At 42.9% G+C, this 144,179-nt stretch overlaps 1 protein-coding gene and 1 long non-coding RNA gene across 5 annotated transcripts; one reads left to right on the forward strand and one right to left on the reverse strand.

Annotated features, from left to right (window-relative positions):
• Positions 1-209: 209 nt before the first annotated feature.
• SYT8 (synaptotagmin 8) lies at positions 210-92,075 on the reverse strand. 4 transcript variants are annotated; one of them, XM_073604721.1, is made up of 9 exons: positions 91,954-92,075; positions 21,667-21,818; positions 20,080-20,243; positions 14,082-14,177; positions 13,787-13,954; positions 7,201-7,368; positions 6,994-7,111; positions 3,133-3,266; positions 210-2,927 (listed from the first exon to the last, which is right to left on the reverse strand). In XM_073604721.1, the coding sequence occupies exons 2-9, from the start codon at positions 21,770-21,772 to the stop codon at positions 2,694-2,696; spliced, it is 1,188 nt and encodes a 395-aa protein (XP_073460822.1). In that variant the 5' UTR covers positions 21,773-21,818; positions 91,954-92,075; the 3' UTR covers positions 210-2,693. The 4 variants fall into 4 exon arrangements, with proteins under 4 accessions (XP_073460822.1, XP_073460820.1, XP_073460819.1 ...); XM_073604719.1 differs by having other exon boundaries at positions 91,874-92,007; XM_073604718.1 differs by having other exon boundaries at positions 91,833-91,959.
• On the forward strand, positions 23,250-71,727 carry LOC141112979 (uncharacterized). The gene is made up of 4 exons (XR_012236680.1): positions 23,250-23,474; positions 36,426-36,483; positions 64,492-64,544; positions 71,641-71,727. It is a non-coding gene; the product is annotated as an uncharacterized lncRNA (long non-coding RNA).
• Positions 92,076-144,179: the final 52,104 nt, after the last annotated feature.

Consider the following 144,179-nt stretch of genomic DNA (forward strand, 5'->3'; position numbering starts at 1 on the left):
GAAATGTGTCCATTATACCATGGAACTATTCATCCAGGGGTGACCTACTGAAAAAGCCTGGAGCAGGAAATATTTGCAGCTCTGTGGAGAACAAGTTATGGGTTTGTATGAGATTATACAATAAAAACTAGGTAGAGCAGTTGATCAGAGCAGAAAATCCTAATTTTTGTTTAGTTTTCCATGGAATGAAAGATAATACAATCGGGTGCTGCTGGCAACAAATACATCTTTATTTCCATTTTCTTTTCTGAAGGTTTTAGATTTCAACCACCATCATTAAATTATATGGACCATATCACAGACTACATATTTGGCATCTATTGGTCTTGATTTTAAAATATTCTTACAGATTCTTCATTATTTTAGAGTTATACATACAAATAAACATTAACACTAAACAATCAGAAAACTTTCTCGATATAGATATTTTTGTTTTATTTAGATAAAAGGCAAAAAGGATAAAAGGCTAAAATAAAATAAAAAGGATAAAATATAATATATTTTATATTGTTCTTGTAATGCCTACAGAACATATTTTACTTCATTCTGGTTTCCCAAGTTGTAAACATTTGTCCACATGGCATCGCTTGCATTTCTTTTCTCAAGTTTATTATAATCCAACTGCCATCATTAAAATTATATGGAATATATTCACAGACTACATATTTGGCATCTATTGGTCTTGATTGTAAAATATCCCATCATTTTAAAGAAACTTTTTTCTAACAAATTCTTTATTAGCTCAGCAATGGCATGCAATGCCAAGCTGCTGCTAACAAAACAAACAGAATATTGGCATGCATTAAAAAGGGGATCAACTCCAGAGATAAAACGATAATTCTCCCGCTCTACAAGACTCTGGTCCGGCTGCACCTGGCGTATGCTGTCCAGTTCTGGGCACCAGTCCTCAGGAAGGATGTACTGGAAATGGAGCGAGTACAAAGAAGGGCAACTAAGCTAATAAAGGGTCTGGAGGATATTAGTTATGAGGAAAGGTTGCGAGCGCTGAACTTATTCTCTCTGGAGAAGAGACGCATGAGAGGGGATATGATTTCAAATTATAAATACCGTACTGGTGACCCCACAATAGGGATAAATATTTTTGGCTGAAGGGAGTTTAACTAGACACGTGGCCACCGAATAAAATTAGAAGAAAAGAGGTTTAACCTTAAACTACGTAAAGGGTTCTTTACTGTAAGAGCGGCAAGGATGTGGAATTCCCTTCCACAGGCGGTGGTCTCAGCGGGGGGCATCAATAGTTTCAAAAAACAATTAGATAAGCACCTGAACGACTGCAACATACAGGGTTATACAATGTAATCCTGACATATAATCACACACATAGGTTGGACTTTTTTCAACCTCACCTACTATGTAACTATGTAATTATGTAAGGTTTGTTCCATTATTTTAGAGTTACACATACAAATAAACATTAACACTAAATAATTAGGAAACTTTTTTGATATAGATATTTTTGGTTTATTCAGACAAAAGGCTAGAAATATATTTTATATTGTTCTTGTAAGGCCCACAGAACATATTTTACTTCATTCTCTTTCTCGGGTTGTAAACATTTGTCCATATAGCATGACTTGAAATTTGCAAGGATATCATTTATGAATGTACAGGAAATGTATATATCAGACAGACTGTGCACAAGTTAAGACATATAAAGAAACAGCTCATTTGTTTTGATATGATAACTGGTTCATGATAGGGCCGCCATTTATTCTAGCTTGATGGGATAAATGTGCAATTTCTGAAAGAGGAGGATCGTATACCAGGTTTATCCCAGCTAATGACTGCATAACTATCAGCTTATACTGCCAAAATACCAGGGAGCCACCACTTTGGATAAATTATTAAGAATATGTGAATATATGTGGGAATGATAGAATGTTGTTGCTGAAACCTTTTGGTATGGGTAAGGAGTGTCTGGTGTATCCCTACCAAAGGCTCTTTGTGTTAATTGGCCAAAAGGACTAAGGTATGTCCTGCTGTAAAATACAAAAGGAAATACTATATCCCTGCCACAAGAGGTAGGTGAATTCACTGTAGCAAGGCAGGGGAAAGTGCATACACAAACCAGCCATGAGATTAAGGTCAAGGAACCTGCTGGTACTATGACCAGAAAAAAAGCAACCATTTGCAGAAACACTCAAAGGAAAGAACAATGGGGAATGAGAAATGACTGGAAAGGAGTTGGAACTAGTGGGAATTGAAGTGGTTTCTGCTACACAGTGTCTACCACAGAATTAAAGAAATGGTCCTGCTGAACAATGGAGGAGTAGTCGAGAAATGGTTCTACTAGTCACGGGAATGGCCTGTCTTGCTGTGGCCAATGGAAGTTTGAGATGGGGACTGCAATGTCCACCAATCTGTGGTAAGGAAATTCATTTTCCTTCTCTTTTAGGAGGGTGGGAAAAAAAGAACCCTTGTGCAAAACTATTGCCGCTAAAAAAAAGGGGCATCATACTGCAAACTGGCCAATATCAGATCAAGAGTGTACTAAGCCACATCATCCAGTGAGGTCTGCTGTATTTTGTAAGATTGATGAGTGTAGATGTAATCTTGCCGCACACATACAACAGGAGAAGCTAAAAATGGTGACAAAAAAAAGGCACCAGATTCTAGGTTGCAGGTAACCCCTGATAATTTTATGGCGGCCCTGACTCAAGATACAAGGTTTGCTATCTCCCTGGAATAGGAAGTTTTATATGAGATTTTAGTCCCAGAGTTTTGTCAACTTCTTCTGCTGCCTGAAGAGTGTGCCACTGCGCTATGGGTCTTCGAGGATGTGCAAGCATGTCTGACCAGTGTCGCAAAGCATTTCCTGATGCTCGGCAGCCTAAAAATATCTTTCCAATCTGCTCATTTTTATTGACTTTATCATGGTCCCACACGGAGATGATCAGATCCACATTCTAAAGGGAGAAAGGAAAATCGTTAAACATACAAAGGATTTGTCATCCATGTGGATTTGCAGTATAGATAGATATATATAGATATATATATATATAAATATGTAATATATATTATTAAAGTTATTATATAAAGTTAATAAAGATATTGCTAGCAGTAGGTGAAATATGTATGCAACTTCTTGTAATATGAGTATGCCATTCAGACCTGAATTTGCTCCAATGTCACATCAAAAGTAAATTCCTCGTTGAAGTATGGATTTAGTGTATTCTTCTTTATCCCCGTCTTTTTTCTCTTCCATTTCTTCTTATTCAGAGCCAGCTGCACCTTCACGTATGGGTCTTTCGGGGCAAAAATGTTCAGTTTGTGAATATCATCAATATATTACAACAACGTGGTCTTATCTCAAAGCGCACACTTGTTATTCATTAATAGCAACAGTCAAAAAACTAGCTGGTCAAATTGCATAGCCAATGCTAAAGGAACAGCAAATCAAGAACTGTGCAGGCAAATCAGGTTACGGCAGTAAATCTAATTAAGTGCACGACTACTTATCTGATGCAGAGAAATTCAGGACTGCAAATTTGTTAGATCCACTGAGGTTGATTTTTTTAAAGAAAACTAAGAAAAAGGAGATATCCGTGCTAATGGTAAATAAAACAAACTGCTGCTGAACACCATACCTCTAATACCAGGCATATATAGAAACCATCAAAAAGTGCATCACACAGAAAAATGATAATGACGATGTCATCGAGTGATGGGGGACCTAATGATATCATATCTGATGAAACACGTAAGGCTGAGCCACGCACACACACTACAACGCATGCACGGCCAGGTATCGACCATCTTGGTTTTTGGAGCAAGACCTTTTTTGACTCTGGCATTTTTGTACATGCCGTTTTCAATCTACGTGGATGCAAGTGCAATACTTTTTACTAAACCCCTGTGTTTTTACAATACCACACTATGTTGAGCCCATATTTTTCATGAGTGGCCCAGGATGTTTTGATTGCTTGCTAAAATTGACATCCTTGCTCTGGTTACGGGAACATCTTCACTGCGTACAGGAGCGTTTGCTGACTGTTCTGAATAAGGGGGTCGCTGGCATTCTGGTAGGCCTCTGGGGTGAATATTCTTCTGGGTTTCACATTGGCTATCCCTGGATTTCTTTCCAACTCAGCACAGAGTTAAATGGGACTTTCTATTCACATTTTTTTATATCTACAGCGTTTTCACCAGTACATTTCACTGTGTACCTTTTGATTTTTTACATTACTTATAAGTTCATCACTTTATATTGATGTATATAATTTTTATTGATATAATTTATTGTCACTTTGTTTATATTTAGATATATAATTTGTTCCTGTGCGCTGTACTTTTTGATGGTTATTAAAGGAAACTGTTTACTTTGCAAGATAATTTTCACTTTTTAAAGAATACCCAATTACAAGCAAGGAAAAAAAATATATTTTTGCGTGCACATGATTGAATGATGAAAGTCAGCAGAGCTTCCCCCCATCAACTTAGCTAAAGCAAAATCCACTTGCAAATTGAAAAGTCTATTTGCATTTTAGCAAATGAACCCTATTGCATTACAGATTATTGGGCATGTTCACATTTAGTTGGATTTATAAGCTATATAGCTAAAAGGTATATGGACAACCCTCCAAATGATTGCCTCCATAGATATACCTATTAATTTTGGAATGGCATGCCCAACAAGCCCATATAGGTGTGATAGTTGTCTGCAAAATTTGGGCAAATGTGTGCATATCCTGATCTGTATACTTAAAAAACCACCAATCTGCATGCAAGTCAGAAACAATTTAGTCTCTTCTGGTGAGAAACCATTTTGTACAATAAACTGCTGAAAGCTGAGCTCTGGTTGGTTATGATCTTTGCCCAATTGTGCAAATTTTGTGGTTTTCTAAAATAAGGGCCACTGCATCCTAGAACTATGCTTCATCACAAAAAACAAAGACTATATACTAAAACATGTAATGCTAAAAGGGTTAAAGAAAGCCTGTGCAGAGAGGAATATGTGGATTGCAGTTGCTGACCTCCTCACTTTCTACTACTTTCTATGTCACTGACCCAGGACAATTATACCAAGCAGAAGAATCAGATTCAGGTCACAATTCCTAATCTGCAAACCTTTGCTGGGATAATGACTTAAAGCGGAGCCCCAGACTACCCCCAAAAACTTAAAAGTCAGCAGCTACAAATACTGTATCCTGTTCTCTTTGTGTTGTTGCCTGTGTGTGAAATCCCTGGTGTTCCTGCAAGTCCCTCTGCTTTACTATTAAAAACTGACTACACTAGGCATGAGAGCACAGTGTGGTCAGTTCTCTAGCTATGCTGGAAACGTAGCCTACTCTCCTCCTAGGATCAGACTTGTCCTGACACTCCCCACCCTCCCACCTCCCTCCTGCACAGCCTTTGACTGGGAGGATCAGTGTACTGCTGCTTCTCCTTCCCCACCTTTCTGTTCTCAACTGCATAAGGAGCTTAGAAGGTATGTGATCACTTATACAAGGGAAAAAAAGGGTATCTATAATGTTTTATGTATCTTTACACAAATGTTCTGCCTTTCAATTCTATTTTAAACCGAATGGGTTATTTTACAAGGTGAGGGTTTACCTATACTTTAACCATTTCTTCTTAGGTGGACATCATATGACATCCTGGAGTTTAGGTGGTTAAATCTGGATGATGCCTGCAGGTGCAAGCATCATTCAGATATCAATCTTTTCTGCCAGCGATTCCCTGTCATGTAAAAACAAAAAATCATAGCAGCCGTTTAACCACTTGATTGTTTTCACAAGCGGAAGAAGGGGACGTCCCCCCCCCCCCTTCCTCTGATGCTTCTACAGGCTCTCCCATGGGAACAGCAAGCTGGAGAATGAATCGGCCAGTGGTGGCTGTTTACAATAGAGCTGACCAAGGACCAGATGGTCCCCGGTCAGCTCTATGACCTTTGGAGGCTGGGAGCAACGTCATGATGTCCTTTCTGGTGCAGGCAGATGTAAACTATGCCGTTTGCCCGAGATCTTTTTTTTTGATCGCAGGCTTTCCAGCCTAGAGGAGAGATCTGGGGACTTAGATCCCAGATCGCTCTGTAAAGAGGACCGGTCATGCCCGGTAAATTCCTATTACAAGGGATGTTTAAATTCCTTGTAACAGGAATAAAAGTGATCTTAGAAAAAAATTAAAGGGAAACTGTAAAAAAAATATAAATAAATAAAAATTTAAAGGTCCCCGTCCCACGTATCAGTGAACGCATGCGTAGGTCATGCCCGCATATGTAAACGGTGTTCAAACCACACATGTAAGCCATCTCCATGAACGTTAGAGCGAGAGCAATAATTCTAGCACTAGATCTCCTCTGTTACTCTAAACTGGTAACCTGTAATTTTTTTTTAAAGCGTAGCCTATGGAGATTTTTAAGTACCGAAGTTTGGCACCATTCCACGTGCATGCACAATTTTAAAGCTTGACATGTTAGGTACCCATTTACTCAGCGTAACATCATCTTTCACATTATACAACAAAATTGGGCTAACTTTAGTGATTTGAAAAATTCCTGTGCAAATGCCGTGTGACATAAAAAATTGCAACAACCCCAATTTTATTCCCTAGGGTCTCTGCTAAAAAAACATATAAATGTTTGGGAGTTCTGAGTAACTTTTTAGCAAAAAAAAAAAAAAAAAAAAAAAAGAGGATTTTTGCTTGTAAGAGAGGAGTGCCAGAATTGGCTTGGGCTGGAAGTGGTTAAAAAGCACTGAAGCCATAAAATCAGTACGACGGCCAGGGAATTTTCTGATGGGGACGATAGCATTGGCAACATTCATACCTTCTCAGTACATGTGTCCTCTAAAATAGGACACCTGTATTTGTATGAAACAAAAATAAAAAAGTTTGTATGACAAAACTAGAAAGGCAAAAAGTATTGGATACGTGGATTTCCATTCGGGTATAATGATCTATTTGTACAAAGTTATTTCAGATTAATCTGAACATAAAACAAAGAACCCAAATTATTCTTGAGTGGAAAATCACCTGAGAATCCATCATTGTCCATTTGCTTGAGTTTTCTTGCCTCGAGAATGACCACAACAAGCTTTGAAGTCACAGGGATGTATTTTAAAGAGAAGCAAATGTCCCCAAGCTTTTCATACTGCAAAAGATGGAAGTGTGATAAAGGAAATGTAAAGATGGCCATATGATTCCCAGTAAATGGCTCAACATTGGTGTACTTGTCCTTACCTCGGACTTTCCTGCAGCTTGCAGCTCTTTCCATTCCTCAATAACATGATTCAAATTCATGTCCCGCAGTGGTAGTCGCACCTCCCCAATCACATCATGTTTTGAAAAACGGTTGAAGTCGAAGACCTGCATCACAACATCTGTTTCTGCAATATCCGACTGGGGAAGCTGGAGAAGAAAATATATTTGGCAGTGTCAGTGTAAGCCAATATATTTTGAGAAGTAAAGAGTTTTAGCAAATCACTTGTTTACAACCAAACACACAAGGTAAGCCTAGTACACACCAACAGTAAAAGTGACAGCTCAGGTCAGAGCTGCTGTACTAATAATCCAATGTTAGTACAGCAATCTCACCTGCTGTGCTATTGTGTTCTGACAGGGGGACGGACATCCTGCCAGAACACTCTGGTCAGCGATTTGAGCCATTGGCGCTGAAGAGTGCTGACCTGGAGCCGATCGGTAGACCTTTTCCGGTCATGAGCCTTCAACAGATGCCAGCCGAAATGCCGGCTTCTGTTGGACCAGCTATTGTACACACAGGCCGAATGTCAGCTGGTTTGTATTGAACCTGCCAATGTCGCCCAACATTCGGCCCGTGTGTACTAGGCTTTAATCTGGACAGACACTAGTAGAATTTCAGTTGAAATTTCTCATTTTAAGAACGTTCGCTTGATTTTCTAATCATTATTGGAGTAAAATTGACATTTGTTTCCAACCGCTGTGAGGAGATTTGAACAAGCAGGATGGGAAATTTTTCTCAAACAAATCAATTTTTAACAATGTACAACGTGTATAGTTTTTATTTGTAAACTCCATTCTTTCCATTTTTTCCTTAACTACTTGCCAACCAGCCGCTGTCATTGTACTGTGGCAGGTCGGCACATTTCCGCGAACTGTAGTTTGTGGGCACAAGCGCCAATCAGCAGGTGGGGCAGATTCGATGTCTTCCGGCCACCCGCGATCATTCCCCACAGTGACAAAACGGGGATCTGTCTGTGTAAACCAGGCAAATCTCCATTCTGACAGGGGAGATCACACAGATCCTGTCTTTCTACTATGCAGGAAGACGGACCTCGGTGTTTCCCCAGGCAGCCCATCCCCCATACAGTTAGAACACACTTAACCTGTTGATCGCCCTTGATGGTAACCCCTTCCCTGCCAGTGTCATTAGTACAATAACCGTCACAGTCCTTGGTTCCCAAAAAAGTGTAAAAAATGTCAGTTAGGTGTCTGATCTGTTCTCTGCAATGTCGCAGTCCCGCTAAAAATTGCAGATTACCGCCATTACTTGTAAAAAATAAAAATGCCATAAATCTATTCCCCATTTTGTAGACGCTATAAATTTTGCGCAAACCAATCAATATACGCTTATTGCGATTTTTTTTACCAAAAAAATGTAGAAGAATATATATTGGTCTAAACTGAGGAAGAAATTTGTTTTTTTTATATTTTTTGGGGGGATATTTATTATAGCAAAAAAGTAAAAAATATTGCTTTTTTTTTTTATTGTTGCTCTTTTTTTGTTTATAGCGCAAAAAATAAAAACAGCAGAGGTGATCAAATGCCACCAAAAGAAAGCTCTATTTTGTGAGAAAACAAGTACATCAATTTTGTTTAGGTATAATGTCACACAACCGTGCAATTGTCAGTTAAAGCAACGCAGTGCCGTATCGCAAAAAATGGCCTGTTCATTAAGGGGGAAAATCTTCTGGTCCTTAAGTGGTTAAAGGCCAAGTTCACTTTTGGGAACATGTTACAAGTTCCACCCGTATTCAGGGTGGAACATGTAACATGTACCTAAGCACTCCCTCACTCCTTGAACCCCTTGTGACCCTAGGTTCCTCTCACCCGCAGCCGCGGTCCTTCAGTCATTTTTTCATCTTTCCATCTATTAAATCTGCTGCCCTTGTTGTTTTAACTTTGGGTAGTAAATAGGCAGCATCTTCAGCTGCCCACAGTTAAAATGGCTGCAGCCAGACTTAGTGGAGGGAGATTTCTGCAGCATAGTTGGCAAGGATAGAATCACAGTATATATAAAAATAATATGCAAAGTGGTTAGAGGGAAGCTTCAGAATGGCAAAGATGTTTTTATTACAAATTATATGAGCAGACTGCAGTTCCTCTTTAAAGAAAAACAATACATTTTTTTCACTTCTCAATGCGTGTACTGCATTGCATTAGTAATTTACAGGCATAACTGATTGCCTAGGCAAGCTGACCAACCTCAAAATCATATATGTTGTAGTCCTGGGTCCCCTCTCAGTGCCCCCAAGTTTGGTGTCCCTGCCACTTATGGTTCGGGAGCAGTGCATGTCAAGCTGACCAAGATTTCCCATAAACGCCAATGTGTTCGTACTCGCGAATGTACGTAAAGTGGGGTATGCCTGTATATTTCTCAAATAACACATCCTGTTAAAAAAAAGCTGTATGATCACAGCACTGGGTACTACTAAAATAAAAAATTGGCCTGGGACCCCCAACTGCTATGCAAGATATTAACTTCTTCAGGAAGTGTCAGCATTTGTATATTAGAATGCCGCAGGCTTCGGGCCCATCCCTAGGTGCTTGTGATGATGTTTAAAGAGAGGTGCAGAAACCTGTTGGTGCTTTGTATTTTTATCCAGGTATCCAGTTTAGCATGTTTACAACTGACAGGTGGACCATAAAATCTGATGTACTCAAGCATGTAATAATGAGTGATATCCAATTTCTGCATTGCAGGAAAAAGTACATCTGTCATCTTACATTATCATTTTACATTACCAAAATAGAATTTTCTCCAGGAAAGAGAAATCTGATTAAAAAATATTGTAAACTTGGACAAGATGTATAGGTACTTCCTTCATTCCACCATTATCTTTTGTTTGTAGATGCTAAAGTATAAATCAAATTGTTTCTCGTTGTCAAAAAGATCACGAAATGCCTAATTCAAATTCCTTTGTGTGGCCTTATCTGAAATTTGTTATGTAATTTGTTAATTTCTTATACATACCATAAATAACTTCACTAACATCTTGGAAGTTCATAACGAGCATCTTTAATAACTCCTATACAGGTTTTTTTTTTGCTCAGAAGTTCATCATTACATTGACTGTGCTCTCTGAACATACCATTTTGGCCCTCTTATGCCACGTACACACGACCGGACTTTCCTTCAGAATAGACTCCAACAGTCTTTCCAATGGAGTTCCGATGAAATGGACTTGCCTACACACGATCACACCAAAGTCCATTCGTTTAGAACGTCATGACGTACAACGGGACTAGAAAAAGGAAGTTCAATAGCCAGTAGCCAATAGCTGCCCTTGCGTCGTTTTTGGTCCGTCGGACTAGCATACAGACGAACGGTTTTCCTTATAGGAATGGAGTCCGTCAGAAAGATTTGAAACATGTTCTATTTCTAGGTCTGTCAGAATTTTAGAAAGAAAAAGTCCGATGAAGCCCACACACGATTGGAATATCCGACAGAATGATTCCGTCGGACCAAAAACAAGGCCAGACTTATAGATATTAAATGCCTTAAAGAGACCTTGACAATCTATACAACAAACTAAATCAATCACCCTCCCAAAATCTTACTCAATAAATCCAAATTAAGCTCCAAGCACTAGACACAATTTTATCTGCCAACACTGAAAAATCTTAGATTCTCCAAAGCCAAATTCATGCTACATGGCAATTTCACTTCTGCCATGTTCGCAAGGAAACTAAACCAGAAATATAAGCCACCCCATGTTTATAAATGACGTGATCAGAGAGGTAATTTGGTCACTCACCCTCACGAGGTTCTAGATACAGTATATTTTCAACTTTTTATAAAAATCTCCTCTCTGGACCACAAACTCAACCTCAAACATCTTCACTTAATTGGCTGGACAGTTTTCAACTTCCGACACTTTCCAGCCAACATATTGCCTCCTTCAATTAAGCTTGTACAGACCTAGAAATAACTAGCATTAAAAATCTCTCAAAACCTCCACTGCACCAGGCCCTGACTGTTTCACTATCTCTTATTACAAAAAATTGACATCCCCATTAGTACCCAAACTAACTAAATTATTATTTAACCATATCTTACAAGGTAACCACTTCGCTGATGAAATGCTTTTAGCTAATCTATCCCTACCACCAAAGCCACATAAAGACCATACCCTCCCACAACATTTTTGCCCCATTTCCGTTCTTAATAACGATTTAAAAATCTTTGGTAGAATGTTGGCAGATAGATTAGCGGCGGTTGTCACGACCTTTCATTCATACAAACCAAACTGGCTTCATCCCAGGCAGACAAATAGTAGACAATATTAGGTTGGTCACAAACATCATTCAAGATGCCAATCTTCATTGTCGCTCAGTTTGTCTATTTAGCCTCTACATCCACAAGGCCTTTGACAGTGTGAACTGGTCTTATCTCCATTTTTTTACTCCCCAGATTTGGCATCTCAGATAAATTCATACATGGCTTTAACGCCCTTTACCATTCCCCCCCCCCCCCAAACAATAATTAAACTTCCAGGCAATAACTTAGAATTTTTCCCTTTTGAGTAGAGGCACTAGATAGGGTTGCCCTCTATCCCCACTACTATTTGCGTTGGCGATCGAGCCCCTTGCACACGCGATAAGAAACAATATAGATATTAAAGGATATACCAAAGGCCCTAGAGAATTCAAATTGTGCTTATGTGCAGACGATGTTCTCTTATTTTTATCAGATCCACTCGTCTCTTTACCCAACCTTATGGCCAAACTTAACATTTTTCATATTCTCTCCGGTCTGGGAATTAACATAACTAAATTCTCGACTCTACCCATTAACTTCTCCCCTGTTATGACTTCCTTATTGCAAGAGAAATTGGCATTCATATGGTGCTCCCATTCATTCAGATATCTAGGCATCCTTATCACATCCTCTTATAACTCACTATACAAAACTAAATTACCCCCCACTCTTCACTCATATAAGCTCTCTACTTAAACCATGGTCTTCTTACCACACATCCTTTCTTGGTAGAATGTGCGATGTTAAAATGACAATTCTCCCTAAACCTCTTTACTATTTTCAAGCTCTCCCTATTAATAACTTCAAATCCAGAATAGAAGCTATACAAAGAGAAATCAATACATTTATTTGGTCAGATAAAAAAAAAAAAAAAAAAACTAGGATGTAGCTAGTCTCTCATGCATAGACCACATCTAAAGGCGGACTTGGCCTTCCAAACATATGGCTCTACTTCCTTGCAGCCAGACTCACACAGCTGGCCCAATGCTTTGCCCCTATCAATAACATCCCATGGATCTCTTTTGAGCCTATCTCAATTTCCCCTCTATACCTACAAGGCCTTCTATGGTCGGGTATAAATTCCCACCGCAAGATCCTCAATCAGAACACAATAGTTGCTCATTCTTTTCAACTATGGCTCCGACACAAGGATACCCTTAAACTATCATCTGAAGTCCCACCACTGGCCTTATTTCTGGGGGACCCTAGTTTTACAGAGGCATACAAAGATAATAGTCCATTTACACTATGGCTCAACAACAACCTGACCACCCTAAGATCCATAGTGATTAAAATGAAATTTCCCTCCTTTGAATCTCTCCAATCTAAATACCTAATTTCCTCCCTTAGAATTCTCCCGTTATTTACAACTTAAACATTCTTTTGTTTATAGCGCAAAAAATAAAAACCACAGAGGTGATCAAATACCACTAAAAGAAAGCTCTATTTGTGGGGGAAAAATAATAAAGTGTTGCATGACCGCGCAATTGTCATTCAAAGTGTGACAGCACTGAAAGCTGAAAAATGGCTTGGGCAGGAAGGGGGTAAGAGTGCACTGTTTTGAGATGGTTAAAAAGGAGATCAACTCCAGAGATAAAACGATAATTCTACTGCTATACAGGACTCTGGTCCGGCCGCACCTGGAGTATGATGTCCAGTTCTGGGCACCAGTCCTCAGGAAGGATGTACTTATTCTCTCTGGAGAAGAGACACTTGAGAGGGGATAGGATTTCAATGTATAAATACCATACTGGTGACCCCACAATAGGGGTAAAACTTTTTAGCGGAAGGGAGTTTAACAAAACACGTGGCCACTCATTAAAATTAGAAGAAAAGAGGTTTAACCTTAAACTACGTAAAGGGTTCTTTACTGTAAGAGCGGCAAGCTTGTGAAATTCCCTTCCACAGGCGGGGGTCAGCGGGGGGGCATCGATAGTTTCAAAAAACTATTAGATAAGCACCTGAACGACCGCAACATATTGACATATAATCACACACATAGGTTGGACATGAGTCTTTTTTCAACCTCACCTACTATCTAACTATGTAACTATGTATTAACTTAAATAAACTACCTCCTTATTACTTGAAGCATCTTAAAACTTGATCTCCAGTCTAGTATTTGGTGTTTGAAATCCAGCACTTCTGTGATGCCATAATCCACGTGAAGGGCCCTTCACCACTGCATATCCAGTCTACACTATTCAAAGGTTAGAGTATAATGCTAAACATCGTTCACTTCAGGCCTAATCTGCAACATTTTGTGTCCAACAACCTGTGTGGTCTTGTCAGGGATACTTCATATACCTTAAAAACGAAGGTCTCATTGAAGGAAGGGCTCAGAGTCTTGCGATACACTTTGGTTTCATTTTTCTTACGGACATCGTTCGTGAGATACACTATAACATACGGGTCTGATGTCCCTCCACTGTCCATAGCCTTGAGAGCGGCAGCTTGCTTCACTGCAATAGTAGCCTGTATTGAAAGAGACCCAGTCATGTCATAAGACCATTAACACAGATGACCTTCTCAAGCACTTTAGCTATAGTTTGACTTTTAGCCCCAGCCTGCGATTTTAAGATTTTATTAAAAGTCTTCCTACCTCCTCCCTTTGGAAATTGTATTCCACCGAGTACTGCAATCGGCCACGATAATCATTTTCCTGAGATTTCTTTAGTCCGTCTATATCTGGCTGCACCTACAGAACATTATCAAAACAGTAACCGCATAAGATTTGTGAACTAAACATAAATGGTTTATAAGAAAACATGACATGCGCCACCCATTAAACAAAAAGAACAGGTCGCAAATAATGTTTCTTAATTTTGAATTCATCATTTGAAGACTTTAAAATGTATCTAAAGCCAACACTCTTGAGATTGGCTGGAATCAGGACAGGGTTAACAATGCTGTCATGTTTTTATTGTGGTTTGTGTCCCTGCTTGGCAAATTCACTTTCTTAAAATTATACCGCTGACCATTGTAACCAGGAGGGTTGCCAACTGTCAGGAAATTTACAAACAGTTTATAAAATCCATTAACTTTGTGCCGGTCCATGAATGTCCATTACGGACATGCAGACTGTATGTTCCATAATGGACATTCAACAACAGATGTCAACATTACAGGTTTTTTAAAAATCCAAACGTTTGAGCTTTCACAAAAAGGAGGACACTTGGTGCGATGACAACTGTCAAGGAAAAGATTTCCCTCTTTTGGAGAGATTTCTATTAACTTCCTGTCGTGTCTATGGTACTAGAAATAAATCATATTTCCCTAATGTAAATACAGATAGCAAAAAATAGACTGTTGAAAAATTGCTTTAAAGTCATTGTAAAGGAAAAAAATATATTTAAAAAAAAATAACAAACATGTTATACTTACCTGCTCTGTGCAATTGTTTTGCACAGAGCAGCCCCGAGCCTCCTCTTATCGGGTTCCCCACCAGTGCTCTGGGCCCTTCCCCCTTGCCAAGTGCCCCCATAGCAAGCTGCTTGCTGTTGGGGGCATTTGTGTGTTCGTCCATAAGACACATAGAGAGTGGCTCAGCCCTGCCCCCCCCGCTCCCACCTCACTGGCTGTGATTGACAGCAGCAGAACCAATGGCTCCTGCATCTCAGCCAATCAGGAGAGAGAAACCCAGCAGAGCCTTGGGTCTCAGGCACATCGCTGGATAGATATCAGGCTTAGGTAAGTATTAAGTGGGGCTGAGGGAGGAGCTGCACACTGAAAGTTTTTTACCTTCATAGAATGCATGAAGTTAAAAAAAAACCTTCAGCCTTTACAACCACTTTAAGCATTCCTTACTAAAAAAACAAAAGGCCCATTCACTCTATTGCTTTATAGTAGCACTTGCTTTACTGCAACACAGGTTACACCTTCCCGACTGATGCGTGTTGCAGTTCAGTTAAGCGCAATGTGCCACAATGCACTAATTGTGTTCTACAAGAATGGTGTACTCAAATGAATAGGTTGCCTTACCGTATTGCACATTACCATGCAGCATAACACACATTAATGCACGTGTGTGAACACACCACAGTGCTGTGAACGGGACGTTCACTAATTTACCGTAAAAAAAAAACTAAAAAAAAAGCCACACTTAATGTCAAAATTTTAGCACTGCTTATAGACAATATAGTGTATATAGTGACTACTGAGTGTATCATTAAAGTATGCATACAGTATTATATATTATATTTTTCTTTGAGGACAGTTAGATTTTGGGGTGATTTTATATACGGTATATATATATATATATATATATATATATATATACCGTATATAAAATCACCCCAAAATCTAACTGTCCTCAAAGAAAAATATAATATATAATACTGTATGCATACTTTAATGATACACTCAGTAGTCACTATATATATATATATATATACATATACACACACACACACACACACACACACACATATACACACTTGATAGACCTGTTTTTCAGCCGCTATACGCTATAGTTACAGTATGTAACAGTCTAAGAATAATTAACCTAATATAACAGTAGCTTTCAAACTATTCACAAAATTCCAGTCATCAGATGTTTTCTAGTTTTTCATATCTCTCAGAGCTGGGGTTACCTGAGTTTTGAGGGCCACCTACTGTACTTTGTGCATCCATGACTATAGAGTTTAATTTGTAATTGATGACTCCTTTGTATATTTTACATTATGGAAACCTAGTTCCTTTCTCCTCATATACACTATATTACCAAAAGTATTGGGATGCCTGCCTTACACACACATGAACACATGATCAGTGCCTGACCTCACAAATGCGCTTCTGGAAGAATGGTCAAACATTCCCATAGACACACTCCTAAAACTTGTGGACAGTCTTCCCAGAAGAGTTGAAGCTGTTGTGAAGGTGCAAAGGGTGGGCCAACTCAATATTGAACTCTACAGACCAAGACTGGCATGCCATTAAAGTTCATGTGCGTGTAAAGGCAGGCTCCCAATACTTTTAGTAATATAGTGTACTACTGACTAGAAATGCCCCATTGATAAATACCTGGAGTGCTGCTCAAAGCACTGCAAAACTTCCCCCTGCAGTCCAAACACAGGTCAGATGCCGATGTTCAAACAGAGGAGCATAGCCATGAGGAGTTCAGGCTGTATCTTTACCTCTCTATACAGTGTCTGGGTTCCAGTGTGCGGCATTTCCACCTTATGTATTATGTATTACATGGTCCATTAGTATGAGGGAATAAACAATATTCATGGGGTGTTTTCAACTAGACCTGCTGGGCAAAGAAAACCCAGTAGGTAGATACAAACAATATTACACGTATAGTTAACCTAATAGCATTTAATTCTAATCAGTATTTAAAGTCGTTACCTTGTGCAATAACATATAAAACCCTGCAAAAACCTGAGTATGGTATGAAGAGGCAGGTGAAGGGAAGGGAGGGGTCGAGGAGAGATAGTGGGTAAGACATAGTAAGGAACTTTTGTACCATTTCGTGAGAATATCAATGTCAAAACAAAACTTAATGAAGTTCTAAAACAACCCAATAAGTATTAGGTTTAAACAACATATAGAGAAAAGTGGAGAAAAAGAAGGAAAGCAGAAATAAGGAAATAAGAAAGAGAAAAGAGAGGAATTCCAGAGGGTCAGCCCAAAGCTCATTAGGGAACCGAAATATAATGGATCCACGGGTCCCATATTTTATCAAATTTTTTAGAGTTATTATGGAGTGTGTGAGTGAGTTTGTCATTTAGCATAATCCAGTTGATTTTATTTTTAACGTAATCTAGAGGAATAATCAATTGTTTCCAGTGCCGGGCCACTGTAATCCTTGCTGCTAATAATATATATGTGATTAATTTAGTTGATTTCCTGGGTACCTCTTCGGGCAGTTTATGAAACAAGGCCGCCTCTGGGGATCTACAGATATTCACCCCCGTCACAGAGTGTATTAAATTAAATACCCTAATCCAAAGCCTAGTCACCAGGGGACACTGCCATCAAATATGGAACATTGTCCCCGACTGACCACTGCGTCGAAAACAGTTAGGTGATGTGGATGGATGCATTTTAGCCACCCGAGTTGGGACCAGGTACCAACGTAACAGTGTTTAATAATTGGCTTCAATTAGCGTGGTATTGATAGAGATTTTGGATAAATTATGAACAATATCCTGCCATTCAGACAGATCAAAATTAAGATTCAGATCTTTTTCCCATTGGTTCATATAGGAAGGGTTTGAGTTAGGTTCAGTGAGGGAAACATACACCGTAGATAATCGTCCCTTCATTTGACCCCTTATCTGACAAGATAACTCAAACATTGTAAGTGTAAGCGGCTCAATTATTAGAATAAGTTTGCTTCTGACAAAGGATGCAATTTGGTTATATCAGAATATTTACGTATATAACAATGTGGCACTAAAAAAATATTGTCTGTTATCAAGCAAAAAATCTACCAGAATGTGCGTCTGGAGATTGGCTTGCACGATAAAGTGTTACTAAAAAAGACTCAATTAAATGAGCCTAAAGGTGTGTAGACAATAACTCAAACTTTGGTGCTTGACGCATGTGCCTAGTGCTCTTCCTTTTTTGAATCATACATATGAGAGTAATAACTTTCTAAAATCATGAATTAATAAGACCTGTGTACTCCCCAAGGGAAGTGCATACAGAGAATAACGATAAACATAAATGTGCACACATCTGAAAACGTGAAACAAGTGTAACAGCAACAAGATGACACACTTATATATAACCAATAATAGTAAAATTAGGTGTAGGATCAAAACAGGTGAATGTTAACGTGTGTTTCAACGCAACAAAGTTAATTGGTCAGTGTTCACCAAAATATTATATAGTGCATAAATCAAGTGTTGAAGGTGTTGAAAAGGAACCAGCTCCAATGCTTCCCAATGGATTGGATTTCCTTGCTCTATAATAGCTGGAGTGGACCTTGGGGTGACCTGGCACTGGAATGTCTGGTGGATGTATATAACGGATAAAATACACTTACCAGAATAGGTGGACTCACTAGCCAAGGGCTGCGAGTCAGACAGGCTTGTATCAAAACCATCCAAGGAGTGGTTATCCCAGGGGAGATAGGTGCCGAACCAGATTCTGACATGGTGAAGCGTGATAACAATTACTCACCGATCGTCCCGATCGTAATCATACACTCTTGGAATCTCTCCGGTTCAAGCAAGCAAATGCTGATACATACACTCCAAATGCTGGTCGATCCATAGGGTGTATATCCCTCAAGGGGAAAAAATGAAAAAAATCCTCCACATAGTGTAAATCTGCTTCATAAAAAGCTTAATTAAATAAAATAGTATTCTGGTACTGACACAAACAGAACCCAGATAAAAACTGACAGTATAAAAAGCGCTTAGAAAATAAGTGGCTCAGCGGGCATATCGGGTCCGATATTCTGGTAAGGATATTTTATCCGTTATATACATCCACCAGACATTCCAGTGCCAGGTCACCCCAAGGTCCACTCCAGCTATTATAGAGCAAGGAAATCCAATCCATTGGGAAGCATTGGAGCTGGTTCCTTTTCAACACCTTCAACACTTGATTTATGCACTATATAATATTTTGGTGAACACTGACCAATTAACTTTGTTGCGTTGAAACACACGTTAACATTCACCTGTTTTGATCCAACACCTAATTTTACTATTATTGGATATATATAAGTGTGTCATCTTGCTGCTGTTACACTTGTTTCACGTTTTCAGATGTGTGCACATTTATGTTTATCGTTATTCTCTGTATGCACTTCCCTTGGGGAGTACACAGGTCTTATTAATTCATGATTTTAGAAAGTTATTACTCTCATATGTATGATTCAAAAAAGGAAGAGCACTAGGCACATGCGTCAAGCACCAAAGTTTGAGTTATTGTCTACACACCTTTAGGCTCATTTAATTGAGTCTTTTTTAGTAACACTTTATCGTGCAAGCCAATCTCCAGACGCACATTCTGGTAGATTTTTTGCTTGATAACGGACAATATTTTTTTAGCGCCACATTGTTATATACGTTTATCTTTTTGCAATCTGTCTATTGGTTATGTTGGCTGCTTGTTCTATATAGTTGGCGCAATATTATTATATATATTATATCAGAATATTTCACTGGTAGGTATCTCCATTTTGTCTTTATAATGTTGTAAAGAATATACCTGGTTACCATTAAGGTAGTCGCCAATCCTCAGCAATCCTTTATTAGGCCACCAATTAAATGACTGTGGCACTAATCCTGGTGGAAACTCTGGATTGCAGAAGCTGGGAGCTATAGGTGTGTGTGGGGATGACAGGGATGCCCGGTGACATACTCTATCTCAAACCGCCAATGAATGTGATAAGGAAGGGCATAGTATAGGAGGGCGTAACCGGCTGGGAAGCCACATCAGTGATCCTATGGCCAAGGGGTGACAGGAGATTGCCTCCATGGAAACCCAAAGAGGTGCGGCACCTGTAGCAGTAGTTTGGGCAAGTTGTGAAATCTGGGCGGCTTGAAAGTAGTTTAGTAAATTAGGGAGACCAAGACCCCCCTTTAATTGTGGGGCATATAGGATCCATTATGTTTTTAATTTATCTTTACAGAACTTACCAAGCTTGTGGTGACGCTATTCTTTACTGATGCAAGTTTGATCTTTTCTTTTTCTTTGGCTTTGTTCTTTTTACGCTTACAACAACAGCAACAAATACAGATGATGAGCAGCAGGATTAGGAAAACTGCCACACCGAATAAAGTGTAGATGGCCCATCGTGGCACTGATTATACAGAGAAGAAAAAGAACAGTTAGGACAAATACACAAGCAAAGGGGATAAAAGAACAATAACCATGTGTTGGGGCAAGTATTTACATAGTTGCTTTTACTTAACTATACCTGATGCTTTTATAAGTATAGTAATGGTATATATGGTTTAAAATTGCATTCAAAATTAGGTAATTAGTTAGAGGTCAAAAAATGCTACTTCATTTCAGGAGAAGTGAAAGGTTTTGGGAATTGGTTTAGAATTACCAGTTGGTAAACTGGCCATTAGGTTGGCAATCTAATTGAGCAATCAAATTTTGTTTCCATTTTGTCAAAAATTCAAGGCGATCGAAGACATAAAACTGTGATTTTGACTGACCACGAAAGATGGAATAAAGTGGCCTTGATCAAACAATCTGATGACTTTCTATGCGATTGCCATATTTTGTTCTTTTTAATTCCATTCCAGTTTGATTGCAGTTGTCCATCTTTAATAAAAAGGTGTCAATTTATTGCTCAGTTTTGACTTAAAAATCAACCAGTTTGAAACTCGTGGGTGGTACATTGCATAGTTTCATGTGCTTACTCCTGCAGTTCCTGGTTGATAAAAAGTAATTAAAATCAATTAAAAATTGCCAACTTTAGGGTCAGAGGTTTAGTTTAGAGTGAATCATTTTCAGGTATAATAATTTTCACACCCAAGCCATGCATCATATACTCTGTAGATGTTTGTTTTAAGTGCACATTAGCAATAAAATTTACTCATGAATAGTTTATTAGTGCTGAACATTAAGCTAAAATAAAAGGTGTGCACTAATACTTCCTCACCAAAATTAACCACTGCGGTATTAGCTTAAAATCCCAATATCATTGGCTGAACAGTGCAAGGCCTCCATCACTGTTATCAGGTGGTGCATTGGGCTGTTTGATATACAGCACTGGAGGCTGAAGTCTTCCAGTTCTTGTATGCACATGTTGAGGGTTGCAGGAATTCTGTACAGCATGTCTTTGTTAATATAGTGTTGCTTGTATGTGATTCATAGTGACAAAAGCATGCCATCCAGTATGCTTATAACATACATTATGCACATTGCACAGTTCATCACTGGCACATCAGATGCTGTTAAGATAGGGAGGGGGTATGTGGTTTTGAGCAATGAAGTAAGGCACATGTATGTGGTATCATGAGAAACACCAGGACTGTTGGGAGCTTAGAGTGGCCTGTCCAAGTGTTCTAAGGTCCTCATAGCTTTCCTTACTCCCCAAGTTCCTCAAGCCTCACTTCACTGCATTGTTACAAGTTGTCAGAAGCCTTTTTATCTGATAGATCTTGGGAATGGACCGTGAAAACCATAAAAACTGAACTACTCTTTTCCAGAACTGTGACTGCTCTACCTTACATGTGAAGGGATTTACAAGGTACAGTTGCAGTACTTACAAGGTATTTTATTTAAAATGCTCTCTATCCATCCCCAGATCCCCGAAGCTGGAGCAAAGGTGGTGCTGGTTACAGTGGGGCTAGTTGTATTTGCACTTTTAGCCATGTTTATTGTTGGAGAGAGGAAGAGTTCCTCTTCCAGTGCACTGTACCTGGTAGAAAAAAAAAAAAAGAAAAGCATTAAAATATACTTTGGCAAATATGAAACATTACGTATTATGTGACTATTTATATCAGTTAGCTCTTCCAGAATCCCATTTCAGAAATGGTAAGAGGCAGAGGTGTAGCTACATCCACAGGGCCCCGGGTTAAAACGTAAGATGTCAACACAGCTTCCTGATACCTCCAATAGTAATCCCTGAAAACTCACTTATTCAGGTAAGCCTACCCCACTTCCACCTAAGAACTGTACCCGAGTCACCTCCATCAGATCATCCCCTGAAGCTATTACCTTTTGTACCACCTCCCCCTCCCTTTAAATTGTAAGCTCCATGAGCAGGGCTGTATTGAACTATATTGTAATTGTACTGTCCCCTTTCTACATTGTAAAGCGCTACGTAAACTGTTGGCGCCATATAAATCCTAAAAAATAATAATAATAATAAAATTAAGTCCATTTTCACCCATACAGTGGGTCAAAATGCACCTAATTTATTACAGATTTATTTAAGTAACATAACATAACTCAAAACCTCATATATACAATTAAATAAAAAAAGATCCAGAATATAATTATCATAGATGCAATGGGGTTGATTTACTAAAACTAGAGAGTGCAAAATTTGGTGCAGCTGTGCATGGTAGCCAATCAGCTTCTAACTTCAGCTTGTTCAGTTAAGCTTTGACAATAAAACCTGATTTCTCTGCAGAGCTGCATCAGATTTTGCACTCTCCAGTTTTAGTAAATCAGCCCCACTGCCTGTGTTTAGTTTACTTCTTGAGCCTCCAACGGCAGAAAGAAAAGAAGATGGGACATAACATGAGAAACGCTGCTTCTTCTGTATAAAATATTACGTTCAAATAGAATTGGTAGTTAGAAAGTGAACAGAGGCTATGTTTGGCCCTCTTGACGTCACTGGCCCTTTCATGGCTGCTCCCTCGGCTACATCACAGGTATTCCTCAGGCAACAAGATACAACAATACATAAATTCTGACAATGCTTTTATCCTCTGCTTTATTAGATCTGCCTACACTCTGCAGACTAGCAATAAATCTTTACTATATAAATGTATTTATAGACAAACTGTACCTATTCACTGAAGAAGAGCCACAACTCCCCAAAACGTCTTGTCTTAGTCGTATAAATGTTTTGGCTGAATTCAGAATGCATTTGTATTAGGAAGAAAAAGGAAGGAAATCATTTCCTGACAGGAAAACGTGTGGAATAGCCAATCCAACGTTCTTCCCAGTCTTTTGTGTAGATTCTTAAAGTGTTACTAAACCCACAACAGTAAAAATCAGTCTGTATATGCAGCATAACATGCTTGTTATACGCACTGTGGAACTTAAGGGGTTAATCCTCTGCATTGTGTAAAAAGGCCGTTTTAGCCTGTATGCACAGATCCTTCCCTCCTGCACTGTCCAGCTTGGGAAGGCCAGCTAACACACAAGCAGAGTAGCCAACCTGCACTTGCTCAGTTGTGTCTTTTATGCTGGAGAGAACAGTTACTCGTTCTCCGAAATAGCCAGGTTACATGATATTGGCATCACACATGTGGGCGTGTATACAGGCTGCAGGGAAAATTTCCACCCACCTGAACGCTCAGCACTGGAGAAACTCTGCGTGGTATACAGATCAGCCAAAAAGGTATATAGTGGCAATATTTTAATGTAAAAAGAAGATTTATAAGCTGTGGGCATTGTAGGCAGATGAACTATTTTCATATTACTGGGTTTAGTAACACTAATGTTTTCATAGTGGTCTTGAGTATGCATTTTTTCCTTGAAATTATTCCCTGAATTACTCACTCCTTCCTATGTCCTTTCATGCATTTATATCTACTGCACATAGAACACAACTGTGAGTTTAGACATTCATAAACAGACCATTGAGCGGATATGTACATATGGTTATACTTAATTTTCTATTTGTGCACCCACATCAGCTTTTTGTTTTTCTGTCACTGAATGTGGGACACTGCTACAGTGTTTGTGTGGCAAGTGTAGATGTTTATATATTACTAGGAAGGATAGCATAAGCCAGTGTTTTTCAACTTTTTCAAGGGTCAAGGGACCCTTTAAAATTCCACACAACCTGGAGGCGCCCTGTTCTAAAATGTAAAAAACGAAATGAATAGTTTTACATAGCGCAGCAACATCCACACACATGTAAGACACCCAACATTTGAGCCAATGTATTCCTCCTTAGCAAACTGGTTCTGTTTAGTATTCTAGTGTTTATTTTCTTCTTCAAGTTTCTCTCACTCACTCAGTTAATGTGACCCTAGTTCTGACAGAGAGGGGCACAGAAGGGACAAACAAGGATGCTGTGCAGGTTCTCAACATCCCCCTTATAAACCAATGATGTTATTGGTTATGAGGATGCTGGTGGCTGGAAGGTTGTAATGATGCACAATGAAAACATTTGACTTTGTGTAACTTTAAGGCCCCTTTCACACTGGGGCAGTGCGGGCGGTGGCGGTAAAACGGCGCTATTTTTAGCGCCACTTTACCGTCGTTTTAGCGGTGCTATTCGGCCGCTAGCAGGGCGGTTTTAACCCCCACTAGTGGCCGAAAAAGGGTTTGAACCGCCCGCAAAGCGCCGCTTTGCCGGCGGTATAGCCGCGCTGCCCCATTGATTTCAATGGGGAGGAGCGATGTATACACCGCTCCTTCACCGCTCCAAAGATGCTGCTTGCAGGAGTTTTTTTTAACATCCTGCAAGCGCACCGCTCCAGTGTGAAAGCCCTCGGGCTTTCACATTGGAGACACAGCAGCGGCTGTTTCAGGGCGCTTTGCAGGCGCTATTTTTAGCGCTGTAGCGCCTGCAAAGCGCCCCCGTGAGAAAGGAGTCAAAAGGCAGGCTTCATCCAGCCAATGGCTTGTATAAAATTTTGGGCAATTTTTAGGCATCCTGGTTGTAAAAAGGCTGGCATAAGCATAGCTGGGTAAACATGTCCTAAGCACTTCTCTATATGCAATAAATACTTCTATTTAATAAACTATTGAAGGTGGAAACAGTAGTGGACTAGGGCAGTGTTTCTCAACCTTTTTTCAGCCAAGGCACCCTTTAAAATCTCGAGGCACCGCATTCCAAAATGCAAAAAAATAAAAACCTATAGTTTTACATATTGCAGCAACATTCATGTGGACCACTCAATGGTAAGGGTGATTTGTTTCATTCACAAACTGGTACGGACTAAAATTATAGGCTTTCTCTTCTTCCTCAACTTTTCTCCCTCTCTCAGCTACAGTAACATGACCCCAGTGCCGACAGAGAGGGTCAGGGGAGAGGCAAATAAGGATGCTGTGAAGGTGTCCCACATCCTCCTAATCAACCGATGACATCATTGGTTGTTAGGATGCCAGTGGCAGGCCCATATGGTGCCCAATGTTGTAATGCTGCACAATAAAAACCCGTAGCTTTGTGTACCAAGATGGCAGGCTTGTACTCTCTGGTTAGTGGGCACATTTTTAGACACTTGTCAAGGCACCCCTGAAGAACCCAGAAGGCACCCTGGTTGAAAAAGAATGAACTAGGGAATCAAGAGACGCATGCTATGGATGCATATGTGTATTTAGAGCAGCCATTTGAATCAACCAGGGTTTCTTGAGCTGTGGTGGATTGAATTCTCATCTGATGGTGCTTGTCAAGTTTCAAGAACAACGCTGTTTGGGAGAGCCAGTGGTATGACACCAATGATTTTTTCAGCTATCTGAAAAGTGTGGAATTTTGGCCACCGCTGTAAGAGCACACTCTTCTCAATGACCTCTTTTAAATCTAAGTGTAGCACCCCCCTGGGTCTACTGGGAGCAGGAAGGTACCTCCAGATACAGGGAGAGGGCTTACATTTACCCCAGGGCTCCATGGCTATAATGGGAAGTTATAAACAAATGTGGGCACCAGTCACTTTAGGTATTTTGTAATGATTTAATTAGAACTTGAAAAAGGTTGTAGGAAAGAGGTTGAGGGGAGGTTTCGGATACTCTTTTTATCACTTACAGACTCCTTGAATCAAAGGACAAACAACTTTCTTTCAGCAGATCTTGAATAGCTGGGTAGGTCTCTCACACAGACCTAGCAACCAGTAAGTGCCTGGATAAGCCTCTCTCACAAACTTAGCAGACAGTAGATGCCTGGATAAATCTCTCTCACAAACATAGCCTGTGTATTACCTTGATTAGATTGTAGAACAGCATAACAGTACCAGAACCTTTAGGCCGACCCGGCGGTACTGTAAGGGTAGTTAGATGTAGACGCGTCCTCCAAGTGAGTTACCAGGCCCTTCTGAGAGACCAGCCTTAATCCTGGCTCTCTCCAGCAAGGGTCCTCCCCTGGATCTCCTCAGCTTGGCTCGGCTTCTTCCAAACAGGCAAGACAGCCTAAGGACCACCTCCGGACTAGTAGGCCCCAGACAGGCTTCTGGGCCTACTTGCAGAGCTTGCAGCAACATAGCCTCAGGCTAGAAAGGCCACAAGGTGAGGACTGGCCAGAGCACATGGCATCTGTCCAATAAATACCCCTTCCCAGAAAGCTCAGCGGCAGGAACCTCCTCCTAAGTGCGTGCAGTACAACAGGCGATACCCCCAGGTATGCGATTACAGTCTGTGCCATACAAATGATTCCTAGCTTTAGACAAGTGGCTATCTCAAGTGGGGTGCCAGGCCCATTATAATGCTGTGAATCACTGTCTACCACTGCAGTTTTTGGGGTATATTTGAAAAGTTTAAAGGTATTATGATATGGTACATTAATGAGTTAATATTGCAGCTATCCATCACACAGCCATAAGGGAGAGTTAAAGATAGCATTTTGTGTAGTGAACCACTCTTCTCCATGATTGTGTGATACAGGAAGGAAAACCCTAAAACTCTTATTAAGCCAATGCATAATTTATCAGCTCAGTTAGCAGGCCAGCTAATGTTAGTTTGAAAAAAAAAAAAAAAAAATAACAGCATCATAAAGCATTACCTGTTCTTAAACCGTGTAGTACCCCCTCTATAACAATGTATTACTGAGACATGAAGCAGTGGGATTGAGGAGGTAGTTGAGAACATTAGCCTTTACCCCACCTAAGTCCTATTTGGTCTCAAACTAGTTCTTTCAAGGATGGTATATTTAGTGGTATATTTAGTGTAATTTGGGAAAAGAAAAACCATTGACAGAACTGCTGCTCACTGGATGTTTTCTGTTTTTTTGCACCTCTGTAAAATCTGGAAATTGTGCGTTAAAAAAAGCAAACAGCAGGTACAGAAAGACTTAAAGTGGGAGTCCGGCGACCAATCTTTTTTTTTTTTTTTTTAGGTCATTGAGACATTTTGCTAATCCCAAAATAATACTCACAGTTTGGGTGTAATATTTCCGCCTCTGTCTGTTTTCGTACTGAAGAATAACTTTAAAAATGTAACGCTGGCTGTTTCCATCTTGCTTGTGGGCATGTGAAGCCCACAAGCATTGATTTCCTGGATGCGGTGAAAGCTGTTCATTCACAGCTTGTTCACGCACATGATCATTGTTCCCGCACTGAATTTTGGGAAGCCTGACACTAAGCTCCCAGGAGAAAGTGCGGCGCCGGGGAAAGGCAATAAACATGCCCACTCCCATGGGAGGAGAGACAGGAAGTGCCACAATAAAGTACAATATAAAGGTAATTACAGCGATAAAAAAAATTTTCGTGTGGCATTTGAACATCTATGCAATTAACTGAAGGGGGTAAGTTTAAGTTAAAAATTTGAGTGGAACGCAGCCCGCCTAGCTCCAACAATCATATCATGGACAAAATCACTGAGTTCCTGTTTTTTTTCCAAATCTTTGGTTTGATGTAAACATTAACTGAAGTTCCTGACCTGTATCTGCATGATTTTATGTGTTCCGCTCCTGCCACATGATTGGCCGGTTAGATATCTGCATAAATAAAACGGGTGTCATCACAGAAACCTTCATTTGATTTAAAGGGCTCATGGGCTAGTATGCAAATGTTAAAGTTGAGTATTAAATTAAAAAAAAAAAAGTGAACCAAGAGAAGCATGTCTCTTCTGCATTAAAGTTTTCTACCCAACTGTCAGCACTATATACAAAGCTCAGTATAAAATGTTGACGTCTGCTGAGATGAACACCTGCTCATGCGCAGGAGTGATGCTATCTCTGCCCAGCCAATCCAAATGGCTGAAGACTGGGACCGAGAACAAGACCATCAGAAATTTTCAATGGCATGTGAGGGAAACTCTGGAACACCACCGCACTGATATGGAGGGAAGTATAGTGGAGGGGAGTATAGTTCCATTTTAAAAGGAACCATATACTCACAGCTCTCTTGCTAGAGGAATACCACTCGGTATGCTGGGTGTGCTGGGCTAGTATACGTGGAGCATTTTTATTTTACATAAACCAAAAAGAAAATGAAAAAACACTGCAGATTGTTAGTGCTTTAGGTTGATAGATTGGTAGTGGTTTAGGCTGAAATTCACTGCAGATGTCCTCCGGCTAAAACCTCAGAATCAGTTCAGTCAACTCGAAAGACAAGATTTTATTTCGCTAACTGCTCACAAGAGCAGAAAATAAACAGTTTGCCCCAGCACTTGACATTCACTGATGTTTTCATGGCAAACATACTTGAAAGGTAAGAATCACTTGAGTAAAGAATATATTTGGCAGCAATTTTGCATACAACTTCCCAGTTTTGTCTTCAATAACGGTGATCAAATGTTGAGTATGGCCTCACATATCATTTAATTAGTATACCATAAAAAAGTACCAACATCCAAATGACATATAGAAATAGGGAAGGTGAGGATGTGAGGGCAGTTGCCAAGGCTGACCAAAACCACAATGCACCCAGAGGAGGTTGAATGGACTTTCTCGGTACTGGTACAATGACAAAACTAGTTAAGTAAAATATAAAAGTTTATTTGTATTCAATACTAACTTACAGACAACATTTGGTTAAAAGTTGTAGCGCTGGTAGATTTACAATCTACCGCAGATTAGGTAAATTTAGTAAATTGGGTGTTAGGAAGGTTAAAAGTTCACCTCTGTTCCAGCTTGGCTGACGTTGTGTGTGCTTCCGTGCTGACCGGTGGGTGTCGCTGTTACCGTTAGTCAGATTTGGAAGGGCAATGTGTCGAACTGTATAGATGCTCCTCTATCTCGGAGACAAGCTCGGTGGAGTTGGTCCTCCGAGTTGCATTCTGAGAAGGGGGTATTTATGGGACAGACGCCATGTTTTAGGGTTCGTTTTACAGCCACCTGCTGGCCCTCCTGGCCGACAGGTATGCATTAAGGAGCTACCTCGTGGTCCTCCGATCTGGAGGCCCACGATGCTACGGTGCAGGGGTGGGTCCAGAAGCTTGTCTGGGGCCTACCACCGCGGCCGAGGAATGGTCCTGAGCTGTCGGTCCTGTGTGACGAAGCTGGACAGCTGAGGAGATCCCAGGGGAGGACCCGTCTTGGAGAGATCACGCAGCTTGCTGGTCTATAGAGGGGCCTGGTGACTCGGTTGCAGGACGTATCCAAAAGAAGTAGTTATACAGCATAATGTCGCCGGTTCGGCTTAAAGGTTCAGGCACTGTGACTGACTGTTCACTGCAGAAAATCTGATACATCCTGTGGCAGAGGATCGTGCAGATTTACCCCCCAAGTAAGTCTGTGGCAGAGACTTTAGATTCGTGCTGCGTACTGGCTGCTAGACCGGTGAGAGAGGCCTATCCAGAAGAGCAAAGAGTGTGTCCCATGAGGGGAATGCATTCCACATAATTATCTGAAATCTACGGGGACATTAAACGCTAAGATATTAGAAGAAGATATTTGAGTTTCTCCTGAAGGTTTCCTTTTCTGCCTCTTTCCTGCTACTTCCTAAAGTTTGACTGTTTAATAAAGCATTGAAAACGTACTCCAGTGTTGGTGCGTGTGTCGTCCAGCAGTAAACTCAATGGAACCCCTAGACCCGGTGTCGGTGAAACAGAGGGAAGCAAAGTGAAGGTAACAGACTCGCTTAAACCAGCAGGTCCACCGAGAGTTATTGCTACATGTGGGGGCATTGTCCGGGATTTGTTGACCGACAATTATTGCAACCCAGTGGAGTGTTTTACCGGGAGTTTACAGAGAGAGCTGGACTTTAAAAAAAAAAAAAAAAATCTTTTCAGGAAGAGGAAAGGTTAAACTGCAGGACTTTGTTTTTGGTGCATAGACGCTGGGCGCCAGAAGAGGCCCGTGAGCTACGTGACTGAAAGAACAAGTTGGAGGAGTTACCCTACTTGCTACCGCGTGGAACGCGTGTAGTGTGCTTGGTGCCAGAGGAGAAGAGAAGCCTCGTGATCGTGCTGAAAAGATCAGAGTGTGGCCATGTCTTTTCCGGCGTTGCAATCGGTTGTGGGACCCAGAGTGTTCCCGGCAAGCACTGTGATGAGTGCTGTGTAATCTGGAACTCTGCTCACGGATACTGGAGTTCGAATGAAACCGCAGGGGAAGTTTGTCCTGTATACCTCGGGAGATGTTGAGGGACTGGGCATGACCTGCCATCGATGTGGAGGATTGGCCGTGCATCTTCGTCCATTCGGCCGATGTCCGCGGTGTGGAGAGTATTTGTTTGCAGTGGAGCCACCTACTATGCCACCCCGTGCCTATCAGATGGATTGGGTGACAGGTATCGGTACAGTGGAAGCTGCTACCGCTACAGAAAAAGAGCGACGGGCCACCACTTCGCCTGTTGCTGCTGACAATGTTTCGGAGAGAGACACTGCTGCTGCTGTCTCATCAGGGGACATTACTGTGATTCCTGAGTCCACTACACCTGTTCCTCTAGTACCTACTCAGAAGAAGGTGGGCTATGTGAAAGCTTCTCGCGGCCGTGGTCGAGGCCTACCCCAGAGATTACCTGAGCCGGAGCTATCAGAGTCTACGTCTGGAACGGGTAAGCCATTGTTGGGGACTGTAAATAAGTATTCGCCAGTGGAAGAGTTGAGAGACTCGGAAATAGAATCCATGTCGGATCTTTCCACCGATGATGACTTGTTCGAAACCATGTCGCAAGAGCTATTGTGGTAACAAGGCGAAGATGTTGCCTCCACAATGACCCTTCCTGAATGGACTGCCATGAGTTCTGGGAAGACGTCGCCCTGTGTGGAGACGCACAGTGCTATTGCTGGGACTTTGTCAAAAGTTATTGATTCGCTACAGACACCGGCTGGGTCTATGGTGAAAAAGTCATTAGACTCCTGTGTACCGTCTGGTATGGGAAAAGACAGATCTTTGCCAAAACTTGCTCGCTTGCAAAGGATTTTAAACAAGTGTGTGGCCGCAGAGTATGGATTAGAATTTCCCTATGTGCCCCAGGATGTCATGCGGGAGATTGAAGCTAATCGGGAACTTTGGTACAATGAAGCTATTTGGGACTACTTATCTGTGCCTAAGCCCTTTAGAAAGACTGGATGTTCTGTCCGGATGGATGAATGTTTTAACGGATGCTTTGTTCATTGGAACTACGGTCGGCATATCTATGCTGATAAGGTGGTGATCTGCAGACCGGGAAAGGACAATGCTGTGTATTTTATCACCACTGTAGATAAAGAAGGAAAATATGTGACTCTACCAGATCCTCGGTTCTACTGGTAATTGTGGACACTAATACCTTGAAGTTAGCTAGTTAGATAGCGACAGGGCAAAGAGATCTGCGTGGTCAAGATTTGCAGGTCCTGTTCTGTGTTTAAATCCAAGGACTTCTGTTTGATAGCCGTATTTCTCTTATAAGAAAAGTTCTTATGCAGGGATGGACTCCTAAAGATTATTATTATTATATATATTTTGGCATGGATCATAGGAAGAGAGTCTCATTTTAAATGAGGCTTTGCTCCTGGTGCTGTGTAGTGTATATACGTGCGTTTAAATATTTTTCTTTTTCAGGGATCATCGGATCATATATAGAGCTGGGAGGCTTTTCAGCTAGTTAGTTAGTGAGAAAAAAAAAATGTATTTTGTGGTTTTGTTCGCGGCTGTGAACATAATGTTGTATAGATATAAGTATTATAATGTCTTTAAACTGTCCTTTTTTTCTTTCTCCTTGTCTATCTAAAGTTATGAGAAACTCAAATGCTACTCTCAGGCTTGAAAGTTACTGTTACTGCATTAAGGACAGACGTTGGGGACAACGTCTATTGTAGTGGGGGGAGTATGTAGCGCTGGTAGATTTACAATCTACCGCAGATTAGGTAAATTTAGTAAATTGGGTGTTAGGAAGGTTAAAAGTTCGCCTCTGTTCCAGCTTGGCTGACGTTGTGTGTGCTTCCGTGCTGACCGGTGGGTGTCGCTGTTACCATTAGTCAGTGTTGGAAGGGAAACGTGTCGAAGTGTGTAGATGCTCCTCTGTCTGGGAGACAAGCTCGGTGGAGTTGGTCCTCCGAGTTGCATTCTGGGAAGGGGGTATTTATGGGACAGACGCCATGTTTTAGGGTTCGTTTTACAGCCACCTGCTGGCTCTCCTGGCCAACAGGTATGCGTTAAGGAGCTACCTCGTGGTCCTCCGATCGGGAGGCCCATGATGCTGCGGCGCAGGGGTGGGCCAGAGGCTTGTCTGGGGCCTACCACCGCGGCCGAGGAATGGTCCTGAGCTGTCGGTCCTGTGTGACGAAGCTGGACAGCCGAGGAGATCCCAGGGAAGAACCCGTCTTGGAGAGATCACGCAGTGTGCTGGTCTATAGAGGGGCCTGGTGACTCGGTTGCAGGACGTATCCAAAAGTAGTAATTATACAGCATAGTGTCGCCGGTTCGGCTTAAAGGTTCAGGCACTGTGACTGACTGTTCACTGCAGAAGATCTGATACATCCTGTGGCAGAGGATCGTGCAGATTTACCCCCCAAGTAAGTCTGTGGCAGAGACTTTAGATTCATGCTGCGTACTGGCTGCTAGACCGGCGAGAGAGGCCCATCCAGAAGAGCAAAGAGTGTGTCCCATGAGGGGAATGCATTCCACATAATTATTTGAAATCTACCGGGACATTTATCGCTAAGATATTAGAAGAAGATATTTGAGTTTCTCCTGAAGGTTTCCTTTTCCGCCTCTTTCCTGCTACTGCCTAAAGTTTGACTGTTTAATAAAGCATTGAAAACGTACACCAGTGTTGGTGCGTGTGTCGTCCAGCAGTAAACTCAACGGAACCCCTAGACCCGGTGCCGGTGAAACAGAGGGAAGCAAAGTGAAGGTAACAGACACCAGCTTAAACCAGCAGCTCCACCGAGAGTTATTGCTACAAAGTTATATAACAAAATTTACACCACACATTAACTGACTCATAATGGGTTCTCCCGTAGATTTCTGTCAAGGTGGGGTAAACAGCTTCCTCTACCGGTTTCACGGTATAACCACTTCTTCAGGAGATTAAAGGGTCTATGAAGGAACAATAAATTAAAACAGCATAGAAAAGTAGAATGAATAATGATTACAAGGCAAGCTCAATACAATGGGCATAAAATACAAAAGAAGGCCTGCTCACCCAGGTAGACCAAAGCACGTCTAGCAACAGGATCCCACAAATTCCCCCCCGCGGTGGACGAGGGGGAGTGCAAAAGACCATCTCTGATTAAAGTAATAATAGTTAGGGTCAGTATAGGTAGTAGACATAGATAAACATAGGGGCTAAGGAGGGGAGATAAGGTGGAAAGAACACCACGGGTTGCATGGGGAATGAGGGGGAGAGGGGGAGAAAAGGGAAGGGAAGGAGGAGGGGAAGAGAGAGTGAGGAAGAGGAAGGGAGGGAGGGTGGGAAAGAAATGGGGGGGAGGGGAAGGAGAGGGGGGGGAAGAGGGAGGGGAGGGAGACAAGAGGGGGGGAGGGGGGGAGGGGACGGGGGGAGAGAACAAAGGGGGAGGCGGGGGGTGAGGGACGGGGGGAAGAGAGGGAAAGAGGGAACGGGGGAAGGGGAGGTAAGTGGAAGGGAGGGGGGAAGGGGGAGAAGAGAAAGAAGAAGAGGGAGGGCAGCAAGAGGAGAATAAGTGTAGGAGGGGGAGGAAGGTTAGAAGAAAGAGGGGAAGAAATAAGAGGAAAGAGAGGGAAAGGAGGGGCAAGGGAGGGGGAGGGGGGGGGGACAAGAAAAGCCAATACAAGGGATCCATAAGGTAAGAGAAGTAACAGCACACACTGTAACACCGCGACTAATATTTATTTGGTAAACTCACCAAGACTAACAGTTGTTAAAAAGTAAATAGCTGGGGCTGGATGTAATGCAGAGCGGAGGGACTAAGATACACAGGTAAATCTTTCTGAACGACTGTTCAAGTATACACGTGTCAATGAAATTTGGCAGGCAACGGTCACTGGTAAGTATATGTCTCCCTTGATAACCAGATTCACTTGTTTCTACATTAGTCGCTTATTGCAGCAGATTCTGTTAATGCGTGTTCATCATTGTCTTGTGATCCCATATGACTGAATTATTTTGCAATTTACACATTATTAAGCAATCCTTATGATATTTTCATGCAACACTGGAGTGAAAATGTGGTCAGTTTGGTCCTAGCTAAAGAGTTTATAAATATAAACATGTACTGTGGTCTGCCTGTCTATGCATGTGACCATAGAACACTCTTCTCTGTTCTCCCAGAGTATATGTACTGTATGTGTCCAGTGCCATGGCAAGATCCTCTGACAGTCAAGGAGAAGCCCCCAAGCGCTTTAATTTGGTGCTACAAAAACTAACATGAATTTAAAACAGTAAAGCAAGGGAGTAAAGCAGTTAATAAAAATAATAAGGGTTAACTAACATTCTATCTACAAATTTTTGGGTTAAAAAACTTATTAGCATTAGCTACAAATATTATTTGGGATTTGTGCCTTTAGTAAAGGCAATACAATCATGTTTCTGGTACATAACATTTTTTGAGTAAGTTAGCAACATTTGAATTGACAGTTGCACTGAAAAATGATACTTGAATATTGTGACACACAACTCCCCTTTATTACACTGTCACTTCTGCTCTGTCACAGAGGAATGTACTTCCTATTCAGAAACACGAAGCCTAGGTCCACACTATGAATTGCACAAGAATCGCGCTGCATTATTGTACAATTCACATGCGATTCAGTGCGGTGCAATTTGAGCCTATTTATTTTGAATGGCTTAAATTGCACCGCAACAAAGTCGTGCATGCAGCAATTTTGAGAATGCACTGCAATCAGATTGCATGGTTGTTTTGTACCATGCAATCCCGCGCTTGGGGTGTTGTTAAGATTGCACTGACACCCACTGGAAATTGCAAGGGCAGTGCACTTTGAATGCGGTGCAGGAAATTGGTTACCCGCTCCGTATTCTAGTGTGTACGGAGGCTAAATACATTCAGTGTTACCCTTCGGGCAACATGTGACAAAATGTGGTTTTATTGTGAATTTGCTTATTGTCTGTAGTATTCTCTTTGCTTGTACCTGTCTTCTTTTTGTGGGGATTCCTAGCATCTATGAGATCAGGGATTCTTGGAATATATTGGAGAACCTTAGACAGACAGAAAAGTATGTATGTGCTAAGGAAGTGGATTTTGCTGTAGCTATTCGATGTGTCCCTGTAGTGCAGTGGTTCTCAACTCCTGTTCACAGGACCCACCAACAGGCCAGGTTTGCAAGATAACTGAAATACATCACAGGTGATATCATTTGCTGATCAGTGTATTTTAGTCTGCTTCTCCCCAAGGTAATACTTAAAATCTGGCCTGTTAGTGGGTCCCGAGGACAGGAGTTGAGAACCACTGCTGTAGTGGATATCATCACACAACTACTGAATCTTCCCTTTCAAAGTGAACAGCCTATTTGTCTTCAGTAAGTCAAACCCTGTGTTCCTTGTCTAAAGACAAGGAACACAGACATCTCAGGAGCATGGGCGTCCGCAGAACTTTTTTCAGGGGGGGGGGGGGGGGGGCATAATTTTATGGACACCCATGCTCGGTCCCTTTTCGACAATGTCATGAAGTGGAGGGGCTTAGTCATTATCACATAAAGCTCAAGTAGGCAGGCAAAGGTTTGAGAAACCTGATGCAAAAGCTTAAAGGGGTTGTAAAGATAAAAATTTTTTCACCTTAATGCATTCTATGCATTAAGGTGAAAAAACTTTTGACAGTACCGCCGCCCCCAGCCCCCCCGTTTTACTTACCTGACGCCTCGAATCTTCGCTGCTCGTCCTCATTGCAGCTCAGCCTGGTCGCTGATTGGCTGCAGTGGATGGATTGAAAGCAGCGCAGCCATTGGCTCGCGCTGCTGTCAATCACATCCGATGACGCGGCGCGCCGGGGGGCGGGGCCGAGTGATACAGCGAGCGGCTATAGCCGCCGGCTGTATCACGGGAGCGCGCCCGCAAGCACTCACCACCATGCGAGGGAGCTCGCATTAAGGTGGTAAATGCTTGCGGGGAGGAGCTGAAACAGCCGCCGAGGGACCCCAGAAGACCAGGTTCAGGGCCACTCTGTGCAGAACGAGCTGCACAGTGAAGGTAAGTATGATATGTTTGTTATTTAAAAAAAAAAAAAAAAATTACCTTTACAACCCCTTTAATAAAAGGATCAAGCTGCCATTGTCTGATTAGTCATTTCTAATCTGTTTTTATGTTTACACTATGTTTACACACAGAAACCCATTCGCGGTGGACAGGTGGACTAAGATCGTCAGGTTGCCGACCCCCGTTATAGTGAGTACTGAAACATTTTCAGTCTTGTGGAGGAAACCTGCAGAATGGGCTGTAATAACAATTCAGACTTTTTAAAAACCACAAAAAAATTTCAAGTATAGGCTGTTTTCATCATGATCAAAATATGGTCATAACAGATCATCATGTATTGCTATACATTGCAAATTTGCAACATAAAAAGATGTATATTCTCTAGGCTATATTTATATGGACTGGTACGCCTGGCCTGAGCAACTTCCAATACAATGTGGAGCTGAATGATCTCTTATATAACACATATATTTTTCAAGCCTAGAGAATGTACATCTTTTTATATTGCAATACATCTGTTATGGCAGTGGCGGCTGGTGCTTAAAGTTTTTGGGGTGGCGCAAAAAATGTTGAAAAAAAAAATCATCAATTGCAGCCACTGGGCCAAACGCTGCCACTGTGCCAAACGCTGCCACTGTGCCATCAAACGCTGCCAGTGTGCCTATCAAACGCTGCCAGTGTGCCTATCAAACGCTGCCAGTGTGCCCATCATGATTGGCAGAGAGGTGGTTTAGTGTTAGGAAAGTGAGTAGTCATTCGCTTTTCTAACACAGCTGAATGACCTGTGAGCGCCCAGCATGGCGCTTGTAGGTCACCATTTTTGACACCTATTAGAGCCTATGGCTCTAATCAGGTGCTTAAAAAACACCCCCCGCCGCTGTAATTCAGGTATCCTGCGCCCGAAAAGGGGCCCGAGCGCCTGAGTAGGGGGTGGCAGCGGCGGCCACAGATAGATTCATGCAATGCACGAATCTATCTATAGGTGATAGAGGGGTGGCAGGAGAGAGGGGGCGGCGATCCCGTGCGCCCTTAATGCACGGGCCGCCATTGTGTTCTGGCCATGTTTTGATCTTGATGAAAACAGCTATACAGACTGTATAATACAGTCTGTATAGCTGTTTCCATCAAGATCAAAATATGGCCACAACAGTTCCAGTTGTATTGCAATACAAAAAGATGTACACAGTGGTATTGTTGTACAGGCACTGCTATTACCTGTGGTTCTTCAGCGATAGTCCCAGGACAGGCACTGGCAGCCAGGCAGTGTATTCTCTGTGGTCTCGGCCACTGCACGCCACGCACCTGTGCCCGAGGGGCAGAGCCAATCTGATGCTCGGGCCAGGGGTGAGGAGGGAGGGACGGATGCATGTGTAGTCGGAAAAGACTGAGAGCAGCCCCAGCCCCCAACACAACACAGGGGGCAAGTCAAGTGTCTTCACTCTGAAGGACTTCAACACTCTTACGATTCCAGGGGGGGGGGGGGGCAATTGACCCCCCTTGCCCTATGGTGCGGACGCCCATGCTCAGGAGTACTTTGAAAGTTTGTGGTTATCCAGACTGGGCTTTTGTTAAATCATTCACAAGATCAAGGTAAAACACAGGCCCATCGAATAGAGGGATAAGCAAAACACATGGATTAATAGAGTCATCCTATATGTAGATGGGAGTGTTGTAAAAACTGGGATTATTCTTTAACAAACATCACATTCCTGTGTCTGTTAAGGCCAGCAATACAACAACAAAAAATTTGTATATCCAAAATATCCAACACCCAAGCACATGTGAAATAATTTGGTATCTGCATGAGCAATATAGTAAAGAATGCAAAGACCTGTACATTGGGGAGATGAAGCAGCCAACAAATAGTTTAGGAGGGCAAACTCTACAGGTCAAGACTACAGTTTTCCTAAATCTTAAGGCAAAGGGGAAATCTTTTGAGGACGGTGAGGTGCACATTTTGGACTCAGAGGACAACTGGTTTGCAAAAGGGGTGAAAGAGGCAATCTCAAACTGGAACAACCATCATTTGGGGGGGGGGGGGGGGATTATGTAACTAGAACAGGGTGAATCCATCTGCCTTTTCATGGTGATTTGATCAAGGTGTCAGTGCTGCCTGTGTAGAACTTAAGTGGCTGGAATGAAACTACTATTAGATATAATGTGACCTTGACAAATGAGAACCTTCACAGAGATAATAAAGAACTTGGAAGTCGGCATATTTTTTCAATACACTTGCTTTCCTGGTTGGTAGAAATATGGGTTTTTTTATGATAAAGTGATGTTGTCCCTTTGCCGGTAATGACTTTTGATGAACATTTCAAGGCTGCTATAACCCATTTTTGTCTGTTAAATGATAAGTTCATTCAAGCACTTGTGAAGGAGTGCCTTAACAAAATCAGATGACCTCAACTTCACTAGACATGCTTGGGTGCCAATGCATAGGAGTGTGCCATTAAGAAAAAATAGCACGCCCACGTGTCTGCTAAAGAGCAGTGCATGTTTGTGCAGATCGGGAACGTATAATTATGCACACATTCCCAACCTGCACATACTGTATGTGAACCTAGGGTAACCAGCAATTTACAAAAAAGAAAAAAAAAAACCTCTTGCTACTTTATCCAAAACTGGAAAAAAGTTTAGGTTTTAGATCTACTCTTGAGTACATCACAAAAAAATGTAATTGCCTGTCGCTACAGACTTAACCTTAACAAATAGGCTTGTATTACTCTTGTTTAACCCCCACTTAATAGCCACAGATAGCATGATACAGTGGTTGTGTATATGCTCTTTCAGCATTGTTTTCCAAGTGTGAACTAACTTATAAGGGTCTGTTTATCCATGTATTGGCCCACTGTTCACACATGTTTCAGTTGCATTCAGTTGAAAAAATGTGTGAAGCTTGAGCAAAAGTTGTCTAAATCTTGGGTGTAAACAGTGAAAAATGGACCACATAGACTAGCATCAATGACCAACCACCAATGTAAGGGGTTATTTCTACAATGACCACTAATGTTGGAGGACACTAAAATTTTACTCCCTGCCCTTCTTTTCTGCAGTTGTTATTCACTTCAATAATACTACTAAACATAATTTTGTAGGGGGTTGGCAACCAAATTATATGCCCTGGGTGTCAAACATGCTGGGTATGCCACATTATTTATTCTTTTATTTAAAACTTTCTTTAACTTATTGATCATGGCACTGTACCATAAGTTTTAGGAATGATCTTTTTCAGTGGGGTTTTTTTAAGATTTGATAATTATTTCAAGGGTTCCTCAGGTTGAAAAAACTGCTGTAGAGAAGACTCAAGCAGGGTGCCCAACAGATGGTACCTACATAGTTCTGGGGCAAATATCATTTGGCAGATTCAGCGGCAGAATACTCTTTTGCTGGGGATTCTGAGACTTGAATATTATTTAAAGGGTTCCTCATGGGTTAAAAGGTTGAGAAAAGCTGGGTTAAATATTTACTTCTAATAGAAATGCATTGAACTCAGTGGCCCATATACAGTACAGTATGACTATATAAAATGGTCCCTTACTGATATGCCTCTCCTGTAAAAGGTGCAATACAAAAAAGTGGGACTTTTAAAAGGTGCTACCTTAGATCTGGCAACAATTACACATTCATTTGATTATTAACATTTTTATTTATTTCATCTGGTGATATCTTCAGACCAAACTGTTTTTCATGCCTTAAAAGGCTACAGATATCAATCTTAAGCTGGCCATACATTATACAATGTTCTTATTAAATTTCCTATAGGTTTACCTTTAACTATGTAGTGCAAGGCCTGCCTGATTGCATACAAATTGAAAGAGTTTAGGTTTGCCTTCATATTATACAGTTTTGGTAAATCTAAAAGGAAAATTGTACAAGAAGAGTGAATATTATATGGCCAGCCTTAGAAGAGTTTTTACTCAAACCCAACTGGGTCCTGATGTTTCTGGTGGAGGTGTTTTGGTGTTTGTGTATCGGGAGAAGGCCTTTGACTCAGTTGATTGGACCTACTATATATCAGTGTAATTTTACGAAAGATTGGCTGGAACTTTTGCTTAGAGAGGATTCCCTAATCAATGCATATTCTACTATATATAAACAATTGTTTACAGAAACAGGTAAACTCCTAAGGTCTTTCCGAACTGCATGGATCAATGATGTTCCTAGGGTCTACATGACGATTGGAATGACATGTGGGAGACTCCCTTCACCAAATTGGTATCAGCTAGAGACCATTTGATCCAATATAAATTCTTACGTAGAATTTACCTGATCCCAGCTAGACTGGTGGACTCTTTAGTTCAAACTAAAACCATTTGCACCTTGCTTACTTTATTATTTTTCTATGCCAGAAAGCTTATCATTCTTTCCTGAAAGAAGGCCTTTGCACCTTGCATATCTGCTTGGAAGGCCTTAATAAATAAAGCCCTTCCATTTCACAAAGCTACGTATGCCAACAGGGGTGTACCTTCTAAATTTGACAAGGTTTGGGGAGGATGGATTAATTCAGAATTTACAGTTTGAGTGACTTTTATCTCCTGGTAATTCCGATAACTTTATTGCCTTCGGGATCTCTTTTTCCTAATGTCATACTGGATTGCTTTAATTATATACTGTATATATTTCTTTGTTGTCCCACTTGGAAATTACGTTTACATGTATCTATCTGTATAAGAAAACAATTGTCCCTGTACAGTAAATGTTCAGGATATTTTCTATAAATGGGCTTTTTTTTTGTAAGTGATGTACATTTGATGATATTCTAGCTCTGGCTAGCCACTTATTTTGTGCCTTAATTGTACTGACAGATTTACTTCTGTCCTTTGTCTGTTGTCTTAAGCAATATGTAGGTTGCTATTGGTCTTAAGCAATATGTAGGTTGCTATTTATAACATCTTAAAACCAAATAAAAATAATAAAAAAAAAAAAAAACACAACATTTGGGCAATGGACTTAAATCTTATTTGCAAGACTTTAGGAAGGAAGGAATGATGGAATAAGGAAAAGCAATACACAATTCTCTATCATTGGTATCATATAGCTGCCCTACTACATTCTTTCAATCCTTCTCCCCCAGCTCATTGGATGTGGACAGCACCCAGGTACACTATTTCATTAGTACTGAACTTGTCCAGGGATATGGTATGTCCCTTCTGGCTAGAAGTAAAAGCTTTTACACACACTCCTACAGATACATATTGAGCTTGACCCTCCACATTCTTGCTTGGTCTGCTACCACACAATATGCTTAAGTATGTTAAAAGTCTGACTTTTCACATGTTCCTTTTTTTATGTCTGCATGGGAAAAAGATTTGAATATAGGATTTTCAGCTGATCAAACAGATTGTATCAATTATTTTATACATAAATCTTCTAGCTCTTCGAAACTGCAGGAAACAGGCACAGGCTTTTGAACTAAAATGTATAGAACTCCAGAGAAGTGCACTGAATGTTCTCTAATGCTGAGCCTATTTCTTGGCGCAGCAGAAAAGAAAGGTGAACACTTTTCCATATTTTCTGGATATGTCCCAGAATTTGCCCCTATTGGCAAGGGGTGTGCGCTTTAATTTAAGAGATCTCTGGTTTCTCCATTGACCGGACCCAACAGCATGTTTGTTATATCTCAGCCCTCTTTCAAGGGGTAGACATCGCCAATCGGTGGCAAGACACCTCCTTAACGCAGCAAGGTCCTGTATAATGGCACTTCAGAAGTTCTCCCCTCCACCAATGGAGGGACACTGGATTAGCAGTGAATGAGATCATGCATATGGAGGAGCTTACAGCATCAGTGAAAATCCAGGAAGCCCGTTTCCATAAAACCTAGAGTGGGTGGATTCATTTCACCTCAACTGTGAAATAAAAGGCATGCTCTTCCTGATCCTTTGTCCAAATTCCATAATTTATTATGGCACTCAATAACACTATGGTAGGAAAATGTTTTCTTTTTAATCTATCTTTTTCTTTGTTTAGTTATTTATTTTTGGGACGGTGAGGGAGAAGAGCAATAGGGAGGGCGAGGGGTGAATGGAGAGGGAAAAAAAAAGAAAAAAAAATTGTGCAGGGCTCTGGGCATCATCCTCGCAAGCGACGTATACACAATTTTGCCAAAAGCATCGGGGCGCTTGCCTTTACACGCATATGAACTTTAAATGGCATCCCAGTCATAGTTTGTAGGGTTCAATATTGAGGTGGCCCTCCCTTTCCAGCTTTGTGAGGTCAGGCACTGATGTTGAATGAGAAGGCCCGGCACAATTTCCACTCAAATACATCCCAAAGGTGTTCTATTGGGTTGAGGTCAGGACTCTGTGCAGGCCAGTCAAGTCCCTCCACCCCAAACTCGCTCATTCATGTCTTTATGTTTGTGCACTGGTTTGCAGTTGTGTTGAAACAGGAAGGGGCCACCCCCAAACTGTTCCCACAAAGTTGGGAATGAAATTGTCCAAAATGTCTTGGAATGCTGACACCTCAAGAGTTCTCTTCACTGGAACTAAGGGGCCAACCCAACCCCTGAAAAACAACCCCACACCATAATCCCCCCTCCACCAAATGATTTGGACCAGTGCACAAAGCAAGGTCCATAAAGACATGGATGAGCTGGGGCAAACGGTTTAATTTTCTGCACTCGTGAGCAAAATAAAATATTGTCTTTGGAGATGACTGAACTGATTTGGAGGTTTTAGCTGGAGGATGTCTGCTGTGAATTTCAGCCTAAACCAGTCTTAGTTCATAGGGGTCAATATTGAGTTGGCCCACCCTTTGCAGCTATAAACAGCTTCAACTCTTCTGAGAGGGCTTTCCATAAGGTTTAGGAGTGTGTCTAGCAAGGTCCATAAAGACATGGATGAGCGAGGTTAGGGTGAAGGAACTTGACTGGCCTGCACAGAGTCCTGACCTCAACCTGATAGAATACATTTGGGATAAATTAGAGTGAAGACTGCAAGCCAGGCCTTCTTGTTCAACATCAGTGCCTGACCTCACAAATGTGCTTCTGGAAGAATGGTCAAACATTCCCATAGACACACTAATAAACTTTGTAGACAGCCTTCACAGAAAAGTTGAAGTTGTTATAGCTGCAAAAGGGTGGGCCAACTCAATATTGAACCCTATTGACTAAGACTGGGATGCCAGTAAACTTCATGTGCGTGTAAAGGCAGGCGTCCCAATACTTTTGGCAATATAGTGTACATAATGTTATTAAGCAGATATGTAATAGTCATTTATTGTATTCTTAAGAGCCATTAGCCAAGCAGGTGTGCCATGTACATATAGGTGTATTGTAAATGTGTATGTTGTATTTGACAATTAGATTGTATAGTGCATATTTATAATTCTCATTTTGATCCGTTATATATTAAGGCTTATGAACAGTAGCGGCTGGTGAAGTTTTAGGATGGTGGGGTGCCAGACCCCGCACCTTACTTTTTGACCCCTCCCACTTCTCATAAGCCCCACCCCTTATAAAGTCCACCCACTCCATCCCTTGTATTCCACTTGCTTCCACCCATAGGGGGTTATTTACGAAAGGCAAATCCACTTTGCACTGCAAGTGCACTTGGAAATGCAGTCGTTCTAAATCTAAGGGGTAGGTCTGAAATGAGTGGAAGCTCTGCTGATTTTATCATCCAATCATGTGCAAGCTAAAATGTTGTTTTTTATTTTCCATGCATGTCCCCCTCGGATCTACAGTGACTTTAGTGCACTTGCAGTGAAAAGTGGATTTTCCATTAGTAAATAACCCCCATAGTGTCAGGAGTATACAGCTCAGCATCACAGGACAGAGTATACAGACCCAGAATGACAGGACAGAGTATACAGACCCAGCATCACAAAACAAAGTATATAGCTCAGCATTACAGATCAGGGTGTACAGCTCAGCATTACAGATCAGGGTGTACAGCTCAGCCTTTACAGGAAGACTGACAAGTGACACCTCCTGATTGGACATGGCAGAAATCCCCAAAATGTCACCCTGTTGCTCCAATCCAGCCACGCGATCACTCAGTCATCCGCCCTGGCCTGGGCCCAATCTGAGTGGAGAATGACGGAGACTGAGAAGCACAGGGAAGTGTGTACAGAGCTTAGGGGCAGCTGTCAGTGTCAGAGACTAGTCTAGAGAGAGAATGAGTGAAGAAGTCTGAGCCTGAGGCCCACGGCGCAGACACTTACCATTAGCCGGAATTACAGGCGCCACTCAGGCCTTTCTTAATTCAACACTGTCAGGACCTGTGTCATTGCTTGGGTCACCTGCTGGTGGCACTGTTTTTAGCACCAAAGGGTGTAGTTCTGTTGGCCACCAGCGGGTGTCTACCAGCAGATGGACATACAGGTAATCAGGCTGAACCTGATATGGACTGCTGGGAGTATATAAGCCCGCCCTTCACTGAGGCGCAGGGCTTCAGTATTTTCCTGTAAGCCGTATCCCTGCCTGAGCCTGATCCATTCCTGTTCCTAGTACCCTGATCCGGAGACTTGTTCCCCTGGAACCTGCTTCCTGCTGCCACTACTGGCTTCCTGCTCCCCTTGTCTCTGTCTGTCTTTTCATGTGTGTTCCCCCACTTGTATTTTATTAATTAGTTAGGTTATTACTTGGGTTTTCTTGTTTCATTCACTTTTTACTTACTTGTCGATTTACTAGTGTTGGTACTGGATGTGTGTCATTTTCCTAATAAACATATTGTTTACTTATCCATCTGGTCCTCATTTCTTAAGGTGCAGCCAAACTCATTTGATCACCCTTGCTGGATGCCTGCATATGGTATCCCTGACAACCGCACGCACAGTCGACTCCACAGCACAGTGAGTGGTGGCTGGGAAACCGGAAGTGGCGCTGCAGTGCCGCAAAAAGCACCGCCCACTGTCCTGCGGTCCCTGCCAAACACAGCAGAGAAGCCAGAGGGACAAATTATTGTAGAGTGGGAATGTTTGCGCCCTGAACACTCCCTAAACACAAACTATTCAGCTTTCCAGTTGCAATCAGCTAATTGCAAGGTGTAAAAGGGTCCCATAGACAGCTGTGTGTCCAGCACCTGGACACACTTTAAAAAAAAAAGTGGTCCTTTTAAGGATTAGCTGGGGGGGGGGGGGGGGGGTGGCTAATGACAGGCTGTCACTGCTTATGAATGTGTGGAATTTGTATTAATTCATTTGTTATAAAAAGAGAAAGAAAAAAAAAAGGGGGGGACCAACTTCAAGTGTTAATGGCTAGAAGATGCCCGATTGCTTCTCATTGGTGAGGGGTGCAAAGTCCTGTCACACTTTGGTTCCATTCTTGTATGCAAGATCAAACTCATGGGGACTCTTATGGCCTAGTTACAGAATATGCTTCCACTATGGATGAGTCTGGGACCCATGGACTCACTTTGAGGCCCCTACTTAAGATGTCTTGCAGCCATCATCCTGTTCCTTCTCATGTCCCTCTGCTGTCTTCTGCTAAATTCTGATTTTGCACCGCACATTCAGTTCCCTTTGCTCTCCTTTTCACCTTTTTCCAATAATTTTCTTGTTGTTTTATATACCGTCAGTCAGAGGCGTTGCTAGGGGGTGGCTATTGAGGCTATAGCCCTGAATCTGGGGCCCATAGCCCCGAGTCTCTAGGGCAGGGATTGGCACCCGGCCCGACACCGCTGAATGCGGGCACCTGGCCCATGGAAATTTTCGCTGCTGTCCCCTTCATTGGACAGTGGCGAGCGCCCAGTATCACAGGACTGGATGGGGGCAGGAACCGCAGGAGTTAACTTTTTCATTAAACAGCAGGTGATTGGTTGCTGGACAATCCTAGCAACCAATCACCAGCCTGTTAATGTGAAAAGTTAACTTCTGTAGTTCCCGCCCCCATCCAGCTCTGTGATGCCAATCTCAGATGCTCTGCTTGCTGTACACCTGTGTAAGGTAAGAGTTCTACTTACACAGTGTGTGTGGTGGGGTGCAGGGGACAGAGGGCACTGCAGTGGGGGGGTGCATTGCTCGGCACTGGTGAGGCTGCATTACTGGGCACTGGTGAGGCTGCACAGATGGGCACAGCTGAGCCCTGCATTGTTTATGTAGCCAACTCCTGAGCCCTGGGGCTCTCTGGGAACCCTGATGTAAGGGGGGCTCTGGGAACCCTGATGTAAGGGGGGGTGGGATCTTTGGGGACCCTGATGTAATGGGGGGGCTCTGGGGACCCTTATGTAAGTAGGAAGGCTCTCTAGGGACCCTGATGTAAGGGGGGTGGGCTCTCTGGGGACCCTGATGTAATGAGGGGGGCTCTGGGGACCCTGTTGTAATGAGGAGGGCTCTGGAGGCCCTGATGTAAGTAGGGAGGCTCTCTAAGGACCCTGATGTAAGGGGGGTTCTGGGGACCCTGATGTAAGAGGGGGTGGGCTCTCTGGGGACCCTGATGTAATGAGGGGGGGCTCTGGGGACCCTGATGTAATGAGGGGGGGCTCTGGGGACCCTGATGTAAGGGGGGCTTTGGGGACACTGATGTAAGGGGGGGTGGGCTCTCTGGGAACCCTGATGTAAGTGGGGGGCTTTCTGGGGACCCTGATGTAAGGGGAAATCCACACTCAGAGATATATATACTGTAAACCCACACGTATAATATATACATGTGTATGACTTTATTTACTTCACTACTATGGGCTCTAGTCCCAGATCTTTTGTAGCCCTAGCAACGCCCCTGCCATCAGTACAGCTTCTGGATAGGTTACAAGAAAGGATTCATAAGCTACTGCTCTGTAGGTTGCTACTTCGTAACCGTACATGATCCATTCACTCTAATTGGCAAGTCCTGAGTTAATTTCTGTATTCATATGGTAACCAGGTACTTTAACTATGTTTTTTCATGAAGGGATTTGTTATCTCTAGTTTTATCGAAGGTTACTACTTTTCTTATTTTCTCTCCCCTGAGATGGCTTTTTTTTATGATTGCCAAATTCTAAAAGTGAAGTTTGTAACATGAAAGGGTTACTGTATTGTATCTTTGGAAAATAAATTTTCTAATAAATAAAAATTACATTAAGAAAAAATATTTTTTTATTAACAAAAAATAAAAAATTAAAAAACTCTTACAAAATGTTGGTTCATTAAAAAGCGCACACAACACCACAGGTACAAAGTAATACAAACCCTCTGATCTAAAGCCACTATTGCTCATATATGTTGGTCATGACCCAATTTACAATATCAGTACAAACATACAGTTATCACCACCCAGAATTTTTCAGCAACACTGCTTCTTCAGCATTCATATATTGCAAGGGCCTGCCTGCATTGACACAAATTGAACAGACGGTTTTGGTATGTCCACTTTGTAAATCTAAGCTACTGTCAATTCACATGGCTTACATAAATCACCCCCAGATCTGCCCAGTCATCTTGTATTCAGCAGGTGTGTGTGCGCCCTGCCACCACTTACAATGCAACATATTCTGTACACACAGAGCTTCGCCTCAAGCTCACACCCTGCTCTGTGCTGGTTTTGCAGGAATTCTAGACATTCCTGTGTTAGTCTCATTTCTATAAACTTCTGTTTATTCTTTCAATGCGTCACCCAGAGAAGTCCTTTTTCCTAGCCTGTAATAGTTCCCTGACCTCTGCCATTGTAGACAAGCAACTGCTAATTATACGACCTGTTTATCAACAATACATTGAGCCTGGAACATGCTGGCAGTGAATGTAACACGGTGGAAACAATGCACCAGGATTTCCAGGGTTTGACTAAGTTTTGGAAAGAATCCATAAAGCACAGTGAGCACCAGGAATAACTTGTACCATTGTCAAGTTTCCACCAGTGTTTCTGTGGGTTGTGGTAAAGCAAAATAAGATTGATTACCTTTTCTGCCAGTTTTCATGCCAGTTGTCAATGCCCCAGCATGAAAATACGTGCAAATCGGAAGAAAAACATGAATTTAAGTGTGCAGCTTATACAACAGTGTAAATTTGCTGTCCCCACAAAATAACTCAACACACAGCCATTAATGTCTAAACCGCTGGCAACAAAAGTGAGTGCACCCCTAAGTGAAAATGTCCAAATTGGGCCCAAAGTGTCAATATTTTGTGTGGACACCATTATTTCCCAGCACTGCCTTAACCCTCTTGGGCATGGAGTTCACCAGAGCTTCACAGGTTGCCACTAGAATCCTCTTCCACTCCTCCATGACGACATCACAGAGCTGGTGGATGTTAGAGACCTTGCGCTCCTCCACCTTCCATTTGAGGATGCCCCACAGATGCTCAATAGGGTTGAGGGCTGGAGACATGCTTGACCAGTCCATCACTTTTACCCTCAGCTTCTTTAGCAAGGCAGTGGTCGTCTGTAGACAAGACACACTTGTCTTTGTACTCCTCACCTGATTGGCGCCACACATGCTTGACACCATCTGAACCAAATAAGGTTATCTTGGTCTCATCAGACCACAGGATATGGTTCCAGTAATCTATATCCTTAGTCTGCTTGTCTTCAGCAAACTGTTTGGGGGCTTTTCTTGTGCATCATCTTTAGGAGAGGCTTCCTTCTGGGACAGACCAATTTGATGCAGTGTACGGCGTATGGTCTGAGCACTGACAGGCTGAACCCCCACCCCTTCAACTTCTGCAGCAATACTGGCAGAACTCATACGTCTGTTTCCCAAAGACAACCTCTGTATAGGATGCTGAGCACATGCACACAACTTCTTTGGTCGACTGTGGCCTGTTCCGCGTGGAACCTGTCCTGTTAAACTGCTGTATGGCCACCTTTCTGCAGCTCAGTTTCAGGGTCTTGGCAATCTTCTCATAGCCTAGGCCAGGGATCACTAAATGGCGGACCGCAGGCCAAATGCGGACCACCTCACTCTCCTATGCGGCCCGCCGCGGTACCGCCATTTGGCAGCTTTTTCTTCCCCCTGCCGTCTCTGTAATCCTCACACAGAGCCGACAGCGGGAGGCGGGACAGTTCTGGATGGAGGGCGGAGCTGCCGGAGGTTAACAAGCAGGTGATTGGCTGCTAGGATGAAGGGCGGTCTTAGCAACCAATTACCAGCTTGCAACACCCGCCCTGCATCCGAGACATGCTGTGCCTCCCTCCAATCTTCGGTCTATGCAAGGTAAGTGAGGGAGGGGGCGAAGTTACAGGGATTGAGGACAGTAGTCTGACAAGCTGAAAAGGAGGAAAGTGTGTGCTGACTCGCTGAGGACATAAAAGTGGAGTTGTTGAGGGCTGTGATGTGGTGGGCTGAGAACATCAGGGTGGGGGGGCTGAGTGGACTGTGATGTATGGGGGAGATGTGGACATTACAGTGGGGGTCTGCAGACATTACAGTGGGGGAGGCTGAGGACTGTGATGTGGGGGAGCTAAGAAATGTAATGTGGGGGCAATGAGGACAGTAATGTGAAGGGGCTGAAGATAGTAATGTGGGGGGATAATGTAAATAGGGGCAAAGGACAGTACTGGTGGGGGGTTTGGTGTCAAGGAAGTGTGATAACATTACTGTGGAGGGGGGGATATAAAGGAGGACCTGAGGACACTCATCAAGAGGAAGAGGACTCTGATGTGCACTGGGGACTGAGGATGCTGATGTAAGAATGGGTCCAGATCTGTACATGTGCATTAGGTGCACATGTCGTGGGTAGGTCAGCCCATTTTTTTTTTTTCGTTGAACAAAGGTTTTTATCGAACAAAAGTGCATACACGTTATGTACAGTATACATACAATTATGTCTTCCCATTTTAAGGTAGGTATACAATGTGTAGTACAATTATTTATGTTATTGAACACTTATGTGATTGTCGTTGTCACTTTGTACAGAATAAAGATATACAACAATCTCCAAGAGTTGGTGTGATTGTGGCAAGAATTTTTATATTGATTAGGTACAGGTTTCCGATTCCTGTAACCATCGGTCCCATATCCTATTGTATTTGTCTGGGCATCCTCTATTAATATATATGAATTTCTTGTAGGGGAAGGTTACGTTTATGTCCACCTTCCATTCTGTGATATCTGAGGGCATCGGTCTCAACCGTTTTCTGGCTATGACTTTTCTACCTGAGAAAAGAGTTTCGTGAAGAAATATTTTGGTATATTTGTCTGGAACATCAGGAAATATCCCAAGTAGGCACTGTTTCGGGTCTAGCATTATGGGGGAGCCCATGTTGTTGTGTAGGAAGGTTACAATTTGTTTCCAAAGGCCTTGTATTTTTGGACAGGACCAAATGAGGTGAAAGAATGTGCCAGTTTCGAGGCCACACATTGGGCATGTAGTGGGTTGATCTCTCTTCTATCTGGCTACCCTAAGTGGGGTAAGGTACGCCCGATGGAGTATGTATGTTTGTGTCAGCCTGTCTGAGAGCTTAGGGGACACATCCTTGCAGGTTTCCATCGCTTCCTCCCACTAGTCATCCTCCATTGGTCCCACCTCTCCCACCCAGCGAGGCTTCAAACTCTATGCTATTTTGGCGGAGACCGGTGTGCTGAGCATGTTATAAAAGCATGATATTCATTTTTTGGGATTTGTGTTCTTAATTCTTGCTATGATAGGGTTAGGGGTGGGTTGCAGAAAGGAGTGCGGGAACTGTGCTTGGGCTGCATGCCTCAGCTGAAGAAACCTGAAGGACATGCGGTTGTGCAGTGCAAATTCTTCCTTGAGGACATTAAGGGGTTGATTTACTAAAGGCAAAAAGACTGTGCACTTTGGAAAGTGCAGTTGCATACGGCAAGAGCAGTGGCTCCAGAGTTTAGTAAATGAGCAGAAGCTCTGCTGACTTTTATCAACCAATCATGTGCAAGCAAAAATGCTGTTTTTTTTAATTTTCCTTGCATGTGATTGGGTATTCTTTGCAAAGTGAAGCTTTACCTCATTTACTAAGCTCTGGAGCAACTGCACTTGCAGAGTGCAATTGCACTTTCCAAGATGCACAGTCTATTGGCCTTTAGTAAATCAACCTCTAAAAGTCTTGAGGGTCCCACCTGATAGTATATGGTGCATGTAGAATATTCCCTGCCTGATCCAGAGCCCTGAGTCTTGGATTTGTTGGGATTCCTGTAGGCCCTTGTTGTGCCATAATGGGATGTAGTCATTGTGTGTTGTTAGTCCTAGTTTGGTAGTGGCTAGGTCCCATATACGTCTGTGCGTATATGGGACTTTGTCACTTCCCGCCTCTGTGGTCTCTGTACCCATTGTTATGGCGTAAATCAGGTCTGTAGTTTGTTGTGCCCATTTTGGGCATAGTAAATTGAGGAATCGTGCACTGTCTGTCTTGTCTATGTGAAAAAGCTGGGATAATTGGGATGCTATGTAGTAATGGTTTAAGTCTGGGAGGGCCGTGCCCCCCATGTCCGACGTGGGTTTTTAAGTGCTTGCCACGTAAGTTTGTGTCTATTTTTCCCCCAAACAAAGGGTTTAAGAAGGGCTTCAAGTGACTTAAAGTACTTTAAGGGTATGTAGGTGGGGGTGTGCCAAAGAACATAGAGCACTTTGGGTAGTAGTACCATTTTAATTAAATTGTTACGACCCCATACCCCCAGAGGTAGGCGGGCCCAGGCTTGTATTTTAGCTTTGATTAGGGAAAATAATGGCTCAATGTTCAGTGAGATGTAGTCTGCTGGAGTTCTGGAGATATGTACCCCCAGATATTTGATTATGTCAATCCTCTGTAATGGCATGTTAGTTTGGGACTCTGTGGGTGGGAAGCTATCAATTGGTAGAATTTGGGATTTTCCCCAGTTTATCTTGAGACCAGAAAATTTCCCAAATTGTTAGATTGTTTGAAGGGCGTTGTGAAGGGAGGGGCAAGAATCAGCTAAATATAACAAAGTATCGTCAGCATACATGCTAATTTTTTCAGTCAAGGGTCCTAGTTTTAATCCTTCAATCTCTGGGTTTGCAAAAATAGACATGGCGAGTGGTTCTGCCGCTAGAGCATATAGTAGTGGGGAGAGTGGACAGCTCTGTCTCGTGCCTCTACTGAGGTCAAACGTTAGAGACGGCCATCCATTCGCCACCACCTTAGCGGTTGGGCTTTGATATAGTAGCTGGACCCATCTGATGAACTTTGGACCAAAGCCATATCCCTCCAGGCATCTCCAGAGATATTTCCACTCTACCGAGTCAAACGTCTTGGCTGTGTCAAGAGTCACCACTACCCGTGTACCATTATTTTCATGTGTAGCTTGTAAATTAATAAAAAGTTTCTGAAGATTAAATGAAGTGTTGCGACCCGGCATGAACCCTGCCTGGTCGGTGTGTATAAAAGGGAGAGTATGACTTGATTGAGACGAAGAGAGAGTGTCTTAGCTAGAATTTTAATGTCGACCTGTAATAGAGAAATGGGGCGATATGACTCTGGATAGCCTGGATCCTTGTCTGGCTTAGGTATAAGAACTATTGTGGCTTCTCACATAGATGGCGGTAGAAGAAAGGTCTCGAACAAATCATTGTAAAGGGCTAATAATTTAGGGGTGAGTATCTCGTTGTAGTGGGAATAAAACTCTATGGGTAAACCGTCTGAGCTGGGGGATTTGGATCTGGCGAAACTTGCTATTGCAACAGCCATTTCCTCTGTAGTGAGAGGTGCCTCCAGGAGACTAACCTGTTCTTCAGTTAGTTGAGGGAATGAGACATCTAGGAAGAGGTCCATGAGGACGGAGTCGTCTTGTACCGTGGATGTATAAAGGTCCATAAAGAAATCCCTGAACTTGGGAGGTCACACTGGGAGAGTCTGAAATTTTTTTGCCCTCCAGGGCCATGTAGTGTAATAACCACTGGAGGTCTATCTTCGTTATGTACCAGGTATGCCAGTAGTTTGCCAGCCCTTTCCCCATGCTCAAAGTGTTTTTGTTTGGTGAAGAATAATTTCTGTCTAGCTTTCTCATATTGTAACTGGGTAACCACCCTGGTTTATAGTTTGAGGTTAGCATGAGTCAGAGAAGGGTCAGCTGTGCACGTTTGTTCTGTGGAGGAGAGCTCAGTCACTGCTTTGTCAGAAGCCACTGCAGAGTCTGTTTTTATCTTGTTGATGTGTGATATTAGGGAAGCCCGGGCATGTAGCTTAAAAGGAGTCCCAGACTGTCGAGGGAGAGGCAGAAACATCATTCTCTGCAAAGTACCTTCTCCATTCAGTTGTGAGCTCGTCGTCTACGGGTAAGAGCGACAGCCAGAATGGGTTCAAGCGCAATGTCCGTGATCCAGTAAGGGCTATGATCTGACAGTAACCTGGGACCAAATGTTGTTTCTAAGAGATGTGGAGTGAGTCTTTGGGATATGAGGATAAAGTCAATGCGTGATATGGAGTTGTGTGAAGATGAAAAACAGGAGTAATTGCGTGTGTGGAAATCTATGTCTCCAAGTGTCTATTAGGTGAAGGGAGGACATAAGTTTGGAGAACCTGGTATCCCTGGCTGTTCCTGTATTGAGTAGAGAGGGTCTAAGTCTGTCTAGATCCTTATTCAGCGTGGTGTTAAAACCTCCCATCCGTATTGCCTGTGATGTGGGATGGCTTGCCATGAATGAGAATCCTTCTAAAATTATAGAGGTGGAGAATGGGGGAGGAACATAGAAGGCCAGAATGAGGAAGGGTTCCCCATATATTTTGGAACATAGGAACACATACCGGCCCTGTGGGTCAGTGCGCATCTCGCATGATTCGAAGTGCACTGATTTTGCAATAAGTATGGACACTCCCCTGGGATGAGATGTGTGGACCGAATGAAACGTCCACCCCACTCATGGGTGTCGGAGTGTCATCTGTAGTCTTCCCTCCAAATGTGTCTCAACCAATACTACAACATCTGCACTGTTTCTTAAGGAACGTGAAGGCTGCCGAGCATTTAATCTTCTCGCGTAGGCCCCTCACATTCCAGGTAAGAAATTATTGACACGCCATTTACATGACTTCATATGATGATGTAACCTAGTCACATTAAAACACCTGTTTGTCTTGAATTGGTTCGGGAATCGTCTGATTTACATAAGTTATAGGCTGTATTACAGAAAATAGTATACATGTACCAACTCAACATTAAGCATAATTGTATTACCTGTGTGTGGAGCATATCATACACTTAAGTTCGACGAGAGTATTGTCCCCCCTCCTCCCCGCCCTACACTCTTCCCAACTGGTGCAGGCATAATCCCTAAACAAAACTTGTGCTGCAGTCCAGGAAAAAAACATGAGTTTAAAACGTAAAAAAAGGTGAAGTGCATAGAACCACTGCAACTTAGTGCCATACCAGGGTATCATCCATAAGGGGGGGGGAGAGTCATCCCTCTGGGTAATGGAGCCTCTGGTGCTTGCATGGGCAATTGTGAGTCTGGTTTTGCAGTGGTCCCGATTACCTGAGCTGCTTTTCCTAGAGGTGCATGGGGGAAAGTCACGCTGCACTTTACATGGAGGTGGTATGACTGTTACGGTCCCGAGGATCCTGCTACTTGTGTAGCTTGAAAAGGTATGACATACCCTAAGGGGGGCATTAGGAGGTAACTCAGTGAATTATGTGTGGTGAGTGTCCCATGGTTCCAAATGTGCACATGTCCTAATAGGGGCAAGTGGATGTGGCAGAGTGTTCAGCCATGGCAGCCTTTTCAGTTAGTTCCACAATGGTAACAGGTGGAAAACAATGTACTGCGAGGTATAGTTCAAAAGACTAGGCTGACCATGGAGCTCTGCAGTATAGATAACAGGACATTTTGTGCATAGGCATGGTAATGAGCATCATACTCACAGCAACATCAATCTGCCTTCTCAGGGGCAGCGCGGCGTTCTATCCAAGTAATTAACTCTTCAGGGTCTTCAAAAAAAGATGCACGGCCATCGCGTTCCACTCTGAGCCGTTTAATGTGTAGGTTTCTCAATCTGTGATTGGCCTCCATGAAGTTCTAGCAGCGATGCTGGACCTCCGCAGAGAAGTCAGGGAAGATGGCGATTTTGACATTTCCAAAGGGAATATTACCCATCTCCCTTGCCAATCTCAGTGCTGCATCTTTATAATTTAGGAGCTTGGCGATAAATGTACGGGGTGGGGCTCCCTGTGGAGGTGGTCTGGCCGGCATGCGGTGTGCCCTCTCAACTGCTAGCATGGGGGAGAAGGCCTCTCTGCCATATGATGTAATGAGCAACTGTTCTAAAAATGTGGTAGGGTCTTTACCTTTACCTGCCCCCTCCAGGAGGCCGATTGGACGAAGATTACACCTCCTAATCCTGTTCTCCAGATCGTCTTGTTTGGAGAATAGTTGCTGCATCTGTTGCTGCATGCAGTCCGATCCCGTTTGCAATGGTGGGATAGCATCTTCCACAGTGCTGATTCGGGTCTCTGTGGTCTTAACCTGATCGCAAAGTTTTTGTAAATCCTACCTGATCAAGGAGATGTCTACCTTGACTTCTTCTATCTGTGCTGTGAGTGAGGTACGGCAGAAGGTTATCGCTTCTAGCTACTTATCTGTATTTCCCGCCGTCCGCGCCTCCACAGCCTTGATGACACCACCATTTTCCTCCTGCTCCTCTCTGTCCTGCCAGCGGTATTAATCCAGCTTCGCCGCGTCGTTTTTTGTGCTTTTGGTGGGGACATGTTGTCCGGGTCCTGGGGTATCTTGAGAGGTAAGTCTGATGCTAGAATAGTGCCTGTGGGCTGTAGGATGCCAAGGATTGCAGGATCAACGGTCGGAGCTGCTCGGTAAGAGTCCTACTCCATGTAGAGTCAGGCCACGTCCCCCAGGTCAGCCCATTTTAATGGGCTGCACTACCCGCAAGAAACAAGGAGAAAGACGTCTTTGACGTCTTTTCCAAAATAGTGCGGCAGCAACATGCGGTTTGGCACATGCGAAAAGGTGCCACGGGTAACGATATGATGTTCGGACCTCTGCTGGAAGAAAATTCTGCTGACCGGACCTCTGTGAATTTTAATTCATTACCTCTGGCCTAGGCCATCTTTATGTAGAGCAACAATTCTTTTTTTCAGATCCTCAGTGTTCATTGCCATGAGGTGCCATGTTGAACTTCCAGTGACCAGTATGAGAGAGTGAGAGCGATGACACCAAATTTAATACACCTGCTCCCCATTCACACCTGAGACCTTGTAACACTAACTAGTCACATGACACTGGGGAGGGAAAATGGCTAATTGGGCCCAATTTGGACATTTTCACTTAGGGGTGTACTCACTTTTGTTGCCAGCGGTTTAGACATTAATGGCTGTGTTGTTATTTTGAGGGGATAGCAAATTTACACTGTAAGAGCCCTTGCACACTGCGGCGGGGGGCGGCGTCGGTGGTAAAACGCCGCTATTATTAGCGGCATTTTACTGTCGGTATGCGGCCGCTAGCGGGGTGGTTTTACCCGCCGCTAGCGGCCGAGAAAGGGTTAAATACCACCGCAAAGCGCCTCTGCAGAGGCGCTTTGCCGGCGGTATAGCCGCGCCGTCCCATTGATTTCAATGGGCAGGAGCGGTAAGGGAGCGGTATACACACCGCTCCTTCACCGCTCCGAAGATGCTGCTGGCAGGACTTTTTTTACCGTCCTGCCAGCGCATCGCTCCAGTGTGCAAGCCCTCGGGGCTTGCACACTGGAATGGAAGCAGCGGCACTTTCGGGGCGGTTTGCAGGCGCTATTATTAGCGCAATAGCGCCTGCAAACCGCCCCAGTGTGCAAGGGCTCTTATACAAGCTGTACACTCACTACTTTACATTGTAGCAAAGTGTCATTTCTCTTATGTTTACAAATGATTTTTATTGTTGCAAAAGTTCATAGAAAAAAATAAAAACCCAACACACACACACACGGGGATCCATCCCCTTCCATCTGGGCATATCGGAGGTCCCATAGAGTAGAGTGGGCCGTGTCCGCTCTGCATATGCTGAGTGGACATGGACCTGTCATCCACCTGCTCCGCTCATGGTGGCTCACGACCAGTTATTAAGTCGCTTAAGTGACCCTCGCTCTTCAAAAGGTTGGACACCCATGACTTAAAGTGTTACTAATCCCACAACAGTAAAATCAATCTGTATATGCAGTAAAGCATGCTTGTTATACTCACTGTGGAATATAAGGGGTTAATCCTCTGCATTGTGTAAAAAGACTGTTTGATCCATCATCTCTGATCCTCCCCTTCTTTTTCTGTTCCCAATCCATCTGCTGATAGTACAGAGCCGTGGGGGCATTCTGCACATGCTCAGTCTGGCGTGTATTGCTAGAGAGTTTTTTTTTATATTGGGGGGGGGGGGGGGGGGTGCATGTGATCAGCACAGAGCTAATCAGCACTGTCCACACAGAAAGTCAGGGGCCATGCAGCCTCATAGGACAGTCAGAGGAGAATGAAAACTTCTACAAGCTTTAACCAGTGCTCGGCCGGACACTGATAGAAGTCATAAGACTGCTATATACTGCTGATAAGAAAAAGGTATTTAGAAGTTTATATTTACTAAAATAATTGCATTTGCATGTTCTGTGTACTGTGGGAGACCAGGTATAGTTTTTGCAGGGTCATGGTTTTAGTAACACTTTAAAGTCTTGTTGTACAGATCAGGAGGGTGTGAAAAATGATCTTCCCGGGGTATCAAATATGCTAGTGTAGTCAAGTCCCGGGCCCCCTTTGGTCTAATGAGAACCTCTAGAGCTAGGGATAGCTGACATCCTACGTAGAGTGGGTTACGAGGCATGGGGAGTGTGATGCAAGATTGCATTCAAGAAGTGTCTGGCGCCCATGAATCTAAGAGATCTATTGTCTCATAAACAGAACTGTGGGAGAGAGGGTTTAGGGCCAGGACACCCTTTAGTAGTTGCAATGTTAATTGGCAGACTCCAAGACTTCTATAGGTAGACAGCCATGCAGGGAAAGGCACCCAGCCTGACACCACATCTGCATGTCTAGATACGCTGTCTCCTATGGCAACAATCTTTAACAGTTCCTAACAGAGGTTACAATGAACTCTTTCACTTCCTCAACAATCTCTGAGACTGAGCGCCCAGTCTCTCTCACTAGACTTGCTGATCCACTGCCACTGGATCCCCCGAGCTCTTCCAACCTTCTCGCTCAGTATCTTCCTCAAGTGTCACCCCCGCTTCCCAGTTGGGTCCCTAGCTTGGCACCCAAGATCCTTCTCAAGCGTCACCCCGCTCGCCTGCTCGGTCCCTAGCTTGACACACAAGGCTTATCTACAAGCGTCCCCTCTGCTGGCTGGGTCCCTGGCTTGACACCTGCTGAAGTTTCCCATTAACTGTATAATGTGAACCAATCTTTAAAGCAGGGGTATTTCTCTGGAATGGTTTGTTCTATGGTAAAAAGATGATTGCTTGCTTTGGGCTACTCCATTAAAACAAGCCCTTTTATGTGCCAATGTTTATAAAAACCACCAGTTCCTAATCAATGAACAGAAGCGCTGCTCCAGTCTGTCTATAGCAACCCAAATTATTGCCCTCTGCGGACCCTCTTACGCCAACTCTTGCACAACATAACAAAGGTGAATCCAGGTCTCCAATTACAGCCCACATGACAAACACCTTAAAGAGCAACTCCACTTTTGTTGAGAAAAAAAACATTCCTCTCTGGGTGATCTATGTTCATTGCAAGGATTTTAACAAATTTTGGTGCAGATTCCTACCTTTTGTTTTTCTGAAGAAATCCCTGTGTGTTTGTCTGTATCCATGCAGGAAAGTGAATCTAATGGCAGTGGTTTCATAATTATCAACCAGCTGCAGCACCTGCAGGACAATAATGAGGAAAGCTGCTGGGTCTGCATCCCTTTAGATGCAATTTACTATTGGGAGAATCTCACCAAAAATTAAATTGGTTGCAGGGGATGCCTGAAATTTGACTTGTTGTCAGAAACCATGAACCAGACCGAGACAGAAGTACAGTAAAATTACACTTGTTTATTAATAAAAATAAAAAGGTAGAGTAAGCGTAGTCAAAGCATAGCCAGAGTCCAGTAACCGGATCGGGTAGTCAGCCAAGCCAGAGTTCAGTAACCACGTGATTAGAGCCTAAGGCTTCAATAGGCTTAAAAAAAAAAAAAAAAGGGTGGGCTCAGGGCGCAGAGCATTGCGCGCTGAGCCTACCCAATTGTGTGACAATAGTGAATGAATATTCGCTATTGTCATACTGATTTTACCCCCGGCCAATCAGGAAGCAGATCTTGAGACCTATTTTCTGATTGGCCAAAAGGAGAACCAATCCTTTTGGCCTAGGAGGAGGGAGGGGACCTTTGGCCGGAGGGGACGCAGGGGAAGCCTGACCAACCCACCAGCCGCCACTGATGCCTTAACCTCTGCACTGCTGACACACTCCCCTGTGCCGCGCACTAACTGGTTACTACCAGCTAATGAAGTCACCTCATCAGCGGTGCACAGAGAGGACAATAATAATGTGCCTGCTCCTGCCTCGTCTCTCTGTTCCTGGGGGATTAACCTGCAGCAGCAGCTCAGTGGATATAGGAAAAGTCTGTGTGATCAGCAGGGAAATTCTCATTCAGTACTCAGCAAGGACCCGACTCTACTACCTACCTACCTACCTGGGGGAAGGCTGGAGCATGTATGTCCCCCCTGTACAGTCATGAACCTGCCTGCTAATACCTAGGTAAGAGAGCCCAGCATTGAGTGCTCTGTTTGCCGCTCCCCCAAAAAATAGAGCACTAGCCGCCACTGGTACAGAACCCCTCCAGGTAGCCATATTGCATTTTTTAGAAAATGACAAAGCTGTAGATTGAAAAGGAAAGGTAATTTTTAATAACGTTCAATTACAATATGACTTGTATCACAATCATTTATGTGAAAAGAGTGAAAATACATAAACAAAAAGCTGCTAACACACAAACAAACCAAGTCAAAGTGAAAGTGAAAACAATAAGTGTAGCGCTAAAAGTAATAATTGCCTATATGCATCCAATCCGTCCCAAACAAATGGGCAGGATGGGTGCACTAGGAAACAGTGTTAATATAGGGTAATAAACCTCATAAAGTATGTGAAAAAATTAGTACAAAAATGTGAGAAATGTCCACAGAAATGTCCAAATAGTAGGAGGACTGGCTCCTCAATCTTCAACCGAACTGGGAAAGGTACCAAAGAGCAAGGTGAATACGAACAAGCATTCAGGTAGAACTCATCAGAACTCCATTATGGGGAAATGGGCATGTTGATCTACGCCATGTGGAGCCCCTTTTTTTCTTGTTTCCCCATGATGGAGTTCTGATGACCACCTTGGGACCATCTTCATTGCTGGACCTGTTTGGCGGGTGTCCAATCCTTGGGAACGTCCGTTTTTACCTACATCTATCATTGTCCAGATTGGAGTTCGAGGCCTATAGGAGACCATCTGGTTTGGCGTCACCACTGGGAATATAATATCCCAAAGCCCTATAGACGCACTGCCATACGGTAGGTGCGTCATACAGATCTGGTAAGAGTACCCATTCTTCTACCTGAATGTTTGTTCGTGTTCACCTTGCTCTTTGGTACCTTTCCCAGTTCGGTTGAAGATTGAGGAGCCAGTCCGTCTACTATTTGGACATTTCTGTGGACATTTCTCCCATTTTTGTATTCATTTTTTCACATAACATAGGGTAATAAACCTCATAAAGTAACACTGTTTCCTAGTGCACCCATCCTGCCCACTTGTTTGGGACAGATTAGATGCATATAGGCAATTATTACTTTTAGCGCTACACTTATTGTTTTCACTTTCACAATCATTTATGATATATTCTTTTTTCTTTATTTGCAATTTTTTTTCCTCCATGAAAGTGGAGTTACCCTCTAAAAGATAAGTTCACCTTTTAAAAAACAAAAAACAAAAACAAATGCACATCTTTTTGTAGGGAAAAAAAACGTGCATTTATTTTTTTATTGGGAGCCTGGAGAGCATTGCACCTACGATCAGCAGATCATGGGTGCTATGCAGGGCTCTTGCAGGCTCCGTGTGTAAGTGGTTTGGCTGCAGCCAAGCAGTTATACAGTACATTGATGAACTACCATAGCGCTCAATAGTGCTGTGGTGGTTCATCGAGACCTACAAGCCGACAGCCGCAAAGGCTGCTGGATCTTGTAGTTTTCAATTCTCAGAACTCTGTGAATGAGTGACACGAATGGGAGAAAAGAGCGGAGGGAGAAGATCCCCCCCCACCGCCTGTGACATTGGGGAGCCGGGAAAATATGGGGGCCGGTGGATTTGTAACAGGTTACATGTTACACCCTGAATAAGGGTGTAACATGTTACAAAAGACGAACTTATGGTTTAAGGCGGCCCTAGACTGGTTTAATGACACAAGCATAGCTTATTTTAGTAGTAATTCACTTTTCCACTGCACTTCCCTGCCACAGGCTATAACAGGTAAAGCCAGGCATAGGCAGTTCAAATCTCAGCCGGTTCAGCAGGGACCAGCCGAGATTCAAACCATGTATGGGCAGGCTGACTGTACCCAAGTCGATCCATCAAACGACTTGGGTACAACCACCATGTTGGATTTCTCATTCAATTATTGCCAGGGGCTATAGCCACTAGCAATAATTACTGTGTTCTCTCGGCAGGGATGGCTCCACCCCCCCCACCACCGCCGTTGGGAGAATGTCATAGCTCAGCGGGAGGGATTCCTCCATGAACACTGACTGTGAGATGTGGACTTGGCTGTATATGTTGACTCTTTGACAAAAAGTCAAAATCTGCATATCAGGTTTTGTTCGGTTTGTTTGATAAGGTGGTATGATATGAAAAAGGGAGTTGTAAACCATTTGCTGCCAAAAGCATTTTCTCTGTATTTTGCCACATACGTAATAAACCTAGTGTGACAGACTCACCCGGGATAGAGGCTTTTGGAGGGCACTGAATGTGAGCCTCTTGCCTACAGATTATGGGCCCTGGCATTTGGGGTACCCTTGAGGTGTTGTTACTTTGGCTTCGGGTCCTTGTCCCCCAGGACACACAGACTCTGGGGACCCTGTATTTGCCATAGTACCAATAGTGACTGAGTCATACTGTTGGAACTCATACTGTGAGAAGATGCTAATGTCATCAACTCCACTCACCTGTCTGATGTCAACTATAATGTGTTTAATGTAAATGAGTTTAGTCTGACTTACCACAGGTTCTAAGGGTATTCAACTCGTTGTTTGTTCTAATTAACCCTGTGTTGATGTTTATGGTAATGTGTGTTGAATAGTCAATGAGCTAGGAGACGTAGTCACTTAGTCTGGGTAAATGATTTAGTAAACTAGCTCATGTTAATTAGGTTACAGTTGTATTGTTAGAGGAGGTTCCAACGGCATATAAAGTCTTGTAATTTTGATTCTAAATAAAGTTAGTCCATGTTAGCAGTGAAGCAAGTCTCGCCTTGTTTTATGCTTGAGAGCGGTTGGAATATCTGATATCTGTATCCAGACTACAAGGAAGTGGTATACTGATGGAATCACTCAAGCGGAGTGTGGGACGTTCCGTGACCTTGGTGGCAAGCAGCAGGAAGCTTCCGGCAGTCTGGGAAATTTAAACCTCCACCTGGATCCAAGATCAGCATAGCAGACTTCAGTCACCCCAGCAGAGATATGGACCTGGCATCAGAGTTCCCTGGGCTGCTGCGGATCATCCTTTCAACATACACCAGGACTGTGTCTGAGGATGAATACCTGGAGCTCAGGCAGCAGATTCGGGTGGAGCTTTGGATTGGAGCCCTCCAGCTTGCTGGTATAAAACAGGGCAAGTGCTTTCCAACCCAAGAACAACGAGTCAGTGACCAACGGGCATTGCGGATGGCATTCCCGGGAAAGCGGCCCCAGGAGCAATGGGTGACTGAGTTGGACAGGCTGGTCCAGCAGCAGATAGAGCTGGACAATCATTATTGGGCTCTGCAATGGCACGCAGAGCAGGGATATTTAGGGGAGACAACAGAATGCTTTCCGGAGGGATCTGACTTTGGAGGCCCTGGATTGCTGTGGGAGAGCCTTACAGATCATTTTGTGTTTGGCGATGAAGGGGAATCTGACATTGAGGACCTCGCCTTGTTTTATGCTTGAGAGCGGTTGGAATATCTGATATCTGTATCCAGACTACAAGGAAGTGGTATACTGACGGAAGCACTCAAGTGGAGTGTGGGACGTTCCGTGACACCTAGCATCAAACCTCTTGCTGTAAACAGTTGTTGCTGCAGCCCTACCCTGTTACTTTCATCTAAATTCCTTTGCGATTAGTGGACTGTATTGCATGTCATTCAGCTCTCAGATGACCATTTCCTGCTTCTCTATATACTGTAACAGGAACATTTTTGGTATCCTAATACACTCCAGAAATAAGAATCTTTATTCTTTTATTACATTCTATGTTTTAATTTATTAAAGCTGTGATCAGTGTAAAATTAATAAAATGTATCAGTGTGTATGGACGGTTTTTATACCATAGCTAGTAGTAGTCACATGCAATCAGACTTGTCTAGTAACGTTGAAGATGTTGCACTGCTCAATCTAGTAGCTTCCTCATTTGAAATGTATAAAAATACACCAGCATTTATACCCACACGGGCAGCCGTTTTCAACATTATTGAACAAGTCAAGCTGAATGTGATTACCAGGGATATGCTATTACCGGACCTCCAGCTGTTGCAGAACTACAAGTCCCATGAGGCATAGCAAGACTCTGACAGCCACAAGCATGACACCCAGAGGCAGAGGCATGATGGGACTTGTAGTTCTGCAACAGCTGGAGGTCCGCTAATTGCATATCCCTGAGCTACACCAAGCACCTGGGTTAATAAAATATTACAAAGGCATATTTTTAAAACCTTGTTCCTTCGTGTCTCGTGCCAACATGCAGATGAGTTTTGGCTACAAAACACGCAGATGAGTTTTGGCTCATGCGCAGGAGTGACGTCATCATGGCTCTGGGCAATCACAGCGCCGGAGCCCGCGATACCCAGAAGTCACTCCGGGAGTTAGAAACCTTTTTCTACTGACCATCATTGCCTCTTTTGTGTGCTGCCTACAACCTTTAATGCCAATACTAAGACTCTGCCTAAATTTATAGAAGGTCCCTACCTTATTTAGGAAACAGAAACTGACAATACCAATATAATTTTATTTTACTAAGGCTCAGTACTTTTTTATTCCTTATTATTTAGAAATAAATTCTAAGAAACCAATTCACTTTGCTCTAAGGTTATAGTGATATAGCAATTATGATAGTGCATCTATGATGTCTCTACATAATATTAAAACTGGTTATTTAATCAACTAAATAAGTGATTTATTTATTTTGTCACTATTATAGTTACTATCCACGCACTAGCAACATCAGCCGCTGAGCTTCTAAACAACCTTCAGGTATGATTTAATGTTCGCACACAAAATTATTTTCTATCAAAACAAAATTAATGCTTTTAATTTGAAGCAAATATGATACCCTACTATACAACTTTTTTACTGTTATGTTTTTTGCAGGACTTGCCTCTCGGCCTCAGTGTATCCTCAGAATATTTACCCTACCATTACGCCCCCTACTGGCCTCCTTTTTTGGAAGGCTAAGGGAGGATTCATTCCCTCCCCTATTATCATTAGGTGATAAAATACATATTGTCTGAATGAATTCTTATTTTCCCCTGAATATGGATACAAAATAATTTTCTACTGAAAACCATTGCTTTCTTTAGGAACCAAGAATCTATCTGGTAGACAGACCGTGTCATTGCTGCTGTTTTTAATTAGAGTTATATGGAATGCTAAGCCAGCAATACACTATAATTATGTAAGTGTAAGAAATATGGAGACCATATTAAAAATGGTTATATCCAGATATATGCTTGAATGCTTATATTTGTTTTTTCTATACATCTTTTTAGAATAGAAATATCTCTAACTCACACCCACCCCTGAGTAAGGAGGTACACACTCTGAAACGCGTGGGGTGCAAGAGTATTTTCTAACTTTGTACATTGATGTTAAAAAAGGCCTGTTATGCATTCCAAATAGTAGATGTTACACCACTGTTGTGTTTTTAATGTTGAAATTCAATAAATCATATTGTATTAATATACTTTTAATCTTTTATGTGCCTTAAAAGTCCACCACTAGGGGGTTATTCTCATTGTCTAGCTTTATTACTGGATGTGGCACAAAAATACAGTAAGCTGCCATTCTACAATAAAATTTATGGATTATTTCATAGTAGATACCGCTCCCCACTCTATGTTTGGCAACTTCCTGTATATTATAATTACACATGTCTGAATAACTAGTTCTAGTACTAATTTAAAATAGTTTTTGAATAAAGCTACTCTATTATAGAGGCAGCATGACAGGTTTTACGGGTAATGACTGGGAATCCCTCATAGAGGGATATTTAAAAGATTTTGGAGATAAGGAACACATAGATTCAGAAATTTCCTCTTTTCTCCAGACTTTCTAAAATTCTGGAGGAAAAATCCATGTTATACTGGCACATTAGAGCTTTTCGAGATTACATTAAGGAGGACATTAATCCTGTGGGATTGCGAGTCCAGATCTTCCCTACCCTTGATGGTCTGGATTCGGAATTCAAAGAAAAATGGGAAAAAGTACTACGTAGCTGTTTACAAATTTTAATGGAAATTCTAATAGAGGAGTATAGTAAAAGATCCAATAATTTGGACATAGATATTGTAAATCTCTGCAGTAAGTTACAGCAATTTAAAACTCAGAGACCTATTACAAACAAAGAAGATAGATTGAAGATGCATCTTGAAGCATTCAATATAGACATACTTATGAAGAAAGGACAGAAACTCACTCCGGATAGGAATGCCTTTAAAGATGGCAAGGCCTATAAATGGACCCAAAATAGACATAACAAGAATAAAGGATTATTAGAATTATTATCAGGGACATCAATCTACCTCTTCACAACACACTTCTAATTTCCAAGTTCCCTCCCAAATTCCTCACAAATCCAAAACAGGCGAACCCACTGAGGGACAACAGGCCAAAAAATTGACCTTGGACATCCCTAAAAAATCAACTCACTCCACACCTGCACATGACTCAACCACTAAAACAGCAAACCCACGGGTTAACACCCACACCCTAGCAAACGAAAATCTCCCTGCACAGCAAAACAAAATGAGAGAATCCAGTTCTCAACCCAACACTTCAACTATTGAGTCATTTGACACAATCTCTAACAATCCATCTTTTTTAGAGAGGATCCTTATGGGTGCCCAACCTACACAATCCAACCTCAACACGTACACACAGATAGCACTGTAGTCCCTATAATACCTACCAGTGAACAAGGTGAAATTGAGCTCAACATAATCAACCTTTCATCATACGATTTATCCCAAGATGAATTAGCCATCTTAAAGAAAGGTCTAAATTTCTGCCCAAATCAGAATGTAGATAAATTCGAGATATACAAAGATCTCCAACTCTTTGTCCGGAAATTAATTTAAAAAAAACTTTATCATAAACAAGGAATGCCAATAGACTCCACTCCACAGGAAAGTCAGGCAATAGACCAGTTGGTCTCTCTCCTTGGGGAGAGTGATCAAACTGATCTTATCGACAGAATCGATCTCTCCCAAATCTTAAAATCAACTGAAACATCAAGTGACACTCCTAAGACAAATAGGTCCGCACTAAAGAAAAAAAAAAAAATCAGACTTTTGTCCAGCACCGAGCACTCATCCGAATGCAGCGGCTTTCCTTAAATTGGTTGACAAGGAACTAAATAAGCTAAAAATTCATACAAAACATCCTAACAACCTAACTAAAAAAGAAATGTTGGCATTAAAAACATTATCTAGCAACAATCAAATTACTATAAAGGCCGCAGATAAAGGCGGGAACATTGTTGTGCTTGATAACGAGAAATATGTTAATATGTGCAATAAAATACTCAACAATCTTGAATGGTACCTGCCGAATTCCAGCTAACATTGTAAAAAAATATAATGATGATTTCTATCTACTAATAGACACCGCCTATTCAAACTCTATAATAACAAACAACTTTGGGAATTTATTAGAAACAACTTTCCTCAAACCCCCGTATTTTATGCACTTCCAAAGATACACAAGGATGCTAATAACCCACCCGGGAGACAGATTATCTCTGGTGTAGGAGCATAAAGTGAAAATGCTAGCAAATTGGTGGATGAATTTTTGAAACCCTTTGTTTTATCTTTACCTTCCTTTGTAAAGGATACACATCATTTTTTACAAATTATCGATAAATTAAAAATCCCTGAGAGTGCTTTACTAGTAACAGTTGACATTGAATCCCTGTATAGCTCAATTCCTCATGAAAAAGTTATAGCGGCTATTAAACACATTATGCAAAGAGCTGATGGTATAGACCCTATATACGGAGAATTCATCATTTCCCTGTTAGAATTTATTCTCAACCACAACATATTTACCTTTAATGGCTCCCACTACCTCCAGGTGCAGGGGGTTGCAATGGGGACATGTTGTGCCCCATCATATGCCAACCTGTACCTGGGGGAGTGGGAGGCCATGTTCCTTGGCGATGAAACCTTATCGATGTACACAGACCACATTCTTGGTTTGTACCGGTACATCGATGACATTCATCGTCTGGGACGGACCACCAGATTTACTCCAACAATGTCTTCTAAGGATGAACAGGAACGACTTCAATTTAAGTTTTACCATGTCCTTTGACAATTCTTGCGTCACATTTTTGGATGTGGAAGCCTATAGAGGAGAGGGGGGAGCCATTTTGAGCAGGCTCTATAGGAAACCTACATCAAGCAATGCAATTTTGAATGCTACTAGCTTCCACCCCAAACCCCTTATGGACTCTATTCCTTATAGCCAGTACCTCAGGGTAAGACGGAACTGTTCAAATGACACCGTCTACAAAAAAATGACACCGTCTACAAAATAGAAGCAAACAAACTACGAAAAAGACTGTTGTTGCGAGGCTACTCTCATGCCTCGCTAAAATGATCTTTCAAACAAGCTTCCCTACAATCTAGGAATGAGCTGTTATACTCTCAAAAACTTAAAAATGACACCAATGCTATCAGGATTATCACTAGATACAGCAACCAGCATAAGCAAATTAGAACTATCATAGATAAATATTGGCATATGCTTCAATGTGACCCAGCATTGGGACAGTTTGTCCCACCAAGGCCATTATTCACCTTCAAACAAGCCACATCTCTTAGGGACAGGATTGTCACCAGTGAATATACAGTGGGGACGGAAAGTATTCAGACCCCCTTAATTTTTTTACTCTTTGTTATATTGCAGCCATTTGCTAAAATCATTTAAGTTCATTTTTTTTCCTCATTATGTACACACTGCACACCATATTGACAGAAAAACACAGAATTGTTGACATTTTTTCAGATTTATTAAAAAAGAAAAACTGAAATATCACATGGTCCTAAATATTCAGACCCTTTGAAGTGACACTCATATATTTAACTCAGGTGCTGTCCATTTCTTCTGATCATCCTTGAGATGGTTCTACACCTTCATTTGAGTCCAGCTGTGTTTGATTATACGGATTGGACTTGATTAGGAAAGCCACACACCTGTCTATATAAGACCTTATCGCTCACAGTGCATGTCAGAGCAAATGAGAATCATGGGGTCAACAAAACTGCCTGAAGAGCTCAAAGACAGAATTGTGGCAAGGCACAGATCTGGCCAAGGTTACAAAAAAATTCTGCTGCTCTTAAAGTTCCTAAGAGCACAGTGGCCTCCATAATCCTTAAATGGAAGACGTTTGGGACAATCAGAACCCTTCCTAGAGCTGGCCGTCTGGCCAAACAGCTATCGGGGGAGAAGAGACTTGGTGAAAGAAGTAAAGAAGAACCAAAAGATCACTGTGGCTGAGCTCCAGAGATGCAGTCGGGAGATGGGAGAAAGTTGTAGAAAGTCAACCATCACTGCAGCCCTCCACCAGTCGGGGCTTTATGGCAGAGTGGCCTGACGGAAGCCTCTCCTCAGTGCAAGACACATGAAAGCCCGCATGGAGTTTGCTAAAAAACACCTGAAGGACTCCAAGATGATGAGAAATACAATTCTATGGTAAGAAATACAATTCTTTGGTCTGATGAGACCAAGATAGAACTTTCTGGCCAAGTACAGGGATATCCTGGACGAAAACCTTCTCCAGAGTGCTCAGGAACTCAGACTGGGCCTAAGGTTTACCTTCCAACAAGACAATGACCCTAAGCACACAGCTAAAATAATGAAGGAGTGGCTTCACAACAACTCCGTGACTGTTCTTGAATGGCCCAGCCAGAGCCCTGTATTAAACCCAATTGAGCACCTCTGGAGAGACCTAAAAATGGCTGTCCACCAACGTTTACCATCCAACCTGACAGAACTGGAGAGGATCTGCAAGGAGGAATGGCAGAGGATCCCCAAATCCAGGTGTGAAAAACTTGTTGCATCTTTCCCAAAAAGACTCAAGGTTGTATTAGATCAAAAGGGTGCTTCTACTAAATACTGAGCAAAGGGTCTGAATACTTAGGACCATGTGATATTTGAGGTTTTTTTTTTTAATAAATCTGCAAAAATGTCAACAATTATGTGTTTAAGTTCATTTTGAACTTAAATGATTTTAGCAAATGGCTGCAATATAACAAAGAGTGAACATTTTAAGGGGGTCTGAATACTTTCCATCCCCACTGTAAAGGAGAAACGAACAAATCCCATTGCAAATATAAGGGAACCTTTAAATGTGGGGCATGTAATTATTGCAAATTAATGCTCACACAAAAAAAATCCTATTCTTCCTAACGGCCAAACGTTCTACCCAAAGCATTTTGCTAATTGTAAAACCTTGGGGGTAATTTATATGCTTTTGTGTGACTGTATGTGTTTCTATGTTGGCAAAACGAAATTAGAATTTTGGAGACGGGCATATAGACATATAACTAGCATGCAAACTTGCGAGCCCGACCTTCCTCTCGGCCGACACACCACCCTAGTTCATAATGTAAAATTTCCGAAAATAAGGTTCCTGATCTTGGACCACATACACCCAAGTCCTAGAAGAGGGGACTGGAACAAGATCTTGTTGCAAACGTAATCACGATGAATCCATAGATTAAAAGCCACCCAGCCTCCTGGCCTAAATGAAACAATCTGGTTTAAACCCTTCCTCGAGCGTTTTTCCTCGGGAGGAAGGGAACAATAATATTTAATTTGCCAGCATAGAAACACGTACAATATGTTTGAGATATTCTACCTTGATCCTGCCAAAATATATGTCACCTTATGCAATTAAACATTTTATGTAATCTTGTCATGTTATTTAATAATCAGTATCACCCAGCTGTAGTAAGCAGACCTAGGTTTCTCTTGTTTAAGCATTACATCATGTCTAGATATGTTCCATCTATGTTGATTCTGCCAAAAATATACGTCACTGTAAATGACTAAATATATTGTATAATCTGTCTATATCATCCAATCACGTCGTATATTTATGCCTGTCTTGTTTAATGTATCTCACTTTATGTAAACTGAAATGCTATGTAACCCGGTCATATTAATTAACATCTGTTGCCACTATTTTCTTGTTTCCGAAAGGTTTTCAACTATGGCTAAATGTAACCATGGACTCATTTTTGCCATGAAAAAAGACCCATATATGGGATATAAATTCTATCCATCAAACATCATTATGATCCCTTTAAACCAATCTGAGTTTCGCCCGGCACACCAAGCCGCCCGGGCCTTGTAACCCGTGGCAGCGTTATGTGAGGGCACAGTCTATTTCAGCTGTGACTGTCCCTCATATTGCGACCCCAGCGGACATGCGTAGTCCACTGGGGAAGCCTGCTGTGTCAGTGGGTGGAGTGGGCGTGGCCCCGTTCTGACATGCGTGCCCGCCTTGGACGGGGCGGCGCGCACTCAGCCAAGGGGGCCACACTCCGCGAATCCCCGCGCCCTCTCCCTCCTACACCATCAGCTGTTGCAATTAACAGCGACAGCTGATTGGAGGGGAGGGGTTTTTATACTGGTATTGTATGAGCATGCCGGATGTCCAACGCACTTTGCTGTGTGGCACCGGTCTGTGCTGTCAGAATTTGTTTTTCTTTGGAACATAGGTAAGAAACCTTTTTCTACTGACCATCATTGCCTCTTTTGTGTGCTGCCTACAATCTTTAATGCCAATACTAAGACTTTGCCTAAATTTATAGAAGGTCGCTACCTTATTTAGGAAACAGAAACTAACTGACAATACCAATATAATTTTATTTTACTAAGACTCAGTGCTTTTATATTCCTTAGTATTTAGAAATAAATTCTAAGAAACCAATTCACCTTGCTCTAAGGTTATAGTGATATAGCAATTATGATAGTACATCTATGATGTCTCTGCATAATATTAAAACTGGTTATTTAATCAACTAAATAAGTGATTTATTTATTTATTTTGTCACTATTATAGTTACTATCCACGCACTAGCAACATCAGCCGCTGAGCTTCTAAACAACCTTCAGGTATGATTTAATGTTCGCACACAAAATTATTTTCTACCAAAACAAAATTAATGCTTTAAATTTGAAGCAAATATGATACCCTACTATACAACTTTACTGTTATGTTTTTTGCAGGACTTGCCTCTAGGCCTCAGTGTATCCTCAGAATATTTACCCTACCATTACGCCCCCTACTGGCCTCCTTTTTTGGAAGGCTAAGGGAGGATTCATTGCCTCCCCTATTATCACTAGGTGATAAAATACATATTGTCTGAAGGAATTCTTATTTTCCCCTGAATATGGATGCAAAATTTTCTACTGAAAACCATTGCCTACTCAGCACTGACACATGGTAGACAGACCTCTATTTTACTTGGATTACTGGCAAAGTGCATTCCTGAGAACTGAGTGAGAAGGGTGTTGTATTGTATTTGAGCATAGGAGAAGATATTGTCATTGTGTGTGTTAATGGATTCAATAAACAAACGACTTTCCGAACTACGAATAGTTATCACGAATAATATATATATATATACATACATACACACACACACACATACACACACATACATACACACATACATACACACACATCCATAAATATCAACTTATCCGTAAATAATTTGATTTGTTATAACGAATATCGCTACTCTACAGAAATAATAAATTATCCAAAAACAAATTAACATAACAAATATAACAGAACGAAATTATGTATTTTACGAACGAAAAACAAAACTGAACCAAAATTTTCTGCTGTGCAGAATGTCTAGCAGGCATCCCAATACTTTTAGTAATACAGTGTATATGTTCAATTGGTTGAATATAATTGGCTGCTCAATTTAGCTAAGGTAGAATGGCTGTGCGGCTGTGTTAATACATTGTCCCTAAAAGTTTTACATTGAAAAGGTGCATGTAGAACTTAGTGTGGCCCATATCTGAGTTAGATAATGTTCATAGCAACAAAAAGTCCATGAAACATGGATTTCCTGAAGAACGGTCCCATTGGAAGGAAAGCAACAAAGAGGAGAAATCACATTACAGTAGATGGTCTTCACAGATTCAGTGCCCTAGAACTCCCACTCAGGTCAGTCCTCTGCAGATATTTCTATCTCAAGACATAGGATATGGCACATCTGCAGAGGAAAGTCATATGTAGCAATGTGGACTACAATTGCAAAGCATAGCCCAGTATCACTAACTGACCTCATATCTGTGAGTCAACCCAAAGGGATTGTCAGATTAGTAGTTCCTCAGAATGGCAATTACTCTGTATGACTATGCACCCGGACTTCATATCCCAGGGATCTTTGCTATAATCAGGGAGAATGCTGGAAAGAGCATAAGAGACCAGAGATGCGCGCCACACTTTCGTCCTCCTGGTTCTGGTGTGTGACAGACTTCTCTGTTCCGAGAGGGTGAGGTCGTGGCATACCATGCGGTGTATGACATTCCAACCCGGCCAAGAAGGGCCCATCCCTGCTTGCTGATCTTCAGGCATCTATCCAGCATCACCCAACATCCAACAATGGATGATAGTCCAACATCCCGCTCTTTGTGCTGTTCATCGGATAATCGTCGCAAGTGAAACCGCTACAAGGACACCTCTGCAGGAATCGCTGATCGGAAGGTGTTGAATCGGCCTGGTCGTTGGTGATAGGGCAATTGCCCACATTTACAAACCTTTCTTTGCTGCTTCACTGGGACACTGTGCACAGACAGCTTTACCCTGGGGAAACACTTTACTCTATTTGAACATTGTACAATGTACATATACACCTGTCGCATCAACCTTTTTTCCCCAAGTAGTGTCATAACCTTGTGGCTGCACCCTATTGGATATAGTTAAAGAGCTCCGACAGCTAGCGAAAAACATCAGGCCTGCAACTGGGACATTACTGTCATTACTACAAAAAGCCCCCTTATACTGTTCTTGTTCAATTGATCTCTCATTAGGATTAGAAGTTGAATAGGCCAGCCTGGGTTTCCCCTTTAGAAGTCTTGCTAGTATTAATGCTTAACTCTTGCTTATCTTTTTCAGGTCATGCTCAAGTGGTACTACATTGTACATACCTATATAGAAGATACTGTTATCTGCAGACTGTCTTAACTTGTATTATTGCGGAGGAATTCTTCTCAACTAGTACTGTTATCAGATGTTCAGTTGATCTATTACCTCCTTTGTGCAACAAAATCTTCCTTGAGTTATTCAGTAAACGTTAATAGAATATAAACTCATTGAGTGGTTTGATTTATTACTTTAAGGTGGTGCAAAGATGTCTGAACCCAGAGTGTCAGGTGGGTTGGAATGTTCCCAGGGTCATGATGGTGCAGATGAGCAGGTAAATCCAAGCAGTCCCCAAGGGGGCAGTGCTACACATACACAACCCAACCCCTGCAGCAATCAACCAGATTATGTAAAGTAACATTGCAGCAAACTCACTTTACAAATGCCAAATACAATAAAATAACAACATACAGCAAGCACCTGCTTACATGTCAACTGCAAGTGCAATTTATAGCATGTCAAAGAGATAGAGTAGTGTTTCCCTGTTTGGTTGTATATCACCATCCCAACCTATAGCCATGTTTAAATGCTGCCTAGAATCATACTATGCACAGTGCGGCATTTTTGAAGACTACACATACAACATTGTTATGAGAGCTACCAGTTGCAGCAAAGTGACTTATCAATTTTGCCTTGCAGCACTGGGGTCCATGTTTCCATTTTTCACCAGGACACTGTCTACATGAGTTTGGGCGTTCTCACTGTGCTTGCATGGGTTTCCTCCTAGTATGACCCTAGTATGTGTGCACATGTATGTATGTATGTGAGATAGGGACCTTAGAAGGTATGCTCTTTAAGGGCAGGGACCAATTTAAACGTAGAGTTTGAAAAAGTGCTGCATAAATTATCAGTGCTCTATAATTGCTCATAATAATAATAGTACAGAAAACACCCTCGGATGACCAATCACAGTGATCACAAATGTAAACACCCAAGTTTGCATTGGAGAGCCCTCCCCTACCTCTTACAACATAGGAGGTCATCCATTCATACAGAATAATCACATGAAAAAAATACTTATTTACTATGATCGTAAGCTCCATGTGGTGGCCATAATTATATATTTTCCCTGATTCACTGTGCTCTCCATTAATAAAATTCGACCTGGAATAAAATAACCTAATATTCAAGTTTGCCTCCATTTGCACAGAACAACTGTACATGCAGTTTCACAGAAATAGTTTTTTCTGTGAATTTATAAATACACCCCAAAGTGCATGTTAGGGCAAATCCATTAGTAAAAGCAGCACACTTTACTCATACTTAATTACACATATTTAACCGGTTCAATACAGGCCATTTTCACTCCCTTCCTTCCCAGACCAATTTTTAGTTTTCAGCGCTGTCGCACTTTAAACAACAATTGCGCGGTCGTGCGACGCTGTACCCAAACAAAATTGACATCCTTTTTTCCCCACAGATAGAGCTTTCTTTTAGTGGTATTTGATCACCTCTGCGGTTTTTATTTTTTGGGCTATAAACAATTTTATACTTTTTGCTATAATAAATATCCCAATTTTTTTTTAAAAAAACTAATTTTTTCCTCAGTTTCGGCCGATACGTATTCTTCTACATATGTTTGGTAAAAAAAAAAAAAAATTGCAATAAGCGTATATTGATTGGTTTGCGCAAAAGTTATAGCGTCTACAAAATACGGGATAGATTTACGGCATTTTTTAAAAATTTTTATTTATTTATTTATTTTTTACTAGTAATGGCGGCTATCTGCGATTTTTTTTTTCGTGACTGTGACATTATGGCGGACACATCGGACACTTCACACATTTTTGGGACCATTCACATTTATACAGTGATCAATGCTATAAAATTGCATTGATTACTGTGTAAATGTGACAGGCAGTGAAGGAGTTAACCACTAGGGGGACACAAGGGGTTAATTATGTTTCCTAGGGAATGATTCTAACTGTAGGTGGAGGGGACATACAAGGGGAGGAGACCAATCAGTGTTCCTCTGTACTGGGAACACAGATCGTCTCCTCTCAACTGACAGGACGTGGATCTGTGTGTTTACACACACAGATCCACGGTCCTGCCCGGTTAACGGCAATCGCGGGTGCCTGGCGGACATCGCGGCCGCCGGGGACATGCACTGGGTCCTGAGCAACGCGGCGGGCGCGCGCTCACCCCCGAGATGGCCGGGAGGCCCAGGACGTCATATGACGGCCACCCAGGATGGGAGATCCCATCTCAGGCCGTCATATGACTATGGCTGGGTAATGAAGTGGTTAAGCACACATTTAACCCCTTTATTGCCCGAGATGTTAACTCCTTTAGAGCCAGTGTCATTAGTACAGTGACAGTGTATAATATTATTACTGGGTCGGAAGAAAAAGAGTGGAGAAGTCTATATTTATACCATGTCTGAAGGGTTGCTGTTAGGGAAGAGCAGGCAGATTGTAAAAGGAAGAGAGTGAGAGTAGCCCCAAGGAAGGGCACAAAGGTACAGAGAAGATGAAACATGTGATTGTATAAACCAATCTTGGATACATGCTAAGAGTAGCCACATGACATAGTTTGAAGAGTCCCATTATATGTCGCTGATCACCGCCATTTAAAATAATAAAATATCAGTTATATTATTTATACCATAATATATAATACTAAAATGTATTTAGTACTAAATGTAATTAGCATTTTAAAAATGTTAAATTTAGTACTAATTTATAAAAAAAATGTATATATATATATATATATATATATATATATATATATATATATATATACACACATATACATACACACACACACACACACACATACACACACATATACCGTATTTATCGGCGTATAACACACACCCCAAGTTTAGGAGGGAATTTTAAGGAAAAAAACATTTAAATGCCCATCAATGCAGCCTTGCACAGCGTCCATCTGCATGCTTGTCCAGTGTCATTTGCAGCCATATCAGTGTCCATCTGCAGCCTTGTCAGTGTCCATCTGCAGCCTTGTCAGCGACATTTGCAGCCTTGCCCAGGCTGCAGTTAAACTGCAGTGACTTGTCAGTGTCACTGCAGATTGAAAATGGCGCCGCCGAGATACACAAAGCCGGTCCTGTGTATCTCGGCTCCTCTTGGCTCTTCTCGTAGCCCCCGCCCCATGATGGACATAACACAGGTCCAATGGCAGGACTGGGCGTGATAGAGATACATATATATATATATATATATATATATATGTATGTATGTATGTATGTATATATGTGTGTGTGTGTGTGTGTGTGTGTGTATGTGTGTATGTGTGTATGTATATATATATTTATTATACACACACACACACACACACACACACACACCATAGTTTGTAGTTGCTAGCACTTTCACTAAAACCAATCAATATACACTTATTGGGATTTTTTTTATCAAAGACATGTAGATGAAGAAATTTGCCAAAATTTATGAAGACTTTTTTTTTTTATTGGGTAGGTTTTATAGCTGAAAAGTAGTCTATTTTTAATTTCTAAAATCGCTAAATAAAAAACCCAGCGGTAATCAAATACTACCAAAAGAAAGCTCTATTAGTTTGTAAAAAGGTATACAAATTTAGTTTGGGTACAGCGTTGCATGACCGCGCAATTATCAGTTAAAGTAGCGCAGTGCTAATAGCAAGAAATTGCCTGGTCTTGAAGGAGGTAAAATCTTCTGGAGGTCAAGTGGTTTAAAGACCCTGCATTCAGCTCCTAATTTCCTGTTGTAGGCTGACCTGACAGTGCATTTTCTGAACTGAAACTGCAAGGACTGGCGTCAACCTTGTCCAGTTGTCATTTTCTAAATGGCAAATCACCTCCCCCTCTCCTCATCTCCACAACATAGGGGGAGGTGTTTTTTGGTTTAAGGAAGTGAGCTAGTCAGAGCTGATAATAGCGAGATAACAGGAAGTGTGCGCAGAACACAGGACCGCTCTGAATTTCTGCCAGGATCAATGGGTATTTTATTGCACTTTTCAAACAGATATGACAACTTTCAATGGTGCATTTAACAGGTCACAGCAGAGGAATATAGGGAATTTTATTGTTAGAGTCTATATTAATGTTAATTTTTTTAATTTATTTTTTATATATATGTGGTCTTTAATGTAAAGCAGTATGTTCTGGAGCCAAAAATCCATATAGGAGGGGTAAACATTGCAATATTGATGGCCATATAAGATGAATAAGGACAGTACAAATGCTGGAACTGCATAATAGGTCTAGACAGGTGCAGCTAAACAATTTGTCTTTTGTACTATAGCTCAGCGGTTTAATATAAATAATGTAAAACCTACAGACTTCACGTCATATTTCTGCCAATCACACACATACACATGAAAAACAAAGACAAAGAGATGCAAAAAAAAAGGAAGAAGAATCATGCATGGAAGTGCGTGGATTAATTTTGGAGAGTAAGGAAATTGTTTGGTGTCGCTTTAAGCACTGGCCTAGAGCCAGATGTACCAGTTTAAAAATAGTTGTCACTAAAATAAATGAGAATGATTTAGGCACAACTAAATGTTTGTTAGATAGATTGCACATTTTATTTGATCCCTAGTTTAAGAAAACACGCACTTCAAAAGCAATAGAGATGCTGATGATGCTCATCTTTGAACATTTCGCCCCAAGTAAAAGCAACATATTTTCTTGGTCCGCCGAATCAAAGGGGTTTATTTTAAGGTTGAATATATTTTTATTATTTTCATACAGGTAGTTACAAAAACACTGACATAAGTAAAACAGTATTATAAGAAATTTTTGGTCCACAAATATCCAGGGACATCATAAACACGTATAAAAGATCTTTAATGATCCTTACCATAGGAGTGTAAACAATATGAGAAACCACTTTCAGCCCAACGATGTTAAGGTTAAAAGTTGAGATGAGGAGCCAAGATGGCATAATTAGAATGCATACAGGAGGTCAGACTATTGTAATAAATGTGTACCTAGTGATAGGTGTGGGTTACTTAACGTAAAAATATTAAAAAGTGTAATAAAAATCAAAAAGAGGGGGAGAAGAAAGGGAGACTCTGGTTTCCTCCCACACTCCAAAAGACATGCTGGTAGGTTAAATGGCTCCTGTCTTAATCGACCTTAGTATGTGTATGCATGTGAGTTAGGGACTTTAGACTGTAAGCTCCTTGAGGGCTGGGACTGATGTGAATGTGTAACATATATGTAAAGAACTGCATAAATTAATGGAGCTTTATAAGTACCTATAATAGGGTGAGGGTGAGGACGGATCAAAAATGGTGTTAAAAAAAAAAAAAAAAATAGTTTAATTCTGGTTTGTGTGCAATCTGCATTTCAATGCTTCCAAAAAAGAATACATGAATCTACTGATCCATTGTGAGATAAAATTGTGTCTTGATTGGACTTTAGAGGTTCTTCCATACACATGTCATTTACCACCTGGACCCCGTGTACTAAAGACGGTGAATAGTTCTTCATAAGGTAGGTATTAATGGTCTACCTGCAACAAGAAAATGTCTAAGGAGCTGTTTCTTTTGAGTTTTCACTAAGCCAGGGAGAATTGATAGTAATACCACTGCCGGTTAAGAGGGAAGTGACTCTGTAAAGTTCATTATAACATTTCAAAAATCTCAAGACAAAATGGTAAGACTTTCCTACATTCTCACCAGATGTGAATGATGTCCCTTTCGTATTGCTGCATCTACAATGGGTATCTGGTACCGATGGAAAAATTCATTGTAAAGAGGCAGGGTCTTTATACCAGCTAGTGAGTATTTAGTAGTTTTTCTCTTGAGTGTAACAAAAGATGGAAGCTTTATGGGTGAGAATGAAGGCTTTATTCCATTCCATAGAGGTGATCTTATGGCCCAGGTCCCTACTCCAAACTGTCAAATATGCAAGAGAACAATTAGAGTTCAGTTTTTTTAAAATCAGATAGCATATATCTGGGTTGTGCTGAAAGGGAGTACAGCTTTTCAAACTTTGTAAGGGGGCATCAGACTAGACTGTTAGATTGTAATTTCTTATAGAACAAGGCAAGTTGATGCTGCATACGCCAGTTAATCAGAAGGTGTATGGAAAAACCTGATGATAGCATTGATTCCGAGTGTAGGAGAAAATGTCTCACCTGGTGCCAATATGAACAAAGACATTTGCCTATATAAGAAGCCTGTATTCCTGTGCCCAAATCTGGATTGTCACATAAAGAGGTAAGTGGGCTAGGGTCGGAAGAAAGAGTGGAGAAGTCTATATTTATACCATGTCTGAAGGGTTGCTGTTAGGGAAGAGCAGGCAGATTGCGAAAGGAAGAGAGTGAAAGTAGCCCCAAGGAAGGGCACAAAGGTACAGAGAAGATGAAACATGTGATTGTATAAACCAATCTTGAATACATGCTAAGAGAGTAGCCACATGATATAGCTTGAAGTCCAGCAGTCCTGCACCGCCAGAGATTTTGAGCAGGCATAATGTTCTGTGTTTAAGCCTGGATGGTTGTTTATGCTATATAAATTGATTAAAAACTGAACGCAGAGAACGGAAGAAAGGAAGAAGGGGGAGCAAAAGGTAATGTTTAAAATATGTATACAAATTTAGGATGAGTGTCCATTTTCAATCTATTGATCATACCTAACCAAGGTAAGGATCTCGTCTGCCATATGTCTAAGTTACCAAGTATGTTGGAGAGTAAAGGGCTATATTTATTTGTGTGAGTAAATATAAATGAGGCATGCAGAAATAGGTATGCCTAGATACTGTATGGCTTTGTGAGCCCATTGGAAAGAAAAATTAGTTTTTAACGTATGTAAAAGAAGCGCTGGGGGGTTAAAAAAATATTAAAAGCCTCAGTTTTGGATATATCTAATTTAGTTTTATTAAGGTTACTGAACATTGAGATTCTAGTAGGGGTGAGGGAAGGCTGGTATGAGGGTTTTGTACATACACTAACACATCGTCTGCACACATCGACAGTTTATAATGCACTGATAGAGTACAAATCCCTTGAATCCAATCATTTTGGCTAATCGTTTGAGCGAGATGCTCAATAACCAACATAAAAAAGTGTGGAAAGTGGACAGCCTTGTCTGGTTCCATTTGATATGTTGAATGGTTTGGAGTAAATACCATTAACCAATATGGAGGCTGAAGGGGAAGAATATAAAGACATTACTTCACTTATGCAGTTTGATCCTAATCCTATTTGCATAAGCGAGAGGCATAGGAAAGACCAATTGATTCCATCAAACACTTTTTTAGCTTTGAAAAGATTAAACAGAATGATGCTTCTGAACATAATATATTAAGTGTAGAGTCTTTGTTGCGTTATTTTTAGCCTCATGCTCCAGAATGAACCACAGGAGTTTATTTTAAATGGGAAGCTAAATTTGTACACCTCTTAAAGGAGGTATACCTGCAGCCAATACTTTTTTCTCACTTTCAAAAGATTGGGAAATGGTTAGAATCTCTGCTTGTGTTTTTTTTTTTTTTTTAATTGCTCTTTGTATCCCTGCTTGGGAGATGCCCTTTTTTATTTGTCTTGGTAACTACAAGGTGATGTGAAACCCAGCTGTAACAGGTAGGATTTCCACTTATCTTGGGGAGGTTCCCAGTGGTCACAGATAGCAAAAATAAAGTGACATGGGCTCTAAACCTTCCTCGCTCTAGCCAAAAAAAAAAAATAATAATAATAATAATAACAATAAGTTTTGGCTGGACAGAAACTTTAACTGAAACAAATGAATGCATGGATTAAAGATATAAAAAAAAAAAAAAAAAACGAAAGTTCGACACACATTACACTTTAAATAAACTGACTACGTTAAACTCAAAACCTTAGAGTAGCCATTTTCAATTGTTTTTACCCCATAGGAACCTTCAAAAGTTTTTCTAGCTTTTAGGGGAACCCAGCTAAAAATTATTATATCTTATTATATCTACAGTTGATGGTATATTAATGTGATCAGTAAATGGTGCAAATAAAATGACAGAATAAAAACAAACAAAAAAACAAAAAAAAACAAAACCCGCTGCTTACTTGTAGTATCCGACTCCTCAAGAGCATACATTTACAACACTTTCCTGCTCTATATGACAAATTATTTAAATAACCATGGAAGAACACAAAGAATACTAATAGCCAAAAAAAAAAAAGACAAACTGTGAAAAATGTAGTGTCTACTTACATTAATGATCAGTGAGTGAAGAAGTTTGCCTTTACAATTGGTGCCAGCAAAAAATATTCCCTTACATTGGTGATTCAATGTAGAAGTGACCTCTTACATTGGATGTCAGTGGAAAGTCCCCTTAAGTTGATGCTTAGTGGGAGATCAATCCACCACTGAAATCCCTAGCAACCTTTGGAGGAACCATAGTTGAGAGGCTGCTTTATAGACTGGTAGTACAATCTCCTTTAAAGCTAAACTCCAGGAAACTTGAAAATGATCCCTTGCAGTGGGGCTGTGCCCTCACTGTGAACGTTACCTGCTCATGCATATCTATTGGGCATAAAAAAAAAAAAAAAGAAGAAGATTTCCTTACCCGATCCTTAACTCCTCAATGCGGTTAGACCAATCCCAATGCGTCTTCTCCCCCATGCTTCAGCTGCTTAAGGTCCCAACGTCATCAAGGGTCCATAGCCCTGCATTGGGCATGATGATGTAGAGGGACGGTCCACCGATGAAGCATGGGGGGGGGGGCACCATCTGCCAGGAGTGCAGAGGATCGGGTAAGTAAAATGCTTTTACTCCCCACTAGAATAGCAGTTAACCCTTCCAGATTTGGATTTCCTGTAGTTGGGCTTTAAACCTACCTATGACTTTGAATTAGATACAAACTGAAAGGGTTGTTTAGTTAGTCTATCATATTGCAAGGTTTTGGTTAAGCTAAATAAATTGAAGGTTTTGTTGCCTAACAATTAGTATTTCATACAAATCAGAACATACACTATATCAGGGATATGCAATTAGTGGACCTCCAGCTGTTGCAGAACTACAAGTCCCATGAGGCATAGCAAGACTCTGACAGCCACAAGGATAACACCCAGAGGCAGAGGCATGATGGGACTTGTAGTTCTGCAACAGCTGGAGGTCCGCTAGTTGCATATCCCTGTACTATATTGTCAAAAGTATCGGGACACCTGCCTTTACACGCAGCCCAATAGAATACCTTTGGGATGAATTAGAGTTGAGTCTGCGAGCTAGGCCTTTTCGTCCAACATCAGTGCCTGACCTCACAAATGTGCTTCTGGAAGAATGGTCAAACATTCCCATAGACACACTCCTAAACCTTGTGGACAGCCTTCCCAGAAGAGCTGAAGCGGTTATAGCTGCAAAGGGTGGGCCAACTCGATAATGAACCCTACGGACTAAGACTGGGATGCCATTAAAGTTCATGTGCGTGTAAAGTGTCCCAATACTTTTGACAATATAGGGTAGTTTTTTCCATCATAGTAAACCAGAGCAAAACCTGCACTTATATTAACATAATTTATTTACATTTATAACTAAATTAAATTAGTTGATTAGAACTGGTCTTTAGCAACTATATTCTATTTCAAGCATAAAATATCAACATTTTACTCTTATATCTTCATAGTTTTTTTCTCCATATTAAATACACACTCTCTACATCCACTTAGATGTGTAGTATATATACTGTATATTATATAAAAAGGTATGCATGTACTTTTTCTTGTGTACATATAACATTTATAAGCATTCTTAACACTTGGCAGAGTTGCACATTCTACACTCAAACATTAATTTCTAAATGTTGATTCAAGGTGTACTATAGTTGTCAGTAGAATCAGGGAGATTTTGCGCAACCTGTTCATGATCTGCCCAATGGTAGATATGGTGTAAAACAAGCATACGTACTCTCTGACTTCAAAAGCAAACAAGTAGCAAAAAGCTGAAAACAAAGCTTAAGTGACACCCAAAATCATGCCAAACATAATATTATCGTCTTTTAGCCAACCATGCGTGCCTTGGAAAAATAACTACATATGAGATCCAACCCAACATTCAAAATCTAAAAACAGAATTATTTCTAAATCATTACAGAAAACATGTTTGGAGAGATTTCTCCTATTTTCCTGTCTTGATGAGAGGGTGTCCCACTGACAGGAAGTGTAAGAAAATCTATAGCACGATGTGAAACATATACAAGATCTGAAAAGCTGCACACCCCGAATAACAAAATATTGTAAAAAGAAAGAAAAAAAGAAAAAAATATATTTTTTGTGTTCTCTTTCATTTCAGAGCTTCTAACCATTTATATTTATCCACTATTTTGGACCCAATTCTTCCCATTATAGGGACCACAGAGTCCTAATTACTTTTACATGCAGTCAGGTACTAAAACGGTTTTCACTTTCACTTTGGCACTACCTAGCACTTAGCGTTTTTTGAGCACATTCCTCACTTTTATTAGGCAAATTTTTATTTCTCACTCCTCACCAATATTATATATATCCTTTTTCCTTGGCACTGGTTTTTGACATGCTTTATATTCCCAATATCTTTGGGATCACCACCATACTGTTTTTTACAGCCTCACATATAATACTCATCACCACACTATACCTTTTTGTCATTTCACTTTTGAATTCAATAATCACCCCATCAATCCTTTTATATTTATTTCAACACCTCACCCATTAATTTACTTTTGAATAACTATATTTGATTCTGTATAAAAATTAATTATTGTTTTCACCCCAAAATATATTTTAATTATTTTAATTCATTGGAATATATACAAACACTTCATAACAAATATTTTACACTAGACACCCAATATAAAACAGCATTTTAGGAATTATGTGCCACCAGCAATTATAATATACTGGGACTTGAGTTTTTTACTCCTTCTCATAATTAGGCCCTTTCAGCGCTATTCCTATTGATCTCTTAATATATAGACCAGTGTTTCTCAACTCCAGTCCTCAAGGCGCCCCAACAGGTCATGTTTTCAGGATTTCCTTCAGATGAAATGGCTGTTATAATTACTAAGGCAGTGAAACTGATCAAATCACCTGTGCAAAATAATGGAAAGCCTGAAAACATGACCTGTTGGGGCGCCTTGAGGACTGGAGTTGAGAAACACTGATATAGACAATACGTACACAACATATTAATTACTCCCATTGTGATGATTTTCAGGTGCCCATGGCCCCCACTCTCCTCTCCTTTTGGAGTGCCCAATAACCTGTGACCACTTGTAAGCTTTGCGGCCCAGGCAACCCCTTACAGGGTTGAGGTGGGGGCGGCTCCTCAGCAGTCTTCAAGACCACCAGTGGAAAATCAACTGTCTATCTCGTGTGCGTTTGTTTTAATACGAAGTCTCTAGATAAGCAAGCATTTTTGATGGAGAGGAAACACAAGAACCCCCTGAGGAAGACCGTAAATATATAGGTCGAAATGCATTGGGGCTCTGTTCCGAACATCGGACAGTACAACCACATTTTATTGATTGTAGGTTGATACATTAGATAAATTCATTTCTCTCTCTACCCTGATGGTATTGCCAATATTGTGTTTCCCCCTCTCACAATCTACCAGTCTCGCATTGTACATACCCAGAGCTCATGTTTTAACTCTTGTGTGCATATTGTTTATTTGCTTTCTCTTTTTTTGATAATAAAATCATTTATATTTTTTATATATATTTTTGTTGACTCACAATTGCTGCTAAAAAAACCCACAGGGATTTTTTTCTTTCTTTTTACAATATTGTGTAAGAAATTCTTTCCAAAGGAGAGACAGCAACAAAAACTCATCTTTAATACAGAGTCAGGAAACGTTTCATCTCATGTCAGTATTCTATAGCGATCGGCATCTTATCTTTCCAGTAGAACCTGCTTTACTAATTTCTTTTCCTGGTGAGTAAGGGGACAGGAAGTGATGGAATATCTCCCCAGTGGGGACACAGACAGCTATAAAAACATGATAGAAGTACTAACCTAAACCCACTTCTTCAATAACGAAGTAGAAAACTTTGGCTGCTTTATACAAGGAAATAAAGGAATGGGAAACGCCTTAAAAGACCAGTGGGTGGGTCATTTCCATTGAACTGATACTGGGTTGTTTGCAGGAAAATCTGTATGACTCAACTGTTTATTTTTTTTCCTGTGCAGTGTTAATCTGCTCTCTGAAACCCTCAAAAATCAAGCTTATAGACACTGGGGTGGGTAACCCCTGCTACTTGGCATGAGTCCAAAGCCCACCATGACCAAATGTATTCCATGGAATTCATAAAGACTGGTGCAAACAGATTTAGCAAAAGGTCTTGTGTGCGGCCTAAAAGTGGCGCAGCATGAGCAAACTTCATGTACCCGTCCAGAACTTGTACATAGTCTGTGTCCAATCACACACGAAGCAAGGCTCGGCCCTGCACCCGCTCTCTTCTCATTGGCTCACTGGCTGTGATTCACAGTAGCGAGAGCCAATGGCTACCTCATTGGCTGAGACCACAGTGGAGAGAGAGCTCCAGAAGAGCCAAAGCTCTTGTGCACGTCGCCGGATTCGAGATGGGGCTCAGGTAAGTATTGGGGGGGCTGGGGGGGCTTATGCACACAGAAGGCTTTTTACCTTGATGCATGGAATGCATCAAGGTAAAAACAAACCTTGAGCCTTTAAACATGTAATGAATGTCTTCAGTATATTGCGCAGTATATTGCTTTATCTTTAATTTTTTTCCATTTCAATTGCCTTTATTTATATTTTTTCCTTCACATTTCCATACAGACCCAAAAGCAACAGTGACAGGGGTTGGGAGTTGGGACAAACTAACACTGCAAGAGGGGCTTACTGCAGTGACCTATCATGTTCATGATTTAAATCAGTGTTGGTCAAATTTATTGATATATGAGACCTCAAATGCAGCCCTTGACATCAAAAAAGGACCACGCATATTATATAAGTGAAAGTAATGCTAAAGAAAGGGACTTCAGTCATGCAACCGGAGATGCACAAAGCTTGCAAACATGCTATAGGAGTTGTTGAAACTGGGAATATGCTTCAGTGGACAGTCATAGGCTGAAGACACACTTCAGGAGACTATTATAAACCACAGATACACTACTTACTGCTATTACAGTCCCTTTACAATTCAGTGCTTCCACACTTCCTTGAAAAATACTTGTGCCTTGTTTGGTATATCTTTCAGCATGATCCATTATAAAAGATTAAAGATTAGAGGGGAAAAAAAACATAAAAATGGAAAAAGGATTGGACATCAAAAAAAAAAAAAAAGAAGTAAGGTAGTATGAAAGAAATAAACCAAACCGTTTAACTTCCAGATGACAGTCCAAAGCAGGGGTCTCAAACTCAAATTACCTGAAGGCCACAGGACAAGTTTTCATATCCAATGGGGACCGCATGCAAATTTTCCTTTCCCCCAGCATTGGTGTCAGAGGACGCACTATTAACACCCAACATTATCCCCTACACTCCACAAATACCCCCCTTACACTCCACAAACACTCCACAAATACCCCCTCTTCACAAATTTCAACCCCAGTCACGCAACTAAGGACTTTGTGTGATGGCTCACTTCTCCTCCTGGCAGTCAGCTGGTGGCCTAAACTTCTGCTTCCCGAGTCCACTCCTCCGGTCAGGTCCTGGCTTCACCAGGCCTAGTAGCAGGGCACCGTGAGGACGCCCCAATCTTCCACCCTGAGGTGACAGCAGGACCCTGGATTCGGAGACGGTGTTCTATTGAGAAGTGCTCGCCATCAAATGTTGCCCGGGACGAGCTGCGCATGCACCGTACGTAATAGCACAACAGCTAATTTTACGATCAGCTGTTGTGTCGGCGAGTCAGATTGTGCCTCTCGCTGCTGAGGAGTGTTCATGTAGGTGAGGGGCGGAATTTAACATGAAGGGCACGGATGTTTTCAATGGTGGCCAGTGCTGCAAAGATGGGGGCGGAATTTTTAACGATGCCCAAACAAATCTGCTAAACAAATCTTTATCTGCTATTCTTCCTGGAGGGCCTATTTAGCTAGCTAAACATTTAAAATTCTGCCCCCATCTTTGCAGCAGTGGCCATCCATGAAAACATCTGCTCCCTTCATGATAGATCAGCACTGGCCATCAATGAAAACATCCGTCCCCTTCATGATAGATTAGCGCTGGCCATCAATGAAAACATCCGCCCCCTTCATGTTAGATCAGCGCTGGCCATCAATGAAAACATCCGCCCCCTTCATGTTAAATTCCGCCCCTCACCTACATGAACGTGCCTCGGCACAATCTGACTGAAAAATGTCTTCAGTCGGCTATTGTGCGCAGGCGCCGTCTCGCTGACACAACAGCTGTTGTGGTATTATGTACGGTGCATGTGCAGTTCGTCCCAGGCACTATTCAATAGTGGGCACTTCTCGATAGAACTAGGTGGGTGGGGTGATGGGCGGATCCTCCCTCTGCTTTGCTCTCCTTTGTTGTGCGTACTGGGCTGCAGCAGCATGTGGGGGAGAGGAGACGGAGAGAGAAAGCGCCCAGCCGCTGCATACTGCCACATGTCACACCCGCATAGGATCGGCCCTGCCTGCTGGCCATTTGTAACCGGTCCGCGGGCCGGTACTTTGAGACCCCTGGTCCAAAGGATCTTTTTTATCACTGGCCTTAGTAAGACTACGGTGTACAAGGACCCCAAGGGCCGTACAATAAGTGCAAAAAGGCCACAGGTTTGGTACCAGGGATTTGCATCTTAACAAAGCGGTTGTGGCAAATGACCATGACCAAACAAAGATTGGAACATATTATAATACTATATACATATAAACATACTATAGGAGTTGTTGGAGACTGGGGCCATGCTGCAGTAGACAGTCATAGTCCGAACACACTTCAAGAGACAGTCATTGACCACAGATACATTACTTACTGCCATTACAGCCCCTTTACAAATCAATGATTGCACATTTCCTTAAAATTACTTGTGCCTTGTTTGGTACTGTATATCTCTCAGTATGATCCATAATAAAAGATTGAAAGAAAAAAAAAAAAAAAGAAAAAAATAAAAAACACCCCATAAAAATAGAAAAAAAAGACAAGGCACGTTAACAAGACAGTCCAAAGTATATTTGTCACTGGCCCAAGACTACGGTGTACAGGGCCCGACACCCCCCCCCCCCTCCCAAGGGCCGTACAATAAGTGCAAAAGGGCCACAGGTTGGGTACCATGGGTTTAAATCTTCTTTACAAAGTGATTTCGGCAAATCACCAAGACTCTCTGACAGTAATATAGTTTTCCCAACCCCTGTCACTATTGATAGGCAGTCTTCATGGAAATGTGGAAAACATATTAAAGCTACTGTATGTATTATTAAAGTGTAACTAAAGGCAAAACTTTAGTTTTGGATAGAGTGGAGATGGATTAGAACACCTGTCTTTATTGCTGTCTTTGCCACCATTAAGGAGATTCACCCTCTCTGTCCTTTTTACCATTATCATTTAAAGTGAAAGTAACAGAAAACCACAAATTTTGGGTTCTCCCCAGAAAAATAATAATAGAGGAGAAATCTTCCAATGGGGACACTAGTTCTGGTAACCTGGGGGTCCCCAAGGGATTGCCTTTATTTTCAGGGATTTCCTTCTACTTCCTGTTTTGGCTATGAGACAGGAAGTGAAGGGAAATCTCTCAAATGAGACACAGATGGCAAAAAATAAACTGACAGGGGTTATACCCCCTCCCTTACTCTATCCAAAATGAAAAAAAAAAAAAAGTTTTGCCTATAATTCTACTTTAACCACTTGCCAAACGCCCATAGCCGAAAAATGGCTGCAGGGCGGTCGGATAACGCTGAGAGGGCATATTATAACTTCCTCCCAGAATCGTGCACCCCCGGGAATATACGTGACCGCTGGCGCATCAAGGTATAGGGCCGATGGCAGCGGCCCTTTACCACATGATCACTCCGTCAAATGACAGAGCGATCACTTGTAAACAAGCCAGTGCATGTCCCATTCATCTCTCCCCTTTCTGTACCGATCAGTACAGTGTGAGAGGAGAGGGGGAGAGATCGGGTGCAGCAGCGCTGTGGGCTGGATCTATAATGCCCATGTACATGCTATGTGTTAGAAATATTGTATAAATGGACAACTTTGTGGGGAAAAAAAAAAAATGACATGTTCAAAAGACTCATTATGCCTCACAGAATATACGTTTGAGTGTTTGCTTTCCAAAATGGGGTAATTTTTGGGCATTTCCATTGTCCTGGTGCTCCAGGGCCTTCAAAAGTGCAAGAGGTACCGTATTTATCGGCATATAACTAGCACAGGCGTATAACACGCACATTCATTTTAAGAGGGAAGTTTCAGGAAAAAAACTTAAATTTTAAATAAGGAACTTTGAAGCAAAATAAGGGTCAGTGCCCATCTGCAGCCTCACCATTGCCATCAATGCAGCCTGATTAATGCCCACCTGCAGCCTCACAAGTGCCATCAATGCAGCCTTATTAGTCCACATCAGTGCAGCCTCACCATTGCCATCAATGCAGCAGCCTCGCCATTGCCATCTATTGACTTCCTATTACAGAGGCCGCCAAGTAAAAGGAGATTCTCACTGTATGTAATCTGACGGCACTCGTCCCGCCCCCCCCCCCGCTATTTGCACCCGATTTTCATGGTGAAAAAGTGAGTGTTATACGCCAATACAGTAGTTAAGAAATTAGATGTGTAATTTATGTCCCTAGAACGCCTGACGGTGCTCCCTGCATGTTGGACCTCTGTATGTGGCCAGGCTGTGTAAATGTCTCACACATGTGGTATCGCCATACTCAGGAGGAATAGTAGAATGTATTTTGGGGTGTAATTTGTGGTATGTATATGCTGTGTGTGAGAAATAACCTGCTAAATATGACAATTTTGTGAAAAAAAAAAAAAAGTCTTCATTTTGCAAAGAATTGTGGGGAAAAAAAAACTTAAAAAAACTCACTATGCCTCTTACTAAATACTTTGGAATGTCTACTTTCCAAAAAAGGGTCATTTGGGGGGTATTTGTACTTTCCTGGCTTGTTAGAATCTGAAGAAATTAGATAGGCCGTCAATGCATCAGGTGTGATCAATTTTCAATGATTGGCACCATTGTATATTATATATACAGATATATAGATTGTATATTCTATAACTTTCACCAAGACCAAATAATATACACGGATTTGGAATATATTTTTTACCAAAGATATGTAGCAGTATAACTTCTGGCCAAAATTTATGAAGAAAAATTACTAATTTGCAAAGTTTTATAACAGAAACGAAGAAAAATGCATTTTTTTTTTTTAACAGAATTGTTGGTCTTTTTTCACTTATAGTGCAAAAAATAAAAAAACTCAGTGGTGATTAAATACCACCAAAAGAAAGCTCTATTTGTGTGAAAAAAGGAACAAAAATGTAATTGAAATTGTTGTATGACTGAGTAATTGTCATTCAAAATGTGAGAGCACCGAAAGCTGAAAATTGGTCTGGTTAGGAAGGGGGTTTAAGTGTCCAGTGGGTAAGTGGTTAAACGAAAAGAAATAAAAAAAAAAAAAAAAAAAAAAAAAAAGCAACTAACCCCCTCAAAAAAGAAACTAAAGTTTTGCCTAGATAAACATACCAAGTAGCATAGTTATATACCAATTGTATACAGTTATCAGGCTACACGATATAGGTCTTTTAATGAAGCAGGCTACCCTTTAAACTCAATATCTCTACAAGAACATGGTAGAAATGGGAGTTAGGACCTTTATTGTACAGCATGTAAGCAAATATTTTTGTATTTTTCTTTTGAAATGTTGATATTTTGTCTTCAAATGCTCACATTGACATAAATACTGGGAACACAATTTCTTGCTGCTTTGTAAAATAGAATTTTAGGTGACTTTTTGCCAATTCATTAAGCTGTGTAGCCTAAAATATTCAAATATGCGTAAACAATTCTGTGACTAAATGTGAATCATTCAATTTCCCCTTCACCCAAAGTCAAAAATCATTTGTTGAAGAAAGAATGTTCAACAGGTAAATCGTAACTCTTGTCCAGATTATGAGAGATCCTTCATCTCAGTCTGACATTAATGATAAAAGTATGAACCTTAAGGCAGTATAAAAACAGTGGTAATAAGCAACAGTTACCCCGACATTAAAGGGCTTACCAGAACCATGCAGTGTGTGTCTCAGTTCAGCCAGCACTAACCTGGTTTCTCCTGTCCCCTTTACCTACACACAGAACTGGAAATTCAACTATAGTGCAGCCTATAAGAATACCACACCCACCATCACACCAGGACCTTCAGTGACAGTCACGCACAGAGGAATGCCATAGTGTCACAACTAACAGGACAGCCCTTCTACGTTATGATGAATAGCAAAATCAAAGGAAAGGAAAGCCCTCTTTGAAAAGAAGAGTTTTGCCACAATGGTCCCACTCCTGACAGCACCACAATGCTGGAATGCCATTGAACTGTTGCCAGGTCCCAGCCTTGGGTCACTGTTGTCACTGATGTGATAACTGATTTCACTTAGGAATAAGGAAGCTGATGATTAACCAGGCTAAGTGGAACGATGAAAAATAAACAAAAATCGGGTATGTTTTCTAAAGACCAGTGACTACAAAGAAAAAAGAGCAGGAGTGGTCAGGCGTTCTAGTCATACACCACTGATATTTATGTAATAAACCTGCATATTAAACTAAAGAAATGAAAAGATGACAAAAAGGAGGTAAAAAAACCAACCCTGCAAAACTAAATCTTTCATGGATTTACATTTCGCTGCCTAATTGTCATGATCAAACGTCTACAAACTTTACACTACAAGGGCCTCAGCACATATTTGACAAATATTGGAGTTCCAAAAAAAAAAGAAAAAAAAAGTGGTTTATAAAATGAACAAACAAACTGAATAAAAAAAAAACTTAAATGAATAGATAAACATGTTTCAAAAATAACTTCATATCAGAAGCCCCCAACACTTCAGAAGTTCCCCCTTCACATTCGAGGCCGCCCCAACACATCAGGGTCCTCCTTTTACAGCAGAATCTCCCCCATCACTTCAAAGACTCCCTTACATATCAGGGTCACTCTTTCTTTTTTTTTTTTTTAAATCAAAAAAGTCTTATTAGGAAATAAAACAGGAAACACAAACGTATTATTACATATAAAGTTTCCAAGACAGTTCCACATATAAATTGCAAACATCTACATTTAGTGTCATACACTTCATTATTAATTAAAAACAGTGATACAAACTTGAAAAACCAAAAAAGGAACATTACCATCCTTATCTTATTAAATACATTCACAGACATACTCCCTGTCTTAGGCACTAGCCTACAATCGTATGGCAACAAACAGTAAATTAATGGACCCAACTTAGCATATAAGTAACATATCCATCACCAAGTCTACCGGGCTCAGGCTTGGAGTGTTTAGCCATGGACCCCATCGGTTATCAATTTTTTGGGGTTGCCCCCTATGCAGATATATAGATTACTCTAATCTAATGGGCGTACACGCGGTCGGACTTTTCGGCTACAAAAGGCCGACGGACCAAATCCGGCGGACAATCCGATCGTGTGTGGGCTTCACCGGACTTTCAGCGGACTTTTCCAGTCGCAAATCTGACGGACTTTAGATTTGGAACTTGCTTCAAATCTTTACGTCGTAACTCCGCCGGACCCAGAAATCTGCTCATCTGTATGCTAGTCCGATGGACAAAAACAGACACTAGGACAGCTATTGGCTACTGGCTATCAACTTCCTTATTTTAGTCCGGTTTATGTCATCACGTACGAATCCGTCGGACTTTGGTGTGATCGTGTGTAGGCAAGTCCGGTCGTTAGAATGTCCGTTTAAAGTCCGCCAAAAGTCTGTCGAAAGTCTGTCGGACAGGCTGTCGGACTTTTGGAGCCAAAAAGTCCGACCGTGTGTACGCCCCATAAGCCTTTCTCCTATACATTGTAAACATTCTTTGTGGGCAGGGGAGACAGCAGACTCCCATTTTCTAAGTATTACCCTTCGGGCTTGAAAGAGTGAAAGAGCTCTAGCAACCGCCTCACGTGTGGAAGCTTGTAATTAAGTCATCCAAAGTTCGCAGAAGGCAGGGTTTAGGGTCTAGTGGTATAGAGGTCCAATACACTGAATTTATGGTGTTCAAAACTCAGTGGCGGCTGGTGCTAAATATTTTTTTTGGGGGGGGGGGCGGCAAACTAACGCCAGGGGGAGACGGACAGGAAGGCAGTGGTTGCCACAAGCATCCCACCCTCCCCCCCTCTGCGGGAGACAGACAGTGGGCGGGAATCGCTGCAAAAACCCACCTTAGGAGGCAGGGGGAAGGAAGAGCCGGCCCATTGCTTATCCTCCCGGCTGAATAGGAAGTGTGTCCTGATTGAGACACGATTGGCCAGGGAGTCCTAAGATTCTGTGGCCAATCGGGTCTTAGGATTGGCTTCCCGATTGGCCAGGAGAATCAGGAAGACAATAGTGAATATTAATTCATTATCGTCACACAACTGGGTGGGCTCAGGGCGCAGTCCACCCTTTTCTGAAGCCATGTAGAGCCTTTGGCTCCAATCATGCACTTTTAAACAAAAAACACACCCCATTGGAAATCATGCATCCAGCGCCCAGCATGTAGATTACGGGTTGGGCGCATGGATTGGGGGGGCAGCGCCCCTGCGTCCCATATGGACGGGCTTCCACTGAGTCCCGCCCAATAAAGATGCAGTTTCGGCACACATCCAGGTTAGGTGATTCACATCTCCATGATCTCTTAAACACTTGCCACAGGTAGGGGAGTCTAAGATAGGGTGACCAGATGTCCCCGGATTGTAGGGGTGGTGCGAGGTGCAGGCCGATCCTGGGTGGGTGCTGAGGCAGAGGGGGGGCAGTCCATCCCGGGTGCCACACACTAGGGGAAGTTGTCAGCTTTAATTTGAATCACAGGGTGCCTGCCGTCACACAAGTCCCGCCTCCTGGTTTTCTCCTTTGACAGACAGCACACTTGTCCAATGCCATGGTCTGTATCGTAGGTAGGAGCCGGAGATTCAAATTAAAGCTGACACAGTGGGCAACGCTGACCTAACACACACCCCGCCCCCCAGTGTGTGGCACCCCAGACTGGCTCTCCTCTCTGATCCCCTGCACAGGTAAAGCTGCATTCCTGGGCACTGAACAGGCTGCATAGCTGGGCACAGGTGAGGCTGCATTCCTGGGCACTGAACAGACTGCATTCCTGGGCACTAGGGATGAGCCAAACACCCCCCTGTTCGGTTCCACCAGAACATGCGAACAGGCAAAAAATTTGTTCGAACACGCGAACACCGTTAAAGTCTATGGGACACGAACATGAATAATCAAAAGTGCTAATTTTAAAGGCTTATATGCAAGTTATTGTCATAAAAAGTGTTTGGGGACCTGGGTCCTGCCCCAGGGGACATGGATCAAAGCAAAAAAAAGTTTTAAAAACCGCAGTTTTTTCGGGAGCAGTGATTTTAATAATGCTTAAAGTGAAACAATAAAAGTGTAATATTCCTTTAAATTTCATACCTGGGGGGGTGTCTATAGTATGCCTGTAAAGGGGCGCATGTTTCCCGTGTTTAGAACAGTCTGACAGCAAAGTGACATTTCAAAGGAAAAAAAAGTAATTTAAAACTACTCGCGGCTATTAATGAATTGCCGGTCCGACAATACACATAAAAGTTCATTGATAAAAACGGCATGGGAATTCCCCACAGGGGAACCCCGAACCAAAATTAAAAAAAAAAAATAATGAGGTGGGGGGGTCGCCCTAAATTCCATACCAGGACCTTCAGGTCTGGTATGGATTTTAAGGGGAACCCCTCGCCAAAATGAAAAAAAAAAATGGCGTGGAGTCTCCCCAAAAATCCATACCAGACCCTTATCCAAGCACGAAACCTGGCAGGTCACAGGAAAAGAGGGGGGGACAAGAGAGCGCCCCCCCTCTTGAACTGTACCAGGCCACATGCCCTCAATATTGGGAGGGTGCTTTGGGGTAGCCCCCAAAACACCTTGTCCCCACAACCTTGCCCGGTGGTTGCGGGGGTCTGCGGGCGGGGGGGCTTATCGGAATCTGGAAGCCCCCTTTAACAAGGGGACCCCCAGATCCCGGCCCTCTCCCCTGTGTGAAATGGTAAGGGGGTACAAAAGTACCCCTACCATTTCACAAAAAAAAAGTGTCAAAAATGTTAAAAATGACAAGAGACAGTTTTTGACAATTCCTTTATTTAAATGCTTCTTCTTTCTTCTATCGTCTATCTTCTATCCATCTCCTTTCTATCTTCTATCAGGGCATGTGGCCTGGTACGGTTCAGGAGGGGGGGGGGGCGCGCTCTCGTCCCCCCCTCTTTTCCTACGGTCTGCCAGGTTGCGTGCTCGGATAAGGGTCTGGTATGGATTTTTGGGGAGACCCCACACCATTTTTTTTTTTTTTTTTTGGTGCGGGGTTCCCCTTAAAATCCATACCAGACCTGAATTCCTAAATCATGTGGAATAATAGTAAATAAACTAGAGACGTCCCATGATATCAGGATGGACTCTGATGACAAGTTTATATCTTGAATTTTTGACAAAAAATCAGTAGTATCTCTTATAAATGATTTAGTGTTTAATAGCAATGGTGTCAAACACTTATCCAGGTATTGTGCTAGATTGTTGTCACAGATTCCATCCCTGATACAATGGGACGTCCCGGAGGATTTTTGGTAACATATACGGTACCAGTGTAACCGGATATTCACATATCAAAAACTCCATAGTTTCATCATCAATGATTTTTTGTTTAACTGCCTTAGTTAAGGTTGTTTTTATTCTTTTTTGTACTTTAAAAACTGGACAGCAATCAAGTCTTTTATAAGTAATGCCCCGTACACACGGTCAGACTTTGTTCGGACATTCCGACAACAAAATTCTAGGATTTTTTCCGATGGATGTTGGCTCAAACTTGTTTTGCGTACACACGGTCGCACAAAGTTGTCGGAATTTCCGATCGCCCAGAACGCGGTGACGTCAAGCACGTACGACGAGACTAGAAAAGGCCAGTTCAGAACCAAGCGCGGCACCCTTTGGGCTCCTTTTGCTAATCTCGTGTTAGTAGAAGTTTGGTGAGAGACGATTTGCGCTTTTTCAGACTCGTGGCTTTCAGATCGTTTTCTGCCGTTCAGTTTGTGCTTGTGGGTTTGTATCTGCTCTTTAGTGCGTGCAAGCAAGTTCCGCGTGACTTTAATTAGTCGTTGTATTCTTGTTCGTTCGTTACTGTTTTTCAGGTCGCTCTTCACAGGCCTTGCTGTTCTTCAGTGCGTTCTGTTACTTCGTTCTGAGCAGCCGACCGTTTTCTAGCCATGTTGCGTATGCGTACTCCTCGTAGAGTTCGTGCTGTGCGGGGGCTTGGTGTTGGGGTCCTGACCTTGACACAAGTCCAGTCCATGAACAGGGTGGGGAGGAGTTCATGGACCAAGAATTGGTTGCTTCAGCGTGACCAGTTCTCTCATATGCCTTTGCTCCGTGAGATCCGTGACATCCGTGAGAATAATCCTGATGATTTCAGGAACTTTCTCAGGATGACGGACCCCGTGTTTCACCGTCTGTTGGCTTTGCTGACCCCTTATATTAGCAGACAGGATACCTGCATGAGGCAAGCCATCACTCCGGAGCAGAGGCTCGTCGCTACCCTGCGGTACTTGGCGACAGGGAGAAGCCTGCAGGACTTGAAGTTCTCGACAGGCATCTCCCCCCAGGCTCTGGGTATCATCATCCCAGAGACCTGTTCTGCCATCATCCAGGTCCTGCAGAAGGAGTATATGAAGGTAAGATTTTTATCCTTTAATATCACATTTTTTTGTATTTAATGTTTGATAATATATTGTATTTCTTTCCTCATTCCCTAATGACCATGATTGGAATATGCTGTGAATGTCCCCTTTGTTCTCATGCATGCAGGATTTTTATGTAATTATTTTTTAAGGTCCTTCATACAGATTGGCCTTCAATAACCTCCCCAGCATGTTCTCTCCTGGCCCTATATTCACCTCATGTAGTCACTTAACAATGTATTTTATCAGCTCCATAGTAGTGCTTTACCCCAAACACCCCCTAAAATGTTTAGAAATGTGATTTTAGCTTTAAATTCTGGCAGAGTGGCAGAGGCTTATTTTTTGTGGTGTCCCCAAATCATTTTTAGTAACCCTCCCTCCCCCCAACTGCTAAGTCAGCTGATCCCAATTCTCTATCTATACTCAATCATCTATCTGCTGACTTTGCCAAACCCATACACACTATACCCATCTGTTTTGTGCTCTGATGTATGAATTACCCAAAGCATGTAGTGCAAGGGCCTGCCTGTATACTTTCAAATGGTATTGTTTAAAGTTTTTGTATCCTATTATTATCTTGATAGGTAATAGCAGAATGTCCAAATGTCCTCAAATGTGTACAGTGTGTATTTATATCTTTGTATTATGACACTTCTTACCTGTCCAGTGGGCTGCCAATAGTGTAACTAAGTAGGGGCTGCTCCAAGTAATACCCTGTATTTAGGCATTCATCTCTCAATGAAGTGAAGAGGGTTACCTGTCCAAGATTTCCACACACCCCATAATGTTAGAAATGGCCCATGAGAGGGGGGGGGGGGGAATATGATAGGTGTACCTTATACTTTGGCATTGTGAAATTCCCCTTAATAAAAGCTATCTGGAGGTTGCCCCATAAGGTTTGTGCCTAATCTGCTTGCCATGTTTCTGAGCAAAAATAGTAATTATTTTTTTTTTCCCTCAACAGTTTCCTTCCATGCCACAGGAATGGCAGACTGTGGCCTCCCACTTTGCCCAGCGGTGGGACTTTCCTAACTGCGGAGGGGCAATTGATGGGAAACACGTCCACATCGTCCCACCACCCAACTCGGGGTCGTACTATTTCAACTATAAGGGGTTCAATTGTATTGTGATGTTGGCGGTGGTGTCGGCTAATTACGACTTCTTGTATGTGGACGTGGGGAAGAATGGCCGGATGTCCGATGGTGGAGTCATCGCCCAGACGGAGTTCTACAGGCGTCTCCAGAATGGCAGCTTGGACTTGCCAGCTCCAGAGGACAATGTGGAAGGACTCCCATTCGTGTTCGTTGCTGATAAAGCGTTTGCGCTGGGGGACCACCTGATGCGGCCATTCCAGATAAGGACCCTCACCCCGGAACAGAGGGTTTTTAATTACCGGCTGGCCAGAGCCCGAAGAGTGGTGGAGAACACATTTGGAATCCTGGCCAGCCGGTTCCGCCTATTTTTGACACCTATCCATATGGCGGAGTATAAACTGAACCATATTATACTGGCATGCTGTATTCTCCAAAACTTTTTAAGGAAACATTCGGCCAACTATGCTGGCTCAGTTGAGCCTGAGGCCGGAGTGATACCTGAAACACTGACGGCGCTTGAAAGTGGCGTCCTGGCTTGCCCTCCCTGAGTGCCCGTGATGTCCGGTTACGATACCTGGAGTTCTTTGCGGGTAGGGGGGCTATCAATATGCCTTCAAATTTGTGAAGCCTTTTTCCAATAAAAAAGCAAAAAAATTAAAATCTTTGTGGACATTTACTGCTTGTGTTTGTTTTAGCTGACCCTGACAAACGTGGGGAGTCCTGAAAATGGCGTGACTGTGTAACCTTTTACAAAGCACTATTGTCTGTTATTTACTAAAGGCGTATACACTTTTTATACTACAAGTGCTCTTGAAACTGCAATGAAAATGCTCTTGTAGTGCAAAGAGGATTTGCCCTTAGGAAATAACCCCCATTTTCGATGAAAACAGCAATTACATCACCCCAAAAGTGTTGTAGTGTTGAGACAATAATCCACACATTCTTGATTAACAAACTTTTTTATACCTGCACAATCACATGTGCATTTACCAAAGGTTTTTAAAACAAACCAACATGTTTGTTGTATAACAATTTTTGGGGTGGCATTATCAAAAATATAAATGTCCATTTAAGATAAAACAGGCCTGTGTAAAACCAACAAGAAAGACAAAAAACTTGAACTTACAAAGTTCACATATGGTAAAACCTGAAGGCAATATCAGACATGAGTATTTAGGAACTGTGTTTGATATTGCGTTCAGATGGGGTCAAATCACCCCAGTAAAAGCCAAATTTGGAAGATGCACACCAATTTACGAATGTCAACATGTGCTAGCTGCCATCACGGGGGATCAAGGGACGTGTTTTGGGGGAGCAAGCCCTTCCTCACCGCTACTTTATAATTGAGGAAGGGGTTGCACCCCCAAAACGCGTCCATTGATCTCCCATGATGGAAGATAGCACATGTTGGCACACTGTGTGCATCCTCCAAATTCGGCTTTTCAAAACATTGCTAAAATATTTAAAACATTGGACCACACTAAAAAAAGTTAATTTGTGGGGTTTTAAATTCGCCCCAAAACATCAATTATGTTATTATTTTTTTGAATAACATCATTTATTTTTTTCTGGATGTTTTGCAATTCTACATTACACCCCATTATCTCCCCGATCAGGATCTGGGCACTTTCAGATGTGAAAGGATCTCGATCCCTAACATCACGATCACCTAAAAAGAGAGAAACCAAACAAAAACAGGTATCAAAAATCTGCCACCATCCATCTCTTACCTGAGTCTGTGGTCGCAGACACTCACCTGTTGTGGTGCCAATCTCCACCACATCTTCTTCCTCCTCCTGCTCTGCTTGGGTTGGGGGTATTTCACCTTCTTCCATAGGTGGGGGGTCTGTGGTCTCCTCGGATGAGGTGTGTCCTCCGAGTCTTTGCTCCCCTATGTAAAACAAAAATGGTATAATTAGCACACAGATATTTGATGGCAGAACTAGAAATAGGAAACATTGCTTGGAAGTGGGGTACAATTGTCTATTTTAGCAGAGTTCCAAGATGTCGCTTTTTTATTGGCCTTTGTCAACCTGCAATACTTTACCTGTTTAGTACAAGCTTCACAGATGGAGACCCCCCTATAGTATACACTGGAGCACCTGTGTGCCCCCCCTAATAAAAATGGTGTTCTTGTGTCCCACACTAGTGCTCCAGTGTCCAGATGTGAAAACAGCTGCTCAGTGTCCTCTCCTTACACAGAATCTAGTTTGCATTTCATTCTAGTAACAAACCCATCTACACCACCAAATATTTTGCATCCAAGTAGGCCCTAAAAAATGTCTGAAAATGCATATGGCCTAAACAATGGTGTTTTAGAGGGGTCCCAAAAAATGTTTGATACGAACGAATAATGGACCCATGAACATTAAAATTGACATTTTAAACTGTACAACAATTAAGAAAAGCATATGGAGCAGCACGAACGTAAGAAAGACAAAAAGAATAGGAACGCAGCACAACTACTTACTTTTTTGCAGCACTCTCCGGATCTTTCGGTACTGCTCGGGCTCTCTTAATTTTAGGTCCGACCACCGCTTCCTGAGCTGATCTTTCGATCGTCGTACCCCGAAATTCCTGTGAAGACTTTTGACCACTTTCGCCATGATCTTGGCCTTTCTGATATTGGGGTTGGGGTAAGGCCCATACTTTCCCTCATAGTCGGCCTTCTTCAGGATGTCGACCATCTCCAACATTTCCCCAAAGGACATATTTGTGGCCTTAAATCGTCTCCTTCTGGATCGGGACGTGTCCGGATCCGGGCTTTCCTCCTCCTCCTCCTCGTTCCTGTAATTAGCACGCACCTGCTGTGACTCCGCCATGTGCTCTTCCCCCCACTGCGCCGAACGAAAAGGGGCGGGGAATAGAATAGAAAGAACGTCAGGGGCGGGCGGAGTTACACGCATGCGCAGTGTATCTAAAGCGTAACACACGTGCGTATTACATACGATCTGTGAGCGGAGGAAGGAGCATTGGACGCGCCGATCGTAAGAACGAAGGTAAGAGACAAACTTGTGCCTATACTGCTTCTACATTGAGGCCTATATTGTAACAAGATTAGGAGAGTTTTGTCTGACATTAGGCTTTGTCTTGTGTTGTGTCTTGCAGTGAACATGGATATGCTATTGAAAGACAATGACTTCATGTCACTATTCATTGATATGTTAAGGGAGCTGCCATGTCTGTGGGAGATCAACAACCCACATTATAGGAACCAAACAAAGAGGAAGGCAGCGCTGGAGCAATTGTGTAAAATTGTGAAGCCGGTGATCCCCACGGCAGACATCACATTTTTGAAGATCTTAATTGGTGGCCTGAGGAGCACATATGTAAGGGAGCGCCAGAAAGTCCAGGATTCGCAGAGATCCGGAGCAGCAAATGATATCTATGTCCCCAGGATGTTGTACTATGACAGGCTGCATTTTCTGGCAGGCCAGACTGAACCTTCCACGATTCCTTCCCCCCCGGCTGAGGCTTCTGACGCCCAACCTGGGCCTTCCAGGCAACATGTGGAGGAGCCCAGCTTGAGCCAGGTATAGCATTCCTCGAAATATTTCTGCTTGTCCAATCAATGATGTTAACTAGATGTTAGTTTGGAGTACTAATTTAGGATTGTGATTGATGAAACAAAAAATAAAACCATGTCCCTTTTTCATACACAGGGAAGTCTCAGCCAGGAGGTGGCTGGGCCGAGCCGCCTGCCTGATATGCCGGTCCCTCCCCAACACCTGGAAAGAGAAAGTGGCAGGAGGAGGAGTACCCTAGAGGAGGCTACCAGAGGACTCTTTTGGAGGGCTACAGAGGCCCTGGAAGCACCACACACCGTGGAGGACGACATTGCTGCCCTCATTGCCTCAAAAATGCAGAGGATGGAGGAGGGACAACAACTCATGTGTGAGTCGCTCATATTGGAGGCTCTTAACAAAGGTATGAGGGGCCAAATTACAGCTCAGACACACCTTTGCAAACTCACAGATGGTCCTCCTCCTCCTCCTGCAGGTCCTCCTCCTCCTCCCCCTTCTCCTCCAGGTCCTACTCCTCCTCCTGCCACATCTCAAACAGCACAGCCACAGCCCAGAAGGAAGCGTGGAAGGAAGACCAGAAAGTGAGGACCCTGGGTTCAGTCTGGTCGGCCAAAAGATGCAGCCTCTTGTGGTACCACAGCCTGGGGACACAGATGTCATCTGCTGCTTTCCGGATCTCTGCAAATTCTGGACCAGACTGCCCTCCCTTACATATGGACTCCTCAGGCCACCAATTTTGATGTTCAAGAATTGATGTCTGCCGTGGGGGTCCCAGGCTTCACTAATTTCTCATGTTTCTCCAGTGTTGCCTCCCTCTTTGTTTGGTTCTGAGCCCTTAATAAAGGAATTTTGTTTTGAATTATACTTGCCTATGTGTGTTTTACTTCAAAAAGGACAGTTGGTTTGTGAGGATTCAGGTACATTTCAAATATACAATGTGAAATGAACAAGGGACAGCAACACCAAACAATCTCCTTGAGATTAAATAATAAAAGATATCAATGGTGTTGTGGTAACTTGACACACAAAACACACACAAAAATAGTCTGGAGTAAAAATAAAAATAACATTGAACAAAGATAAGCCTTGGAAAAAATACAAACATAAAATCTAAAACAAAAATGGCTTAAAATAACAAAAAAATAAATAAATAAATAAAAAAACATTATGTCAGATGTGACAAATAACAATATATTCAGGGAATCCCAATAAAAAAAAAAAAAAAAAAGTTTGTGAGAAGTGTGTGTGAATATGAGCAGCAAAACTACTTAATTCTTCTCACATTATAAAGAAGAAGAGAGTGCTCTGTATTAAACCATTTTTGACATTGCAGCGTGACGAAAGTGCTGTATCCATTGCGAACGCTAAGTTTACCAGAACAAGCTGTTCCGTGTCGGAATTTCTCCTGAGCATGCGTGGCACTTTGTGCGTCGGAACAGGCCACACACGGTCAGAATTGACGCGATCGGATTTTGTTGTTGGAAAATTTTATCTCCTGCTCTCCAACTTTGTGTGTTGGAAAATCCGATGGAAAATGTCCGATGGAGCCCACACACAGGTCGGAATTTCCGACAACACACTCCGATCGGACATTTTCCATCGGAAAATCCGACCGTGTGTACGGGGCATAAGAGTGTCACTAAGATGTTTCAGAACTTCATTTTCATACATGGATGTGTCCATTACCACAATAGCTCCCCCCTTGTCAGCCGGCTTGATAGTGATATCACGCCGGATTGACCAGGAGTTTAACGCTGCAATCTCATCTCTATTTAGATTGTGAGGTATATGGTCTCTCTTATCTCTATCACACAAAATTTTTTTTATGTCATTTTCCACTTTCTCTATATATACCTCTACAGCAGCACATGAAGTGGGTGGTACTTTAGTGCTTTTTGGTTTTAAACCCATGTTTTTGATTGATAATATTGATAATTCTTTAGTTGTGGCAGTGGACACACCAGAATAGTACGCTTTAAATCTTAATTGTCTAAAAAATCTATATAAATCTTGTTTAAGTACAAAATCATTCATTTTCTCTTTAGGGCAAAAGCCCAAACCCTTATTCAAAACACTTAGTTCAGTTTTAGACAAAACAATAGAAGAAATGTTATGTACCAGGTTTTCATCTAGTGTCTCTGGCGGTTCTGGCGTCTGGTGGTTACACCCCCTGCTGTGTCTTTTCTTTGTTCGCCGACCACCCTCCTGGTCCGGATTCGGTCAGGTTCCCTGGTAAAAAAGAAGTAGTTGATACACTGGTGGATGATCCAGTAGATGTCATAGAGGAGTTTGAGCTAGCCAGATTTTTACGTTGTATTTTTCTGTAGCCCTTTGAATGGTAATATGTAGGATCAGTCCAATTGTAGACACATTTTTATAATCTTCCCGATCTTGTTCAAGTTTTGTACGCTTACGGAATTGAATATTGGTGCGAAATCTTTCTAATTTATCATTATTAATTTTCTTGAATTCCTGTAGTCCCTCTTGATTAGAACATTGTTGTAACTGCTTTTCAAGTTCAAGTATAACTATGTCCCCGGATTTCATTTTAAAAATCTGGTCACCTTATTAGTCTTGTAGCCTACAGAAATACCTTGGAAGTATATACAGCTGAATCAATCTCTGTGATACATTAACCACTTGCCGACCGCCTAACGCACATATACGGCGGCAGAATGGCACGGGCAGGCAGAATCACGTACCTGTACGTGATCTGCCTCCCGCGGGCGGGGGGTCCGATCGGACCCCCCCCCCCGGTGCCAGCGGCAGTCGGCATTTGACTGGGAGCGTCGGGAGGCGAGGGGGAGACCATCCGATCGTGGCCCCCCCCTCGCGATCGCTCCCAGCCAATCGGAATCCTCCCCTGCCTGTGTGTAGTTTCACACAGGCAGAGGATGTGATGTCATCTCTCCTCGGCTTGGCAGTTTCCGTCCCAGCGCCGAGGAGAGAAGACATGTGAGTGCACAACACACACACACACACAGTAGAACATGCCAGGCATACTTTACACCCCCGATCCCCCCCCCGATCGCCCCCCGATCCCCCCCCAATCACCCCCCCCCGTCACAAACTGACAGCAAGCAGTATTTTTTTTTTTTTTTTTTCTGATTACTGCATGGTGTCAGTTTGTGACAGTTACAGTGTTAGGGCAATGAGTATTACCCCCCTTTAGGTCTAGGATACCCCCCTAACCCCCCCTAATAAAGTTTTAACCCCTTGATCACCCCCTGTCACCAGTGTCACTAAGCGATCATTTTTCTGATCGCTGTATTAGTGTCGCTGGTGACGCTAGTTAGGGAGGTAAATATTTAGGTTCGCCATCAGCGTTTTATAGCGACAGGGACCCCCATATACTACCTAATAAATGTTTTAACCCCTTGATTGCCCCCTAGTTAACCCTTTCACCACTGATCACCGTATAACCGTTACGGGTGACGCTGGTTAGGTCGTTTATTTTTTATAGTGTCAGGGCACCCGCCGTTTATTACCTAATAAAGGTTTAGCCCCCTGATCACCCGACGGTGATATGCGTCGCCCCAGGCAGCGTCAGATTAGCGCCAGTACCGCTAACACCCACGCACGCAGCATACGCCTACCTTAGTGGTATAGTATCTGTACGGATCAATATCTGATCCGATCAGATCTATACTAGTGTCCCCAGCAGTTTAGGGTTCCCAAAAACGCAGTGTTAGCGGGATCAGCCCAGATACCCGCTAGCACCTGCGTTTTTCCCCTCCGCCCGGCCCAGCCCAAGTGCAGTATCGATCGATCACTGTCACTTACAAAACACTAAACGCATAACTGCAGCGTTCACAGAGTCAGGCCTGATCCCTGCGATCGCTAACAGTTTTCTTGGTAGCGTTTTGGTGAACTGGCAAGCACCAGCCCCAGGCAGCGTCAGGTTAGCGCCAGTACCGCTAACACCCACGCACGCACCGTACACCTCCCTTAGTGGTATAGTATCTGATCGGATCAATATCTGATCTGATCAGATCTATACTAGCGTCCCCAGCAGTTTAGGGTTCCCACAAACGCAGTGTTAGCGGGATCAGCCCAGATACCTGCTAGCACCTGCGTTTTGCCCCTCCGCCCGGCCCAGCCCAGCCCACCCAAGTGCAGTATCGATCGATCACTGACACTTACAAAACACTAAACGCATAACTGCAGCGTTCGCAGAGTCAGGCCTGATCCCTGCGATCGCTAACAGTTTTTTTGGTAGCGTTTTGGTGAACTGGCAAGCACCAGCGGCCTAGTACACCCCGGTCGTAGTCAAACCAGCACTGCAGTAACACTTGGTGACGTGGCGAGTCCCATAAGTGCAGTTCAAGCTGGTGAGGTGGCAAGCACAAGTAGTGTCCCGCTGCCACCAAAAAGACAAACACAGGCCCATCGTGCCCATAATGCCCTTCCTGCTGCATTCGCCAATCCTAATTGGGAACCCACCGCTTCTGCAGCGCCCGTACTTCCCCCATTCACATCCCCAACCAAATGCAGTCGGCTGCATGAGAGGCATTTTCTTTATGTCCTCCCGAGTACCCCTACCCAACGAACCCCCAAAAAAGATGTCGTGTCTGCAGCAAGCACGAATATAGGCGTGACACCCTCTATTATTGTCCCTCCTGTCCTGACAATCCTGGTCTTTGCATTGGTGAATGTTTTGAACGCTACCATTCACTAGTTGAGTATTAGCGTAGGGTACAGCATTGCACAGACTAGGCACACTTTCACAGGGTCTCCCAAGATGCCATCGCATTTTGAGAGACCCGAACCTGGAACCGGTTACAGTTATAAAAGTTAGTTACAAAAAAAAAACACAAACAAAAATATAAAATAAAAAAAAAATAGTTGTCGTTTTATTGTTCTCTCTCTCTCTATTCTCTCTCTATTGTTCTGCTCTTTTTTACTGTATTCTATTCTGCAATGTTTTATTGTTGTTATGTTTTATCATGCTTGCTTTTCAGATATGCAATTTTTTATACCTTACCGTTTACTGTGCTTTATTGTTAACCATTTTTTTGTCTTTAGGTACGCCATTCACGACTTTGAGTGGCTATACCAGAATGATGCCTGCAGGTTTAGGTATCATCTTGGTATCATTCTTTTCAGCCAGCGATCGGCTTTCATGTAAAAGCAATCCTAGCAGCTAATTAGCCTCTAGACTGCTTTTACAAGCAGTGGGAGGGAATGCCCCCCCCCCCCCAACGTCTTCCGTGTTTTTCTCTGGCTCTCCTGTCTCAACAGGGAACCTGAGAATGCAGCCGGTGATTCAGCCAGCTGACCATAGAGCTGATCAGAGACCAGAGTGGCTCCAAACATCTCTATGGCCTAAGAAACCGGAAGCTACGAGCATTTTATGACTTAGATTTCGCCGGATGTAAACAGCGCCATTGGGAAATTGGGAAAGCATTTTATCACACCGATCTTGGTGTGGTCAGATGCTTTGAGGGCAGAGGAGAAATCTAGGGTCTAATAGACCCCAATTTTTGCAAAAAAGAGTACCTGTCACTACCTATTGCTATGATAGGGGATATTTACATTCCCTGAGATAACAATAAAAATGATTTAAAAAAAAAAAAAAAATGAAAGGAACAGTTTAAAAATAAGATAAAAAAAATAATAATAATAAAGAAAAAAAAAAAAAAAAAAAAAAAAAAAAAAAGCACCCCTGTCCCCCTGCTCTCACGCGAAGGCAAACGCAAGCGTCGGTCTGGCGTCAAATGTAAACAGCAATTGCACCATGCATGTGAGGTATCACCGCGAACGTCAGATCGAGGGCAGTAATTTTAGCAGTAGACCTCCTCTGTAAATCTAAAGTGGTAACCTGTAAAGGCTTTTAAAGGCTTTTAAAAATGTATTTAGTTTGTCGCCACTGCACGTTTGTGCGCAATTTTAAAGCATGTCATGTTTGGTATCCATGTACTTGGCCTAAGATCATCTTTTTTATTTCATCAAACATTTGGGCAATATAGTGTGTTTTAGTGCATTAAATTTAAAAAAAGTGTGTTTTTTCCCCAAAAAATGCGTTTGAAAAATCGCTGCGCAAATACTGTGTGAAAAAAAAAATGAAACACCCACCATTTTAATCTGTAGGGCATTTGCTTTAAAAAAATATATAATGTTTGGGGGTTCAAAGTAATTTTCTTGCAAAAAAAATTATTTTTTTATGTAATCAAAAAGTGTCAGAAAGGGCTTTGTCTTCAAGTGGTTAGAAGAGTGGGTGATGTGTGACATAAGCTTCTAGATGTTGTGCATAAAATGCCAGGACAGTTCAAAACCCCCCCAAATGACCCCATTTTGGAAAGTAGACACCCCAAGCTATTTGCTGAGAGGCATGTTGAGTCCATGGAATATTTTATATTGTGACACAAGTTGCGGGAAAGAGACAATTTTTAATTTTTTTTATTTTTTTTTGCGCAAAGTTGTCACTAAATGATATATTGCTCAAACATGCCATGGGAATATGTGAAATTACACCCCAAAATACATTCTGTTGCTTCTCCTGAGTACGGGGATACCACATGTGTGAGACTTTTTTGGAGCCTAGCCGCGTACGGATCCCCGAAAACCAAGCACCGCCTTCAGGCTTTCTAAGGCCGTAAATTTTTGATTTCACTCTTCACTGCCTATCACAGTCTCGGAGGCCATGGAATGCCCAGGTGGCAAAACCCCCCCCCAAATGACCCCATTTTGGAAAGTAGACACCCCAAGCTATTTGATGAGAGGTATAGTGAGTATTTTGCAGACCTCACTTTTTGTCACAAAGTTTTGAAAATTGTAAAAAGAAAAAAAAAATTTTTTTTTCTCGTCTTTCTTTATTTTCAAAAACAAATGAGAGCTGCAAAATACTCACCATGCCTCTCAGCAAATAGCTTGGGGTGTCTACTTTCCAAAATGGGGTCATTTGGGGGGGGTTTGTGCCACCTGGGCATTCCATGGCCTCCGAAACTGTGATAGGTAGTGAGGAGTAAAATCAAAAATGTACGCCCTTAGAAATCCTGAAGGCAGCGATTGGTTTTCGGGGCCCCGTACACGGCTAGGCTCCCAAAAAGTCCCACACATGTGGTATCCCCATACTAAGGAGAAGCAGCTAAATGTATTTTGGGGTGCAATTCCACATATGCCCATGGCCTGGCAATATATCATTTAGTGACAACTTTTTGTAATTTTTTTTTTTTTTGTCATTATTCAATCACTTGGGACAAAAAAAATGAATATTCAATGGGCTCAACATGCCTCTCAGCAAATTCCTTGGGGTGTCTACTTTCCAAAATGGGGTCATTTGTGGGGGTTTTGTACTGCCCTGCCATTTTAGCACCTCAAGAAACGACATAGGCAGTCATAAATTAAAGGCTGTGTAAATTCCAGAAAATGTACCCTAGTTTGTAGGCGCTATAACTTTTGCGCAAACCAATAAATATACACTTAGACATTTTTTCTACCAAAGACATGTGGCCGAATACATTTTGGCCTAAATGTATGACTAAAATTGAGTTTATTGGATTTTTTTAGAACAAAAAGTAGAAAATATCATTTTTTTTTTCAAAATTTTCGGTCTTTTTCCGTGTATAGCGCAAAAAATAAAAAAACGGCAGAGGTGATCAAATACCATCAAAAGAAAGCTCTATTTGTGGGAAGAAAAGGATGCAAATTTCGTTTGGGTACAGCATTGCATGACCGCGCAATTAGCAGTTAAAGCGACGCAGTGCCGAATTGTAAAAAGTGCTCTGGTCAGGAAGGGGGTAAAACCTTCCGGGGCTGAAGTGGTTAAAGTGATTGTAAAGGCTCGTTTTTTTTTTTAATTTAAAATAACAAACATGTCATACTTACCTCCACCGTGCAGCTAGTTTTGCACAGAGTGGCCCCGATCCTCGACTTCTGGGGTCCCTCGGCGGCCCTCGCATCTCCTCCTATCAGGTAACCCCCTAGGAGAAGCGCTCTCCCGGGGGGGGGGGGGCGTTAACCTTGCAGGCGCGCTCCCGAGTCCAGCATTCGGCATCCATAGACACGAATGCCATACTCGGCCCTGCGCCCCAGCGCTCGCATAATTGGATTTGGCCAATGGCTGCGCTGCCATCAATCAAATCAAGAACCGGGACCCCGTGCAGAGAGGGATAGCGCATCTCCACCGAGGGAGATACGGGGCTCAGGTAAGTAAAATGGGGGGGGGGGGGGGGGGCTGGCGACTGCCAGAAGTTTCTTCACCTTAATGCATAGGGTACATTAAGGTGAAAAAGCGCGAGGGTTTACAACCCCTTTAAGGGAGGACTGCGGTACTACCTGCAGAGCCTCCTCCCATTGATCATCAAGCAGACCAGCATCCCTCACCCAATCGCTCATGTACCTTCAAGGGAAATGAACTCAGAAAATCAGTTAGCTACATTGCGTAGCATCTGGATATAAATCCCTTGGTGGAAACAGTTTCCGCCATCACTTCAAACACTGGAGATGGGAATAGTTGCCCAGAGTCCCCCTTTACATCAGGGTCCCCATCAAAACTCCTCCTCAGGTGCAGAGGCAAACTCGGTTAAATCCGCAGTTTACTTAGGCGTCACGATACCCGTCAACGGGGGCTTTGCTAGGTGGCAAAAAGACCAGGGGCTTCAGCCCGAAGTCCAAAAACCGGGGGGTGGGGTGGTTGGCGCAGCTTTTTTTGGGGCTGGGGAGGTGGGGTTTAGTGACTTACCGGTGCCCATCAATGCTGACCAGTAAACACACCTGCCTGACACTGACCATTACACTGACCTGCCTGACCTACATACGCTGACCTGCCTGACCTACATACACTGATCTACATACACTGACCACTGACCTGCCTGACCTACATACACTGCCCTGCCTGACCTACATACACTGACCTACATACACTGACCACTGACCTGCCTGACCTACATACACTGACCACTCACCTGCCTGACCTACATACACTGACCACTCACCTGCCTGACCTACATACACTGACCACTCACCTGCCCTACATACACTGACCTACCTGACCTACATACACTGACCTGCCTGACCTACGTACACTGACCACTGACCTGCCTGACCTACATACACTGACCTGTCTGACCTGCATACACTGACCTACATACACTGGCCACTGACCTACATACACTGACCTATATACACTGACCACTGACCTGCCTGACCTACATACACTGACCACTGACCTACATACACACACTGTGTGTCTGACCTACCTCAGCTCAGCCGTGGTGCGCGGTCACATCAGGCAGTCAGTCACTTGTCACCATCAGAGAGGAGCCGAGCCGAAGAGGAGAGGAGAGCCGCCCGCCTGAGCGGGTATATAGTGTTCCCGCCTTCTGGAGCCTGCAGGCTAATATGGACGTCACGTCACACGTCCCGCGGTCCTGGCATTGGCGCTGCAAGCTTCAGAAGGCGGGAGCTGCGGCACTTGGCCACTTTCGGCCGCTATGGCACTCTGGGACTCACTCAGCTACTTTCGGCCGCACTCGGCCGCTATGGCACTCAGGGACTCGGCTACTTTTGGCCGCACTCGCAATCAGATCGGTCCCGGCGGCCGGCGCTCGGGGCTAACAATGGAATGCAGCATTCCATTGACTTGGGGCTTTTCAGGGTCACATTCGGGGCTTCAGCCACCCTCTCCCTATGCCCCTGCCCGTCAACCTCTCTAACCTATTCTCGCTAAAATTACATCCCTCTCCTCTCCCATCTCCGGAAAAAACTGGCATCCTGGGGGGGGGGGGCTCTGCTTTACCCTGGTTCAGCCAAATCAACACCATTAAAATGGATACCCTACCCAAACTACTGTATCTCTTCCAAACCATACCCGTACTAATTCCCAAATCTTTCTTTGCTGCCCTACACTCACTTTCCATTCACTTTATCTGCAATCAGGGCCTATCTAGAGTTAAATTTAACTACTCACTGTCCAAAGCTCCAAGGTGGCATGGGATTACCCGACTTTGAAATATACTACAAAGCTACTTTTATGGCAGGCGCCGTTGAATGGTTCCCATGACCTTTTCAAAAAGCCTCTGTCACGGTTTAGTAGGATTTGACCCCAGCTGATTTACCTGCCTTTCTATGGGGATACAAGAGAAACTTCTCTAGCTTGTCCTCCACCTCGCCACTAACAATTGCTCTTCTCACACTATGGTACCGAAGGGGGCTGTATGCGGTCCTGTCCTCGGACCCCTTTCCCCTATCCTCCCTATTTGACAACCCGGCTTTCCCCCAGGGAATAGTGGTTCCATGTTGGGTTCATTCCATCGCTCCTCTTGGCCCCAGGCCCATACTTTCATCCGACACGGACTTAGGACCCCGATCGTTCCTAAGGATTGGCTCACCTCCCTATACTTATCTTCCTTCCCAAAACAAATTATTTATTTCTCAAACACACCATCCTTTCTTTGAATTTGAACGTTGAAGCTCTCTCCATGATATGCCCAGGCATCTACTTTCCTCCCTCTATGGCCTAATACAGACCCTCACACAGAATGACCTGCCCCCTTACACTAAGATGTGGTTGGCAGATTTGGGAAAGAGCCTCTCAAGGGCAGACTGGCAGACTGTGTTCCACTTCACCCACAAGTCCTCCATTTCCTGCTATTTGCAGGAAAATAATTTTAAGATCCTTTCTAGATGGTATGGGGACCCCTCTACATTACACAAAATCTTCCCATCTACTCCGGCCTCCTGTTGGTGCTGTGATACATCTTCAGGTACTGTCTGGTGGGATTGTGAATGGATACGACCCTTCTGGACTCAGGTATTTCAGGTGTATAACGCTATTTATGAGGAATATTTACAGCCGACCCCAGAGATTGCCCTTCTCTCCATGTTGCTGGGCGATGTTTCCTCCGTTTTTTTTTTGTCTGCAGCTCGAACAACTTATCTTAGTTTATTGGAAGACCACCACTACTCCCCCGTTGTCATTATGGGTCTCTACAGTGAGCAACGTCATGAGAATGGAGGAGATGCTGGCGCTCGACAAACAATAAACAATTGAAATACATTTCAGAAAAGCCCTGTTAAAAATGATCATGTCTACAGTTCATGGTTTATGTGCATAATCAGCAAGTTGTAGCTATACTATGAAGTAGAAAAATAGCCAATAACGCAGTTGAGACCTAGGATGGATTTATTTAACACCTGCTTGTAGGCAGTTGCCTACTTGGTGCATACTACTTCCTGTTGTACTGATCTTCTTTAACCACTTGACCTCTGACCTTTTTTTGCTATTCAGCACTGTGCTGCTTCAACTGACAATTGCTCAGTCATGCAACACTGTACACAAATTAAATTTATATATTTTCACACAAGTAGAGCTTTCATTTGGTGGTATTTGATCCTATGGTGGAGCACCTGCAGGATTGCTCCCAAGCTGGGCAGTGTGCATCCATAGACACACACAGCACGGCTCTGCCCCACCCCGCTCCCTCCTCACAGGATTTGATTGACAGCAGCAGAGACCAAAAGGCTCCCACTGCTGTCTCTGAGTGTCAGGGCTGGGCTCAGCCCTTCCTTCTCTGAGCTGGACGCTCAGCTGTCGGCTAATTGCCAGATCCCATTTCTCTCCAAAGTTACCCAGCTGTTATTAATTCTGCTCGTCAGAAGTTGTCCAGCTCACTTGATCTCTGCCTTCGCCTTTGTCAACATCACAGAGACTTTTTCCTGCGTTCCTGTTGAAAACTTGCCCGGCTGACGTGCCTTCTGGCTCCTGATCCTGCTTGCTGTACTACTAGGTTTATCTCTGTCTCTCTGACATTTGCTTGGCTGACTACCCGATATGGTTACTGAACTCTGTTTGACTACACTTACTCTGTTTACCTTATTATTAATAAACAAGTGTGATTTAACTATACTTCTGTCTCGGTCTGATTCATGGTTCCCGATACTGAGCCTGTGAGAAGAGAAGGCAGTGCTGCTGAAGATGGGCATATTGCTGTATTGAGATAAGATTCGGATAAGCAAGACACATCTCATCAGCGTGCAGCCCCACCTCGAAATGAATAACCACGCCCACACACGTGACCACTTCCCGAGACATGTACTCTCCGTCGGTCATCTTATGGTCTCCCAGTGCTCTGTAGGGCTCTCATCCACATCCATGGGCTCCAATGACAACTGAACCCACTGTAACGTGGGGGGGATAGCTGAGGACATTAAATTGGGGGGGGGGGGGGTTGAGGACTGTAATGTGGGGGCTGAGAAATGTATTGTGGGGAAAATGAGGACAGTAATGGGGGGGCTGAGGACTGTATTGTGGAAGGAGCAGAGGACATTGAATTGGGTGGCCTGAGGACAGTAATGTGGGGGGATAATGTAAATAGGGGCAGGGGACAGTACTGTTCCGAGGATTGATGTCAAGGAGGTGTGAGAACACTACTGTGAAAGGGTGGAGGGGGGGTGATGTAAAGGGGGAGCTGAGGACACTCATCAAGAAGGGATCTTGATATGAAGGGGAGGGGCCTGTAATTTGCAGCGGGGACTGAGGACGCTGTTGTAAGTGTAGCAAGGTCCCTGGCCTTGTCCAGTCTAATGAGAACTTTCCAGGCCAAATATAGCTGACATCCTTCTATATGTGGTGGGGTGTGAGACATAATGGCTGCAAGGTGGACAAAGTTATTGGGCGCCAGACACTTCTCGGATGTAAAGAGGCTTTATTTCTCTTAACAGTCCTTTTTGTATTTTTTGGGGAAAGAGGGTTAGGGCCAGGACACCCTTAAGTAGTTGTAGATTCAATTGGCAGACTCCGAGACTTCAATAGGGAGGATAGCCGTGCAGGGAAAGGCCCCAGCAAGGCACCACATCTGCACATGCTGTCTCCTATAGAAACAGTCTTTAACAGTTCCTAACTCAAACAGAACAGTTCCTTCAGCTTCACTACAACTGCCTCTTGTAGTTCTTGAATATTGAGCTCCCGGTCTCTCACTAGACCCTCTGATTCACTGACCCTGAATCCCTTGAGCTCCTCCAAACTTTGCGGTGGTATCTTCCTCAAGCGTCACCCACGCTTCCCTGCTGGGTCCCAAGCTAGGCACTCCAGATACTTTTCAAGATTCACCCCTGCTGACCGGCTTGGTCCCTGGCTTGACTCATAAGGCTGCTCTGCAAGCATCACCTCCACTGGTTGGGTCCCTGACTTGATCACTGCCTGAAGTTTCCCGATTCTCCACCGTGCTCGTTCAGTAGGAATGCTGTTTCGGTACTTGCTTCAGTTACTCACTGTGGTCTCTGGTAATAAGGTGGTTAGTCCCTTTGTGGCGACAGCTTCCATTCTACCTCCGACCATTGACAGGTTCGCTGGCCGGTAGAACAGTCACTTCTGGTTGGACTGCAGGCCGCAATCCCAACCCTGCACTGTTCTCTTACTTCTAGATTGGTCCTCACACAGCCTAGCAGCCAGATGCCCCCAGGATAGGCCCAGTCTCTGGACTAGCAGCCCGGGGCATACAACACATGTCCACCCAGACTGCCGTCCAGGTGGCACCGAACAAAAATGCATCTGACTCCACCTGAATATATAGGCTCTCCCAGCAGGCCATGGGATTTAGGAAAACCCCTGCCCATTGGCTGAAATACCCCATATACCCATAACCTGACCTTGAGTTATCCTTCTCATTTCTAGTACCACCAAGTTGACCAGGGTAACTACTCCTGGCAAGTAAATTTGTGAGGAGCATCCCTGACTAAACCCCAGTGTACTACATAAGAATGGGTTCAGATCTGTGCATGTGCATTAGATGCACACGTCGTGGGTAGGTCAGCCCAATGGGCTGCACTACCCACAAGAAACACAGAGAAAGAAGTCCTTGACCTTTTGTTTCCCAAAATGGCGCCACACCAAGCCGCATGGTGCGGAAGCAACATGCGGTTTGGCGAATGCAAAAATGCACCATGGGTACCAATAGGATATTCTGACCTCTGCTGGAAGAAACATTTTACTGACTGGACCTCTGTGAATTTTAAGTGAATACCACTGCCATAGAGACTTTTCAGTCTCTTGAGAGCTGCTGCACTACAGTATTTTGGAAGCATGCCCCCACCTCACCCGGACCCTCTAGGCCATCTCCCTCCAGTGTGTTGTCACATACACCATATCTCTCCACAACTATGATTCAGCTAGAGTAATGCCATATAAAGAGCAGGTGAAAGAGCAATAATGATGTGCAAAGAGTCATAACCCATATAAAATCATCAGAGTTCAGTTTATTAAATGTAACCAGTAAAAGATATGAATTGTAAATGGGGGGGGGGGGGGGATTTGGCTCCGATTTGCAGATTACCATTTGTCCTTAGGCTCCAACTGCTACCTGTACTATATTAAAGTCTTACTTTCTCTGACTCTGCATCATAAAGTTCAGGAAGCTTTGTAAAGTTAGGAGGGAGGATTTGCACAGTAAGACCAAACCCACACAATATATTTGAACAGCTGAATATGCTATGAAAATAGCTAAGGAGTGGTAATTTGCTTTTTGACCACAGTTAGGATTAATTCATTTTTAAGCGTCAGATATTTTGAGATTAACATGTTGCTAATCAGAAAATTATTATTTAACTTTTTTAACTTTTATTTGCTAGACATAATTCCAGCAGTGTTAACAATAAACATATCTTATGCTCCCTTTGGTCTGTTAAATATACCATTGAATGAGTTTCGTTATATCCGTTCTAAAAGTGCAGCAAAAAAAAGAAACCTGCTGAACCTGTCAGAAATCTTATCAGCTGATGATGGAGGAGGAGATGGAGGAGATGGAGGAGATGGAGGAGGGAGGAGGAGATGAAGAAAAAGACTGACTTAAAGCGGGAGTCCGGCAAAATTTTTTTTTTTTAGATGTCAGCAGCTGCAAATACTGCAGCTGCCGACTTTTAAAATAAGGTCACTTACCTGTCCCGGGGTCCAGCGATGTCGGCACCCAAGACCGAACCGTCCCTCGATCCTCGGGTGCTGCCGCCGCCATTCTCAGTGAGGGAATCAGGAAGTGAAGCGTTGCGGCTTCACTTCCCGATTCCCTAATGTGCATGCGCGAGTCGCGCTGTGCGTTCTCAATGGTCCCCGCTGTCTCCTGGGACCTGTGTCTTTCCCAGGAGACAGCGGGGGAGTTCGGGAGGGGGCGTGACTCCCGCGGGAGTCTATTCCCGGAAGTGGGTGCAGATACCTGTCTTAGACAGGTATCTGCACCCCCCTCTCCCCTGAAAGGTGCCAATTGTGACACCGGAGGGGGGGAGGAATCCGATGAGCGGAAGTTCCACTTTTGGGTGGAACTCCGCTTTAAAGTAGATCTATAGGCAAAATCTTTTTCCATTTTTAGATAACGTAAGGGAGGGTTATAACCCCTGTAAGGTTTATTTTTGCCATCTTTGTCCAGTTGGGGAGATTTACCTTCACATCCTGTTCCATAGCCAAACAGTAAGCGAGAGGAAATCCCTGCAAATTAAAGGAATTTCTTGGGGACCCCCTGCTCACCAGATCTAGTGTCCCCATTAGAAAACCCCCCCATTAGTCCCCTCTATTGCTTTTCTGGGGACAACCCAATACGGAACCCAATATTGGGGATTTTCTTTTACTTTCAATGATAATGGTAAACAGGACAAATCTCCCTAATGGGGACACAAACAGCAATAAAACCTGACAGGTGTTCTAATCCATCTTCCCTCTATCCAAAACTGAAAAAAAGTTTTGCCTTTCGTTATACTTTAATGAATGTTCAAAAGTACTTCAGTATTTTGTTTTCTTTTAACGTTGGATTTTGCAATGAATGCAATTTCCCAAAAGAATACCACATACCATTGTCAGAAAATTTTCCATCCTTTCCATTTCCAGAAAAATCGAATGAACGTTCTTAAAACTAACTATTTGAAAACAGATACTGCTGTTGTATGGGCATCTTAATGTAGTCACCACATCTAAGGACTGGTAAGCTGCAACTCTATTACATTTTTGTTCTTGGGTTTAAATACACTTTAAATTGTGAGTAAAAAATGGATTTAAACTGTGGCAGACCTAACCATTTTTAAAGCAGACCATAGATATGGGTGCCATGTTCGGTTGCAGCCTGATGTACACCCACTCTCCACACTCCGGAGGGAACATTCAGCAGAAAGTTTAGGAAACCAGTAATGGAGTCTGCATTTGCCACCCTTATAGTAAGATCGTGATGGCTGACATCCTCCCCGACATATGTACCCTGGATGCATCAACAGGATCACCATGCTACAATTCCTGGTGGTCTAACTTGGGGTCATGAATGTTCCTTTCCACCTTTCTGTATTTTAGGATGTCTTTTTGCATGAAATGTATAAAAGGTCTTCCATAGAAATCGTGTAGGGGAGGGGTAAGGTGCACGTTACAGTAGGCAGATGACACCTGCTCTATATGTTCCCCATCAACTCATTGGGCGCCAAGTATGGGTCACATAGGAGGCTAAAGCCTCATACACACAATCGGATTTTCATACGAGAATTGTGTGATGACAGACTGTTTGCCTAAAATCCAACCATTAGTACGCTCCATCAGACAATTGTTGTCCAACTTTCCACCGACAAATCTTAGTTAGCAGGCTAGTAAATTTTCGCCGGACAACGGTCTGTTGTCAGATTTTCCTATCATGTTTACACAAGTCCGTCACACAAAAATCCAAACACGCATGCTCAGAAGCAAGGATGAGCCGGAAGCGGTCGGTCTTGTAAAATAGTGATCGTAATGAAGAATTAACATTCGCAACGCTGCAAATTATGAAATCTCGAAATGTAGCGCATATTCTCTTCTTCTTTAAAGGGATAATAAATTAAGCTGCTTTGCTGGTGATACTGATATAGTTCTGCCAAACGTATTTTCAAAGGCTTTTTCTAGTGATTTCAAGAATGCTTATTTTTTTGTTTTGTTTTTTTGTTTTTTTTTTCTGGAAAATTTACCACAGCACTATTATCCTGTAGTTTTTAATCTCAAAGATACAACTATGTTGGTGTCCCTTGTTAATTTTACATTGTATTTTTGAAAATGTACTGGCCTACTCACAAACTGTCATTTGAAGTAAAACACATAGCCAAGTATTATTCTACACATTTTTTTTTTATTGTGCATTAAAAAAAGAAAATAAAATTAGACAAGCTATCTGCCAATAGAACTTAACCAAAAAGTGCACTCTATGCATCCAAAAATATTAAAAAAAAAAAAAACAACAACAAATCAAATCATTATTCAACCAAAAAATAAAATAAAAGCCTCATGCATGTGTCCTGCTTCTTAATATAGGGGGTCAACAATGACAAGAGTTGGTGAAAGCAGGTGTCCATCGTCCGGAGAGGATTCCGAAAATCATCCGAATTATTCTCCTGGAGCTCCCGCAGCAAAGGCATATGACATGGCCACGGTTAATAAAGCAACCAATTTTTGGTCAAAGAAATCCTCCTCCTCCTGTTCCTGGACTGGGCTTGGGTCAAAGCAATAACTCCAAGGCCAATAATAACACGTTATCTCCTCCGATTCCGCAAAATGGCTGGTTGATGAACGGCCATTCAGAAACAAACTGAAAAGTGCGAAATGAAAAGTGCGAATCAACACTCACCAAACTTATACTAAACACAAAATTAACAGAAGGAGCACAAAGGGTGGTGCCTGACAATTGAACTTCCTCTTTATTGGCTCGTAGTATGTCTAGTATGTCACTACATTTGTGTTTGTTGGCCAACAATTGTGTACCGTTTGTATGCAAGACAAAATCCAGGCACACGCCCTTCGGACAATAGTCTAACACTTCGTCTCCAATTGTGCGTACAAGGCTTTACTCTGGGTTCTTTGGGCTGCACCAGGTGATGAAGGGGGTCACTCGTCCCAGCACTGGGTTAAAAGCTTGCCTGAAGGGGTGTTCACCAATGCCTGGGACCAGGCGAGGGCCACGGTCATGTGAAAGGTAAACATTAAGGTTAAGTCAGAGATGAGCCACTTGTGTGTGTAGTGTTATATACAGAGTTCTTCCAAAGATATTGTCCCTTGTCCTACACACTTGAACAGGTGTATGTGTTGTATTAGAAGGGACGTGCACAAACCCACTACAACAGTCAGAGTATCTCAGTTACCTCACTCCTAGTAACATAATGGGGTCCCAAACAGCACATAGCACGGACCCCGCTAATCCACTCCCAGTGAACAAGGGGAGGGAGCCGAAAGCCAATCTCCTTTACTACCGGAGAACCTGCCACCTGTTCAGGTACCACCCCAACAAATGGTTGCTGTTCTTCCTTCTGGTTACTCAAAGCAACTTTTTGGAAGTTAACCTTCTGTTGTAGTGATGTTTCACAAACCCCCAATATGCTAGTCCAGACCCAGGTTCCTTAGAGAATGCCAAGACCCCTCATACACCCCTTGAGTAACTTCAGACCAGGCTTTGAGCAGAGTAAACAACATTACTGAACATTTGACAGAATGTGTACAACATGCAACAATGTCCTTTCCCTAACTTAACTATGGCTGCCCCAGGTTACTTGTGCAGGTGTAGCATTTTTTGGAAAAGTCCAAACTGGTGATAACTCGAAAATGGGAGTATTCTGATTGGTCAGCGTTCCAACACGCTTCTTTGGACATAATTTAGAGTCTCCATATGTGCATCCTGAGCTTGTTCCAAGGTCCCCCGTTCCAAATCTCCCCACCTCTAGGATCCAAGCCTCGAAGGCGGCACGAGCAATAACCCCTTCCGTACCAACCTAGAAAGCCAGATAGACTAAACAAAAGTATGCAACCTGCCGACAAGCGAATCCCCTTATATTGGCTGCGGCAAGAGAATCTTCCAGAAACATATGAACCTGTCAAGTTTAGGGTCTGCATCGATGGGCTTTGGGCTTGGGGTGACATCATTTTAAGTGCTTCTGACATTGATAGGCATTATTGACCTGTAGAAAAAAAAAAAAATACAAAAACCGCGCTCTATGCTAAAGGTATATAAGAAACATAGACCACATTGTGTTATGGCGACCTAAAAGTAGGGTCGCTGAAAATTCAAAGTCCCAAAAAAGTGCTCGTGCTTAAAATTCATTCTTATTGACCTGTAGTTGACGTCTCATTTGCATGTGACCTGCTTCAAGTGGGTTTTGCAATCCCATAAAAATATGTGAAAATGCAAGAACCCTCTTGAAGCAAAAAAATGCTAGTCTTCATGGGCCCTAAAACTCCAGAATCTACCACAAAAAGGAAAATATCAGTTTTTGGCATACTAACCCTTCACTGTGATTAGTTAGTCCAGCTAAACAATTGTGATCATGGCGGCAGCAGCAGCTGGCAGAGGTGGGGAAGGGTTGTAGAATTCGCCTCTATTGGTGACCAGTGACCACCCTCCTGTATCTGTGGGCACCCTAAAGCTAGCCATACATGGCTTGAATTTTGGACAATTCTTGTTGGCTTGACCAAAACACCACTGAAAAGTTAAAGATGTTAGCTGTTAGGTAGAACATTGAGGCCAAACAACCACTGCATCTGACTGTTCAAGTTGTCGGACAGCCACAGCACCCACGGGCAGGAGAGATTCTTCCATCCACACTGTTTAGTGTGCATGAGAAAATCAATAGATTTTTCTCATTCAGCATGCAAGGGTTAGATCTGTCCCCACAGCCATTTCTGTCTCCATCATTGCAGTATATACAGTATAAAAATGTATGTACCAATACATTTAGTGACAAGAAGCTATTGTTTTTTTCTATGTGTGGTTTGTATATGGCAGACAGAACATCACTTGGAGAGCAGTTTACATCAGCATCAACTCATGCTTGGAGGCAGCTCCCCATCTTAAATAATTTCACTCTTTAAAGTGGTGTTCCGGCCGAAATTATACTTTTTAAATAAAAATACCCCTATAATACACAAGCTTAATGTATTCTAGTAAAGTTAGTCTGTAAACTAAGGTCTGTTTTGTTAGTTTATAGCAGTAGTTTGTTATTTTATAAACTTACAGCAGACCGTGGCCATCTTAAGTTTGGCATCTGAAGCCAGACTGTATTTCTTCCTGGATCTCATCCTTGCAGATCTCGCACATGCTCAGTGCAGCACAAGCAGTATAATAGGTTTCAGGTCAGGTTTCCATAGCAACGCCAGTGTCAGAGGAAGTTGCCACCCCTTCCCAGAAGGCATTGCAAACAGGAAATGATGCGATGGGCCACGGCCAGGGAGGAGGAAGTGAAAAATGAATACAGCAGATATACAGTAAGTGCCGAGAAAAAAATTTAAAAATATCCAATTTGTTTACAGTGCACAGTTTAGTGAGGGATGCTGAAGAGTTGTAAAAGTGGGTGGAACTCCACTTTAATTAGAATGGAGCTTATTGTTCATCAGTTTCTGTAAATGTGTACAGCATTTAAAAGAGGAACTATAGGTTATGCAATTTTGATTTTAATTTCCTTGAGAAAGGGGCCAACTCAATGTAAACCTCTTATCAATGTATGTTGAGGTGTTAAAGAACAAAAGGTATTTGTATAGATCATAAATCTCTATGAACACAGGATAATATGTTCTCAATACATTCTTTCTGCTTAGTAGTGCTGCACAATGTTGGGCTTGCTGATCTTGTCTCACAGAAATTCTACAGCTATAGTTGAAAAATAAACTCCACTGCCTTGAATGCTGGGAAACACAAACAATGCTTTGGGAAGCTAGAAACCATGTCATGATTTTAGGTCACATGGATTTTCAAAGCAGTAGTAGTTCTTCCTTGTAAGAAAAAAGTACTTTTCTTTTTATGTAGAAGTTTCTGGCAATAGTACTTGTTAAAGGAGCCATGTGAGGAGCTTGGAAATGGTTTCCCCTTTGTGGGGAAAGCAAAGTATACTCCTCTATCGAGCCATGACAGGAGGACTGGGATTTACACTGGTATACCAGAGTGATTATTGTGTATAGATCCATAAAAGTTCCATATGGTGAACTTGGTGCAATTTGTTTCCCCCCTGCTGGAGCAAATTGCATCATGCTTTATTTGTTTTTTGCCTTCCCCTGAATCAATTGTGGGTACAAGATTGGGTATGTGGTGGTTTTCTGTTAATTCATTTTGTCTATTGGTTGACCCCGATGGACTTGTGGCTTTTTAAAACCAACAAAATATGTACAGTAACTGTAGTGCTTAACCCCCAGAGGCCACTGGTGATGGTGGGTCCTCTTCTGCCACGACTCTTAACCTTTCCCACTGCCACACTTGGTCTTAGACTAAAATCTGTTTGCACCTGTGGATTTTAAGTAAGTTTAAATCTTATTTTTTTTATTATTAAAATAACAAATATGCTATATTTACCTCCTCTGTGCAATTTTTTTTTGCACAGAGCAGCCCCAATCCTCCTCTTCTGGGGTCCCCTGCCAGCGCTCCAGGTAAATGCCCCCATAGAAAGCCACTTCTTATGAGGGCACTCGTGTGGGCGCACTCCCGACCCACCCTCTCTGCGTTCATTGACAGACTGGGCAGCTCGACCCTGCCCCCCTTGCCACAGCATTTGATTGCTGTCAATCTGCCTAGTGAGGAGGAAGCCAGCGAGAGCCGCTGCTCTCATGCATATTGCTGGATCGGGATCAGGTTTAGTATAAAGTGGGGGGGTTCCCTTGGGGCATCCTGCAGCACAGAAGCTTTTTTACCTTAATGCATACTATTTAAGGGTTAGCAGGCTACCACTCTAAAAGAATGCACAGAAATAAGGCCACATCTTGATGGTAAAGCAATTGAATATATTATGGCAATTCAATGTAACAAGGTATAAATGAACAGACAAATGATTGCACAAACATATGGGAACTATGATAGAAGAATGAGCAATGAACCACTAACTTTAAAAGAACTATAGCAAGTTGAATTAAGTAATAACCAGGTGACTAGAGTCTCTAAACAGAATCAACTAATGCACAGGAATAGAAAGGGTGGGTGGGCATACTCATTCCTAGGGTGGGGGTACCCCTGGAGGTGGCAGGAATTACCTGGCGCTTAGTAATTAATGTTGGCCGGCTTTTGGTGGGGCCCTGCTTTATGTAGTGCACTTTGTCCCTTTAGTAGTGTGGGTGGATGATAGAAGATAGATTGTTAGGCAGGAGCAGTCTCCATTTGTGCTAGCAGTGGCTTAGGATGGATAGTTCAGCTCACCACTTCCTGACGGGTCTGGTCCCAAATTCTTAGCAGTCAGCATGTTCCAGAAGCTGGGATCCAGATCCTTACACAGTTTGAAATCTCTCAACTCCAATCCTGAAGATGCAGCAACTCCCTCTCTCTCTCTCTCTCAAACTCAGTCTCTGATGGCAGCTATAGCAGATTCAGATGCAGGTCCGTCCTCTCTCTCTGATATGGGTGTAGAGGCACAGCAACAGGTCCTCTTTGCTCCTCTCCAATGGCTCTGGTCCCTTTGATGTCGGGCACAGACCCCAACAGGTCTGTACTTGTTGCTCTCCTCTTTAGACTCCCGAGATCTGGATCAGTTTGCCCAGGAAAACTGTGAAGCTCTTCTCTAGCTGCAGCCACTTGTGGGAACTAAAGTACAGTAGCGCCCCCTTTAAGGACTACGATTCCCATCATCCATTTAGATATTAACACACTTTGTCCTAGGATGACAATACTCACTGACTGTATGTATCCATACAGAGTTGTCAGCTTAAGACAGGAAGTGTGACAGTACTACGAAAGACCTCCCTTTTTCCTCTTCAAAATATGGAAGTAGATGTCTTGTATAGGGTGACCAGATGTCCCCGGACTGAGGACACTGTCCCCGGAGCTAGTCTGTCCCCGGTTTTGTCCCCGGATTGCAGGGCGGCACTAGGTGCAGGGCCGATCCTGGGTGGGTGCTAAGGCAGAGGGGGGGTGGGCGCGTTGAAGCCAGTGGCATACCAACAGGGGGCATCCCCCCTGGGTGCCACACACTAGGGGGTGCCAGGCCGGCATCGCCCACTGTGACAGCTTTAATTTGAATCACCGGATGCTCGCCGTCACACAAAGTCCTGCTTCCTGGTTTGGCTCCTTTGATAGACAGCACACTGGTCCAATACCGGGATATGTGCTGTCTATCATAGGTAGGAGCCGATCCAGGAGGCGGGACTTGTGTGATGGCGAGTGCCCGGCGATTCAAATTAGAGCGGTCACAGTGGGCGACAACGGCCTGTGTGATGATCCGGCCAGCTCTACTCTTTCTCTCCGATTCCCTGCACTGGTCAGGCTGCATTGGATGGGCACTGATCAGGCTGCATTGGATGGGCACAGCTGAGGCCTGCATGCTTTATGTAGCACATTGCTGAGCCCTGCATGCTTTATGTAGTGCACTGCTGAGCCCTGCATGCTTTATGTAGTGCACTGCTGAGCCCTGCATGCTTTATGTAGCGCATTGCTGAACCCTGCATGCTTTATGTAGTGCACTGCTGAGCCCTGCATGCTTTATGTAGCGCACTGCTGAGCCCTGCATGCAGTATGTAGCGCACTGCTGAGCCCTGCATGCTTTATGTAGCGCACTGCTGAGACCTGCACTTAGAGAAAAAAAAAAAAAAAAACTTATCTTCTTATCTTCATAACATTTGGTAGTCATATCTCAACTTTTTTTATCTCATGGACAAAATGTGAGAAATAACGTATATATCATACAATCATTCCATAAACACATACCACATACACTGCATATATAATTTGAGGAAATTATGCTCATAAAATATTTTTTTTTTTCCATTGGCAAATGGTAAACTATGTCCCCGGATTTAATTTTAAAAATCTGATCACCTTTTTTAGTCTTGTAGCCTACAGAAATAACTCGGAACAATGCTTACCGAAAACAGGTGAAATCCACAGGAAGTTATAAGCGCATTCGATTTCTGGCAGAATTGATGGATATTTTTGGCACTTGTTGAGCAGATATTATGAAATGCTTTAATGGTATATTAAAAGGGGTTGTAAAGTCTCATGGTTTTTCACCATTCTATGCATTAAGGTGAAAAACCTTTTGTGCTGCAGCACCCCTCTTTCTTACCTGAGCAGCTCCAGCCGCTGTCTCGGGTCCTCATTGGATAGACTGAAAGCAGCAAGAGCCATTGGCTCCCGCTGCTGTCAATCAGATCCAGTGACACAGGAGCCGGGGGTGGGGCCGAGTCCTGCTGTCTGTGTCAATGGACGCAGCAGCAGGACTCGGGAGTCTGGAACGCACCCGCATGAGTGACCACATGCAATGCGGCTCTCTGAGAGGGCACTCGAGAAGAGGAGGAGCCAGGAGCGCCACGGGGGGGGACCCCAGAAAATGAGGATCGGGGCCACTCTGAAAAACCCTTGCACAAAGGAAGCAAGTGTAACTTTTTTTTAAATTAACAAAACACAAACCTTTACAATCACTTTAAACAGATCAGCCATAACATTATGACCACCCACCATAACTCGTTGAGGCATGGACTTCACTAGACCTCTGAATTTATGCTGTGGTATCTGGCACTAAGCTGCCAGTAGCAGATCATTTAAGTCTATTGTAGGTTGCGAGGTGGGGCCTCCATGGATTGGACTTTTTTTTTCCCCCAGACCTGTGTTTTGACACCTTTCTATCAGAACCAGCAATTACAGTAGCTATTCTATTAGATCAGACTACACAAGCCAGCCTTCACTCACCATGTGCATTAATGAACTTTTGCAATTCCGCTGGTTTTCCTTTCTTGGACCACTTGGTCTGTCCCAAGCACTGCAGATTGGGAACATCACACAAGAGCTGCAGTTTTGGAGTTGTTCTCACCCAGTCTAGCCATTACAATTTGGCCTTAGTCAGAGTCGCTCAGATCCTTACGCTTGCCCATTTTTTCTGCTTTCAGCACATCGACTTCAGCATACTTCCCAACTTTTGAACTTCAGAATGAGGGACACTTGAGGAAGGAAGTAATCTTGCATAGCGCACCGCGGCAAATGTGGGCGTGGTCAAACTTCTGCCAGTGGGAGGAGCTTAAGGGGCATCATTAAACAAAACTCGGGCTTCCTTGTACCTATAAAATATGCTTTTCTTATCATGGATACCTACAAACTCCAGCACATTCATTTAAAAAAATATATAAAATCATGCAGGGTTTGGAGTGCATTACGTACAGGAGTGCAGGGTTCTGGGACGAGCCGTGTACAGAGTGCCGGGTTCTGGGACGAGCCGTGTACAGAGTGCCGGGTTCTGGGAAGAGCCGTGTACAGAGTGCCGGGTTCTGGGACGAGCCGTGTACAGAGTGCCGGGTTCTGGGACGAGCCGTGTACAGAGTGCCGGGTTCTGGGACGAGCCGTGTACAGAGTGCCGGGTTCTGGGACGAGCCGTGTACAGAGTGCCGGGTTCTGGGACGAGCCGTGTACAGAGTGCCGGGTTCTGGGACGAGCCGTGTACAGAGTGCCGGGTTCTGGGACGAGCCGTGTACAGAGTGCCGGGTTCTGGGACGAGCCGTGTACAGAGTGCCGGGTTCTGGGACGAGCCGTGTACAGAGTGCCGGGTTCTGGGACGAGCCGTGTACAGAGTGCCGGGTTCTGGGACGAGCCGTGTACAGAGTGCCGGGTTCTGGGATGAGATAAGTACACAGTGTAGGGTTCCCTTTCACATGTTGTGCAGTCCTTGGGCCCCGCCATGGTGGCAGAAGGCCAGGGCCCAGTCACAAGTACGACCTTTTTTGCTGGTAATTCCGCCAGTGGCGTCAGTATGGACTGTGAATGGTGTCAGGCAGTACGGCAATGGACGTGGTCAGTAGGGCAGTGGACATGGTCAGTAGTTTTTAATTTTTGTTATTTTTACCATTATATTTTACAATTAAATTTTTTTATAGTTTTTTTTTTTTACAATTTGTTGATGGGAGGGGGTGGCAGTGGAGGGCAGTATGATGGGGGTCGAGGGCAGGATGATGGGAGGGGGTGGCAGTGGAAGGCAGTACGATGGGAGGGGTGGCACTGGAGGGCAGTATGATGAGAGGGGTGGCAGTGGAGGTCAGTAAGATGGGGTTGAGGGCAGTATGATGGGAGGCGTGGCAGTGAAGGGCAGTATGATGGGGGGGTGGCAGTTGGCAGCATTGTTATGGGAGAGGGGGGTAGTGGAGGGCAATATGATGGGAGAGGGGGGTAGTGGAGGGCAGTATTATTATGAGAGAGGGGGGTAGTGTAGGGCAGTATCATTATGGGAGAGGGGGTTAGTGGAGGGCAGTATTATTATGGGAGAGGGGGGTAGTGGAGGGCAGTATCATTATGGGAGAGGGGGTTAGTGGAGGGCAGTATTATTATGGGAGAGGGGTTTAGTGGAGGGCAGTATGATCATGGGAGGGGGGATATTGGAGGGCAGTATGGGAGGACTGTACATTAGCATGACTGGCGGGGGGGCAATGTATGGGAGGGAGCAGAGTGACCATGAGCATCCTCGAGGCAGGGAGCATTTCTCCTACCTTTCTTCTATTCACAGGATCATCAGGCAAGACCCGGAGTCAGGGGCGGAGCTTAGGCACGAGGAGAAGGAAGCTAAATTCTCTTCCGGCTCTCTCTGAATGCTGGGGCCTGCTCTCCTCCTCGCCATGATGCCACTGGTTGCTACACGCCAGGTGGGCCATGTCTAACAACCAGTTGTTTGAGCAGTGAGCCAGGCAGTGCCAGGGGGTAATAATAAAGCGCCACGAGTCTCACAGTACACCAGGTAGTGAGGGACAGCAGCGGCATTTTTAGGGGGCTTCAGATCGGCCCAGGGGGCAATTCCGACACCTTGTATTGTCCCAGAATGAAGGTGCCCGGGACGCAGGACAGACCTCGCAAAGCATGACTTTCACGGGGAATCCGGGACGGATGGGAGGTATGACTTCAGGGACATGTTCACTTGCTGCCTAATATATCCCACCCACTTGTCATTGTAACGAGATTATCAATGTTATTCACTTCACCTGTCAGTGGTCATAATTTTATGGCTGATCAATGAACAATATAGCTAAAAATTGACAAACACCAAAACAAAATGAAAACCCAAATTCACTTTCCATGTAAACAAACTGTATAATCTGGAAGTGATGTCATTCTGGTAATCTTCTTATCTGCCTCATGCTTAGTCTGGTGCTTACTTACTGTCTACGGCTAAAAAGCTCCTTTTGTACACTGGGTAAATATATTTCCCTTTAAATCCCTCTTCATCCCAATCACACAACTATTTCTTGTGCAATCTGGCTTCTATGATTCCAAAAGGAAAACCGTGTTTATAAAGTCAGGTACAGTGGCATAAATAAAGATGGACTTCTATGTAGTAATGGTTTACATTCAGTAAGGAATCCTAAAATGTAGGGACCTTGTGATCATTTTGGTTACTCAGCACCTAATACACAGACCAGATACACTAGATTACCAAAAGTATTGGGGCTCCTGCCTTTACACGCACATGAACTTTAATGACATCCCAGTCTTAAGCCTCTTACACACGATCGGACAGTTGGCAGACAAAGCGTCAAACTTTTGTCCAAAGGGCGTGTGCCGGGAACTTGTCTTGCATACAAACCGTACACAATTGTCAGCCAAACACGAACGTAGTAACATACTACGTGGAATTTCAGCTCTTGAGTGCCACCCTTTGGGCACCTTCTGCTTTATTTTCAAAGCCTAATTGAACACGCTGAAGATAGAAGCCGATTGGCTACCATGCACAGATGCACCAGTTTCTGAGTGCACCAGCTTTAGTGAATCTCCCCCCCTTTTGTGGAGTTTGTCCAATGATCCCTGTGGTAGACCACCTGGGTTACCATCTACAACGACCCTACTTGTGAGAAAGGTGTTTGCATTATTATTATTAATATTATTATACAGGATTTATATAGCGCCGACAGTTTACGCAGCGCTTTAGCACTATACAACATTAGGGCAGACAGTACAATTGCAATACAATTCAATACAGGAGGAATCAGAGAGCCCTGCTCGTTAGAGAGTACAATATAGGTGGGGGGGGGTCAAGTTATACAAAAGGGTAATAGCTGTGGGGGATGAGCTAATAGAGAAAATAGTGCAGTTGTTAGATGGAGGCAGGATAGGCTTCACTGAAGAGGAAAGTTTTCAGGGATCGCCTAAAAGTGGATAAATTTGGAAACAGTCTGACAGATTGGGGTAGGGAATTCCAGAGGATGGGCGAGGCTTGGCAGAAGTCCTGGAGGTGGATATGGGAGGAGGTGATGAGGGAGTTAGAGAGCAGGAGGTGTAGCTGGGGGCAGAGTTGTGGATGGCTTTGTAACTTGTTAGTATTTTTAATTTAATTCGTTGGGTGAGTGGCAGCCAATGAAGGGATTGGCAGAGAGGGGTAGCAGAAACTGAGCGGTTTGTAAGGTGGATGAGTCTGGCAGCAGCATTCATGATGGACTGAAGGGGGGATAGTCTATTTAAAAGGTAAGCCAATGAGGAGGGAGTTGCAGTAGTCAAGGCAAGAGATAACCAGGGAGTGAATCAGGAGCTTTGTGGTTTCATTGGTTAGAAAGGGACATAGTTTAGAGATGTCGCGGAGGTTGAGGCGGCAAGCTTTGGAACACCTTGCACGCTGACATGTGGGGATGGGTGGTTGGTTGTGCCATTGCTCATGACAGATAAGTCGGGGGAAGAGGCACATTGGGGAGGAAATATTATAAGCTCGGTTTTGGACAAGATGAGTTTGAGGAAGTGGTGTGACATCCATACAGATATGTTTATTAGTAAGTTAGTGATGTGTGAGGAGACTGATGGAGTGAGTTGAGGGGTGGAGACATGGATTTGTGTGTCATCAGCTTAGATATTGAAAGCCGTGAGAGGCTATCAGCTGACCCAGGGAAGAGGTGTAGATTGAAAATAAAAGAGGTCCAAGAACAGAACCTTGGGGGACCCCGATGGAGAAGGGAAGAGGAGTGGAGGAAGTAGAATTGTAAGCGACACTGAAGGTGCATTGGGATAGGTAGGATGAGAGCCACTGAAGAGCACAGTCACGGAGCTCGAGGGAGTAAAGTTTTTTTTTTTGAGGAGGGGTGGTCAACCGTGTCAAAGGCAGCTGAAAGGTCCAGAAGTAGGAGTACAGAATAGTGTCCGTTGGTTTTTGCAGTTAGTAGGTAATTTGTGAGTTTTAAAAGAGCAGTTTCTGTGGAGTGTTGAGGGCGAAATCCAGATTGAAGGGGGATCAAGAAGGTTATTCTTAATGAGGTGGTCACTCGGTTGTGAACCAGGCGTTCAAGGAGTTTAGAGGAAAAGGGGAGCAAGGAGATAAGGCGTAGGTTAAGTTTGGTAGGGTCCAAGGACGGCTACTTAAGTATGGGGGTGACCAGTGCATGTTTTAGAGCATTGGGGAAAATGCCAGAGGTGAGGGAGAGATTGAAGATGTGGGTTAGAGAGTGTAGGATGGAGTCAGAGGGCGACCGTAGTATTTGAGAGGGAATAGGCTCCAGGGGACAGGTGGTTAGGTGGGCGATAGAAAGGAGTTTAGCAACTTCATCTGTAGTAGCAGATTTGAATAAGGGGAGTGTCAGTTGTACCTGTTGACATGGGGTCTTAACTGGGGGAGATACCTGTAGACTGGAGATTTCATCACGGATTGTATCAATCTTGTTTTTGAAGTGATTAGCAATCTCCTGGGCAGTGAATAAGTCAGTGGGTGGAGGACGAAGTAGAAAGTTGAAGGTAGAGAAGTGTTTATGGGGACTGGATGAGAAGGTGTTAATAAGAGTTGTAAAATAGGTCTGCTTGGCAGTGTGGAGGAAAGAATAGTATTTTTGGAGGGCAGATTTGTATTGGTTGAAGTCTTTGAGAGACTTAGTCTTGTGCCACAGAAGCTCAAGAACGTGACTACGTTTTTTGAGAATTTTAGTGTCATCTGTTTGCCAGGGTTGTAGGGGTCGAGGCCTGATTCTGCATGTAGTGAGGAGAGTGAGCTTGTCCAGGGAGGAGGACAGGGATTTATTGTAGATGGAAGTGGCTTGGTTGGGGCAGGACAGGGGAGAGATTTTGTCAGAGGTGGTCAGTAGCAGAATAGAGGAAAGAGGATTTGATGGTTAGGCGATTGGAGGGAAAAGTGGTCTAAGACAGGGGGAGAGAGAAACTAATAAGGTGGTGGTCAGAGAGAGGAAAAGGATTGTTTGAGAAGTTGTATGGAGTGCATAGGTAGGAAAATACAAGGTCAAGGGTATTGCCATCAGAGTGAGTAGAAGCCTGTACCAATTGCTTCAGGTCAAGTGAAGAGGTTAGACTAAGACGTTTAGAAGTAGCAGGAGTGTTTGTATTAGCAGGGCTGTTGAAATCACCGAGAAGGATTGTGGGAATTTCCGAAGAGAGAAAGTAGGGTAGCCAGGCAGAAAACTCATCAAGGAAAGTCGATAATGGTCCAGGGGGCCGGTAGATCACAGCAACTCTTAGGGAAGTTGGAGAGAATAGATGTATACAGTGGGCTTCAAATGATGACAGGGAAAAAGAGGGAGGAGAGTAAATAACCTGAAAGGTGCTCTGGGGGGATAGGAGGAATCCCACTCCACCTCCCTTGCGTCCATTAGGCCTAGGGGAGTGAGTCCAGTGAAGGCCACCCTGGGATAGGGAAGCAGGAGAATGGGTGTCAGATTTGTGGAGCCAGGTTTCGGTGACAGCAAGTAGATTAAAGGAATTAGTGACAAAGAGGTCATGAACAGCGTTGAGTTTGTTGAAGACAGAGCGGGCGTTCCAGAGGGCACAGGAGAGGGGGAGGCTGGTGTTGGGAAGAAGAGGAATGGAGACTAAAATTGCATAGCTTGCGACTACTGCCAGAGGGTGTAGGGTGATGGTGATTGCGTTGGGTACAGTTAAATATGGGAGGCCCAGGGTTTGAGGAAATATCTCCAGTGGTTAGGAGAAGCAGAAGAGTAAGGGAGGTAATATGAGAATATGATTTGTATGAGGGGACATGCTTCAGTATCCTGGGGGGTTTGTAAGCAAGTGGGCTTAGAGTTAGAAAGAGGTGATGAGTGCAGTTATAAGGGGAGGGGAGAAGTGAGGTTGATATGTACAGAATGTGGGGTGGAGCAGAGGGGCGAAGAAAAGAGTCTGAGGAGAGAGGCTGCAATTGTGAAGAGGAGGAGAGGTGAAGAGTGCATGTTTCAGAGAGGAAGGTGAGATAATTTGGATATGAGGTCACCTGCAGTCTGCTGTAGTTTGCTTTGTGCAAATTGCTGAAGTGCAAGAGTGGAAGTGCCACTTATTTAAAGAACCCCACTTCTTTGGAAGAACCCCCTGTATGTGCAGCCCCCCCTGTATGTGTTCCCCCGTAAAGAAGGCCTCGTTTTTATACTGTGTTGGGTGTGGATTGAATCTGGCAATTAATCAATCAGGATGTAATATTAGGTACACAGCTAGCAGAGCAAAACTTTCACACCACAATCAAACTGCAAAAGGACCAAGAGGCCAAAATTGTAAAGATAAGGGAACCCATAATATAGGTAAGACTTAATAACTAAATAAACATTGAAATAATGTGAGCATGGCTACAGATGGAGTTGAAACAGCGGTGACAAGCAGATTTACCAAATATGCATTTGAGCAGTCAGTCAATGTTCAGTTTAAGGTAGATGGAAGTATAAACGTAGATTTACCTGTGAAGAGAGAACCCCCTGTATGTGCAGCCCCCTGTATGCATTAGACCAGTGGTCTCCAAACTGCAACCCGTGGGCCTTATGTGGCCCTTTATTCAGCCCTCGGGGCACTATTCCTCCCACTGATACCAACAAGGAGGCACCATTCCTTCCACTGACACCCACAGTGGGGAACCATTCCTCTTAATGACACCAACAAAGGGTGTCAATGAGTGCCCCACTGACACCAGTGATGGGGCACTATTCTTCCAACCAATACCAATGATGGTGCATTATTCCTCCCACTAATACCAATGATATGGGGTACTATTCCTCCAACCGATACCGATGATGGGGCATTATTCCATCCACTGATACCAATGATTGGAGCACTATTCCTCCTTCCTCTGACTACAAGCACCATGTAACTTTAACGGACGCTGGAACATTTTCTACTCCCACTGGCCACTCCGGCCCCCCTAAAGTTTGAGGGACAGAAAACTGGCCCTTTGTTTAGAAAGTTTGGAGACCCTTGCACTAGACTGAGCAGTACTGTTCTGTTTATCACTAGCGATTTCTTATACCCAGTTCTCTTAGATACTGTTATTCTGTTTTGTGCTGTCACCTAGTTGCCTTTGTGGCAACTACCTCTAGACAGCCCCAACCTGCAATAGTTGCACTGCCTGGTATATTTTGTTTTTCATTTTTTACATTCTCCTTTACCATATCATTAGTATTGTCAGTAAACTGATCTTGCATTCATACAGTAAACTTCAAGTTGAACATGGCCGTTTGTCTCATTTGGCTGATACGTCTACACAAGTATAACACAAATTGTTACAAATACCATACAAATTACTAAAAACCATCACAAAAACAATCTCTTATATACACTGATGGAAACAGGTAAATTGATGACTGAACAACATTAGTCAATACCATTCCCACGTTAAAGTGGTTATAAAGGCTCAAGGTTTTTTACCTTCATGCATCCTATGCATGAAGGTAAAAACTATTTTATATGCTGCTGCTACATAGACACAATACAGTGAGTAAGTGTTGTCATTCTATAAAACAAGAAAATGCATTACTGGCAGGATTACCAGGTGGAAATAAAGGGGAAAAAGCCTTACAAAAAAAATCCAATGCATCCGCCACATCTAAGAACTGGCAAGCTACACTATGTTTTTGCAAAAAAAAAAAATAGGATAGGATAGAGAAAATTATATATATTTTCGGTTATTTGCTATAGCATAGCTAAACCCATCATATTTTGAGCCTGCAAGATAAAATATATAGAAGTGGCTGGTACATGACTTTGTTTTGTTCCTTTGACGGGACTTATGTGAAAGTTAATAAAGCTTTCACTGATCTCAGTACAATTAGGACATTTTAGACACTCATGAGATTAGCTTTAACCACGTAATAGGGCAATTTAAGTATTTGTTCCAGCGGTAATGGAACATAGCAAATACATGGAAGTTGTTGTTGGTTTAATGACACTAGCATAGCTTATTCTAGTAGTAATTAACTTTTCCACTGCACTTCCTTGCCACAGGCTAGATCAGGCAAGGCCAAAATAAAATGGTTTCCTCCCATCCACATTGTGTGATATTAGGATTGTATGTATTTTTTTAACAAGATTTATATACAATTTTGTGTGCCATGCCTGTGTGAGACCTCAAGAACCTGTGTGCAGCTCTCTCAAATGCTAGGGCTGCATCCCAATACAGTCCCATACAAGTCTATGGAGTGCACAGGGGTGGCTGGCACCTGATAGTGTTTACTCCTCTGGCAGAAATCCTGAAGGACCCAAGGTTGATAGAGATATATATATATATATATATATATATATATATATATATATATATATATATATATATAAAATCATAAACAGAATCACTGGTTATAAGTAAATACAGCTGGATAAAAACAAAAAAACAGTCTGTGTTCTACCCACTTTAGATCAGTTCAAGGGGGGTAGATTGGAGGAGTTTGGCTTAAAAGCACAGCTGCCCTTTAAATGCAGAGTGCCATTAAAGCGAATGTCCAGAAATATATATATTAAATCAATAAATCAAAATGTTTTATCCCTTTAATGACCCTGCAGAGAAAAAAAAATTTGACCTGCCAGAAGTGCATTCAGCTGCTAATTTCCTGTTGTGAGCTGAAAACTCACAGCATTTTTGTGAACTCAGAGGTGTCAGCCCGCCAGTGTGTTTTGCCAAGTTACTTAACAACTCCCATTCCAAGAACTCTGTCAGAAACTATGAATCAGATCGAGATAGAAGTGCAGTTAAAAATCACTTGTGAATGCTAATAATAAATAGTAAAAGGTAAACAGAGCAACGTAGTCAAATCATAGCCAGAGTTCGGTAACCGGAATGGATAGTCAGACAAGCCAGGATGTCTGGGAGCCAGAGATCAGCATACTTCAGGACAGGCCAGGAAATCAGGAAACCGGAGAATCAGCGTAGTGGAACAGCAAGCAGAATCAGGAACCAGAAGGGACGTCAGCCAAGCAAGTCTTCAACAGGTACACAGGAAAGAGTCTCTGGATGTGTTGACCAAGGCGAAGGCAGAGAGGAACTGGACTGGACAGCTTAAATAACCAGCAGGACTGACGATCAGGATATCATCAACAGGTGAGTCCCTGCGGAAAAGATTGGAGCTGGCAATTAACCGACAGCTGAGCGGCCTGCTTTGAGAAGGAAGAGCTGAGCCCAGCCCTGACACTCTACTATATAAAAGTTAAGAACTAGGATAAAAGGATATAGTCAGTGTTCAGAAGACAAAGGTCAGCTTCACATTTTTGACAATATCAACAGGTATTTTGCACTTATCAAACATTTATAACACAACTCTTCCAATTATATATTTAACAGACCAAAAAGGGAATAAATAAGGGATGTTCATGGTTAGGGTTTACATACACATTAAGTGATCTATGAATAAGCTATTTGCTGTGTGAATGTCTTAAGCACTCACACAGGAAACACAGAGGATTTGATTGAGGTATTTTAAGAAAATACCTCATTATAGCCACTAGATGGAGCCGACGATCATAGGAGACAATCATGTTAGGGGTTAGGTAATGGTAGGGAGACAAGAGTTCTTAAAATTCATGTTCGTTCTTGGCATTGAAAGCCCTGCATTCAAAAAAAGTAAAATAAAAAGGTTGAAGGACTTTTCAAACGAGACAATATCTAACACAAATCACTAAACTCAAATGATCAGAAAATGAAGCTGAATCCGCTGCTGAAAATGTTGCTGTGTATACATGCTATGTATCTCTTTATATCAAAAATACAGTATTCTGTTCTCATAGCTCCTGCCACTTTTGCATACACAACAGCATGACATCTGGATATGTCTGAAGCAGGAAAAAAAAATGAAAAAGTCTTAGGGTCCTTTCACATGGGGTGGATCCCAGATGATCCGCCCCGTGAACATCTGCTTGCTCAGCGGGGATCGTTCCGTGGATCCCCGCTGAGCAGGCAGATGACAGGTCCGTCGCTGCACACTGTGCAGCGACGGACCTGTCACAGTGCCACTCTCCCCTATGTGGGATCGGATGACAACGGACTGCAGAGTCCATCGTCACCCGATCCGATAACGGATGGAAAAGTAGGTTTTTCCTCCGTTACACTTTTTCGGATTGGAGTGGGTCGGATGTCAGTGGACATGTCACCGCTGACATCCGACGCTCCATAGGAGGTCTATGGAGGGTCCGTTCAGGTCCGCCTAAAAAACTGACAGGCGGACCTGAACGGATCGTTCGTCTGAAAGAGGCCTTACTTATAAAGTAGGAACTTTCCCTGATACTGTAGAGGGGACAGAGACATAACTGGATATATGCTTTTTAGTTGCTTTCTTATCTTTGATAATACTGATTGATTTCAATGGCTGCACGTTTTAAAACAATATTCTGCTTCAAAAATCTAGTTGGAATTCATGTTATTCTTCAGGTAAAATAGAAGCAGTGACACCCTGGGGTTTATTTATAAAAAATTTCCATAGCAAATTTACCCAGTAAAAAGGTGTGTGTACTCTTGTTTTTGTGCAAAAGGGGCAAAAAAAAACAAGTATAAAAATTAGGCTATGTTCTGTGATTGCTGAATCTTTTCATTGATTTACAATGGAAAATATCACATTTGTCCACTAGATAACACAAAGTACTTCCTATGATGATACTTAAGCCTCGTACACACGATCCGATTGTTGGCAGGGGATTGTCTGTTGACAGACTATTGTCCTAAAATCAGACCATTAGTACGCTCCTTTAGACAATTGTTGTCCAGCTTTCGGCCAACAAATGTTGAATGGCAGGCTAGTAAATTTTCGGCAGACAGCGGTCGGTTGTCTGATTTTCGTATCATCTGTACACAAGTCCGTCACACAAAAGTCGAAAGTACAAAACACGCACGATTGGAAGCAAGGAACGAGCCTGAAGCAGTCGGTCTTGTAAACTAGTGTTCGTAATGGAGAATTAACATTCGTGGCGCGGCAAATTATGAAATGTTGAAATGCAGCGCACAATTCTCTTCTTCTTTAATGGGATGATAATTAAGCTGCTTTGCTGGTGATACTGATGGAGTTATGGCAAACGTATTTTAACTGCTTGCCGACTGGCTCACGCTGGTATACGTTGGCAGAAGGGCACGTACAGGCATATTAACGTACCTGTATGTTGCCCTTTAAGAAGCGGCTTGCGGGCGCCCGCCGCAAGCTCCATGAGTGTGATCACGGGTCCCGCGGACTCAGTGTCTGTGGGGATACCCGCGATCGTCTCACAGAGAGGAAGAATGGGGAAATGCTGATGTAAACAAGCATTTCCCTGTTCTGCCTAATGACACTGATCACCGCTCCCCGTGATCAGGAGTGGTGATTTGTGTCATGTCACACATAGCCCATTCCCCCCCCACAGTTAGAATCACTCCCTAGGACACACTTAACCCATACAGAGCCCCCTAGTGGTTAGCCCCTTCACTGCCAGTCATATTTATACAGTAATCAATGCATTTTTAAATCGCACTGATCGCTGTATAAATGTGAATGGTCCCAAAATAGCGCCAAAAGTGTCAGATCTGTCCATCATAATGTCGCAGTCACGGGGGAAAAAAAATGTTAAAAAAAAAAAAAGGCTGATCGTCGCTATTACTAGTAAAAAAAAAAAAAATTATTAATAAAAATGCCATAAAAATATCCCCTATTTTGTAGACGCTATAACTTTTGCGCAAACCAATCAATAACACGCTTATTGCGATTTTGTTTACCAAAAATATGTAGAATACTGTCAGGTCACCTTAAGGCTAGGTGACAGAAGCACTCTGTAGGAGTCAGAAGTGCACCGCTAGGTAGTGGACCCTAGGACTGACTGCTGCGGATTGAACCCTGGGAGGTTCAGGAAGCAGGTCTACTGGATCACTGACACAGATCCCACTGGGAGCTAGAGCATAGATTCCCCAGGGCGCGGAGTCTAAGAGCCAGCAGGTGTTCACCAGAGCCTCTAGTGGTGAGAATGGACTGCGCTGCAGTCTGGCTCCAGGTCGTGGCCCCCAGGGTCTCACAGCTCACGCTCACGGTAGACTACAGGAGAAGAGGAAGAAGGCAGCAGGCTGGAACAACAAGGAAAGTAAGGGACAAGCCAAGGTCGGGGCCACAAGCAGACAAGGACAACAGAGTTCACGCCAAGGTTTAGGGTCACAGGCAAACAGGGATGGTCGGGGACACGCCAAAGGTCAGGGTCACGAGCAGACAGGAATAGTTAAGTACAGGCCAAAGTCGGTAACTGGAATCAGACATAGGAAACACAGCAAGTACACATGAAAGCTAACACACAATGGTTGATCAGCACTGCTGGCTTGCAGTGCACAGGTTAATATAGGGTTCCCTGATAGGAGCTGGGGTGGAGCCATGCTAGAGGAGAGTTTACAAAAGCAGTCAGGTGAGGGTCAGCTGGTCTCTAGAGATGAACACATGGAGACAGGTAAGCTGACAGACAAACTATTGCATAACCATGACAAATACATATCGGCCTAAACTCAGGGAAAAAAAAAAAATTTTTTAGATATTTTTTGGAGATATTATAGCAAAAAGTAAAAAATAATGCGTTTTTTTTCAACATTTTTTTTGTTTATAGAGCAAAAAATAAAAACCTCAGCAGTGATCAAATACCAGAAAGCTGTTTGTGGGGAAAAATGGACGTCAATTTTTTTTGGGAGCCACGCCGCACAATTGTCAGTTAAAGTGACGGAGTGCCGAATCGCAAAAAGTGCTCTGGTCTTTTGCCAGCCAAATGGTCCAGGGCTGAAGTGGTTAAAAGGCATTTGTTTTCTAGTGATAGCAAGAATATTATTATGCTTGTTTTATTTTTTGGGCACGTTACCAAAACACCATTATCCCGTAGTTTTTAAGATCAAAGATACAACTATGTTGCTGTCCCTTGTTAATTTTACATTGTATTTTTTAAAATGTAACTGCCTACTCCCAAACTGTCATTTGAAGTAAAACATATAGCCAAGTATTATTTTACACAATTTTTTTATTATGCATAAAAAAAATAAAGCAAATTAGAGATGCACTCATCCAAATACAAAGAACTTAACCAAAAAGTGCATCCTATGCATGCAAAAGTATAGAAAATAACAAAAAAATCTTTTTAATTTTTTTATTTTTTTTTGGAATAAGGAAATTAGTAAGTGGGGCAGGGGTGAAAATCCCCAGACCAGCAGACGTGTTGGGGGCCTTGTGGCCGGTATTGCCACTGACCGCCATGCTGCTGTGGTGGGTGGGGTGGCTGTGGAGGTGGTGGATGTGGGGCCACAAAATCACACAGGTGTGTGTTTTCTGAAATTTGGCCCCTCATCCCCTTGTTGAGGAGCTGCAGGACGAGTTCCTCACAACTGCTCCTTTGCTCACCGGCCATCTCCCTTAATTTATTGGCCGTCACTATGGCAAATCCCTCAGCCTCATCTGGGTCTGTCCGAAGGGCAGAAGTGGCCTGGCTGAGAAAGGAAGCTGTGGCCTCCTTCAGATTCCTGCTCTTCCTGGCCCTTTTAGCAGGAGGGCGTAGGGGAGGGATCTGCGACTCTGTCTGGCTGCTGACCGCTGGCTCCTCCAGACTGACACTTTCCTGTGTATGAAAATGGGACATAATTAGAATCTTTTTTTAGGGTTTGGTCGTCAATCACACACAATTTTGATCTCCTCACTGTTGCAAATTGAATGTGGGCAAATAGAAAAGACTATCATTCTAACCCCAGCATTTTTAATTCTTGTTCAAATCATTTTTGGTCACTACTGTCTATTGATATGGAAACCACTTTGCTAAGGCAGAAATATTTTAACAATAACGCCTAGTTATCTCCAAAGCTGCCTTCCTCAATATTTTATTGTATTCGTCTACTCTTGACCTTCCAGAGACAGGGCAGCTCCCGGTACAGGTCAATGAATTGGGGTAGAAAATCAGGCGCAGTAAATTTATCTGTCATGATAAATGATACGATGCCCGCAAGACAGAACACAAAAGACAAAACCTAATGTCTGGCTTAACTCATAATCTGGTCCCAATATAGGCCTCCATCTAAGCAGTATAGGCCACTAACCACCTATGCCCCAATTTCCAATTGTACCTTAGTTTTATGGCTCCTTTCTTGCGGTGGCGATCGTTCGTCCTCCACTCCAAGATTGTTCCTACAGCCATTCCATCGACCGTGCGTTCTGGCTTTATATACATTGCGCATGCGTAAAACTCCGCTCTCAGTGCGTCATGACGCTGGGGCGTGACCATCCCTCTTCTGCATGCGACACACACAGTGGAACATCCGAGAGGGACATGGCGGATTCTGTGGTGGTGGAGCTCATAGGAGGCACAAAGCAACCCCCATGAGCAAGGGTGAGATGGTGGAGATGGTGCGCATCCTAGAGAAGCACGATTACGACTGCAAGCTGCGCAATTACGAAAGGACCAACAGCCGAAAGGACATCATTTTGGAGAAGGTCATCGCCGTTTTGCAGAGTGAATTTTCCGTGGCACGATCAAAGGACCAAATCCGAAAACGATGGTCTGAATCTCAAACACCGTGAGCAAGACCAGATGGAGAACATACATCAGATCATAAAAAAGTAAGCAATATTTGGATCTAATCAATATGTATATGTGTAAATTAGCTGTCTGTATATGTTCTTTCTCCAAGTAGGTCTAGAGAATTATATATAAGGTTTTCTAAAATCTTTGTATGACTTGGTATTCTAAAGATGAAGGTAAATATAAAGCAGATGATATGAACATTCCTATTTGGTCATGTTTTTGGACATCTCTTTATTTTTGGAACTATTTTTTTTCTCTTCTTTCAACAGGGAGGCACCAAAAAAGGAGGCTCCAGCCACGCCACCACAAGGGACAAAAGGAGGCTACCCTCGCTCAGGCCCCAACAGGGGAAGCAACAAGGCCATCTTCCCCTCAGTAAACATAAGTGACAACTTCAAAACACACTCATTTAGCCACCGACAGGGGTGTTTTTAGGTAGGCCAAAGGCCATGGGCTTAGGACAGAACTTAAGGGGTAAAGAACACTTTCTGGTTGCTGCCTGGCTCACCAGTGCTCATTAATGCAGCCTTGCCAGTGTAGACATGGGTAGAGGAGAGGCCCCGGGGATCACAGTCACACAGAGTCACGCCTGCTAGGATGATCATCATATATCCCCTATCCCATAGGAGACAAGAGGGGTGGGGGGGCAACGGCTGGACTTTAAATGATGGCACTTGTCCAGTGTTTGCCCTCTTTAAAATGACATCACCTTCCCTTTTCTATGCATTTTTCATAGAAAAACAACCAGAGTGCAGCATGGTGGAGTCCACTAGTCAGGAGCAAACATTGACATCAGACCAAGTGCAAGGTTGGCTAATGTAGCAAAATGGATGCTAGAAACAGATGGGACTTGGGGTAGCTTAATGAATGGCGTATCGTCTCTTTTTAGAGGAAAGTGAGTGTGGCGAGCTCACCCAGGATGTTTGTTTGGGGCCATGGGATCTGACTCCTGGACCCGGCACAGACCTTGATATTGTGGACGTCAAATCCCTTGACGCGAGTTACACTGAGGGACAAAGCAACCCAGAAGAGGAAGACAGTATTCAGGAGCCTCTTGTTTGTGCAAGTAAGTATTCTTGGAATCTGGCTTCAAATGTGTATACATGTCGAGTGTTTAGATGTCCAAACAAAAACACCCACTCCACACATTAGCAAAGTATGTAGAGCATTAGCATGGAGAAGGAAGAGGTGGAAGGAGCTGGCAGTGTTGCTAGGTACCCGAGTTTTGGAGACCCAGGCACTAGGGCCAAGATTACAGAGTAGTTGCAGTGTGTACATTCCTAGTAGTATAGGTGTCTGAAGGACAAGCAACCATAGACTGGGTAGGTAAGCATTTCCTGAATTTGCTCATAACTCACTATGTAGGGCCTCAGCCACTTGACCATCGTTCCCTTAATACTTTTTACTCTTCTTACTAGGTCATGATCTTCCACGATGCACTATTGGCAGAATGAGTGCAGACATGTTGCATTGTTTGAAGGATCTGGAGCAAATCAAGAAGGCTGCCACTGCTTTACAGCGAAGAATCTGAGATTTTTGTGGACATGCTTGGCAAATTTTAATTTCCTCTTGCCTGTTCTGAAGTTCCACTTGTTGGCTACTGTTTGCCTTTTTAATACTTACCATGTTTTTAGGACTTTGAAATGTGAAAGTTTAGTGACAGAACGCAGTGTTTCTCCACTCATTTAGGTGCACCACCAGGTCATGTTTTCTGAATTTTCCTTAGTCTAAAATAGGACTGTGCAAATTACTAACAGCGAACATGACAACATCACCTGTGCCAAATTCTACAAGTATAGAAAACAAGACCTGGTTTTGCATCTGGAGGAGGAGCGTTAGGAAACACTGCCCCAACTATGTGAATTGTAATGTTTCTGAGAATATAAAACCCCAAATTTGAAGGTGCCCCCAAATTGTGCCTTAACATTCTTATTTCCCTCATGATCCGATGCCTAAAATGTGTGCTTTTCCATACATCTAGTTTGCAAAAAGCCCCAAAACACAGCGTGTCAACATGTGCTATCTACCATCACTGGGTATCAATAGACGGGTTTTGGGGATGCAACCCCTTCCTCATAACTAAAGTAGCTCAGAGGAAGGGGTTGCACCCCTGAAACACGTCCATTGATACCCAGTGATGGTAGATAGCACATGTTGACACACTGGGGGTTATTTACTAAAGGCAAATCCACTTTGCATTACAAGTCCACTTGAAAGTGCACTGAAAGTGCAATTGGAAGTAAAGTCGCTGTAGAGCCAAGGGGGACATGCAAGGGAAAAAAAAAAAAAAAAAAAAAAAAAAAACACACAGCATTTTAGCTTGTACTTGATTGGATGATAAAATCAGCAGAGCTTCACCTCAGATCTACTCTACAGCGACTGCACTTACGAGTGCACTTGTAGTGCAAAGTGAATTTGCCTTTAGTAAATCCCCACCGTGTGTTTTGTGGGTTTAGAAACAAAAATAATAAAAGATGTTTGTAAC

The sequence above is a fragment of the Aquarana catesbeiana genome, linkage group LG11, assembly GCF_042186555.1.
Source record: "Aquarana catesbeiana isolate 2022-GZ linkage group LG11, ASM4218655v1, whole genome shotgun sequence".
In the NCBI taxonomy this organism is placed as follows: Eukaryota; Metazoa; Chordata; class Amphibia; order Anura; family Ranidae; genus Aquarana; species Aquarana catesbeiana.

Bases quoted from the DNA above. Each gene is read 5' to 3' on its own strand.
- SYT8 (XM_073604721.1), bottom strand. From the start codon at position 21,772: ATGGCTAAAAGTGCAAATACAACTAGCCCCACTGTAACCAGCACCACC. The intron at 14,178-20,079 runs GTAAGTTCTGTA...AATGTTCTGTAG, and splicing joins ATAGCGTCACCACAAGCTTG to GTGCAGCCAGATATAGACGG. The intron at 7,112-7,200 runs GTAAGGACAAGT...CATCTTTTGCAG, and splicing joins AAGCTGCAGGAAAGTCCGAG to TATGAAAAGCTTGGGGACAT.